This window comes from Melanerpes formicivorus, unplaced genomic scaffold (genome assembly GCF_026170545.1).
Source record: "Melanerpes formicivorus ecotype bairdi unplaced genomic scaffold, bMelFor1.0.p_v2 SCAF_5, whole genome shotgun sequence".
Classification (NCBI taxonomy): Eukaryota; Metazoa; Chordata; class Aves; order Piciformes; family Picidae; genus Melanerpes; species Melanerpes formicivorus.
Window position 1 is genome coordinate 23870944 of NW_027142357.1, and position 144179 is coordinate 24015122.

At 38.5% G+C, this 144179-nt stretch overlaps 3 protein-coding genes across 5 annotated transcripts; all 3 read right to left on the minus strand.

Annotated features, from left to right (window-relative positions):
* Positions 1-11618: 11618 nt before the first annotated feature.
* TBR1 (T-box brain transcription factor 1) lies at positions 11619-19820 on the minus strand. 2 transcript variants are annotated; one of them, XM_068138767.1, is made up of 7 exons: positions 18485-19820; positions 17926-18080; positions 17464-17585; positions 16928-17086; positions 16033-16094; positions 13915-14032; positions 11619-13809 (listed from the first exon to the last, which is right to left on the minus strand). In XM_068138767.1, exons 1-7 carry the CDS (start codon positions 19174-19176, stop codon positions 13189-13191), a joined length of 1929 nt encoding a protein of 642 aa, XP_067994868.1. In that variant the 5' UTR covers positions 19177-19820; the 3' UTR covers positions 11619-13188. The 2 variants fall into 2 exon arrangements, with proteins under 2 accessions (XP_067994868.1, XP_067994867.1); XM_068138766.1 differs by having other exon boundaries at positions 11619-14032.
* A 3556-nt stretch (positions 19821-23376) lies between these two features.
* Positions 23377-71414, minus strand: PSMD14 (proteasome 26S subunit, non-ATPase 14). The gene is made up of 12 exons (XM_068138768.1): positions 71306-71414; positions 66220-66307; positions 63296-63347; positions 48236-48307; positions 47793-47912; positions 46851-46921; positions 45753-45903; positions 33035-33142; positions 29603-29677; positions 27212-27337; positions 25934-25996; positions 23377-23795 (listed from the first exon to the last, which is right to left on the minus strand). Exons 3-12 carry the CDS (start codon positions 63341-63343, stop codon positions 23697-23699), a joined length of 933 nt encoding a protein of 310 aa, XP_067994869.1. The 5' UTR covers positions 63344-63347; positions 66220-66307; positions 71306-71414; the 3' UTR covers positions 23377-23696.
* Positions 71415-103997: 32583 nt separating this feature from the next.
* TANK (TRAF family member associated NFKB activator) lies at positions 103998-133856 on the minus strand. 2 transcript variants are annotated; one of them, XM_068138769.1, is made up of 10 exons: positions 133759-133856; positions 132960-133093; positions 128314-128460; positions 125035-125143; positions 124100-124212; positions 115550-115729; positions 114270-114346; positions 111958-112076; positions 109789-110369; positions 103998-105489 (listed from the first exon to the last, which is right to left on the minus strand). In XM_068138769.1, the coding sequence occupies exons 3-10, from the start codon at positions 128410-128412 to the stop codon at positions 105322-105324; spliced, it is 1446 nt and encodes a 481-aa protein (XP_067994870.1). In that variant the 5' UTR covers positions 128413-128460; positions 132960-133093; positions 133759-133856; the 3' UTR covers positions 103998-105321. The 2 variants fall into 2 exon arrangements, with proteins under 2 accessions (XP_067994870.1, XP_067994871.1); XM_068138770.1 differs by lacking the exon at positions 132960-133093 and having other exon boundaries at positions 133759-133837.
* Between the last annotated feature and the right edge of the window lie 10323 nt (positions 133857-144179).

Consider the following 144179-nt stretch of genomic DNA (forward strand, 5'->3'; position numbering starts at 1 on the left):
TAATTTTTTAATAGGTTTAAAGTCACTATTTAACAAAAACCTGGCTTTATTATTACTACTGAGCTAAAACTCTGGTATTTAAAAGCACCCATAAAAGCAGAGCAGTTCACAGGTTTCTTTGATTACTTGAAATCAGTACTGGATTTGACTCTGTACTAAGCAAGGTTTTGTCTCCACATGCTGAAATAGCACATAAATAAAAATACATTTATATTGTAATTCACTAACTTTGATGCAGGAGTTAACTAGAATTTGTACAAATAATTTTATACTTTTTTTCGCCAGTGTGTATTATAATGTGTTTTAAGGTCATTGCCCATTATAATGTATATACTGAAACTAAACTGGCTATCACAAACTCTAAAGGAGCATTGCAGACCAGGTACCAGGTTGAAGGCATTTAGACCCTGGAAAGAACAAATAAATGCCTGATTGGATTTTCAAAAGTTAAGGTACCTACCTGCTCTCTAGTTGCCTAAATGCTTTCAAATCTATTAATAAATAGTAATGGACTAATACAAGGCACAGATTAGCTGGAGCCTACATTTGAAATCTGTTCTCAAATCTCATTTGCAGATTGGCCAGATGGTAATTAGTGTGGAGGTGTTCTCCAGGCAGACTTGCTTTTAGGGCAGGGTTTTTTACATTTTACTGAAGGGAGGAGGAAAGGAATTTATTTATTTTTTTCCTTTTAACATTAGTAACAGCTAGGAAGGGGTGAATAAAAGCTGATCTTACAACAGAATATTCTCTAGCTTGTTACCTTTAAGAAAGTGCTTGCAATTTAATCCAGAGAGACCAATAAACAGAAGACTAAAATAAAAAGGCAGAAGGCTGCAGTGTCAAAGTGCTGTTAAAGTACATGAGAAAAGCAATCCACTTGGGGTTCATTGTAACACTTCTAATAATGAGCTTCCCATATTTAGACACAAGAGATAGCAAATTCAAACCCCCTGGAAAGGATACAATACAGTTATACAACAACATAGCAAACTGTATTTGTTTTGTTATTACTACCTATGCACCCTATGGTTTCTTTAGGGAAGATGATATGATATCTTTATACTGTGATGTGTAAAGTAGTCAGAAATCTCTCTTTGACTCCACCAACATATTAAAATCCTTCCCAAACAGTGAAAGACCTACAACTTGATGCTAAGCTTGATCTTAAGCATCACTAAAAAAAAATAGTATGTTTTGTTACTGCATTTCTCTCTGAGAGGTTTTCAAAATCCTTCCAGTCAGTACATGAGATAGGATACATATTGTCGGGGATAAGTTGTTAAAGTGAATTTGAAATGTGCTTCTCAAAATATCGTTTACACATTTACCAGATGGTAAAATAAACATGTAAATTGTTATCGAGTATACACCAACTTTATACTACAATTTTACCCACTGTAGAAATGGTGTAAAAATGTTGAATATAGTGTTACTTGTTCATTTAATAGTTTATTAACATTTTAAATACATTTGGGAAATAGGTTTACTTTCAAAGAAAAAGAATTGCTTACAAAAACATTGTTTTAAGCCATTGCTCAGGCCAAATGAACCTATTTGACTCTACATTTATCACTCACCTTGTCAATAATAGTATTAGCATAATTATAGCTCGTTTCTAAGTACTTGCCTGTGCATAGACATGCTTGTTTAATGGCATGGATTTTCAAAGATCAATTTAAGGGGACCAAAGGGCAAAAAATGTAATTTTAAGAAGTACAGTTACCAATATCTTAGTTATAGTAACTGCTATTAAGACCAACATGTCACTTTGTCACTGGAATTTAGTCTTTCATGAGCCACAGTACATGCCCAGAAATCTGAAGACATGAATACTGTATGTATGGCAAAATAGGTGTGTGCTAACAAACCCCTGTATCCAAAGAAGAGGCTAATACATGCACTATTTAGCAAGAGGCAGAAGTTAGAATCTTCCAGCTCAAAGAGCAACCCTTGTCTTGCTCTAAAAGAAAAGGTCCTGTTTCATGTAATCACTTGTTAATGATCTTGGTAGAAGACAATATATCAAGGATTTTGATGGAAGACAGTTGGTTGCACTTCTTTTTGCAGTTCTGTTTCTACCTAATCAGCACACCAATTACACTGTGTTACAGTATTGTCTTTCCCCCCTTTCAGGCTATGCCAACTCATTTTTTTTGCTGTCTTAGATGAGGAACTTCCCTCCTCTATGAGGACATATATTCACTCAGCATATTTTATTTTTAGTCTTATGCACCCAGCAGACTTTGAACTAATTACTCCTTAGAAATGAGCATATTGACTAGTCTTTAAAATATATAAGGACTTCTTGGTTGACTCACAATTGGGTCTTTCTTGGATTCTCACCTGCCTTTTGTCTGAATTACATTTTTCAGAGGCTTTTCACAGCATCTAAATTCAATCTCATGCTAACCATTAAGTTTCTCTTAACTATTGCAGTGCTGCTTTACTATCATATGCCCTCAGAAACAAGGTGTTGTCACATAGATACATACAATACATGATTCTCAAAGTAGTAGCACAGAGGAAACTTAGAGATAAGCATTAGTAGGTGCCACTACATAAAGAACTCCTAACCAAAATTATTTTTAAAGAATGCCTCCCCCACCCCCCCACAGAGAGCTAGTATAAAAGTAATAGATAATAGACTTTAACAAACCTGTCTGATTTCTTGAACTCTGAAAGCTTGTGATATAAGATTCAGCAGTCCTGCTGAAAAACAAAGTGACAAAAGCTGCTCCACACTGGGTGCTTGATCAGAGGTCCAGCAGGATCTTGTAGGAAAAGATGAAAAACAAACCAATTTGCATGCAAGCACTTTTAAAGCACCATTTGAAATTTGCTGCTTCACCAACCTGCCTTTTGGATTACACTCTGCAGCTATTTTACAAAAAGAGACATAAATATTTCATGATATTGAAGAGATTGCAACAATAAGTTTTTATGCAGGAATAAATAATAACATAATGTAATTGTATACCCTCGACATTTCTGGAAAGCACTGGTTTAGAAATTGTTAGGCAGAAACACAAGTTACAAGTTAAAAGAAATAGCCTAAGTGGGGTAGGAAGCAGATTGACTGATGCATGTAGACAGAAGGTGTCCAATAGCACACCTACAATTACCAGTATACCTCTATATATGAATCTAGAAAAATATGGGAAAGCTTTACAGTCTTACCACCAAAATCCCTACTTCATTCAAGTCACATATTGATTTTTGGTGTACAAGCACGTACTATAGACTAAAACACTAAACATGAGAGAGAACTGATAAAAAAAGCATTGTCTTCAGAGCCTGAGCCACAGAGCACCAAACTCCTCTGCCAACTAACTTCGAAGCAGAGCCTGAGCCAACACTTCTATAAAGGCAGGGTGAGCACTGGAAACTTGTAGCATATGCTGCTATTTACATAACTAATTGTAGCATGCACAGTCAAAAAACAGCCTCTAGCTTTAACATATACGTGCAAAATAATTGATTTTATTATGTACAGAAAATTAGAAACTGTCAGAAACAAAGCCACTAGTACCAGCCATAAGGAGGAATTTAGATTCATCTCCTAGATTGCAAAGGCTAGTTTTCACACAGTCGTGTGGTTTACAGCTAGAATATAAATCTAGACAAGATTCAATGACAGCTGATACCCTATCCAAGCTTTCGGTAAAACTGACATACACACCATAGTCTGATGGTGGAGACGCTCAAGAAAAATTCTCCCAGTCTCAGATGAGCTGTGGTTTGTCATTGCAGATACTGTAACACAAGATTAAACTTTGCGAACGGTATTGAAAATACAGAAATAATCCAATCTTACACAAAAAGATGGAACAAAAATGTGATGGTGTAGAATAAAAGCACTATCTGAGTTGCTCCTAAATCTCTGATGAAAAACAGAAGGACACCAAGCTGTGGAAAAACACGTAAGATGGACTAAAGCTGCATTATACTGGCTACTTTTGTCTGAAAAAGAAAATCTCAAAAAATAAAATGCATGCAACTCAGGATTTCTCAGGCATGTGTTTGTGTAACCCAGAGAAAAACCCATACTGGTTCTAGAATGTTCTCCTATTATTTAGCAATACCATTATTTGAGATAACATTTAATCCTTTACATTACATCTATATTGGCTAGACATGATATACTTGTTCTTGCAATTACAGAATGGACCAGAATTTGTTACAGATTTAAACACTTTTGTAAAAGAATACGTTTAAAGCACGTTATTTTAAGGTATCATCTGGCCAGGAGTTTTTTAGAAAATGGTGTTAAAAAATATAAAATTTTTAAAAATAAAAAGTTATAAAGAATCAGCCTTAGATCAGCAGAGAGCCCAAAAATTATAATGCAACACCATTAAAGCTAGGAGTTCAGCTGCTACATGCTACTTAAGAAAAAAAATCAGAAACAGACACCCTGGTTATGCAACTACAAATACTAAAAATATTTACTTTGTAGATTCCTACAAAATGGGTCATGTTAAATGTTTTGTAAGAGTTAAACCCTCCACAATCACATAAAACTCCATGTAAATGTAAATTTAAAACTACTGGTATAAAAGAGAGCAGCCTTCTATGTATCTCATCTTCTTCAGTAATCCTGAGCATGGCTTTCCTTGTTTAAGCATCTTCCACAGAAGTTGTTAGAGACAGCACATATCTACGTGCTCAAGCTGTAAACAGAATAAGCCATGGATGAGCCAGTGAAGCTCCCCCACCCTGGAGTAAAGGACAGAGGAGAGCAAAGCAGCGGATGAAGCTCACAGGAGGCTTGGACATCTACCAGGGTTAGAGACCAGAGGCTGGAGACTACAGCCGTATTTGCATCAGCTTCGAGCTCGGCTGCTTCATCACCCAGGAATACAGTGATGCATGCCGCATCTTAAAAAAACTCTCTGGGGGCAGGTTTCATGTTATAGATAAGCCTATCTCATGCCCACTTGCTGTGAAAGGGATCGCCACCTTCCTGTTGTCCTGCCCTTGCATCCACCAACCTGGCAGCCTTTACCATGCGGTATCACCATCATCATCCAAATTACTTCAGAGAGCTGAACTGACAGCAAACCAACCCTCACAAGAAGGGTTGTGTACACAGAACTACACTTAACATCTTCTAGATCCTTATCCTGAGGCAGTTGTAGAGATCAAAATAAAGTTAACATGAAACATAATTACTGTTTAGTACAACGTGTCTTCAGCATTGGTGCTACCGTTGTCCCTCTATACCTGGGAAATGTGACCACAGCAACAGAACCACATTTTAATTACGAAGGGGAAAAAACCACCCCAAGCCCCACAACACGCAACACTGCTAAAGCAGAACAGACTTGGGCTATGATTCTGCAAAGACTTCTGTGCACGTACACGCTAAACTTTACACTGTCACAACACAATTATTTGTGTTGTTTCTCCATTTATAACATACTTGGAAAACAAGCACGTGACTGCTAATCAACTACTGTGGGATTTGGCCTTCTACATTACCTATCTCTAAATGGCATTCAGTGCAATACATTGCTGAAGCACTCTTACATCCACATGTTATTACAGTAGATTTTTATGATAATTTTTAAAGGCTCATTTTTAATTTCTGTGATTATGTTACATTAGTTTACATCTACTTATATAATCAGTCTGTGATTTAAAAAAAAAATCATTTATATCAGTGAGAAGTTAAAGTAGACAATATACAGAAACACTAAAATGTTTAAAAAAACAATACTGAACATTAGCATCAGAGGGATTTATAGTATTTAGCACAAAGTGTGTGGGGGGGGAAGAGCTACACTAGAAAACTCTGCAAAAAATGTGAAGATTTGAGCATTACAAAATCCCAGACACATATAAGAAGAACTGAAAATACCTGATTAATTTCCTTCCATTCAACTTCTGATCATTTATATTGAAAGAATACTGTTGTTTTGAATACTGCCCCTAAAAAGGGACAAATTCTTGTACAACATACACCAAGCAAACCGGGTGTGAATCAGTTATGAAGACAATTAAACCCTCAAAATCAACCTTGACAATAAACAGAACTGAACAGAGACAAAACAAAAGCACAGTAAGGTAACAGTTGATTTTTTATATAATTATTTTAACACAGGAGAAACAAGGATGTGTGTAAAATTAATAGCCCTATCCATTCCATCAAAGGGCATCTGCTTCACATAGTATCTGAACCACAAGATGAAACAATCAGGTGATACAAACTGGTACTGAATCACTGAAGCCAATGCATTGACATCATTTGTACACAAGTTAAGGATTTAATTCATGCTATTCTGACCCAAATTCTGCAACAAATACCAATCCTCAATTAATATCTGAATTAACTGCTCAATAATGCACCTGAGAATAAAACTGCAAAAAGTGTGGAAATTATTTAAAACTGCAAGCACTGGAGATTTTTCAGTGAGATTTCAATTTCTGAACATGGGCTACTGAACTACTCAAGAGGCTTCTGAAAAACACCCCTTGCCACCATCACTTACGTACTGTAGTTTCCACAGGAAATTTGAGAACTGCCAATAGAAAGCAGAACCTTCAATATCTTATTCAATATCTTGCACCTAATTCAAGTGAAATGTTCCCTTCTAGTGCAAGAATAAACTGAGCTGCCAGAAAGGAGCTCACTCCAAGCTTACAGGAAGACCTATGTACAAACCCATTATGCTTTAGAAGTACAGTGGTAAAGCAGTGGCAACATGGAAAGGTAAGAGTTGCCGAAAGTGGCCATAGTGTGGAGAATCAGTACTTCTCTGTGCTATTGCACCACAGATCTAATTTGGGGAAATGTAGGCAGTGATCACAGAGCAACAGGTGAGACAAGAAGGTGCTGCGGCCAGGCCCTCAGGTGGGATTCCTCAATGATACAGGATGAGTGTCAACTTTCCCCAGGGCCAAAGAATCACTGTATTTCCTCAGTGTGTCCAGCAGGAGGTCTGTGGAGGATGGAGATGTGTAAGTCCAGTTGTAGTTTACTACCGATAAGTAACATCTCCCCTTCAGCAAACATTTCCACAAAGGTAAACAAGCTCCATACAGGGTGTTGATCCATCATCAAAAGCATTTGCTAGCTTACATTTACGATTTCAGTTTAATTCTCTGAGAGTGGGTGTCTCCATCTAAACTAGGATACCTTTCAGCAATAAAAAATTTCTCTCAGCTGAAAATACTGGTGCTGCTCTCTCACCCTTTACTCCCAGATCAGCACTGTCCACTTCTTGGATAAACAAAAGCAGTCAATCTACAACTAAATATAATTCAAGAAAGAAGCCCACCTACAAAAATTAATTCCACAGCATTAAGATGTGACTTTTGAAAAGTTTAAGTTATGCATCAGTGCTGTCACTTAAAAAAAAAAAAAATAATAATTACCCAAACAAACAAAACAAGAATATTACAAATTATTGAAGTGGGAGCTTGTGTGATGCTCTTCGGTAATTCATCAATGCAGTACTTCTGCTATATTAAAAATTCAAATTATTAAGTGTACTCTAAATCAGTCAGTCACTTCAAGGTACACAGCTATCACAATTATTGAGAAAGGCCTTGATCCTGAAAACATTTATGCCTGTGAATTTTTAGACAAGCGAATAGTCTTTGTAGGACTGACCTTTTACTTTACGTTGTTCACACATATGAACTTGCATGCACGATCAGAGACTGAGGTAGGAATGCACATTTACAAGCTATCAACATTTTACCTAAAATGTCTCTTAAAACAGATTCAAAGTCATTACCAGCTGTTTCTTATTTAAAGCTTAAGAAATAAATGCTTGTTAATATCAATGTAATAGTATAAATAGTTTTATAAAGAAGTGATGTACCTGCAGTTTTCATCCATTCTGTCTCCAGGGTCTGTTTGCGGGGTTTTTTGGTTTTGTTTTTTTTTTTTTTGTTGGCGGTTGTTTTTAAATACACAAAAAAATTGACCTAAAAAAGTCAACTTAAGACCCACAAGATCATCGATCTCATATCAGCCCCTTAATGTTACAAACACTGCAAGTACGAGAAATTGTAGTGACAACATGAATAAAGCATCACAAAATTTATTGTGTAATATATTTTATAATGCCAGAAGTTATATCTAATCAGTAACGGCAGCCTTGTATCCTTAAAAATTAATGATTATTCTGCATTTGTAAGAAGAAAAATGTTATCTATGCTCCATGAGTTTTTTATATACTTCAACCAGTGGGTTTTTTTCAGATATATAGATATAGATATTTGAACAAATGCAGAGCTTTCAAGTGTCATGCTCTCAAAGAAGTGGTGCATTTGTTTGTGCATTCCCAGTTAATATGCATTCTGACAAATGCATGAAATGTTATTACTAAGCTGTGAGGTTCTCCAGACCTACCACAAATATATCTATGTAGCTGGAAGGAACAGGATGCTGAAGACAAACATTTTCCTTCCTTCCCTCTACGTATCACTGTTGTTTCATTTTTTTTCTCTTTGACTTTGCCCCTGTATCTGAGCAAGTGACACATTCCCCACTGGAAACCACATTCATGACAAGTTTTAATATTTAAAATGAAAACTTGTGTTCATTCTGCACAGAACAGTACCTGAAAAGCATACTTTCATGCAAAATTCTTTTTTTCCAGCTTCTCCCAATATACACACATTTGTTCTTTTACATATCACAGTGATTTTAAAATGGTCTTATGTAATTTAAAGAAGATTTCCAAAAACAGTAACCTTTTACAAGGATAAATCAGCGCATTTCCAAATGACAAAGTGATCTGCAAGGGACATACAAAGCACCTGAAAAAAACAGACTGAAGAAAATAATTTTAACTATAGCAACAGCACTCACTGCATAATGTTATAAAGAAAATTATGCAATTAGCTCTCTTATCAGACTTATGAAAATTCAGATTTATGCCAGTTGGGAGGGAGAAAAAAAAATAATCATTGTTCACATCTCCCTTGAGCACTACCTAGGGGAGGGGAGTGATGACCAGACAGCGAAAATTAAGAAGAACGTGTCCCACCTTACGCCTATTCTGCCAATCTGTCATGGTTGTTCTTCTAGCTCCATAGGTTTACATGATTTTTTTCCTAATTTTTTTTTTTTTTTGCTGACAAGTAATACAAGACAGATTTTTGCCTTCTTAGGATCTTGCAATCTAGTTTAGACATAGCACGTCAAGTGGTGATGAAAGAAGGTTAGGGTGGGTTTGAAAAGATGAGGATTCCAACAGTAAACGATGCAGAGACATCAGTTTTGTAATGTACACATGTTTTGCATGATTCATTGGACCAAAATGGCCAAAGGAACTTAAAAAGCTGTCAAAGGCATCTTTACCTCTGACCTACCTAGTCATCCATCTGCTTCCTCATACTGTCAATCAAAACCCTCCCATGCTTATCACTATTCTATTACACGCATTTTCCACAATCATTTCTCCTCCAGCTCTTAAAAACTATCTTAGCGAACATTTCAATCAGTCATTAAAAATCTTGTTAAAATATGCAATGTGTCATCAAATATGCATAGCGTACTCGTGCAAAATCTGCAGCACGTAAATCACTGTATTACATTTGATATAGCATTAATGTAAAACGTTGCAGAAAGTATTACCATCAAGACCTTTGAATTAGTTTCTACGGATCGGAGCTTGACGTTGTGTTATATCACATGAAGCAAAGAAAGGGCAACTGAATAGACTATTTTGCACAATAAATAAAAAAAATTAAAAGCCCAGTCAGCACACCTAGAATTATACTTCATGTAAAATTCATGCAATTAGTTGCTGGACAAACAAATTCATTTACTGGTTTTGCTTCGACTAAAACAAGCAGAAGTACACCTCTGATAACAATAACCTAAAAAATTATAATAAAATGACCTACCGACAGGAATTAGCCTTTTTTACTTCTGCAGCCCTTAACTCTTCAAATCTCTCGCAGAAATAATTATGGATTATCCTGCCGAAATAGTTATGGAATGACATTAACCACTCACGCACAGGGAAGGATTTTCTTCAGACCTGTCACACGTTACGTATTTATTCCAGACCCGCTGGATAATCACCACTAAATACAACCTAGCACAGTAACTTTTAACAAGCGGTCTGCCTTCAGTGAGTGCCCGGATGCCCGGCCGGCAGTAACCCCCCACGTCCCGCCGCTGCGGCCGGCTCCCCTCGGGGCTCCCCGTCCGGGAACGCCGCTGTCTCGGTCAGCAACCTTAGATGTCTGGTGGGGACAACGCGCGGGACAGAGGGAAGGGCGGCTTTTGCGGGCCGAGAGCAGGGAGGAAGGGCCAAAACCATTAACTTTTGCAGAGGCTTGCACCACCTGGTACGGGAAACACCTAGGAGGGCGTCAGGACAAGCCCCTCACCGTGCCGCTGAGGCCTCCGGGCACCGCAGGAGGCAGTTTGACGCTGGAGAGGTGGGGGGTCGAGGGGGGGGGGTCGCGAGCGGCACTGCGGCCTCCCCTGTCCAGTACGAGGCGGCCGAGGAAGGGCGCGCACCTCCCGCCGCACCGACTGCCTGCTCTTCTCCGAGGGACCTTCTCCCTCCTAACTGTCCAGGCTCCGAGGGGTATGGCCCCCCACGGCCCCTCTGTGGGCGGGCGCCCGGCGGCCGCGCAGTCCCCATCTCCGTTCTGGATACAACCCGGTGAGTCGACTCGACGGCAGCCGGGGGGCGAGCGACGCATCCCGCTGCCCTGCGAGTTCGCCGCCGTAGGCCTGCGGACCCTGCTCTCTCCCGCGTCCCCTTCCCCCCACGGCGCGCACCCGGCGGAGGCGTTAGGGATGCAGAGGCCCCGCCTGAGGTAAAACCGCCCCGCACTTCGCGGGGATGCGAGGGGAAGAACTGCAATTAGGCTGCTCAAGTCCTCCCGCGTCAATACCGTGACAGGACAGAATCCCCGTAGCAACTTCGCACCCGCGCTTCCATTCCCCCCCACCTCCCTCCTCCCCGCCGAGAAATCAGAATTAAACTGACCTTTTTCCCCAAACACCCTGCGCACCCCAACCCACGCAGGTGCCGGGGATGCCGCCTTTCCTAACGCCTATGGATAGCTGTTTTTTCAAAGGGGGCTGCACCCCTTGAAGGTCGGCAGAGTGGTGGTGCTGCGGGAATGGGGAGCTCCGCCGTCGCTCCATTGCCGCGGCAGCCCGCGCAGCGGGGAAGGCTGGTCCTCCGAAAGGACACCCGCCCCGGGAGCCCCGGCAGGGCACCTCGCTGAACGCCGTTGGGGCTCTGCCAGGGCAGTTCGTGCCCCAGCCAGACGAGAGGAAGCTGCGGGAGGGCAACGCTGCGCCCCTCGTCTCTGCTCCGCGAGCAAAGACCCCCCGCCACGGACCTGTCCTGCCTGCAAAATGCCGTTAGGGAGTTTAAGAGTGAAAGGCAGGGATAATTATAAAACTCTCAAACCCGACGGGGTTTCATCTCGCTCTTTCTCTTTCTGCAAACCTCCAGTCTTAGCGCGGTGTACTCCCTCACCCCCCACAAAACGCCGAGGGCAGACTACCGCGCCTCGAGCCGAGACCAGGCGTGGGGCGAGCTCACGCTCGCCTCTTCCCCTTGGCCTCCCCTAATTTCATACTTGCAAAACAGCGAAGTGCTTCTCAACAAGACGTTAACGTTTTGCCAGGTTTATTTTACTTGGTATACACAGACGATACAAACGGGCAAAAACCGAAACATTCTCAATGGAGCATGTACTGGTATAAATTATTCAGTTCCACAGACGTAACAGAACAAATATAAAAATCACAACATTCGATTTACATAAGAGTCAAAAATATACACACGTTTATGACCCTGAATTTCTATTAGGAAATTTCCCCATCGAGTGTAATCTAGACTGAATATTTAGCCTGATGCATATTTCAGTTTATAATTGGTTTCTTCCATATAAAAATGCGTTAATTGTATAGATTTGCTACTCAAAATTCGAAGACTTACTATTCTGCTTCGCCGGGGGGGGGAAGGAAGGGAAAAGGGGGGGGGACACCGGACCTGGAGGGATATTACTTCTCCTTCATTAATATAAGAGGTTTACAGGAAAGATCGCTCTTACTTTCGATGTGCATTTGATTCCCCAGGAAGTCAGATCTTGGTTAGCTACTTTATGAAAAAGTCAATTCCAAAACTAAATGCAGTAAAATATACAACTCACAATTCATCTTCACTGGACTACACTATGGTTACCAACAATTCAGTCGTCTATATCTTTTTTTCTTTTTTTTTCCTTTTTTTTTAGATTATTCATTACAAAGATTTACAGCAATATAAAGAATGAGGGGGAAACTGCAAAGAAATTTGAAAAGAGTTTGTCAGCATATTTGGCACCTGCAGGGACCAGTAATGGATTTGGCACTTGGGGGCGGGGGGGGGGGGGAGTGTTGGGGGGAATACCATAAAAATAATACTGCTGATGTCGAACTAGTTCGTTTAAAGAAAAATACAGAGGCAGTCAATTTTGCTTTTGGAAGGCGTCATGCTACTTTAATCGACTTTCCTATGAGATGTATTTCTGTTCTTTTGAAGGGAAAGCTGAGCTTTTCCTTAGCTGTGTTAGCCCAGGGCATGGCATAATTATTTCATGCCAGGAATTGCAGAGAAAGTGAGAAACCCATTACTCGCTGCTAGAGCTATGGGCCACTCTGCATCTCCAGAGGCATTTATTAAGAGTGTTTACCTGGGGAGGAGCAGGGAAAATATGGAGCGAGGGAAATGTAGGGAAGGGCATAAAGAAATTTAAACAGGATCTAAGTTTTGTGACTTAACAATGAAACAAAACAAAAAAAAATCCAAACAAATAATAAAGAAACAGAACCAAAGAAAAGTAACCGGTTACAATAAATTAAATACTATGTACAGGCATTTCACAGGCTCTTTTTCCCCCACTGCTATCCCCTAGTAACCATCCGTAGTAAAAGGAAGGAAGCGCTGTACGGTTTAATAGTCTAAGCATCCTACTTATCAGTGGGTTTCGGAGCGGCCGTGCCCCCCGCGACCTCGGCGCGCCCTCGGGGAGCGGAGCGGGGGGCCGTGGCGGCAGCCGCGGCTCTAACTCCCTCCCTGCTTGCCCGCCGGTCCCCACGGGGCCGGAGCCGGGGCCGGGACTACGGATGGGACAGCTAGGGGCGGGGGTCAGTGCGCTAACGCGGAGGAGTTATTGTGCAAAAGGACGGCGGTGCCGGGCGGGCCGCGCCTAGCTGTGCGAATAGAAGCCGTAGTAGCCGATGTCCTTGGCGCAGGTCTTTTCGCAGTCCCGCTGGGTGAGCACCTCGCTCTTGAGGGGCGAGGAGCTCTCGGACACCGGGGTGTCCGAGGGAGAGATCCGCCTCCTTTTAGCCTGCTCGTAAATCCCAGAGTCGGTGGAGTCGATGGACTTAATGGACGACGGCGTCTCGATCCAGCTGGAGTCGGACAAATCTTTGGGCTTGGAGTCCTCGGCTCCCGGCAAGGGGGACCGCTCGGGGGCCAGGCTCTCCGCTTCCTCCCCCAGGTAGGGGTTGCCAGCGGCCATGCGCGCCGCCGCCGCGCTGTTGGGCCAGCAAGAGAGCACGGAGCCCGATTTGCTGCAGTACTGCGGAGGGCTGCGGGCCCCCCAGCCCGAGGGGTCAGCGTAGTAGCCCAGCGGCCGCCCGGCGCAGCCTGCCGCCTGCAGTGGCAACGCCTTGACGCCGGCGGCCGCGTAGGAAAGCAGCGTGGCAGCATTGCCGGCGAAGTCGGTAGCCGTGTCGTAGGCGGAAGCGGCGAAATCGAGGCGGTTGTTGGCGGGGGCGACGAACCAGCGTTGCGGCGAGGGGGCCCCCGGGTCCTCGGCTTGCTGTGGGGAGAGCAGCCCGTTGGTGTGGGGCACGCTGCGGTCGGCGCCGGGCCCCGGGCCGGCTCCTGCCCCGGGGTGGAAGCGGGACTTGGCGTAGTTACTCACAAACTGGTCTTGAAGGAAGGAGCCGGCCATGGCGTAGCGGGCCCCGGGCACGATCTGCGAGCGGGGCGAGTCGTTGGGGGAAGGTGTCAGCCGATCCATGTCGCAACCCGTGTAGATCCTGCCCAAGAGAAGGGGAGAGAACTGGGTGTCCGCCACTGCCCGGCGCCCTTCTTGGCGCGGGACGCCGCTGGCCGCAGCCCTTAGAGGGACGGCACCGTGGCCTCCCTAGCGCTTTCCCGCCCTATCTGTGGCCGGCACTCCCCTCTGGGATCGGAGTCCTCCGGCGCCAGGAGCGCCGAGGGCCTCAACCGGGAAGGCGGAGGATGGGGGGAAGCATGGACAACAAATATTCAGCAACCGATTGGCCCTTCATTGACGGGGCAGGGATCTCTTGCTCCGGTTCTAGCCCAGCATCCCAATGGCGTCAAATCTCGCGCCGTTACACATTGACCAGTCCCGCCGTATGAGCAACAGGCAACCCGGTCATTTGCCGCGAACAGCATGAATGGCAGACTAAGGAATTATATCGGCTGTTTAACACTTATTATTGGGAGTCATAGACGAACCATCAACATTTTACCGAGTTTAAATTAAGCTAATCTTTAAACACCTACTGCAGAAAATGTAAAGACAGACACATCCAGTGTTCCCTGCGTGGCCTATATATAATTCTCCCATGCTGGGCTGCAATTTGCGATTATAAAAACTTTAATGGATGAATAACTACTATCTGTATTTAATTCAGGCTAAAACTGTGCTTTAATTAACCCTCCACGCCTCCTGGAATTTCTTATCCAAAATAAACTTGGCCCTTAAACAAATTCAACGTGCTAGACAACATTGAAGCTTCCCCCTCCCCCCGTCTCCTTTCAAGTGACGCCTTATAAAGTTTTTTCCCTATTAAAAAGAGAAAAGCACTTGTGGCTGGAGGCGAAGGCCATGCAGCCTTTCCAAAAGCTGCTCATCTTCCTCGCAGGACGCCCAGAAACGCGGGCAGGCACGGCTGCCCCCCTGTCTGGCACCAAGTACCGAAGTTCCCCTTCCCGCCGGCGGCTTGGCTTCCCCGCCACAGCCACCGCGACCCCAGCCTTTGAGGAAGAGCCTGTGATCGGTCCCGAACCCCTCTCACATTAGTTCAGGCCTAGGTGTCGTTTCCACACTTGGAAACTGCTGCTGGGGGATGCGGGACTGCTGTCAGAGCTGAGGGAAGCTTAAGCAGACGCTGAAGATATGCGCGGGCTTAGGCACTCCACAAGAGAGGCCGCTCCCCGCCGCTGTTTAGAGAGGAAAAAGGAGGTTTTACCTCTTAAAGTCGGAGTCACGTACCGCAGACCCGTGGCTTGCAGCGGGGCAAGTGAACTCCAAAGCCGCCCACCCTTCAGACGTCTGGGCCGCCCTGTGCCCGCCACCCGCGGCCCGGGCTGGGCAGCGGGGTCATCGTCTACTGGGACGGGATGTCCCTATTCCGCTCCCGAGCGCCGAGAAAAGCAGCGGCACCAGCGGCAGCTCCCGCGGAGGCACGGCCTGATAGATCAAACGGCCGTGCCTGGGAATGAGTGGGCCGAAGTGGACGGGCAGAGGGGACAAACCGCGGTTAGAACTTGGGAGGCTTTTAGCTCCACCCAGAAGATAGGGGGTAAAAAGAAATAATAATTTTAAAAATGCATGTCCATAGAAGAACAAAACGAGGCAAAGAAATTGCTCTCTGAACACCGGCTCTGTGGACCTCAGGACTGTACAAACCCGGCGGGCTGTGTGGGTGAGTCTGTCGGAGCCCTTGCGCGGAAACTTGGAACGGGGCGACACGTGCGTGCCCGGAAAAACCAAAAACAAACCCGCTGGGAGTGCTGGAGCGAGGTGCGGGCTCGGTCGTGGGCAGCGCGACCTCGGGCGCGGACGTGGCCGTGGGCTGCGCAGGGCTGCGCTGATTCCAGCCGCAGGGTCGGCCGCTCCGACGCCTCGGCGAGAGAGCTTACGGGTACCTCCCTCCCGGAGGGCTCTGGAAAAGCCTGACATTACACATTTCAATGTGAAATGAAACCAGCTCGCATCCTGAAGTGTCCCTCTTTGACATGTTCGTGCAGCCGGCAGAAGGGTAGTAAAAACCGCTTTACTTACGTGTCATAATTGTCGCGGAAGCCTTTTGCGAAAGGGTTGTGATCTATTTTCAGCTGTGTGATCTAGAGAAAAAGAGGAGCAGAACGCACGTTGGGAAAGCCTGGAAAATGTACCCTGCTGAGCCAACACATTTAAAAAAGGATGAAGCTTTACTCTACTCGATCAAATTGCTTTTAAAAAGTGAAAAATAAAGCTTTGGCGTGTGTATAGGTAACACAGTTTAATTTTAAGATTTAGTTTATTATAAAGAGTATGATAGAATTTAGTGTTTGGCCCCGTGTTTTAAGACCCATATTGCTACTACCTTGGTATTAATATATTTAAATCCAGAAATTCGACAAAACGTACCGCAGAATGGTAGCTGAGAGTTTGCATTTGCATCGAGCAAAATAATGAAAGCAAAGATGTGGACTGAACATATGTCATTTGAAAAGGGGGCACCGGGCTATAGTAAAGCCAGACCACCCCGAAACGTAGCCAAGCATTAACGAGCTTTTAATTTGAGAAAGTTGCTCCGTCACCCCCGGCGCAATCAATGAGGTTGTTAACTGATCTTTACAGATTTGCAGCTCAAGCTGACAGCTTAACAGCTAACTGAGCTGCTTCCGACTGAAAGACAAACGCCTTTGCTGAACGCCCAGCTCCAGGCGTAGCGGCACGATCGCTGCGCGACCGGATCCGTCGCTCCGGGGCAAACGCAGGGTGGCGCGGGTGGCTCCAGCCGCGACCGGGGTTCGTCAGGCTCGGCCAGAACAGAAGGGCATGGAGCGGGAGATAGGAAGCCTCATCACCCCTCAGGTGGGGAAGCGCAGCATCCGGGCCGCGCCGGCCTCTGCGGGGGGTACTGCGGAGAACGCGGGGGACCATAAGCGCAATAGACCAGAGAGCACTTTACATCAGTGTTTTGGTAGGCGGTGACTGCTATGAACTGGGTCTCTGGAAAGGTGAAGGTCTGCACTCTGCCCGGCTGGTTGGTATCCTCCGTGCCGTCTTCGTTCACCTCCACCACATGCAAGCGGGGCTGGTACTTGTGGAGGGACTGCAAAACCACCATCTGTCAGGCAGAGGAAAAAGGGGAAGGGGGCCGCGGAAAGAGGAGGAAATTAGAGCAAGAAGAACCGGGAGAGCGATGCCTGCGGGCGGCAGGACCCCGGCCGCCTCTCCGGGACTGTCTCGGGCTTCCCCGGCCACGCTGCGCAGAGATGTCAGCCTAGGCAACGTCCTTTGGGTCAAAGAGGCCCGTGACAAAATAAACGGGAGTGCTTTCCTCCACCACCACTACCCTTTTATTTTCACCTAACGCGACGATTTAAAAAAAAAAAAATTAAAAAAAAAAAAAAATAAAATTGCACGTCCTTTCGGAAGCGGCAGGATTTTGCCTGAAGCAATTAAAATTAACTCCGCCAGAGTGTCTGTGTCTCCCCCACTGACCTGCCCGTTGTTGTTCGATGCTCCTTTATTATTTGTAAGTTTTAGTTTCCCAAAGGAGATTTCCTGGCGCATCCAGTGGGCTCCCGTGTTGGGAGAGTCGGGGTGCATGTACACCCGGTTTCCTAAGCAAAACGACAAAAGCCACAATCGCATCACAGTTCCCACATACACCCCGGTTCTGCATCTGTGCAGCAGTACACCAGATCGAAGGACCCCGTTCAACTTAGCAGTATTTTACTGCCGACATTGCTTCATTTTAGCAGAGAATTAAAATAATGTTTTCCAAAAACCTCTTACTTTCTCCTCCACCCTCTTTTTTTTTTTTTTTTTGTTTTTGTTTTAAAAAAAGCATCATTGGCCCATTCTCGTTTTAAGAAGTTGCCAGAGCCAGTCCACAAAGGCTTTAATTAATCATTCTCACCTACATATGTGTCGGGAAAAGTGTTAATTGCAGGAACTTGCCTTGTACATTGGTGTCCGCCTTGCCGCAAGGAACCCATTTGCCTCCCTGAAATCTCCAGTGGTTGGGATCCGCCAAAATTACATCCACAAAAATATTGTAGTGAGCCGTGGGGTCGAGACCAGAAATATTAAAACTTAGGAAAGGGAACATGCGCCTATAAAATAGGAAAGGGAATAAAAAAAAAAAAAAAAAAAAAAAAAAGGAAAAAGAAAGGAAAGAAGGAAGGAAGGCAAGCCATCGGCAGTGACAGGCAGACGCTGAGAAACCATCCCGCTGTGCTTTATCCTTACGGCTCCCGGTAGCGACCGGGAAATAAAAATCAAAAGAAACTCCCTCCCCGAAACGTCGAGCTTTCCGTGGGGACGGGGTGAGGACAGCAGGCGCAGGGACCTGCGGGGAGGCAGGGAGGGCTGCCCCGGTAGGGTCCGGCACCGACGCTCCCGGCGCCCAGCGCAGGGGCCCCGGCAGCGGACGGCTCCCCCGGGGCGGCGGAGGCTCCAGGCGGCTCCCCCGGCGGAGCAGCCCCGACACCCGGCGAGGGTCCGCGCGGTGGCTTACCTCCCCTGCTTCGTGATGATCATCTCCGTCTGGTGCCGGTGAAATTTCAGCCAGAGTGGCCTGTTGCACAGGTAGACCTGAGCCTTGCCGGGAACTAGCCCCGGCTGGGTGGAGGAGAACTGGTAGAAAGGTGCCCCTTGGTAGGAATGGCCATACTGCTGGGGGTAAGGATAGCCCGCCGCGGGGTAGCCTTGTGGAGAAGAGTTGGACAGGAGGCTGTTATAAGCTCCGTTGGTGATCACAGGATGGTGAGCCATGTAGCGGCTGGGGCTGGCGATGGAGAAAGCTGGGTGAGCAGGTCCATGCTGGCTGGGGTAAGGGAACATGGTACTAGGAGCAGAGGCAGCAGACTGGGGCTGGCTGGACTGAGAGAGCAGATAGCGATCTGCAGCAGATCCATCGAAACTGTGACGAAGCTCAGAGACCCCGTCCAAGACGGGAGAGAGTTTATTTCTCTGGACGTCCCCTGGTGTGTCCTTGGAGTCAGGAAAATTGTCTGTATCTGACTGATTCGTCATCCCCCTGGTAATTTTTTTCAAAGGTGAACTTCTCTCCAGGTTGTCAGTGGTCGAGATAATAGGATGATCATGCAAGGCAAGCTCAGATCCGCCTGCATGTGGGTAACTGCTGCTCACATTGAGAAATTTCTTGGAGAGCATGATAGAGGGAGAAAGACAATGCTCCAGCTGCATAGCTCTAGCACCACAGTAATAACCCTTCAGTCCCTGGATCTGAAAGGGCTCCTTAGTATCAGAAGCTAGACATCCTGGGACCCTCACTAGACAGAAAGCACTTCATCCGCCAAATGCTTCCCAAACGTTTGATTTACTTTTTTTTTTTTTTTTCCTCCTTTTTTTTTTTTTTTTTTTTCTCCCTGGGAGAAGAGATTGGCCAATTGACACTATGCAGCAATCAGGAAAGACTCACTTTTGATCTTGCTGCTTGTGGAGAGGATGAAACGGCTGCTGCCATTGGTTAACCGCTGACAGTAATTTAATTAGATAGACATTAATTAGGATAATCACCTGGCTTCTGGTCGCGACGATCATGGCAAATTGAAGGAGATGATTTTATTGTGAGATAGAAGGAAGGGGAAGGGGGAAGGGAAGAATGTGTTTGCTATAAGAACTCATTATTATGTGACCTTTCCAGCATTTTTTTTTCTTTTACTGTGGCTGGGAAAAATAAATCAAAACCCCCTGCGCTTCCCCAAATATTGCGCGCGTGTACCCCGCCTTTGTGTGTCAGGGAGGAGACCGGCTGCTGGGGGCTTCGGGAGCCGGCTGGGAGGGGAGCGCTGGGCTGGGCGGCTGCTGCCCTCGGCTCACCTCCACGATTTGCCTTCTTTCGGGGCGCGCAGCCCCTCTCTCCCCAACAGCTCCTGTGAACGACCCCCCACCCTCCCCCCCCGCTACCCTCGGCACAACGCCCCCACCCCTTCCCACCCGTGCCTGCTTCGCGGGGGAGAATACACCCTCCGTCTCCCCTGACAGCGGCCGCGTATCATCTCTTTTAAGTTCTGAAATAATCATAAGCCCCGCAAGCCGAAGTGCCCTAATGTATTTGCTGCGATGTTTACGGGTTCTTCAGTAAATACGTATTTTACCCGGCAGCCGTAATATCGGAGATTATCAGCAAAGCAGGGTGGAAGGTATCCATCCACCCCTCCGGCTCCGGATTTCTTTCCCCTCAATGCCTGCCATCCTTCCGTGCCTCAGTCCCACCGGCAGCGCTAGGAAGGGAGGGAGGTTTTTCACAAGGTTGGTCAGGAGCAGCTGCCTCTCTTGGCCGCAGCGCGGCCCGAACGATAGGCTCAGGACGGGAGCAGAGAGCAGCGGACCTGCAGCTGTAGGCGCCGGCACCCTCTGCCCGAGGGCGGCTCCGCAAGATCCGCCGGCCCGGAGGAGCTCTAGTCCCGATCCCGGGCGGAGAGCGGTGGCCCAGGGTGCGCACCCCGCGGGGGCTGAGCGCGGCCAGGCCAGGGCGAGGCCCGCGCACCTTTGGGAAAGGGGCTGCCGCCGCCCGCCGGGACACCCCATTAACAGGAGGCAGAGCCCTTAACAGGCCGGCAGATCCCCCACTATGGTCCTTTGAGCCTCGGGCTAACTGAAACCGGGATGCTCCAAGACGAGAAGATGCACCTGAATAGTTCAGGGCACTCTGCTACCACCCAGCCTCTACTACGCATCAATCTCCCTTCTTAGGCAAGCTTCTAAGATCCTAAAAGCACCGTTTTGTTGTTGTGGATTTTGTGTGTTTGCTTGCTTATTTGTTTTCTGCCCACGGAGGACCTCACTCTTCCATTAGCAGTTTGGACTTTCAGGTATTTTACAGACTGTGTCTTTTTCCAGGTGACATCAGCAGCTGGCTTAAAATTGGCATAATAAACCCTAGACCATCAAATCATCATCTGAAGCCAGGTTGAAACTTGGCAAACTCATAGCCAGAGAAGACTAGAACCAGGATGTTTTGTCAGAACATGTATTTCAGCGCTCTCAAATCCCAGGGCCATTGATTTCTCCATTGCTTAACTGTGAGCTAGTTCAGTTATTTGGAATTTCATAGAAGCCAACATACATTCTCTGCAAGGAAATAATTCTAATAAAATAACTTCTAAGCAAAAAACCAAACCAGTTTTACTCACATTTGGGTAGTACACCACATGCAACTTTCCATACTCCACCTTCTCTTTTCCATGCTAAGAAAATAGTTTTACGAGTATCAGTCCTAACTTTCTGACAGTTTTCATCAGTATACTCAGCCCCTTCCCTTTCACTGCTTGAAACCAACAGAAAGGTAATGGACTTTATAGAGGCAGGAGATGGGTCGAAATGCAGATAAGCCCTGGGAAATGTTGCCCTGAATTGCAGAGCTACATCCATATAGATGCAGAGCTGCAATGAATTCAGTGGTATACTGCCAATCACATGGAAGTGCTAATGTATGCCAAAAACCTTCAGTGCACCACTCCTAAACTGGTATAATAGGGGAATATGAAATGGCAGGTGGTGTTACAGAATCGTCATAGAAAGAAAGAGGTTTGCTAATACAGTATGTCTATCCTTCATGCTGACAAGTGACGAGGGGTCAAGCTGCTAATGAAGGTCTGCTCCATTGCGGCTGAAGGCTCAGAAGGTGGCAACTTCAAAACCTCTTTCTTCCTCCAAGACGGTATATGGGCTGCTGCTTTTCAGGTTACTGCATGCACACATTCTTCCAACTCCTCTGCGTAGCTCCTAAAGCACTAGACAAAAATGAGGAAAGATGCCCCAAAACCCAGCCATTTGTTTATTCACAAAACATCTTAGTAAATGGAAAATTGTGCCTCCAAGTCAAACTAAGTGGATAGAACACAGGGCACCACAGCACAAGCTCATGCTACAGGAGATCTGCATCTCTAGCAGACTCCCTTCAGCTACCCTCTGCAAGATGTACATTTGTCAAAATTAATTTAGAATATGCAAGACTTGCTGGTTTATCTCCCTGCTTACACCGGCCTTTCACACATGTATACACTGCAGCACTGTGATAGCTCCTCTCCTGTTCTGCAGTGCCATGTTACCCACGACCTGCCAAACTCTGTCTCCCTCGTGGCATTACACGTGCGTGTGGGAGTAGGTAGCAGCAGGGATGTAGAGCCCGGTTGGAAGATGAGCCCCAGGGCAGGTGCCCCAATCAGCTCCTGCCCCATGTCACCCTGGGGCAAGGCCCAAAATACAGCCTTTCTCGATGACATGCAGGTTTTTAGTGCGAATCAACAGAAAGCACTTCCACCTAACTATATGCAGGCAAATGTGGTTTGGTACATCTCCATTTTCCCTGTCTGATATTCTACTGCCTAGTGTGGGGGCAGAGGGAAGGCCATACGGAGGGCAGCTGCAAAAATCTGCATGTTTCCCTCTGAAGTAAGTGCATGCTAAATATATTTTGAGAGAGAGTTATTCTAAAATAGTAAATTAAAAGGCCTAAATAAATTCCAAACAAAAGAAAAACCTTCCAATGGCAATGAATAAGTAAATAAAAAATTACTGGGCACAAAGTGGAAAATCAGGCAATTTTATGGGCTCTTTCTTTACTATGTGAGTAAGATGTCCCATCTTTTAAAAATAATCTTCAACACAAAAGAATATATCTAGTTTTACGTGTGTGGCACAATTTTGTTCTTTAAAAAACATCCAGTAAACAAATTATTGTGAGTGACAGAGAAAGAAAGCATTTCTGTCCAGATAAAAGAATCAAATCAGCCTAAGTGTCATCCAATACTTAAAATCCTCCATCAGCTCCCTGCCCCAAAACCACCATCAATCACCAAACCCAGTTATTTGGCTTTGCTTAAGACCAAGCAGACAAACCACCTGTGTTCCTGTGAATTTTCCTCCCTAGCCATTGGAAATGGTTTGTGTCATATTCCAGTTGAGACTCCTTCCATATATTTTTATATATATGGATGTCTCAAGTATGTTCTCCTTCACAGGAGGGAAGGTTCATATAACCTAGAACAGCCTCTATCACTTTAATGTTTATTCTCAGAATACTGCTATTTATGATACCACTTGTGAGAGTTGTATGATTCAGTTATCAGCATAACTGAATTAATTTTCTTAAGGTCAGCTGTTTCTGTGGATATTGGGACTTCAATAAATACTGAAAGGGAGGTAGCAGGGGAATTTTCAGCATTTTAATTTATATACATCCTCAGAATTCAGCACTACTACATTATTTTTTTTGATCTTATAGAAACTATCTGGTAATCAACAAGAGCCAAATTTTTGTTGTCCTAGCAATCAATATCTCAGTAGTTTTGCAGTGAGTAGAAGTAAACCTTTACCAACACTTACCTACACTGTTGATTCCCACCATCCTTTTTCAAAAAAGGCCTTCCAGAAGACAGGTTTGTAAATGTATTTATTATGTTGCAACAATCAAAATATATATGTACTACTGATTTTCCCCCCAATATTAAATGAAAATGTAATACATTTTTTCCCACATTGTGTTCTTGAATGCTTTGGAATCTGTAAAGACTCTGACATAAAGAAACTGAAGCAACTGCACAATAAGAGACTGAAAGGTGTTTTAGTGCTGCACTTACATCATGAATTAAGTCAGATGTCTCAGTTTAATCAAATACAGCCTTAACAGTCCCTGTTTTGTGAGTATTAGAAAAAACCCCAACAAATATACACAGAAAGCATCACAAACAGTAAATGGGTTATTTAAATACAACTGTATCCAACATAGCAGCTAAACACTGGACAATGTTTGAGGTCATCAGCACATCCACATGCTCTTCTAAATGACGTTTGGGGTCCTGAAATACAAAGGATGCCATGAGATAAATGACTGAAACATCTCTGAAGGATTTAATTTTGTTCAGGCCTATGTAAGATGATTGCGAGTTAAGGAACACAGGTCAGTAATGTTCCTAAACTTTCCATTCTACCATGACCTAGCAAATGACTGAGTTTCCATGAATACAATTTTATTAGCCCATACCATCACTCAGGTAATTTGAGGATAGGTTTAGGAAGTAAATTTCCTCCCAGCATCCAAAAAGGAACCATGACAGTTGTGAGTTTTGAAAGACATCACACAATGTGTGTGGAATTCATTATACATCTCACTAAAGCAAATATTTTAATCTTAGTTCTGGTACACTGCAGTTTGTATTCAGACCTTTGTACAAATGTGTGTTCTAATCCTGTAGAGACTCAAGCGTGATCTAACACAGTCTTTGAGTAGTGTATTGACTGCAAGAAAATTAGTGTATTTATACCCATTGGAAAAAACAGAAAAATGCACAATGTTCAAATGTTCTGAAAAATGGAATGTTAGGCTAAACCTAAGTAGTACTTTGAAAACACACATCCACACACACTCTTACTCAATTGATGTGGGCATTTCTGTGGGCATCTGAATAGAGCAATAAGATTATGTCTGGTTGAAAGCCATACTTACATACTTCTTCTAAGTAATTCATCTCAAAATAGTACCAAATTGTCAGGCACATTTAAAAAACCTCTAAACTTCACTGTAGTATTATTGTAGTGGAAAGGAATTAAAATATGGGAAGACAATAGTGTGGGAATTTTAGCTTTTTTTAAAAAATAAAAAGAATTACTGTCAAAATCTAATGAACCAGTGTACCAGCCAATCTGTGTGAGATGTCCTTCTTAACTCATTTTCAGAGATCATACAGTTCTCCAAAATCCTCTCTGTTCCTAGCAAATTATGAAAGCTAATAAGATAATATCCCTGTTGTGGGCAGCCCGTCATTTATGAAGCTTTTCATAAAGACTGCATTAAAAAACCCAACACATGGAAATTACTTAACTGAACCATTTTGTAATTTAAAGAAAACAGTAGTTTTACTGGGAAAAAATATTTTCTTTTTAAGGAACTGTATAATTTTTTTTTTCATGTATGCATAATGATTTAAACAACTAGTGAAGCTCAGGTTTTCTTTGAGATGACGTCATAACTCTTAAAATACAGCCCTTCTTATATGCTTTATTTTGTATATATATTTATCTGTGTGTAGGTGTGCACAAACACCATTGTTCTAAATGCCTCAGAAATACACGAGTGACTGAAGAATAGTGCAGATGTGTTATGACACAGCTGCTAGAAGCTGACATGTAAGAACGATCCAGAATCCTTTAAATTCTTCTATCACTACCAGTAATACAACAAATACTGTTCTTTCAGGACAAACTGGATATTTGAAAAGCTATTTCTTGTTTCCATTGCCCTTCTTGAATTTGGACAGAACTTCTTACAAACTTGTTTTGCTCTCCTCTCCCTCACCAAGACACATTTCCTCAACCTTTATGTTGAAATAAATTGTAGAAAGTTTTCTGTTGTCTTCTGTAACATTCTACCTTGACATTGCCAAGTGATGTAATGAATTGATGGGTATTTTCAGTTTCAGTTATGGTCTTTCACAAGCAATAGAATGCAAAGCAGCTTACCTGCATACATACATAATTAAGCTCAGCACTGACAGTGAGCTCATGAACTGAGGGCAGGGGTGAGCTGGCTCATTAGCCATGATGATATATAAACAACACTCCCACTATTTTTCAATTATTACCATCTTTAAAAATTCTCCACAATTTTGGCCCCTCTGACACAGACTTGGGTATCTTTATACCTCTTCTTAGAAAGGAGTTTACAGAAAAAAACCCCAACAACTACCAAATCTCAGCACCGCTCCTCTGCATGGAACAGAAATGCATATAGAACACAACTTGCAGATATTCTGCTGATTACTATAGTCACAGCCTGTGATCCTTACACAACAATCTCCAACAAAACTAAATTCATTACTTGGGAGTGTGGAGAATATCTTGCATGTAGAACTAAAGTCACCTACGCATATGTAAAAAATTAATATTTAGAATGAACGAAGCATATCATTCCACCTCACTGTAATTCATCACACCTCACCTGCTTGCCAACATTTTTTATTGCCAGCTGTTCAGGTGTCATCTTATCTTCTTCTTCAACAGCCTGTGAAAGAAACACAGAAAAGGTCACTGTTTCAAATTTCATTTACTTTTTCCCCCAAGCCACAAGATCCTCAAAATATAATTTGCTTCCTCAAAATTAAAAAAAAATAAAAATTAAAGTTAAAAAAAGGCGGGGGGGTTAAAAAAAGCAAACAGCCATGGCTTTAATTACTAACTGCTAGTGCAAAAGATCAAGGCAAATACTCCTGAGTGGTATCAACAGATAAAGATAGCTGGAGATAGTTAAACTACTAAAGCAGAAGAAAAATAATGTTACTTACATAACTTACTTTCAACTGCTGAAGGTTTGACCTCAATAAATTTTTTTACACTTTTTATAGTCACATATTTTCATACATTTGTATAATATTCTGTTGCCTCCAAACTGTAGCTTTATAAAGTAAATCCACTAACTTAACTAGTGAATGTAATAGTGAATTTTGGTTTTAAGGACTTCTAAGCAGTTAAAAGAATAGCACTCCTCAGGAATGACTGACATGCTTACTACTCAGAGCGCTGCTTGTTGAGATCTGGTATTTATAAAACATATTTCTAAGTGTAAGTGGCAGTATTAAAACAGCACAAATAACTGTGATTCCTCTTTCTTACACCACTAATAGTATTTTTAAAAAAATCTAAAATGAACATTGAATTGGGCTTTAGACCATGTTCTAAATACTTACCATCCATCTACTGGACTGATACAAATAAGTCATTTTTATTCTGCACTACTGGTCAAGTAGTCCTTGACTGAAGGGATGAAGAATACAATCACCTGCTTATTTTAGTGTACAGCAATCTTATGTTGTCTTCACTAATCAAGAATACAAAATTGATGTCATTACTCACATTTCAAAGCAAAATGTGAAATACTTTGCTAGTTTAGGGCAAAAAGTCAGGCAGCAAAGCCTGAAGAGCTAATAGGCGATTAGAAACAACACATAGTTGGTTAGTAAGAAACATTATCCACAAGGCCATTAAATCCACATTTGTGCCTAAATTATCAAATCCTACAAGACTCTTTGCCAAAAATTAGATTATAGAAATCAAGTAATGAAAAGAGTTCCTGCAACAATTGCTTTGTTCTTACAGCCTAGTCCTTCCCAAGTCATTCTGAATAAAACCTGTGATATTCATCTTCTTCTGAAATTAAGCAATTAATTTCTTCACTTCATAAACACAGCCACAGGGATACTATCATATGAGACATGAATACCTTGTTATAATTCTTAGCTAATTCTAACATCTCCTTCACTACTGTTTCATTGAGTTTACAATGTTCGCTGTAGTCCTGCAGTGTCAAACCTTCCATCCAACTCTTCTTATGCAAATTCAGCAACATCTGCAAAACAAAACCTCTTTAGAGAATTCATTGTAAAATAAATCGACCATACTATGAAGATCTCTTTGACAGAGAATCAACTCAAAACAGTAAGAACATAATAAAGATTTGGTGATCTTACAACGTTTAAATCCAGGAAATATAATAATCAACTATTCTGCTGCATCACATAATAGATTTTTGCATACGCTTTTGAATATCAAACATCTTGAACCCTAAATATGAAAAGCAGGCATGAGAACCAGGGTCACATTTACTTGGACAGGAATACTTAGGTTTTTCTTTTGTAACTTTTAATTTGTTGCTGTAGATTGAGAGCACACAACTGCACTGTAGAAGAGCTAGCAGAAAGGTGAATATTTTAGCTGCCAAAAAAGGAATGGTTCAAGCTTCCAGCCTCAGAAGTTGAAAAATATTTTAATGCTTGGATTAAATATATGAAGTAGTTATTTGGGCTTCACTGATTATCCTGAACTGTACGCAAGCCGTTCCACAGTTGCGAAGACGTGAACTTCTAAAACAACCAAAGCATGACTTGTGTGTGTTTGTCCTCCTACAAAGAGCCCTAAAAACAACTTGATAAAGTCATGCAGAGTTTTGATGAGAGTAAGTGTAGGAACTATTAGAAATACCTGCTATGTTTAACTTGACACTCTGATGTCATTCTTGAAAGAGTGAAGGAATAGCTACAAAGACAAATTTTTGATTTTGATGACTAATGAAAGCGTATCTTGTGGATCTTCTGCAAAGTTAAGGTCTGCAAACAGTTTTCAGCTTGCCTTCAACTTGCAAACACTGCATCTTTGAGAACCCACAAATCCTGTAATTGCTACAACTTGAATAAAAAGTGCCCGTTTCATCCTGTGTACAGTTTTGAAGGAGGTCTAGCTTTGGAACATACAAACTGAGTTGAAGCCTTGTGTCTTAATTTGTATGACCAAGGTCTTCATTACTGACAGAAGGAGCTGTAGGTGCTCTGCATATGGATAGTTTAACAAGGCTATCTGGAATTTAAAAGTATGGTTTGGTGTGATGGGCTCCTCATCTAATATATGAAGCATGTATTCTTGCATGTACTCTTCTTATTACAGATGGACATAACACCATGAGGGGAACCTGATATATATATGAACCTGTGTTATGATCAATGTGTGAAGATAGCTGCTGCTTGATAGGAGTTACTTTAACTTGCTCAAGATTAGTCTCCTACTAGAAAGGTACCTATGAATGTAAAGCCTTTAAAAGAAAATTCACAATTTGAACTTCAGAAAAGACTGGATTGGCCACTGTTGTATTTTAGTGGAAACAATAACCTCTCAAAGTTTCATAAACATTACCTGAGAGAGCTGGTTTTGTTGAATCAGTTACTTTTCAGTAACAATGAGGTCCTGAAAGTGATACCAGCCTAAAAAGGGGTTATGCATTTCACAAATTCTTTTAAGAATGCACATTCTTCCATTACTAAAAATCGGTGGATTTTTTAATTACTTCAAGCCCTCGAAAAGTCAAAATAAAGTGAGAAAACTATTCTGACCATTCAATTGTAAACTCCCAACTCTTGAGATCAACTTATAACCCCAACAAGGCAATGAATGTACACAGGTATAACTCAGGAAAGAACCTGGATTTTCAAGAATTAGCTTCTAGATGATAAATAAGTTTTGTTTTTTTTCTTTCTGATGGTTTTCCTGGTTGAGACTGTAAACCTAGATCTTATTGGTAACTGAGTAAGTTTGATACAGAACTCACTCAGAACATTTGTAAGTGAACAGTATTTTTTTCTGTAAATGCAGGACATCGCTACTTCCTCGTGTTCAGTGAAACTTCAGGATCTTCATACCAACTGGAAGCACTTCCTATTAAAGTGATTATAGTAAAAACCTAAGATAACTTGGTTATATAATTCTATTTTGGAAAATATGGTCTTCTATCTTCAGGAATTCTAGCCTGTGAAAACCTAAGGCAGCTAGCATGTCTTTCAGTTTCATCAATGAAAATTTATGTTTTGTGTGAAGTTTCAAGTTAGAAAACAGCATGAGGACATTCCATAAAACAATTGGACAAACTATTCATATGACTACTAGAATGTGGTTTTGGAAGATTTCATCATCATGACTACACACCTAAGTGCTTTCTGAAAGGGAAGCCATCTAGCCCAGGAGTTAAAACAAATACTGAATGTATCAGTAGTCGAAATCAGAATATTGCCACAAAGTTTAAATAGTTTGTGTTCTTTGTCCTCTGAATAAAAACTAAACCAATTACCTTCTGTTCTAGTTCATTCTTCCTGTAGTTGATGGTGATGGAATAGTAATGTCTGTTTAGTCCATGAATTAGTGCCTGTAAAATTCAGGGGAAAGTTGGCATAAAAATTGCCCAGCATTGAAATGAAGAAATATTAGAAGGAAAGGATCCATTTAAATACAGCTATCTTCAAGCATCACAAACAAAAGAAAAAGCATCAAGAAACATACACAGAGACTTTAAGTAGTTATCAGTATACCTGTTCCTAGTTCTCTTTCAGTGATTTTTTTCTCTGACAGTTATACTTTCTATTTCTAAACTATATTTTTTCACACAGTAACAACTACTATAGGAAAAAGTGGTAACTGCCTGCAAGCATTTGACTGATACATATGTACAAACACAGGTCTCTCAAATTTTTGCTCTCAATAAATTTGGTAATCACTTCTATTAATGTATGTCTGTTTCTGTTACAAATAAGAGAATGTTGGCTATCTAATAATTTATAAACACTGCCAACATTCACCAAATGTGTTCTCTAAGGTACAATACAAAGAAGCAGTAGCTGAAGCAATGATTAAACATGTCAGATACGGGCACCAAATTAACCTTCAATATTAAAGCTAATTTTCTTTTTTAAACTTTAAATGAAAAGTAACCTTGTTTGCTATAATCATGCACTTGGCAAATTTATCCTTAAACTTGTATGTCACAATCTGATTGACAGAGATTAAGTAAAGTAAAACGTAAATACATGCATCTTCTGTTGTGCTCATGTGCATATAACCTTTTCATTCTTTTTTCTTCGCCCCCCCCCCCCTTTTTATCCCTTTATGATTTAATTGTGAGTTGGGTTAATATTTTGAGGGGAGGTAAAAAATCCTACGACAAATCCTCATCACAACTAAATTAGTAAATTTTCCAAATAAAATTGTACATGTATATTTAAATTTAATTTTTAGACCTACAAGGAATGTATTTGCATCTTATGCAACTTAGCATTCCAAAATTATCGGTATGAAAGCTGAAAATGTTCTCCTCCACACATTTTAAACAAATTCCTTCTGCAAACACATACACAAAGACACAAAACTACTGGAATGGCTACATTTACAAGAACCAGCAGTTACAAATAACCATTGCTTGTGCTACTTACTTACATCAATGAAGTAATTTATGCTTGAAACTATTAGCAATAAAGCATTTCACAGAATCACAAAATGCCAGGTTGGAAGGTTCCCCAAGGTGATAGCATAGTTTAAATGAGATGGCCCAGCACCTTGTCAAGCTGAGTCTTAAAACTGACCAATGCAGGGGAATCCACTAGTTCTCTTGGGAGATTACTCCAATGTCTAACTGTTCTCATTGTGAACAGTCATGATTTCCACTGCTCTTTTCTTATCTCACTCAAAATGATTGCATATGAGGTTTTGGGGTTTGTGTTGAAACTCACTTGCAGATATTTAGGATGTTTTCTAAAGCTCCTAAAACTTGACAAACATCTTTGCTTTCCCCCATTATTCTCTCTTTCCTTTCCTCTTCCAAAAATCACTCTTTGAAAGAGCAGACAAATGTAAAAGATAAACAACTGTTCCACTTCAAACTTGAACAGTACTTTCATTTAGCCACTGCAAAAAGTTAAAATTAAAACCCCTAACACTTCAAAACAAAGCTTATCTTCCTGTGTTGTGTCACAAATGGAAGTCAACATTTCAACAAGGATTACAAATTAGATGCACAAAGAGCAAGTGAAAGCTGTAAGAGAACATGGGGAAAAAACCCCAAAAAGGAATGAAATCAGGCCATACACTATCATTACTGCTACGATTTTAAGGATGCCTTAAAATCCCCACTTCGAGCCCAGCAGAAATCGATACTGCTTGCTGCTGACCTCAAATAGGTCAGAATTTTATTCACAACTGTAGAATAAAAGCACAACAACACTGCAAGAGCTCCTGCAGTTTTAAGAACAGGGTATAATCCTAAACTATGATTTTTATCTTAACAGTGATATTTTCAACAGCTCACTGCCAACTTGCAAAAAAAAAAAACCCCAAAAAACCCCCAAACCAAACCAAACCAAACCCCCCCACACTAACAGAAACCTAAAACACCCATGGCCAAAATAAGCCATGCTATAGTGACAGTGATTTTAAATAATGAACTTGAATAATACTGCTAGGGTTTACAAGGGAGGTCATTACACATGGTCCAGGAAAGCCCAGCAACATGCAAGCATAGGCTTGCCTGTATCTAATCAAGAGTATTAGCTGCTGATTTCGTACTCATTATGGTTCACAGATTTTACCAATTCAAAAATCAAAAGTAAATCACAACAAGCTCCTGAAGCAGATGCTCTTTAATGGTCTGTGGGGTTTGTTGGCTGGCATTTTTCATAAACAGTAAATGGTTTCAATGCATTAGTGATAAAACCCCTGATCTTTTGAAAGATAGGGGTGTGGTGACCGAGCAACCCCCAAAGGACAGCTCTTGTACAGCAGTTTAGCCCTTATTTCCATTCTTCCATGAATAGTGCATGGTCTTTTTCTTGGATTTTTATCTAGAAAGTACTATTTTTATTATTGAAGTAACAGATTAAAAGAGCAGGAATTAGGCTTCACGGTTGCAAGCACCCATGCCCTTCAGAATGCATACTAAAGGGAAAAAAAAAAGTTTTCTGGAAGGCAAAAAAGGAAAAAAAAATTAAGGCATAAGGATGACACACATAAAAGCATTAAGCACTCCAGGGGATATTTGTTTCAGTACACAAGCTATTTCTCCAAATAAAGGTTTGCTTCGTTGAAGACCAACACTTTGGTCCTATTAGCAAAAGTCAACTTCAGAAATAAAACTCTGAATAGTTAAGTTTCACAAATGTTTGCAAAGAAATACAGAACAACCTACTCAAAAGAAACACTACAGCTGAAGCCGATCAAGCATCTTGCATTACTGCATTATATAAAAATCAAAGATCAATTATTTAAGACACAAAGTCAAAGCTAGATCTCATATTAAGTAACACCCCATGTAAGCATACAGTAGAAAGAGGAGATTATTAATGAAGAAGGAACTTTTTCCATTATTTACTTCAGAATAATTTATCTTTAGGAAAACTGGGATGTTAATGAGCAGCAGTATTGAACTCATAGTACCAAAAAGAGTTACTACCAAGCATCACATGGTATGACAGCAAGTTGCATTTCCATAAATCTGTACTTTAACTTTTGCAGTAGATAGTTACACATGCATTCCTGCTCAGGTAGCTAATTTAGGGCCCAATTTTAAACCCTTCATGTATATAACTCCACTGACAAATCAAATCAACTATAAACACACGCCAAAAATGCTATAGAGAGAACAATAAACAATTTATAGTTTACTGCTTTTAGGTACTTTGCGCCAAAACTGCTGAATAAATCTTCCAATTTACATGACTATCAGCACTGTATTTACCTGGATAGATGGCTTGTTTAAGTGACCCAGATTTGAAGTTGTTTGTCTTGGTTCATGTCCTAAGACCATCATATTAGCATTGATCAATCTGAAGGCATCAATAACAACCTGTAAAAACAAGATGTCAAGTCAATTCTTTTTAGAAAATGCAACTAATAGTGCCAAGCAACAGTGGACAAGGCACAATCAACTCTCATCTGTTTTTGGCCTTTATCCAGAAAATCATTTAATTATAATATTAATAAAAAAGAGCCTCCTGCTGACTATGCTATCAGCACACTACACTAACTTGTATTGTAAGGTGACACCAATTACTACCTTTTCAATGGAGCTCTAAGTTTTATATCCATGATATCACCATATAACATTGAATTTTTATGTACACTTACTCTAAGCTTCAAAGGTATGCATATGTTTGTCACCTAAATCTTATCCAATCAAAGTGAATGACAGAGAGAGACTAAAACTGAAAGTGAGCACAAGCTAAGGGACCAAGTCTAAAGCCCAGTCCTGTCACATCAATTATACTACCACAATACTTGAAATGACAACAAAATTATAGCCAGCAAGGAACTTGCCCCATGTATTCCCTTCTAGTCAGATGCTTTTTGCTTCTTGTGACTATGAAAGGGTCTATAAACTGTCTGATGGATTAAAAAGTCCTTGTCAGTGTCATGCTCAGGAGTAAAAAAATAGAGTAAAAGAAAACCAAGGTCATTTATGATTTAAAGGTACACGGTAGGTAATATTCAGTGCCGTTTCCCTGCAAATAAAGTAAAACCTTCACTGATTTTTATTCAGTCCTGAGCTGAATTTTTCTATGAAAATCTTGAGATAGGATTTCCTAACCCCATACAATAAAATCCACATCCCTATCCTACACCTAGGTGAGGTGAAACAGAACAGAGAACATACCAACGATCCATTCAAACCCACCCTTACTGGGTACTCGCCATCACAGACTTTTAATTGCAGGATCAGAGTTCTTGCTTAGACCCCAGTCTTTTAACTGGGCCAGTCCAGGTACAGCCTTGTACATCCACAGAAACACCCAGGCAAAACTTGCAGGTATCTTGCCTGCATGTGCTTGAAGGTTTATTCTGGTTCACCAAACTAGACAGTTCAAATTTTCTTTTAACAGCTTTTGTATCACTTTTTTTATTCTCTTGCTCTCCATACTACAACAAATCAACCCATTTTATATGGCTGCTTTGGTATTTTTTAGAAATTAGACCTCAACCACATCTTTTATGAAGTCAACTACTGCTACTGGAAGTTTACAGAGAAAGCAATACTGAGCCTCCTACCTTGTTCTAGAATTTTCCTCTCCATTTACACAAATATTAATAAATAAATAAGTTGAAATTTATTAGGAGTACAATGTAAACAGCGAGGTTATTCATGTGGAAATAAAATTAACTGGCAAGTAATTACAACAAAAAACTAAAACCAAAAATGGAAATTGAAAAGTCTAATTACTTATTACCTGTTGTATTTACTTCTGAGAGCCAACTATACCAGTCATGTTGAGTGACTCAGTGCCACTAATAGTTATTGCCTGGACTCCCAGATGACTGGCCAGATTCATCTGCATGTCATGACTTAAAATTGCATGCAGAAAACATACCGAAAAAATCTTCTTCATTAAAATTGCTAGGGTGTGACAATTTTTTTTCTGAACAATAAACAACCCATAACACAATTCAGATTGAATATACAGCAGAAGCACGCCATCTGACACTAGTGCTACCAAAAAAAAACCCCCCAACAAAAACCCAAAACCCACAAGCAAAACTAAAACTCAACCAACCAAAAAACACCCCCCCACCCCCCCAAAAAAAAACCCTGTCAAAAATAATCTGGAACAGTTTCCATGTATCTTTACATTCTCGTGGTAACATACAAAGTAATTCTGGTTTGCTTTGATTATCACCACCAGACTTTTCTCTATCTCAAGCTTTTGTATATGTGCTCCATTTTAACAAGATGCTCTAATTACAAACATCTGGAAACCCCCAACCATAACAAACAGGCAGTAAAATAGTCAAGCAAAACAGAACAAAAAATATTCACTCCACAGGTCCTCCAGAGACTAGCTAGATAAGGGGAGAAAAAACAAGTGAGGGAAAATTTGCTCTACGAAGCAAACGAGTATCTTGGCAATATACTACAATCACAGGGAGCTGCTTTATAATGGCCATGATCCTAGATTTGAGTTTAACTGAGATGTTCACTAGACAATGTTGAGTTTATCCAAGAACAAATAGTACTGTTCAGCATGGAGTCATGTAAAATTAAAAGAAAATGCAAACCAAAAAATTATTAAACTTGGTTTCAATGATAAATTCAACATTTCAGTTCATGTTCTCAAGGTTATGAGTGGATAAATGTCATATTAAAATATGAGAACTGGCTGCTAAAATATTTCTGAGTGATACTGAATTATTCTAGTATCTTAATACTGACCAGAAGTAATTTTTCTAATGTTTGAAGTACTACCTGTGTGGGAAGGATCGCTCTCTTTACCTGTCCTCCTGAAGCAATGAAATAGAAGTATCTCCTAAGTAGGACAAATGTCAATCGAACAGAAAGTGGTATGAAATCATAAAATCACAATATTAAGCTTTGAAAAGGGATAAAAATACAATTTCTACAATCCCAGAGGGGTACAAAAAGTACACGTGTGAATATTTCTCATATCAGTTACACTGTGACGACCAATGGTAACTAAATACTTTAACTACACTAAGATTAAAGGAATTTGCTGCTATCACTATAGCAACCATCTTAAAGAAACTAACATGCTCAACAACCTGGAGGCTAAATTTAGACCTAATATGCAATAAAAACATAAATACAACAATAAATCCTAAATATTCCTTTCTATGAAATGCAATTGTTGTCTTTTCACAGTGAGCAGAAAACAGTCCCTCCTTTAAAGGATTATATAAAAATAAATAGGCTCATTAATGTCCAATGTACTAATGAGCAGAGGGTGAAGTAGGTGTTAATTATGCCACAGTAAGATTCAAGAAAAAAGCCATGGTACGCGCTTGGAGGTGTGTACAAGCTGAAGCCTCCTCTCTATGTTTGTGTATGTTGAAGTACAGTATGATGCAATCAGATGACAACAAAATGGTCACTCTGTAGTCTACAATGGAAACTAGACACAGTACTTTGAACAAAGAACTTCTAAGGATTAATTAAAAGCTGCATAAAACCCCATTCAGTTACTTAGCAATTTTTTGTTGTAAGAAGCCTGTATTTCTCATACAAAAATTGTGAGCTTCCCCCATACTCGAATTACTTAATGCAGCCGGCAGGGTTTTTAGTAAAATCTACTGCTTCTGAGCTTGATGCTAAATTCCCTTTCTGTCAAAGTTAAACAGAAGTCTATGCCATTGGGTTATTTTCCAGAAATACAAAGGTAGATTTAAAATTTTTTTCTAATGCACTTTCACAGTTTGACTCTTTCACCACTCTGACCATTTAATTTCTCCTAGTGTAAGTGTCTTCAGATTTTTCAGAGGTCATTTCAACAGCAGACAGCTTATAACAAAACCATTAGCAGTTTGGCTAGCTTAAGGAAACCTCTTACTTTCCTTTTTTGTTTATTATCACTGCATGAATCTGCAGCATATGAGAGTTTATAATTTCTCAGGCTTGTTAAATTCATGTTAAAGGTCTGTTTTCTTGTTGAATAAATTTTGTTCATATAATGCTGCCTATTTCATATACTGAGTCTTTAATAGCACCTTTGGTCTATGCGCAACTCACAGATCAAAACAGAGGACTAAAATAGGGGTTGATGATGCTATTTACATGTGTGATTCCTGCTGTCTTCTTGTTAGTAGCTTTAATATAATAGAAGACCTTGTCTGTTTTGTAATTAACACATCTTTACTGGAGAGATATTTGGAAGTGATTGCTGTGAATATACTGGTTAGTAAAATAAACACAATCACACACCACTTTCTGTTATCAGACAAATTTGTGAATTGTACACATTATACTCCAGATCAACAAACTGTGATATAACAGCCAAGTAGAAGACACATTTATATAACCCTTTATTTTTCTGAAAATATGTATTCAATCTGACCTTGCAAATATAATTAGCTTGTGGGATGTGTGGATTTCAGTACCATGGATGCTTTACTAATTGCAGCTCTTGGAAATAGATACTAAATATTTGGAAGCTGCCAATACAAAATAAAAACTGCATCTTTTTGTACATCTGTCTTAGCTTAAAAAAGCATAATAATCTAAAAAAACAATAACTATACAGCAGTTTTTAAACATTTCCTGGGGGTCAACAGCTCACAGTAGAGCCCACATAAAGTATTCTTAGCAATAAAATTCACAATTATCTTCAGCGTACTCAATAAATTTGAGGATAGCTATAAATAATATGACTCACAGTGATTCACAATTTAAGAGACGTGCTGGACTCCTCAATTGCTAAGTAGATAAAAATCTGGCCTTTTATATTCTGTACATATTGAAAATAATAGCAAGATGAAAATTTAGGATGCTTACTAGCCAGTCTTATTTTAGCTTCTTCTGACAGTGTGAATGTCATGTATGTCTTACCCCTTTTTCTAAAACAGTCTTCTCCTACTTTGTGAGGTATTAAAAAAAAATATAAATTCAAAGAGTATTTCACACACTTAAATCCCTCCAACAACAAATCTATCAAACATGCTGAAAGAAACAGTTCCGTTTCGCAACACCCACTTTAATTTAATGGTACAATTCAGTTAGAAGTAATTACTCCTCTTTTGTTTAAATTAAAATAATATCTGAGACCAATATTTTTCCCAGGGAGAATCTACAACATATGGTGACTACCTAAAAATGTATTGTGCCCTTGGAATTGAAAAATGTTTAAGAACAAACACACCAGTGCTTAAAGACAACTCTGCAAAGGATGTAATGTGGTTATGCCAGGTGTGGAAAAAGAAGTAATGTCCCGTCTAAAATCTCTTTTATCACCTGCAACTGACCTGTTATCAACTGCTTAGTTTATTTCTAGATTCTTTAAAAATGAAATGAAACATGTGACCTGAGAAGTGCAGCTTGGGTTTATGACCATTTCGTTATTTATGCTGCCATGCACTGTTAGACAACTACAAGTGAAGAACATCTTCTGTCCCCTGTAAGCCCACAACATAAAAAATTCAAAGAAATGTTACTTTTTATGCCATTTCCAATGAAAAGCACTAAGAACTGAAACTGACTCATGCCAAATGCATATCACTGAATTGCTGTGATTGTGAGTTTGAAGTTTGCAACACGGAAATTATTTATAAAAATGTCAATTTTAGCTCCGGAAAATATATTCCTAGGAGTACGTGCATTTTCCTTCTCTATCCTTAGAGAATTGTTTACTTGTGGTCAAATCTACAGTACAACTTGAATATCCATACTGGGTGGGAAGAGAACTACAGTATAACACATTTATCTTGACAAGTGAGGGCACGCATCCATAACTCCCAAGTAGCAAAGCCGCAAGTTTTAAAGCTATATGCTTTAATGAAGATAAATGGACTATTCTACATTCACCATGTCAAAAGGAAATTAAACATTTAATACTCTTCCACAAAAAGTCTTCTTGGAACTTCTTTTTAAGTCCTAAGGAAGTGCATGAACTGAAGTAACCTATGCAAATGGTTTAGAAGGTAAACACATGCTGCTTACCAGTGGTGTACTGGTAGCAATAAACCAGTTCCATACTTTGTGGTTTATGCTTATGTTTAGCAAACACATCCTGAACAGAGAACATTGAGTGGCCTGCACTGTAGCACAGATGTAATTCACCTCTTACAAATGTGATCCTTCAGGGAAAAAGAGCATCAATCTTTATTGAATTGATAGCAATCAGACCCAGCACGAATTTATCTACTTCTTTATTCCCTAGATCAGGCTCCTACTGAAACTCCATTCTTGCCTACATTAGACTAGGATACTTTCCTCTCTGATATGCAGGTTACTGCACCAAATACTCTTGTTTAGACAAAAACCACACTACTGTACAAGTATCCAAATGTTCTAGAGATTGTACAAAATACACAGAAATGTACATTTGAAATTTCAAAAGTTACACATTGTAAAGTTATCTTCTCCATTTTAGAGTTTTTCCCCTTTACAATAGAAAAGTTCAGTTCTAATAATGAAACTTTTTCCAGGTATAAAAGATTCTGACATAAAATGACAGGTGTCACATGGTTTAAAAATATATTTTCTTGGAAAATATTATCTGCCTAACAATTCACAATAAAAAGACACATCTGTGAAGCAGTAATGACAGTATAGTTAATTTATGGGTTTGCTTAGTTGTTTTTAATGAATACTTTCAAGATGTTCCCTAATGACTGTTGAATTCACATGTGTCTAGGAAAGGACTTAAGGTAAAGGTTATTAAGACAAATGCATGAAGTGGGGAGGGGAAGTTTGGTATATAAAGAAAATCTTGTTAAATGGCTCCAATCAAAGTTCTCAGAAATTTTTTAATGTACTATTTTACATTTCAAACTCCAGGCATTCCACTAGTGTCTCCTCCACACATCTCCTTTCAAGAATTGCATTCTCTCTGCCTTGTTCTGCAATCCCCTCCAGTCCTGTGCTTAATTCAAACAAACAAGAGAAAAGGACTGGTTCAAAGGAATAACAGCATTCTGATAAAAGCATGGAGGTCTGAAGACATGCAAGCTTTCAGAAAACTATTGTAAGACATATTCAGATGAAGAACATTTTTTGAGGCTAGGTGGCAGTTCCACACAGGTTCACACCTAGATTTGGTAGTACCAGTGGGCAAAAAAATAGGAATAGGAACGTTTTATGGAAGAAGTTGCCAGAACAGGTCATCCCACAAATAAAAAACAAAGCTCTGTTGAACCACATGATCTATGGCTTCTGTGGTGGTGCTTTATGCCATGCCTACAGAAATTCTGTCCATTTTGAAAAATGGATACAATCTGATTGGCAGAGTAAGAACTGAAAACATACTGGAATACTACAAAATTTCAAAGCATAGTATTTGAGTCATCAACTTTTCTGACAGATTCAGAATTCTTTATCATTCTTAACAGAAATCTGAATATTTAAAGACACTATTTTTCTTTGTTAACAGCTGAAAAAGGACTTTGAGACCTTCACCTTCCTCATGATGAACTTGTCTATCCACCTCCATCAGCAACTCAGCTAAGCTCTGTTTCAGTTCATTTGTAGAAGGAGGGTAAAACCAGCATCTTGCTCTCTCTCTCCATATAATAGCTATTCTAGGACTAATAATACTTAAAAACAAAACTCCAAACACCACAAAATAAACAAATCCATACAGTATAACTGTCCCTCTTTGGGACTTCTAGAAGCATAGTAAGAATATTTTTTTTTCCACACTTTAAAAACTAATAAAAGAACAAATGGTGAAGTTCATCAAATTTGTTGCTCCTTTTAGAGTGAATTAAAAAAACCCCAACCAAACAAACCAGTTTATGACTTCCACTGAATAGAAGTTGTTTGAATGAAATGGATTTGGACTACAGGCCACATACTGGCTACACCTCCAGAAGAGGTTACCTGGATCACAGAACAAGGTTCTTCAATGATGTATGTGACAGAAAACAGTAGTAATAAGCAGAAATCACTCACTGTACATGGGGGTGGGGGGAAGCCACAACAAAACCAAACAAACAACTACAACAACAATAAAGGATTTGAACAGGTATTCCCACGAAGCTATCACATTTTAAGACTCAAGTGAATAAAAGCTTAAGTGAGCTGGTCTGAAGTAAATGTTGAAACTGCCCTGCACAAAGTTGGACCAGATATCTCCTGAGATAATTTGCAACTGTAATTATTTCGATTTACCTGCCTACCCAAATCACAGAATCACAGAATGTTAGGGGTTGGAACAGATTTTGAAATCACCTAGTCCAACGCCCTGACAGCACAGGATCACCTAGAGTAGGTCACACAGGAACACTTCCAAGCAGCTTTTGAATGTCTCCAGAGAAGGAGACTCCACAACCTCTCTGGGCAGCTTGTTCCAGTGTTCTGTCACCTTTTCTTCCTGTACCCTCTAAATGAGATTAAGATAACCATAAAATACCATAGCAAAAACCTCTTTTATGAAGGCCTCAAGGTGTGGTTTAAGCACACAATTAAGATGCATACCATATTTCTTTTTATCTGTGAGGAAGCGATGAACACGCAAAGTAGAACTTATAAAAAGTTGTTGCAAAGACAAGTCTTATCCTCAGCTAACAATTAAAAATAAAAAAGGAAAGATTTTTGCCATAAGCCAACAGATCTTAGAATCATAGAATGGCTTAAGTTGGAAGGGACCTGTGGTGTGTTGAAGTTTCCTCCCCCAACATTAACTTTGCTAGACCAACTCAGTTAGAAGCAAATGAAGAAGCCATATGTACAAGCAAAAACTACACTCTACAATGGAATTCAATGAATATGTACAAAATATACAGTATTTACAATATTATACAGATATTTACAATTAGCAAACAACACAAAAACTCCCCAGGTCAAGAGACCAGGGAAGCTGTTCCACTGCCCACCCCCATCCCTCTGTCCCGAGGGAGAAAGGAGCAGAGAGAGAAGCAGTGGGTTAGACTTAGCCAAAGCCAGGCGATAAGCAGTTTATCTCTCCTGAGCAAAGCAAAACAGCCAAGATCAGAAGAGAAAAGGGAAGAACTGTTATGGTACAGCTCCTCTCATTCCAGATATATACCCAATGAATTTGTTTAGAATAATCTTTTGTTTTCCTTTTTACACTCAGTAGTGATTTATTTATATTTTTCTACTTTTCTGCTCGAAATCAGTAACTAAATTTCAAAGGCATAGCCTAAAACCACCACAGGACCTTAGAGATTACCTACTCCAACCTCCCTGCCATGGGCAGGGATTCTTCTCAACTAGACTCAGGCACGTCTCCACTAGACTCAAATACAGCGCATCGCTAGGAAAAACTGTGGTACAACAGACATGAAATTTTGCTGTATGAATAGATTTTTGCTCCACATCCCGTGACACACCACAAGCACCAACAAACTTCTCAGATGTACAAAATGGAAGTCTGACAATTTTGGATATTTTACCCATCATGAGCAATTATTCATCAAGGGAAACCAATTAGCTGCCTCAGGAAACCAAACCATTTTAAAGGGGGATTTTGTTTTATAATAAAGATTTGAAATTTAGAACAGCTTAGAAAAGAAAAACACCTTTTTTTTTTTTTAATTTAACATTTATGAGCCCAATACAGTAAGTTAATATTTGTAGTGTTACAGATACTATATTATAGTGGGTTTAGTGCAGTTACATAGTTATATTTTCTTTAAGAGGTGAGGAACAGCTGCTAACTTAAGGCCAAAAAAAACAATTTATAAAAAAGAAAAAAATAAATCCCATTTGGCAAAGGTATGTAGTTTTCTGTACAGACTTTTCAAAATATGTGTTGGAATTAAATATGAAATATCAATATTTAGCTTCATTGCAGATCTTTAATAAAATTACTGCTTCTGTGGAATATTATAAATACATATTACAACTTCCATTGCACAGACTGGAAAACTGGAGGGGGTAAATAGAAAAAATAAAAGGTTTATTATTAAGCACAAGAGGGAGGAATAGCTAGCCAGGCTGCCCCACTGGCCATCTTTCAGCATGTTTACTTTGACTCCATTCATAGAAATCAATTAAAAAAAAAAAAAACAAAACACAAAAAAGCTTTTTCTTTCTGGGTTCTGGTAATATTGACCTTCAGTTACAATTCACTGATCTGTTATAAGTTTATTTTACAGACATTATTAGACCATTATTAGCCTAAAAACTGATCAATATATGGTACACACAGTCATGAAAAGTCATACTGTGTATGCAAGTATATGTATGTAAAGTACTGAGATCAGGATTTAGAATTAGTTTTCCTTCATGCTTCCTACTAGAGTTATATAATAACAGTTCTAAAATCGTCATTAAAGCAGTTGGCATTTAATCCACAGATCTCTATGAGGGTTTTCTTTCTATGTAAGGATTTTATATGACTTTTTAATTTTGCTCATTAGCTTTAGGGACTACTAATTTTTAAACCCATGAGAATTATATACATGTTCTTACACTTAAGTTGCAATCACGCACCTCCTCCTGCCAGGTTTTTGAAACACATGTATCCAGATGAGGACAGCTAAGAAGTTAAAAAGTTTCAACTTTCTACCAGTGACAGGGCAAAGTGTTTTTTTTATTGCTTTAGCTAGTCAGGGTGAACCCGAGGCTCCCCATCTGAATTCATTTCAACGTCCTGACACCTGAAAATAACCCTTGCCCTAGTTATTCCTCACTACTAGAACCACGACTACTTCACTGACTACAGGCCATAGCAACTTATGTGGGCATGGACCTGCCCTGAGGTGGGTTTAGAATTAGCTAAATTGTTATTCTGGACTTTGTTTTTAAATACATCTAATCACAGCCCAAACACACCACATTAAAATCTTCAATGCCACATGTTCACTATATTTTTTTGCCAGACAGTTACGCTAGTAAAAGGTACAAAGAGCAATGATCCATGGACTACATGAGCAAAAAATAGCCCACCAGTATAGTGGCTCTGCAAGCAGTTGTTCTTTTGCTGGCACTGAGAAAAAGCAGGTACTTCCCTGAAATATGTTTAACTCAAGCTTGCTAACACATGAAGAGGCATTGGACACCATACTAAGGCAGCTATGCACATGAAGCAGTCAAACCTGACCTAAGAAATTGAGCTCTAATGTACATTCTTATCTCAGTTCATCTAAAAATCAAAATACATTTCAATATAAGTGATCTTGCCAGCCAGGTTCATAAAAGTCACAGATATTCCATAGTCCAATCTCACACCCAAAATCAATAGATTAATTAAAAGGGGGATTCTTTCTGTTTCGAAGCTTTTAAGGATGCACTTGCCAGACGCATGACAGATGTAAACTTTTTTAATGTGAAACCTGAAAATGTAATTTTGTCTGATTGTAGCAGCTAGACATGTACAAAAAAATAAACATTACAAGACTACTAGTGATCTCAAGTACTGGCAGCAATGCTGCAAGAAGAGCTGTAATCAAGAAATGTTTAGATGGACAAAGCTTTATTGGCATTCAAAATAAATATGCTAAAGATTATTTTCCTGAAGAGAACAAAGACCCTCAAAGATGACATCTGTGTCAAACAACAGTGGCAAAAAAATATTTAAAAAACCACAACACCCTGGCACTTAGTGAGCAAGTGTGGTGTAACAGTAGTGTGACTTACTGGCAGGCTTCTCTCCTTAATGAATTTAATAGCTAGTAAGTCTAAATTAACTATTAGCATAGTCCCCAAAATTGTATTTTCATAAAATAAAGAGAATCCACTTTCAACAGTTCCATTGGAATGAGAAAATTAAGAAAGCAGAAGGAAAAAGTTTTAGAAAAAACAGGCCAGGAGTAATTCAATATTCTATGCTATCTTCTCCTCTCCCTCCAATAAAACCTACCCAAATTTTCTTCTACTCTTAAAATAATTTAAAAGGCAGAAAAATTGATTCAGATGTCCTAGAGGTTCCAAACAAACATCAGAAGCTATTAATTTTTCAATTGCCTATTACACAAACAAATTTGCTATGGAAATCAGAGTTGAAAAGAACCCAAACAAAATGTAGCTTCAGAATGTTGAAATTAAGGGAACCCTTACTGGAATTGTTTGGTAGCTTTAATATGCTCTGCTTCACAGGAAATACGACACTACAGCGCTACAGAAAATGAACACCTACTTTGTAAAATATTTATAAATTTACAATAATATCATCCATATATACCACAAGGCATTTCAATAATTATTCTACAATACAATGGGAGTGCATGCTCAAACAAAACACCTCAGCAGTATTTTAAAGCAGTAAACCACCTAGCCAATTTCTGTACGTTCTGTAGTTTTTCTAATCCACTCTCCCTGTGGTTGAGCAAAATCGAATTGCCTCTCACATTTGCAGACAGCTCTGTGAAGGTGATAATAGAGCTGCTCCCTGCTGTCATGAGGCAGGAAATAGGAAAATGGCATATGGGGCTAGAAAGAAATAAAAAGAGAACTAAACAAGAACAAAAGAGATTTCAACAAAGGACAACTATAACCCAATATGCTTCACAAGTTAATCTCTTTTCATAATCGTTTAACATACTTAATCTACACAAATCTCAAAAACTCAAAGGCTTTAATAGCAAGTCCTCTGTAAAGTTTTATTGCTCAAAACATTTGCAATAGAAATGATACTAAAAGCCATCACATGCAATGCCTATAAATCAATGCTGCCTTAGTACCCAAGTTAAGGAGCTGTACATATTACAATCTGTTAGTAATTGATCTTAGATTTTGTGGCTAAAACGTAGTATCTGAAACAATGTATACTTGGACCTTTAGTTGCAATGCAAACATGTTGAGTAATATCTGAATAGCAAAACATTAAGAGATGATTATGATTGGCTATGTGTACTGACAGTATCAAAACACTTCCAGTCTGTTTAAGGACTACTTATGTAAGATGCAGAAAAAATTATCTTAACAGTGACAATTTACTTTTATTTTTAAGCACAGAATGGGCCTCAAAAAACACACCTTTACAGTGCTTCTGTAAAAAAATATTACTGAAGTTCCTTAAAAAAAAAAAAAAAAAAAAGGAAGCCTACTATACCTTTCCTTTTACACTCTGAATGGGATCCACCACCACAGCAACAGCTCTTTCTGATAAGGCTTCAAAGCTCTGCTGAGTATTGATATCTACACCAGACAACCAGCAGCCAAAGCCAGGGTGACTATGATACCAACCAACTACCATCTCAGGTCTGAAACAAAAATAAAAACATGTAGTACAAGAAGAAATAGTAATGCAGCAGGGCATAAATTAGGAAGAGCTGTGGAAAAAAAACAGTAACAACAAAATAAACAAAAAACATCCTGCATTAAAAATATTTAAATTACTCAGTATACTATGGTGAAAACAGACATGAATAAATGCAACAAAAGAGAGCTATCATTAAGGGATGAACATTAGCAGTGGTAGATTGTGCTTTCAGTTTTCACCCTGCTACCACACCTACCCTGAACCAGTTTTTACCCTTTCAGCACTCAAGTAAATATCTGCTCTTTAACTCCTTGGTGTCAAGGGTTGAATTTGCACAGCAAAAAGTCCGTTTCAGACACAGACAACCGGAACCAACAGTGGGAAAGGATTAAATATCAATTAAACCAGCAGCAGAAGTAGGAACTCAGTCAAAAAGCAATTTGCACTGTTCTGTTCAGCTGCTGAGCCTTTTGCTAACATTAATTTTGAAGTTTTTCCCACAGTAAAAGAATTTGAGCAAGGAGACGACAACTGTTGAGAGGAAGGAGTGAAAAAAATTCGTTTAAATATTAGGATCTTTTACAAAATTATTTCACCTTTCTTTTCATTAAAACTGCTCATAAATAAGCTGCAATTTTCTAATTTTTTAAATCTTAATTAAAATAATTTTTTTAAAAATCAATCTTTTAAGCAGGTGCTGTATAGTAACTACCTATACTGGACTGAACAGCTTTCTAATCTTCACGTGCAATAATCAAAGCTGTAGGTTTAACAGGACAACTGACAGTCACCTAATAACTGAAATGCATGAGCTGAACTAACTTACATGTTATGCTACTCACCTGATTTCTGGGTCAATTATTTATTTTTAAACATTATTAATAGCTCCTAGATCACTAGTTTTGCAGAGAGTACTTCTTACTGCCAGCCCTCTTTAGGGTGACTTACCTTCCTGTTTGTTTCAGCATATCTAACATTTTTGCTTGAAATACAGGATCAACAGCCTCCACACTGACACCCTGGTGTAGAAGATACACAGAAATCATAGCAGTTGTACACAAAGCAATATTATCTTTTAACTTGTTACTTTCAACAAATAATAATTTATAGCCCATTCATAAGCATCCAATTAAAAGGACAGCCTCACTACTTTAGAACTACTTGACAGAACATCTTCAAACATAAACCATAACTTTTATAAATGTATTTCAATGTGTATTTCAGCTTTGGCCTGTGGTCTCTTACAAGTTCAGCTCTAGAGGTTTTATCCAAGATAAATATCACATACTGACTTTTTGCAGATCCTGCTTACACCATGCACATCCATTGAGTAAACTCAGGACAAGACAACTGGAAAATTTCATTTATGGGCAGCTCTGAGTTACAAAGGGACCCATGCTGCTTTTAAGAACACATTTTTCATTCAATTTACATCAAGAAAAAAAAATCAACATAAATTTTGTTATACCCACTGGCTCATCATCTCTTTAAACTACCTTTTAATAATGTGAGTATTTTTACTCAAAATGAAAATACACTTTTTTTTCACAACACATAAATATCACTTAAAAGATATGCCACTGTAAGGTCTGTCAAATAGAGCAAGTTTGAGGTATATTTGTAGCACCATCACAACTAAGGGCATGATACACTTCTAGCCAAACCTTTTATATTTTGAATCCTTCCGGTTTAAAATAATTTTTGAACTAAACCCCTTAAATCCATTAAACATATTCAATTATATCCCATAGGTTATACCTAAAGATTGCATAAATGAGGCAAAACAAGAAAAGCTATTAAAAAAAAGAAACAAAAAAAAAATTACCACAAGGAAAAAAAAAATCCAAACAAGTACACAAAATTAGGAAGGTCTAACTGCAAAGAACTCACCGTTCCCGACTGTGGCATTGCAAAAACATCAATCACTCTCACAGTGTAATCATCAACAAATTCTCCGAGCATCAGACCCATAACTTCCATAGGGACACCAGCACGACCATGCTTCAGCATCTGGAATTAAGACCAAGTGACACTGTATGTTTAACAGTGGGTTCAAGTTTGACTTGGGATAGTTCTTTCAGCCTTTACAGATCCATAGGTAACTTGTAGCACTTTTGGAACTGTAAGGATCTATAAAATAGTAACACCAAAGCCAACAATAAGAGAAGTCATTACAATAAGTTTCTAACTCTGAGTGTTCCAAACAATATTAATTTATTTTTAAAATTAGTCTGATCGGCACATAAGGAGCACAAATCCGCAAACATTGGAGAGGTGCCAGGTGCTCTATCTCCATCACTATACATAGTTCAGTACACAGACAGAACACTTACTTTCAGCAATGCAAGGGAAGAGATATAAACCTGTTCCGCTGTATCGACCGCAGGAGCATCTGTTGGTGGCCCCTATAAAAAGAATAAACACTTATTTTCTCAACCATTGTTGTTCTGCTGTTTCTAAACATTTTCTTTTATTCTCTGTATTATGAACCTTACAGAAAAACGCATACATAATTGTGACTTTGTATTAGGTGCAATTCCTAAAATTAACGAGAGAAAAAAAAAAGGCACACCCAACCCCCTCCCCCCCATCTTTACAGCACTAACATATTTCATATTACGAGTCACCTAGCTAATATCCTCATCCCACAATAATACCAGTCTCAGTCTAAAGAGCAATCTTATCAGAAGCAGTCAAATAAAAACCTGGCAAGCACTGCACTGGGTACAAACCTGTTACAAGACACACAGCCTAAGAGTCAGCTAAGTTTCCATTAGTCAGCCCTGCTGCAATGCTAACCTTCGTCAACTGTAAAATATGGCCAGTTCTCCAATTAACTATGTGTTTCTTACAGTGGTGTGAATGTAAATGCTGCTGGGCTTGCATGATTAACTGGCACCAACACAAACAGCAATTTCCCTTTGCTTCATCAGCTTTCAGCTAAAGCGGACTTGCAGCTAAAGGCTAAGGGAGTACTTTGCAGATACAGTGGTACAGTGAGAGAAAAAACGGACCTCCGATCCCTAAGTGGAAAAGCTGTGAACAAAATACTTTGCTCTTTGCCTTATGAGTAGTTATTCAAAAATTAGCACAACTGTCCCAGGTGTGAATGATTGGTTGAAACAGGTTCTGTGTACTGTTGAAAATGAAAAACACAGGAGGCAGCAGTTTAAATGTCCCTTCCTCCAGGAACAAGAGACATATTGCTCTTCTATACAGAACTCCGTATGACTGTATCTCATTACAGCCAATTAACAGTACATTCATTACTTTATTACCCAATTGTGTACAACAAATTTCCACTAAAAAGACAAAAGGTTACCCCCGCACTAAGTGATGTAAACTTAGAAGGGCAACACAGCAACTATGGAGTATGGTAACAAAACCAAACACTCCACAGTAAGTTAAAGAAAAAAAAGATTATGCCTGTACACAAATATATTGTAGATTTAGAATCTTCATTTCACAGTTATAATCAAAGTTGGGGAAAAAGAAATCATTGAGCAAATTCTTGATTTTTCACTTAAAGTGGAAAAACTCAGTACAACATGCCTCTCTATAGGACATCAAACAGAAGACACAGTTGTCAACAAAAGCCATTACCTCCTGCAGATCATACCAGGAAGTTAAATAATTAGCATATTAAATTTGTGTAGTAATTGCCCTATCTGTGTACTTCTACACACACAGAAAAACATGATCTAGTCTAGTCTTCAGAACACTTTAAAGAAAGAATAAGTTTTCAAATTTTTTTCCTTAATGTCAATTAATTCCTTCTCTATTGCACATCTAATAATTATATTTCAAATCTAATCTGTATTTTGGAACTTGCATACACGCATGGATGTGTGTCACTGACACCTGCTTTCTAACACCCTCAAACCTTTATTTCCAACTTTGATACTGCTGACTATCACCTCTTGGTATGGGATCTCCCTCACTTCTTACTACTCGTTGCTCACTCTGTCACTTTGGCCTTCCCATCAGCAATCTTCCAGCAGGTTTAATTGTTCACTTTCTACAGTATTCTCACCAAAAGCTCATTTTTAACCAAATTTCATCTCTTCATCAGGTATTTCCCTGTCTAAGCCGTAGTACAACAGTGAGATGCCCCAGTGAAGAAGTGTACCTTTAACACTTATGATGAAAAACTCTATGAACAGCTCTTCAGAATGTTTCACAGAACCAAAGGCACAGGGCACCTGAATCATGTAATCTACTACAACTAATTTTTTGAACTGATGAAGCTTCAAATATCCAATCATTTTCTGATACTGTTACTATGTTCTTCATAAACATGTAAGTTTACTTTCTTAACTTTAGCTCTCCTTATTAAGTTTATTCTAAATGACCTTTTTACTTAGATGTCTTAATACTTTGGAAAGCACAGAGACAGATATTTCCACTTAATCGTTGCCAAGAATAAAGCACAAATGGGTTGGGTTTTAATTAACAACCCCCAAAATTAGTTTGATAACCAAGTCCTTACCAGTTCTAGATCAGAGAGGGTCTGAAAACAGGGCAAAAGTACAAACACAGTTATCATCTGCTTTAGGACAATAACACCCATATTGTGATCACCATACATATTGAACATTTGTCCCAGATTTTGATTAACATTCCACTGTAAGCAAGTGTCCCATAAAACCATTCAGTATTTAAAAAAAAAAAAAAGAATAACATTTATAAAAAGAGAGGAAAAAAAAGAACAAACAGTCTTCCTCAAACTCACATATGTAGTTCTGAGATTTTTGGAAGGCTAATGTTGACGTTTGATAGAGCCTACCCTCTCAAAAATCAGGAGCTGGAACTGACTGTGAAGTTCTTGAAGAGGCTTTTCTATACAGAATCTCTTATATCTGTTAAGATGGCAGATCGCACTGACACCCTTCCTGCAGCTGAGGCATTAATCACGTCTGTCCCCTATGTAGACACCTGAGTTCACAACTCACAAGTTTAATTATTCTTCATAATTTTTCCCATTTTAAAACAGTGAGTGGATTCAACACATACAAGGAGGAGATAAAGACAAATATTTTTACATTTTGTTTATGTGAAAAGGCAACTAAATTACCTTTAGTTTAAGCAAAGGTAGGAACTGAGGCAGGGCAATGCTTTCATCTTTCCTTCTATTTTTTTATTTTTATTAACTTCGTGGGAGTTTTCAAATGCTTCTTTAGTATCATAGTCAATGTTGGAAGGGTCCACAAGGATCATCTAGTTCCTATCCCCCTGCCATGGGCAGGGACACCCCACACTAGATCAGGCTGGCCAGAGCCTCATCCAGCCTGGTCTTAAACCTTGGTGATGGTCTAAAGGAATGTATAGTTCATCTTATACATTACCAATCCTATAGGCACTCTATGAGATGAAGAAGTTGCCATTTTCAAAACTAGTGTTAAAGTTCTCATGCCAGTAGCCAGCACCCAAAGCCTGCAATTCATTTTTGGAACAAGAAGCACTGCTAATTCATGAAAGAACATTTCATTAACACAAACCAACTTGCTTATAACTTTTTTTAAAGCCATAGTATTCACTGTGAGGGATTTTACACACTGAGTTTATATATTTACACAAATGGCTACACTGTCAGACTATATTAACTGCAAATTCCACTGTTTAAGCCAAGATAGCTCCTACTTTTATCACTCAGCTCAACCAATTTACCTGAACTCTTAAAAAATACCTAATGGTAGTATACAATGCAAATAAAATGTAGGTTAATTCATTATCAGCCTTATAAAATACAGCACATACTTACTATTTTCTAATAGCAGACATTTCTTTTGTGAAGACCTTACTATTTTCTTTCAGCCTGCTGCATGTCCCTTAAAATTACTAGCTAAATTATGAGAAAAGGAAGGAACCCATTGCACTACACACGATTATGTATTACCACGTTAATATCTCTTCCTTTCTTTTGAATATAGATTAGAATGAACTGCTCAAGAGTTCTGTAGTGATTCCAATATACCAATTCAAGAACTTTGAGAAGGAAAAAATCCGTAAGTCCAAACTGGTCCAGAATCTAGCTTCACAACAGAATTAGTTTCATAGAAATTTTCTATCGAATTGGTAGCTAGAACAATATAGGCACACTTACCTTTCTGCAGAAACTTATAAATACAAAGCTCAAATGCTTAATCTAAAACTTTGAAGTATTAACTGGAAACTAACAGAATACCTTTTGGGTCTTCCCCAAGAAGTAGTTTACTTAGCTTTAGACACTGCCATTTGAAAGAACAGACGTTTGCAAACTGGAAACCATTTACTTCCATCTCTCAGTACCTCCTTCTCCAAAAATGGCTCATAATCTAACAGTCTTGGGGTGACTTCTATTGCAGCTTCTGAACACTAGTTACAGAATCTGTGGAAGCTAGGCACAGGTGCTACATATTGACATTTCTTTGGCCTACTTGTGGTAGTCTTCCACAAGAATTTACACATTTCTTTCACAAAGCAAAGAGAAAGAAAAACTTTATTAGTTAATCTTTTTCACAGAGGCAAAGACCCTCCACAGCATGTGCTAATATCACTGTTCATAAACTTCACTGTCTGCCAACTTTCACAAAGGAGCATCATCCTTAGGAAGCAGAGTACCAAATTAATTAACTGGTATCAAAATGCAAAGAATGCATTTGATTCTGCAATGCAAAACATCTTTGGGTATTTTTATTGCACACTGGTACTCAAAGGTCATTCAGTTCACCCACTATAGAGAGTTTTTAAGACTATCTCCCTTCAAAGCAGTGAATACTGCTTTCATTCTGCATCCCCAGAGTTTTTGGATAATTTCTTGGGGAGCTGAAGAAAAATGGGACTTGGGAGATGCATGGAATGTCGAACATTCTGTTTTCCAAGCATCCCTGCATAAGCTAGACACAGTAATTAAAACAGAACTATCAAAAAAAACCCCACAACTGTTATTGTGCTACTTACTGGAAACTGATGTTTCTTCTGAATGAACTATAAATGCTGTCAGTAAATTGAGCTGCCTGACAGCCAGCTATCTCATAAAACCCAACCAAACTCTGGTTTTGTTTTTGTTTACAATGGCAGAATCCCTATTCCAATAATTGGAACAAATGAACTTACCACTATTAAAATAAGTTGGTTGGGATTTTTTGCTTAATTTTCTTCAGTAAGACTTGTAATGGAAAAAGAAATCACATCCAAGTTATGAACAGAAGATTATACTGTAATATTAAATTATGCATGGTACTATTTTTGCTTCAAATAGTTAAGAGATGATCCAATATCAAAACCAGCCCTTTATTTGGGCAGTCCTTGTTGACGAAGTGTTAAAGGCATTTGCCATTCTAACAGGATAAAAAACTAACGCCTTGAAGTGATACCTACTCAGGCCTTTTAGCAAATTTGTTAACACTTTTAGGTATATTACTCCACCTTTCTCTTAGTGTGAACTGATATCAATTATTTAGCCAATTTTATTATGTTATTAAAATACCTGCTGATTAAATGTGAACTTATGTGTCATTTAGGAGCACTGCTCTTTATTTGTACTATTTTACGTTTATTCAAATAGGTATAGAAAGTGGACTTGACTAATTACACTGTCAGCAGAGAAATATTCCACAACTGGAGACACTTTCTATTGTTTCAATGGATCTTAAACACTGCTCCAGTGTCATGGTAATAGCACAAAAGATGACTGTAAAATACATCATAGCTGTTTCAAAGAAACTCACTTTTGCAGGGGCAACTGTAATTAAAATTAAAATTAAAAAAAAAAAAAAACAAAAACTAAACCAACAAATCAGTGAACTAAGTGCTGTAGAGAAAAATTTAGCTTTATTGCACCAAACAACATACTGTATAAAACATGAGAGCTGTTATAATCAATCCTACTTTTTCTATTTTTGCAAGTGGAACAATTTAAATGTGAACACAGGACCACAAGCAAACATTGACCGCTATAGTGTTTATTTCTTTTCCCAGTAAGGTAAGACAGAACCTTTTAATAGTTTAATTTTGTGAGTATTAAACAACTAGTGTGAAAAACAAGCTGCATGTAAACTATTTCTACTGCCTCTGCTTCAATGACTAGCACAGGCAACCTGTTATAGGAGGTGTTAATTGGCAATAGGAGTACAAGTCAGAAGCATGTTCCCCATCGTCCTAACCCAGCAAGGCTAGGTCATTAAAGTGGAAATGAATTCTTTCATGCTGGCTTAACCCTTTCAGTACATATTTTCAGCTGTTACATCTAAATACAGCTGAAGAAGATAACAAAAAAAAAACCACTAGAAAACAAAACCACCAAGACAGAAAAACTTACACTACACTTTTGAATTAAAAAAAAAAAATTAATATTCACCCACCCCATGTTTTCTTCACTTCTCTTCTCTACCTCCTCCAAAACACGTGTTTCAGATAACCATGACATTTATTACGTAGATAGAGGGGGAGAAGGGCACTAGGGTATAAATGCAATGACAATCATTGTAAAATAATTCATCATATCAAAGGATGCACAAAAAGATCAGGCACTTAAAGTGAACTTAAAACTACCATTTTGTTGAGGTAAATCCAATGGTCAGCATATAGCCTGTTTAGAGGGGAAAAAAAAATACTACAGAATATTACCTGCAGAGGGGACACAAACATGAGCAAGCTTGCAGGGCAGGCAGAGGTATTGGTGATAATGAAAAGACCTTAAGAGTTCACCAGAGTACCACTGCTCTTCTCTACCTACCCTTTGCCAGTAAGTGGTATAACCTGATGATATAGTGACATAAAGAATATAAGATTTTAGATCAGCATAGTGCTTTTTACACATTGCTAAGCCTGAAACTCTCAAAAAAACTGTGATTGTGGAGCAATTTTTCCTTTACTGAGACAATACACTTACTGAAAATGCCAGCTCATATTCCTTTAGTAGAAGTGGAAGTGGTGAAGTGAGCAAGCCGTATTTCCAGATTTCAATGGTTCTAGTAACACTGTCATGACAAACACCAGAAGCCATGTATTGCGTTTTCTGCAGCTAACCTTATCAGTCATGACTGAGAAAATGACCCAGTTCATGAAAAAAAGTTAAAATCACAGTCCACAAAAAGGGAAAAATAGATTGCTTTGCACTGTGAATTGCCACACTAATTAGCAGCATTTTGAAATTTCATTGCAACTTTCAAGCTAGTGCACACAAGATTTTTCAGCGAGTTCCACATCAACAGGATTATATTTTGAAGCTAGCATTATGTCTAAACACTTTTTATGTTTACGCCCATTTTTATACCAATTATAATCAAGCATACATAACAGATCACAAAATACCATAAGTCTTAAACAGCCTAGATTTCTGAAAGGACCACATTGTCTTGTTACACCATATGTCAGCATAAAAATTCTAGTAATATGCTTAGTCTCACAGAGTCTCCTAGACTCCAAAGTAGAGTAGGGGTACTATGGAAATATTATGACATTAATTACTACTTTAAAAATACCTGCAAAAAGCCCTTACCAGGCTACATCAAAAAAACTTACCTCCTGAAGTTTATCCAGGTTCACATTTACAACTGAACTCCATAAAGAGCAATACAGATAGACTTGAAATATGTAACATTTCTTCTCTCCTCTTTAAAAATCAAAATTACACAACACAGAATTTTGTAGGCTTTGAACAGTTGGCTAGATGGGTTGGGATAGCCAGTTTGCAAGCATGTCTTCATCACAGAACCCAAACATTACTACTTACCTTCTCTGTTTGTTAGAGTGCTTTGTTTCTGTTTGGTTTATTTTTTTTTTAATTTTAAAAATGAAAGGAAGGCACTAAAGTTTAGCTTATCCTATCCATCTATCAGTAATCTCTCTTCCCCTACCAGCAGTTTCATGGAAGAGGTACAGTAATCCACAACCACATGCAGGATTTCCCGTATATCCCTCTAGAATACAACGTGTTTTGCTCGCGTAGATGTCCCAAATTGTCAGAAATTTAAAGGGTCTTTTACACTCCTCTTTTTCAATACTACCATTGAAAACACTCTCAAAGATTGAGGATTAAAGCTTACTAAAAAAAAAAAAATAAAATTAAAAAAAATGTAATTTACCAGGTTTTGTCATAAACTTATGCTAGTTGATTTTATTTTGACAGGTAATCTTAATTTTACTGTGGTGTAATTTACAGTCATTCTATTTAATTTTTATTAGAAATAAGTACTTATCACCCAATCTTAACATGTGTCCATGATAAAAAGTCATTTACATACATTGCTTCCATGCGATTTTCAAGAGACTTTCTGCAATGCTCCCAACACAACTACTGCACAAAATGGGTGCTTATGTGTAACCTTCCCTTGTTCTAGCATTTTCATTCTCTTTACCCTATACAATCAACAAGTTCAATGATACATAAAAAATGCTAAGGAAGGTTTGCTGCATTACTGCAGTTAATGTTCCTTATTATCAAGCATAAGCAAAATTTTGTCTAGATGATCTTTAAAATGTCTCTTCCAACCCAAACCATTCTGTAAATTCTATGACAACATGTTTAGCAAAAACATGCCAGATGAAAGACTCAAACCAAATCATAAGTAGGATTGCACATGTGTTTGAAAACAGCTACCATTTTTCACAATCTCAGGCTACTAGGAAAATAGAAATTCCAGAAAATAAAGAAGTCAGTTTCACTCCACAATAAAACCAGGACGGACCTGTTACCTATTCTAGTGCCATTACAGAAGGTATTGGGATTTAGAAATGAGAGTCTGAAGGCAGATAATGGGTCAGCATTTGTAGATTGTCTGCCTCCAGAAGTTTTGCTTTTATACAGACTTTTAATTAGCTTATTCTAGACATAGTTCTGCCAAGAAGGCAAGGTAGCCTTCAGCAGATGCTCTCTGAGAACACCCTAAAGAACACTTTGTGCAGCAGAGCAGTTAAGAAGGATTTACTCAATATGTAAAAGAATATTGTATGCCTACAAGCTCGCTGTTATGAAGAGCATTGCCTCTAGATACAAGGTGAACTGGAAGACTCAATGACAGTATATGAGGGTTATTTGTTTTGTTTTGAAAAACAACTTTTGTTTATAAGCAGCCTCACACCACTACTAATATGAGAACACCACTTCAAACTTCCAGGAAAAAACCTGAAGATGAGTCTTCTACATCACAAGAAGAAAACAGAAGTCCTTGTTCAAAAGTGCTGAATAGCAGCATCACAACTTCAGTCAAGAGCACAGTATTTCAGAAAGAAGAAAATTAAAACAATCACTGTAAGGGGGTTGCTTCTTGCCTGCAGCAAGGAACATTACAAGTGAACAGGTGTAATGCAAAAGGCACAAAGATGGCTGCTCTTTAGTCTTTTAGTTTAGTTTTTTCCCCCCTCCCTGTTCTTTCTCATTATGGCAACACTAATTTCCTTGTCCAAGATCCTTTGTCTCATCTCAGGAAAGTCGACTGGACTACACCGGCAATTAAATTGAAGAGAGAAGCTAATTGCCTAATTATTAGAAATAAGGAAGTTTAAGATCTGAGGCCAAGAGAAGACAGCTAAAAACGGTTTCCAGAGTTTATAGGAAAATAGTACATCAGAGGAAACTAAAAACGTACTGGCTTTGTTAGTTTTAGTTTTATGTTCGTTTGTGATTAATATCTAAGGTATGACTGCAGTGTAGACCATACTTTAAGGCAGCTTTTATAATAAAGTTCACACGGTGTTGAAAGTACAATCATATGACTGTTCCTAAACCAATTCTAGCATGTTTCTCCCTCTCCTATTAGCACTTTGAGATATAAATCACTTTACAAATACTCAACTGTGTTTTGAATGTAGGAAAACTATACCCAGTCTTTTGCAGTCCCCAACAACCTTCAAATAGGAATATACTACCAATGGAGCTATCATCATCTCCAGTGTAAGCAAACAGTCTACACCAGTACCTTGAATCTGATACTTTTGAAGTTTTCCGTTGAACAGTACTAACTGATACAGCAAAATACTTGTCCCATTCAATTAAAAAGCACAGTTCAATACCTAAGGTATCACAGTACATTAGAGGTTGGAAGGGACCTCAAGAGATCATTGGGTCCACCCCCCTTGTTAAAGCAGGATCACTTAGGGTAGTCTGCACAGGAACGCATCCAGGTAGGTTTTAAAAGTCTCCAGAGAAGGAGACTTCTGCTGCCCCCTTCCCCTTCCCCCCCCCCTCCCCTTTCCTTAAAACAAACAAAACACATATTTTGGATATAAAAAAACCTGATGCTGGAACTTTCTACAGCTAAAACAATCACTTAAGAGTTGATGTCAGATGTTTAATGGATGAAAAAGGTAACTGAGAAAGTCTTTCTACTCTTTAAACAGGTTGATGGCTTCTGGGGAAGAAAAATGCAGAACTGGAATAACCCACCCAAACTGTATGGTATCTCATCTACTGGGAGATATTGGAATTCTAGAAATACTAAATTTCTTAGTACTTGAGAACTTTGCTGAAAAATATCTCATAAAAATGGCACAGAAATGATGTGTGATTTTAAGAGCTTTAATTCAGATTTATTCCCCTGGCAGAGTATTCTCAAAAGAAGCACCTGAAGCTTCAAATACATGTGAGAAGCAGACAATAGCCACAACTCAACCACACAAAGTATATCCAGGAGACTCAGGAAAGAAAAGTCATGTAGGTGCAACAGATACTGAGATACCAAACCACCCTACTGCTTTCCAAAGGAAAAAGCACTTCATTACCTTAAAGAGAACACATTTGCACCCTTCAAACTAAGAAGCAACCTGTTTCAATAATCAATTAACAAAAGCAATTTTCAATAAGATGTTGAAGTGTTGAGTTTCCTGGTTGAGTTTTGAAGACTTGAGATTTTTGTTTTTAGGAGTAAATTAGAGGGGTACTTGTTTGGGTTTGTTTTGGTTTTGAGTTTTTTCAATGTTGTTAAGTTTTGGTTGTGCCTTTTTGTTTTGCTGTGGATTTTTCAAATAGGGAGTCATATGATGCAGATAGTCAGCTAGAACATAGCATTTATTTTAAGAGACACATCATCTTCATGAAGTACATCAAGGAAATTTGCATTTAATTGTTAATTGGAAATGACCTACACTGAGCCTGACCCTCCACTCTGCCAGCCAGATCACCAACTCTTATTCTGAAGCCCTGCAGAATACTGAGCCAGTAGTGCTCTTTTCTAATAATCATCCTGGCTAGATCAGCAGATGAAACAGAACTTTAGATCAGTGGCAGGTCTCCCAAGTTCCCACGGTGCCATAGATTTACTAAATGGGATCAGCATGTTCTAAAAAAACATGGTAATACGAGGCAAAAAGGTTCCACAGCATCAAGCAGTGCAATGCTTTAAACCTCATAATCAAAGTGACAGTTTTCAAGTGCCATTTACAATGCCCTAATCTGGAAACATCCCAGCTAACCCATCTGATCAACTATTTCACAGATGGAAGCACTTGATGGCTAATTGGCAAGTCCATTATTCAAATAAAATAGCTCTCTACACTTTTATTTTCTATATTCCAAGTCAAGGTGTAAACATTCCTTACAAGACACAGGTCACTTGTTTCTCCTTCTCTTCCCATTTGGATTTTTTCCCTTCCACTCTGCCATCAAGTATGTTAATTTAGAAACAGAGAAACAGTTTTATTTTCCACTTATTGCACTAGAACAGTTGTCTTCATCAACAGAGCCATGTAAATTAGTACTTTCAAAAATCCATCAAGTAATAAACAAAATTATTTTAACACGATTTCTAGCAATGCCATTATTTCACTGCTTTCTATCACTTCTGGATTCAGAAAAATAGACTGGACACATCAGCATGAACAAGAACTTCTATAGCTTGGATTACTGTTCTAGAAGTGTTGGGGAGAGAGAGTTCTGCTAAAAATGCACTTAATTTTCTCACACTCTCAAACGGTATCCAGCAGGATTGCCTAATAGAGGCATATGTGGAACTGATTTCCCTAGGAAACAATAGTTCAGCATACAAAATGAAGAGGAGTGTTGATCTAAATTCCTGCCTGCTGCATAAGTAAAATGCTTACCCCACAAAGGCTGTTAATTTGTCTACAGCAAATGTACAATGCAAAATGAAGTATTAAATCACTAGTGAAATTTTGGGGTAGGCAGTATTCCAGGGGAATGAAAACAGAAGATGGGAAAGAATGAACCAGGGAGATCAATAAAAAACCCACAAGGGACAAGAGGGAAAAAAGAGAAAACCTTACAAGAGAAGGAAAGTGGATGTTGCCAAAATCTGAACTCCCATGAACTACAAAAGGATATTTAAGAACTAAGCATTTTGTCTGGGACATCACATTTTCAAACTCTAACAGTTTCCCTACTTTTTTTTTTTTTTAATAAGCTTGGATCACTCACTCTTAGGCAAGCATCATGAGAGCAGAATTTCAAATGCCTACAGTATGAGGCACGCAAGACAATTTCTGCATGAAGTACTGTTGCAAAAGTGGCCTTATCCATGGCAGCAAGTTTGAAACAAATCACAGGTATCTTCTCGCAAAAAGAACACAAAGTTAATGATCCAAATTCACTCTCAGGAAATAGTGTACAATTCCAAGAACTTTCAGATCCTCATACTTCCTCTTGTCCACTTGCTGCCCCATGAAGATAGTCCCTTATACATCTAAGACTACAAGAAGGGAAATGGCTCAAATTTTTTAAGGCACAAGTAGCAGAAAGGAAAATTTACTGCTGAAATATCACTTTCAGATCGCTTCCTTAAAGACCTGTTTTATTAGCCATACAAAGACAATAAGGTAAATGGAATTTAGCCCCAACCACCTCTGAACAATTCAACACTGCAGGCCAATCACACACTCAATAGCACACAGAAGGGAAAAGTATTAAGAAAAGAGAAGAACAAGAATTCACTGAAAGCAGTTTTCAAGTGTCATACAAGACAGCAAGAGAAAAGAAAGTTGGGGAAAAAATACAGTAAGTACCTAGAACAACATATATGAGTTTGAAAATTAAGGGGGAAAAGCAAAACCAAAAAAAATCTACTAAGATATAATCAAAAGGTGGATTTACCAAGGTGAAAGAGCTAACTAAATGCTGTTGAAGAAGCAAAGTCAAATCAATGAGAAATAATTCCTTGGCAGAGATCAAATAGGAACTGTGCTGACCAAGCATTTGCTGTTACTCGAACACTAATGTAAATCAAACATGCTGTTAGCAGAATTCCTATGATGCAATCCCCTAAGAAAACCCCTAACTCAAAAAAACCCCAAAACAACACACAACCGAAAACCCAACAAAACTCCCTAAACTTCAAATTGTTATAACTGCTTCAAAAATGCTTTGCTTTTTTGCAAACTATACACACAGGTTATGTTAGCAAGAATGACTAATTCAGATGTTTTTGTTACATTCAACCTTAAAAGTAAAACCTCTAAAAAAGAGAAATGTCACACAAGAGTAAGAAAACCTAAAAGTTTTGTACAGTTGTTTGAAACACTGTAAACTAATTTATTACCATTCATTTGCACTATTTCCTAGCAGAAGAAAGTATGTCCATGAAATACCTGACCTCACTTCCACCTAAAAGCCATCTGATTCACTCTGGATTATCTCTTAATCTCAATTCTCAATCAATCAATCAATATTCAGAACAGAAGTGACCTTTGAAGGTCCACTGAAAGACTGTATTTTAAGGACATAAAGTTGTTTCTGAAGAGCCTTCCTGATGATTCAGTACACAAGAAGACTACAAAAGTACTCAAGCAGTGAGAGCAGAAACTTGCATAAAGAGCAATTCACTTTCTGCCTTTTCTTTTTTTAATCCAATACATACTCATCAATTAATTTGAGAGACAATTAAGAGACAATTCCATATTTAAACAAACACAGGGCAGCTTTGCAGGCTAAAGCTGCCAGAGGAGTTCAGTGGGCATCTTCTGAATGTTCTGTTCTATTGTCTGCCACAATTTTCCAGCAAGCTTTAAGTTAAAGCTGAGAAATGCAGAAAGCAGTGGAGTTAACTGTTAGTTTGAAAAACAGCTTTGATATGCGTCAAGTTCAGAGAGGACTAAGAAGTGAAAGCTTGAGTGATTAGACTGCGCAGATGTTAAAAAAAATGAAGAGTCATGAAGCAGGCTGGCAGCTCAGAGGAATAAGAGAAATAACTGTTTAAGAAAGTGAAACTAAAAATAACTGAGGGCTGTTTGAAGATTAACTAAGAGAGCATGAATAGAATTTTAGCTATAAAAAGGAAAAAATATGCACCAAAAGTCACAGCTTATTTGGCAAAACACCTAGAAGCTGCAAATCAGCTTAGAATATTTCATCAAATGCTCCAGTATTAAACCTCTCCTTTCCTAGTTACACTGGATACAAAGACACTGAACACAGCCTAAAGAAGCTGTGGGCTTAGCAACTGCAGTCCTCCCAGAAGCAAACTCATACACACATGCATCATGACATCTAACACAAACAGAACTGATTTCTTCAGAATAAGATTCTGGATTCTCATTTCAGAACAGAGCCCCAGAGGCAGAGGAGGAAAGCTGAGAAAGACCACATACTGTGGCCAGCCAAGACTACAAAGGAAACTACATGGGACTGCTTTACTGAAGGAAGTAATTCTTCCTACGCGATTCAGATTAAGAAGTTCCCAACTACATATCTCACCCTGTGACAGCAGTAGTCACCAAGATGAACCTGGTTTTAGTTTTGAAGACTGCTGGCCACACCATTTGGCTGAGGAAAAAAGCACAAGGACTTGCCCTATTGGTAGGAGAAGCCATACAATGTGTGTATGTCTCCCAGGGGAACAGAACAGCTATCAGGGAGGTTCTTTCGCTGCAACTAGAGTAACTAGAAGTTACAGAGTTGTAGAAGTGAGGACAAAAGTGAACAAAACAAGACATAAGTGGCTACAACTACCTGCAAGTGCTAAATTCAACTGAAATGACATCTCAAAATTTATGTATACTTTGGTATCTTATAACGGCCATCACAATGCGATCCATGGACTAGGACAGATAACTGATGAAGCAGCAAGTGCTTATCTTCACGTTCTGAAAAATCCAGGTTACTTGCAATTCCACTTTTTTATATAAATCTCTTAATTCTGTTTCCAATGCTTTTCAGTCCAAACTTTAAAACATTCAAACACAAACCTAAAAGTTTGTGAACACTCTGCAAACTCCACGCCAACACAGAGTTCATGCTGGCAAAAAAAAAAAAACCCAACACACAAAACCACACCAAAATCAACCAACCAACAAAAAAAAATCCAGTCAGGCTGCAACAATGATTTGCATACACTTACAAAGCATCTCTAGAGTAAGGAGATTATTTCTATGAATTCTGTTGATATTGGTTTTAAATAAAATAAAAGGAATATTCCAGAATTGATTAATATTAAAGAGATGTTATTGACAAGCTACATACTAACCTGTCCCAGCCCAGGCACACCTCCTCCAAGTCGCAGAAGTCTATCCATATTTCTAGAAAAACAGAAACAAAGGAAAAATGTTCCCAAGCTCTGAAGTGTTTACTAAATTGCTATCTATGTAATTCACCTTTAGTCACTCAGTATGTCAAAAATATTGGTGGTAATTACAACACAACATCAGACTTCCTGTTAATTAACACCACATATTAATTCAAGAAGCTGTCTTCCATGCTAATTAACAGACCTTGTTTTATTGCTTTGGTTTTGGGTTATCCCCACTTCTGAAGATGAGGACTCTTGTCAAACTTTTCCAAACTTTTCCATCATTCAATTAATTGGAGGAATTTTGTTGCTCAAGAACATCACCTACATCCAGGAAGTGCCTACAACTTATTATACAATCAAGTTTACTCCAATTTGTTCAGAAAGCATCAATAAAAAATGTGGAAGTACGGATTTTAGCATCCTCATTAGTAAGTTCTGCGCTAATTAACTTACAGCTTGTCAGTTATCATCAAAACTACACGTGAAAGACACTGAGCAGATTACAGATCTCTGAATTAGCATCAAAAGCTTTTTTTAATGAACTCATTATACTAAAAGAAATACTGTAAAGTAAACATTTAATGTGTATATAGTTAGAAGACTAGTGACAATACAGTCATTTAATACATTTCCCATGTTGCATGCACCATTGCTTTAGCACAATGTCAATCAATGCAACTAACTTTTTTTTCATGCAACTAATTTATTCCAATCAATGCAGCTAACTCATTACTCCAGAAATAAGAAGCTGCAAGGTGCCTAACTGAAAAAAAAAAAAAATACACTGGTATTTCTCTGGGTTTATTCATTTTCTACTGTTGAAAAGTAATCTACTATTAAACTCTGGATATGTAAGTAAGGGTTCTGTCCAGCTGCACGTATTTACATTGCTTACTTAGCTTTTTTAACTTCTTAGCTTTAGAGAAAAAAATATTGTGATAAAATAAGCAAAAGCTACTGAATGTGACTTTTTAGAGAGCTGCTTTCAGCATATTTAGCCATTTCCAAGGTTTATAGAAATTAGTACACTTTACTGGATTATTTTACTTGGGAAACAGTAGATACAAAGAAAAGCACCAGAAACTACAATCTTAACTGCACAAGCTTTAATACAACACAATAAAGGCTGTTGACATAAAGTACTTGAGAAGAGCACCTTCCAAAACACATTCATCCTTCAAATGGATGTAGCATTTCATGTAAGCAAATTATACAAACAAATTCAGAGTGCATTAACAGCACTAATTCAAGAAACTTCTTTTTAAATTAATTATGAAAAACATCTTTTAACTTATTATGGAAAATTAATGTCATTTATATATTAAAGTATGTTGACAGTGAATTTCATCTCATTTTTAATGAAATTTGGTATTTTTACTAGACACATAATAACATGTTTAACTTCAGTTTAAATCATATTTTAAGCTTCTTGTTAGCATAAAAAGAGGCAGCATTTGAACATACAAAGTTATCTAAGTCCTACTTAATCGTGTATGGAATTTCACCCATTTCAAACAACAATATCTAAGACACATGAACCAATAAAACTTGCCCTATTTGCTAATTTAACTTTCTTAGTTTAATGCACTAGCAAGCTATTAGTTTAATTTCATTCACTCCCTCAATGTTGTAGAACATGCAAACCTAATAAGCACAGCCTCAATTAACAATACATACTTTCTTAATGCTACTCTGGCACCGTATGAATGAAAAAGGAGTTTATTAAAGGGTCAATGGTTATGCTTTTCTTTTTAGACAGTCACTGAAACCAAGCTTCTTTATCACAAGCAAAACCTGCACATTAAGCATACACACTTTTCAATCATGAACTACAATAAATTCCAAATCAAGTTGTAGGCTTTCCATGGAAAGGTCAAGTTGCTGTTTAAAGCTATTATGCAAGCACATGGTAAATGGCTTCAACACAACAGTCAGGAGTACAAATTAACACCAATAACATTTCATTTTACCCCTCTATGGTAGATACTCCTCCATTTAAACCCACAGTGATTCATCTTTCATGACACTAATGAGGGCTGAAAAGTAGCTGAGAAGTAGGTTTAAACTACTAAGATTATTTTAAGCAATCATGGTTGCACATTTAAGGAACTCTTAGTCTCTACAGCTGGTAACACTAAAACTAGCCTTTCCTACAACTAATGCATCTTCCATAAGCCTATGAAGTACATTACCGATGTACTTTAAGAAATAACACTGAGTTAAAAAAAATAAATCTTAAACCTGTTCACATTGTATGTGAAAAGCAATAGTTGTTTCTAGCTCGTGAATATTTTCTTCACATAATTTATACAGTATATAATTCACAGAAACATATTTTGTTGTATATTAAAGCTGGATTAGACTATAGTTACGCAAACTCACTTATCAGCACAAATTTCCAGGTTTTGACATAACAAGATCTCATTTTCTTACAGAACTCAAGGGATGTAACATTTTACACCTAATAATCACAGACTAACCACTAAACTGAAGACGTTCAGAATCTCAGGATATGAGCACAGAGAAAATCTCCACAAAGCAGTTCTAGATGTACTGCAAATTATTTCACTAGCTCTGCATCTTGACCAATGCTTTACTTTCTACTTTGTAAATGAAGCTGTTTTTAGTAGGTCATAATATATTTAGACCAAATCATATTTTTGTTACTCTGTATAAACATCCCAATAATTCAATTTAGTCATATAAATTAAAACCCACTTTAGATTTTTTTAATTTATGGTGCTCAAAAATTATTTCAGCTATAAATTCCATTTATGAAATAATGCTTTTGTAAACTTTAAATTAGCTTCAGAAAAAAAATTCAATCTTAATTAAGCTAGCTCTAGAATTCACAAACAAAGAAAATACACATTTCTAACCTGGTGCTCTGGAAGAGATGATCACAGCACAAACTCAGCAGCAGCTCCTACTTTTTGACTATGAAGATGATGCTCGTAGGTCTGTTTCCTATAGAATGAAATATAAAGGAAGGAAAGAGTAAAAAAACTAGTAAAATCTAGAAACAGTAGCACATATTAAAAGAAATGTTACCTTGAAGAATAACCAGAAGAATGCTTTTATTTTTTGGCTTGTACCATATAACACTTTGAAGCAGTGCATGCTGTGCTTTGCCCCAGTACTCATAGTACTGAATGAGACTTCTCAAAATTACATGGAAAAGTATTTAATAACCCAAGTAAACAATTTAAAGCTAATCAATAATTTAAAAGGCTGGTAGAAATTGAAGCTATGGTCCTTTATTACTATTTTAGATTTTTCTGTAGCAAAGACCACCTAAGTATGAAGGGGAAGAGCAGCCTGCAGGTATGGTCAGTTTTCCTTTTTATTTCTGCAAGAGCAATTAGTCTGACTAGAAAAGCCAGAGAGGCCTTTAGGTTTGCCTGAATTTAGGTTTAAAGGCTGCTCCACATTCAGTTTAGGAGTTGAGAGTCGTGTTATTCTCCTCCCTGAGAACACCACCCAATAACTGAATCCAGTCAATCATTTGTACTGCAGTGTTTCAAAACATATCTGTGAAATGATCTGTGGCGATGATTTGATAGACATTTTTTTCAATGTCAATGTTAACATAAGGAGCAGTGGAGAAGCTGCTGTTGCTTACCAACTTGATGCTGCTCTCTCAGTACTGCCAGGATAGCCATTTGTGCAGCCTTGCAGTAAACTGATAGCCTAACAAAAGCTTTAATTTTAACCCTGTTCACTTCTATGAGACGATTCACACTGCATCCCAGAAACAGTTGTCTTGGCACAAGAGAAAAAGAGGTCTTGGAAGAACTGATTGCTTCTACCACTAATCCAGACTCTAGAAGACAATTACGTCAAATCACTCTTTAAGCTAACACTGCCCAATTTTTTTTTTGTAATGAGGTAATTTAACAGAGACCGTTACCAACTTTATCTCAAAGAAAATACAAGCAAAGGAAGACACATTAATCTTCCTGGAAAGTTAAAGAGGAAAGAACAAGTTGGAGTTTCTTGGCTGACAGGCAAGGGTGGAATTCCACTAACAACTCAGAAGAAAAGCTGCTATTGCTGCCGGCTTTGCAGAAGGAAAAGATCCAGGAAAGGTGAGCTAAGACCACAATACCTGGCAGTTATATTAGCACAGGTTGCAACAGAACCGCAATCAGTTCATAAGCAGCCTTCAGAGTTGCAACCTAATTCACTTTTAGCCAGCTGTCCACACAGGGTTCCTGCATTCTCTTTCCCACTTCCTACAAGACTATTAAAGAAACAGATCTCTTGGAGCTTGGTTAGTTCACTGGGGGAAGCACACAACATGGTAACCTGTAGTTCAGTGTTTTTCCTCTTTCCACTGCCAAGTGCAAAAAGCCAGCTTTAATAACACACTCATCTGTTGTTTTTCCCTACACACATATATAAAAAACACAAGAAAAGAAAAACAGTTCATAGTAAATCTTGCCTTCACTCCTTCCAAAGTCAGCAAAAGGTATTTTGGTAATATTTCCTCCTGTTAGCAAGGAAGAGTTAACAATCTCTGTTTAAAGTGAAATTCTGAAGAAGTGACTAGGCCTATCAAATAGTTCCATACCTGAAAATTGCAGAAGGACAGTTATATTCGCAATAAACCTGCATTATGGTGTACTGCAGGATGTGTACAACATGTACTCATTGAGATCAGTGTGGTCACTGATGGCATTAAAAAACCCCAACAAAAGACCAAACACGTTTAAACAGCTCTGCTGCTCCTGTATGTGTGATGGAAACACCTCAGCTAAAAAATGCTTCATCTTATTATATAAAAGCCCACAACCTCCATTATTATAGTTTTCTTTTAACTGTTCTGGCTTCACAAAGGAAAAGTGTGGTTATTAATAATGCAGTAGAAGTATACACAGAGCATGTCAACACCGATAGGAAACTTTTTTAAAACTCATGTTTAATATTTGTTCATAATACTGATGCAAGATAGCCATAATAATTAGCAAGTGTTACCCATTAGGATAGCTCTGTTTCACTATTCAGCTATTGGTTACTACTTTCAAGTCTCTTAAATGTTGACTTAAATGCTTTTAATAATGAAAACATGTCTACTTGGTTAACACAAGAATGACATTATGTACATGCATTATGCACAAATACATAGGTATTAATCAAAAGCCATTGTCTTTATACTTGGCACATTTCGGTGTGTATTTTGGAACCAACTTGAAACACAATGTTAAATTACTGTGTCTCTTTGCACGAGACAAGTTTCACACTACAGTGCGCTATTTTTATCTAGCATTAGCACTCCACGACGCAATCCCTCAACAGAGGGTTCTCCTGGATTGACAACTTGTGTGAGTTAAAAAAAACAAAACACCACACCAAAACCAACCAAAACACACCCACCACAAATAAAGAAAACCCCATCAAAATTATCTTCAACATTCATGGAAAAGACAACACTGGCTATGAAACTGCCCTGTTAGAGACTATCAGACTATACTTTGGTGACAGCAATATACTCCACTCTACTCCTAAAGACTTCATGCAAATAATTTCATCTTTTGTAATTCAGTCTCTTCACCTGAGACTACAAACTAAGCTTTGTGTAAGCACTTCCAGATCTCCTGTTGAGAACATCCACACAGCAGATGGATCAGTAGTTTTATTATCAGCAACTAAAAAAGTAGTTTAAGCTGTAACTATGACAATTTCAACTTCACTAGGGATAATAAACAGCTCCAAAAGTAAATTAGTTGAGGAAGTGGATCTTGCTGAGAAATAGAATTTCAACAGGAAAAGAACAAAGACTCATTGCATATAAAGTCACCAAACACTGAATGAAAGAAAACTGAATCAGAACAGAGATTTCACAAGTGACAAGACAGGAAGTAATGGTGGGGTGTGCATGTAAGTCTGCCAGTCTATCTTCCTATATATTTGGTATGAAACAAGGGAAAAAAAACCCCACCATCAGGTCTCAATAACCTGGTCATTAAAGCTAAGGATTAACCATGCCACTAGTGAATGTGATCTCAATAGTGCAATACCAGAGCTACACAACAATTTTGTTTCCATAATGTGTTCAGGTCTGTAAACCTGAAGCACACAGACCTCAATCTCAATAGATCTGGGCTGGACTAGGTGTGCACATTAGTTTCTCAGACTGTGCTTTCTGATTTCCAGAAACAGAGAAAACTTAATTTTACTACATCAAGTGCTGAGCTGGAGCTACTGAGGTAAACCAGGCCCAAGCAGGCTACTCTAAAGCTACTTAAGTATATCCAAACCAAACATACAAATAGGGGAAGGTTCATTAAGAAATATATCAGTACAGAAACCCACAAGACACATTTTAATTTTATGCTGTATATAAAGTACTGAGCTGTTCTGGAGTCTGCAGAAGGGGAGGTATACACACAACTGTTGCGGAACTGTCCCCCACCACCAACTCTATCACACCAGTCTTCTATTATTCAAGGTATCCTAGCTACCTCTCCTTTCCCATCACACTAGATGTTAGGAGATAATTGTAGCTACTATCAGTACACACTCCATAAGACCAGTCAAGATTGAGTAATTTCCAAAAAGGTTTATAAAATAATTAAAACTTTGGTATTATTTAATGTTAATTTTGAATTTTGCTTAATGACAAATATCAAGTCAATATCCTTGATGTGGCCTGATATAACATGCTGATGAAATGCAAATTTCTTATTAAGCTACAGGCAAAACTTAGTCCCTCAAAGTCACACTAAAGTGATTCAGAAGCAATTAACCTGCAAGCCAATTTCTGGATTTATTCACAGATCTTTTCCTTGTTTCTGTAATACAAGCTCACAACACTTTTTCAGCAGACTTCTCTTCCAAGTATACTCCCTATATCTGAGGTATACAGTTAGTGCAACTTGGAGTCACAAGGGGTGAAAGCTTTAAGATTAATATGAATCTCTCAGACTTGTCAGCTTTCCTAGCGCCCTTTCAGGTATATAAAGCTTTCAAATTCATTTGCTTATTTATTGTAGAGTCCATCTCAGTCATTGGTTTTCTGTTTCCAGTGTACTGGAAACAAGAACAACTTTTAAGAGATTACATCAGCACACATTCAGATTTGCCAACTGTTTCCAAGTGTCCATTTCTATCCCATAAATTTGTTCTGAAAACGACACTTAAGTCTGCCGTATACATAGAAACAGCGCTGTTAATTTTAATTATTATTCCTTTAATTCTGTTTCATTTTGCCTGCCACGGATTAAAGATTTCTTCTTCACATACCCCTATCAGTGCTTTGTCTTGTCTTCCCCCCTCCCTCCATAACTCGAACTGAACTCTCGGTAGTGTTTCCCTCCAGAAGCAGTAGCGTTTCAATTCAAGTCCCTCTGACGGGAATCGGTCTGCTGCTGCTCGCAGAGGAAACTGGCAAAACAGACTGCGACATTTGGCGTCCCGAGACGCCGTGCAGATGCCCTGACGCTGCCGAAGCGAAACGCAAGGGCTGCTCTCGGCCGGCAAGAGGCTTGCCCGATCCCGGGCCCGTGAAAGGCCCGAAGCTCAGACGGCCTCTCCGCGACTCTCCCTGGCGTCGCTGCCCTGGGCTCAGTCTCCTCGCTCCGCCTGTTTACAGCCACGATGCTGGTGCAACCAGCACAAATGCAAGCAAGCACCGCCGACTCTACAGGGCCCTCATTCTCCCTGTCCTGGACTATGCCCCACAAGGAGAAAAACTTATTTCCAGGCCTACGAGACCTGCTACGTCTTCCCTCCCGGTGAAGGGACGGGGCCGCTCCCGTCCCACCAAACCGCCTCCCTACCCGGGGATCGGGCACGATCCCTATGGGACCCCTCCCGCCGCCACCACGCAGAGGCCGCCCCACGCCGCAGCGAGGCCCCATGAGCCGCAGTGAGGCCCACATCGGCCGCTCCAAGCCCCCCATCGGCCGCTCCAAGCCCCCAAGGATCCCTGTGACACGACTGCTTGTCACGCTGAGCTCTCACCTAAGCGCAGACCCCCTCTCTGGTCACGCCGCCTAGGCCCGGGCCGCCGTGAATCAGCCGGATTTCATTCAAACCGAGTCCGCCCAGGCCTTCCCAAACACTTCCTGGTTCACAGGGCACGCTGGGAGGCTTCCGGTCTCGTAGCCCGGGAGGGAGGGGGCTGGGAGCCATGGCAACACGGCCATCTGCCAACGCCCGGGCCATTTAAACGGGCGTCTGTTCCGGCGGCGGGCGGCTGTTGCAGTTGTCGGCCTTCCTCTTCTCGGGCGTCGTGGAGCGCCTAGGCCACAGCTAGCGAGGCCGCGTAAAGTCTAAAGGGCGAGTTGTGGCTGGTCTGGGCCTGAGGCTACTGAGAGCCTGGCGGCAGTAGTAAAAAGGAGCTTGAGAAGTCTGTGAGACAGTGGTTTGAGATGGTTGCACCCACGTTTTCCCTTGTGCCGGGTGGACTTGTGCAGTAACAAATTCATAACTGTCTCAGTTACTTGGAGCTTTTGGGAGCAGAGGCCTGCAGAGGAAGTCAGTTTCTTAAGTAACTGAGTGGAAAGTGGCACATCCTGAACTGAAGCACTTAAACTGCTTTGCTGCAAAGAGCTGTGGGTTAACTTTGTCTATCGTGCCAAATCAAATTGCAGGTGACTAGCACCTGTGCTCAAATAATTAGACAATGGGATGGTGGAAGAACCAAGGAATGTGACATGAAATCAATAAAAGAATGGTTACTGTAATACGAAGAGTAACACATGCACTCTTACCAAAATCAGTATTACAGAAAATAGGAGGATTTAGAGAAGAGATACAAGAATGGCCATATGTATAAAAATCCTAAACAGAAATGGAAGAGTGAGAATTTCTGCCATACGAACAAGACAACTTAAGAGAGAATACCATAAAAGCATGCATGCTGGTGAATGATGCAGAGAAGCAAATTGGAATTTCTGTTACCTTAATCCAGGACCAAATAATTTTTTTTTTTAAGTTAAATCTGGAAAATACAACTTGCCAGGTTAGAGCTGGGCCAACCAATAAATGAGAGATGCTCTATATTAACCCCTTTCCAGAAGTGAAGAGCAAGGAAATAAGGGAAAGAGACTTAGTGGCTGGAAAACTAAAACTGCTTTAATGAAAATAATAACAACAAAGGGAGATACATGCAAACATATACAAAGCCAATATCAAACCAAACAGCCCTGATGACAATTATATCACTATCACCACTGATGTTGCGGGCAGGCACTGGGGAAGTCACAGACCAGAGTCAGCAGCAGACAGGAACCCTCAGGAGCTGGATTTTGGAACTGGATTCAGGAACAGATAAAGTCCTTGAATGCCAGCCATTGAAGAAGAGAGCTTGACCCTTGTGATTCCTCAGCCTTATACTGAATCGACACGCATGCAGTTTAGTGTCACCTGAACTCCTTGTCACAGGTATGGCCTTTTACTCTATGCCCTCCAGCATAGCACGCAAGATTTAGCAGTGACCTTGGTCTGCATACCAATCTTTGGTACTAACTAGAATCACTGAATGCAATCTAGAAGCAGACATTGTCTGCAAAACCATGCCATTACTCTCAGAAAGTGCATTTACTTACAGGAGACTTAGCTAAAAAATAAAATCGCTGAACAGAATTAGCTCTGCTCTAATTCAAACCAGGACAACAAGACTGGTAAATACTTTTCCAGAAAATACTTGAACATAGAATCATAGAATGGTTTGGGTTGGAGAGAATCTTAAAGACCATCTAGTTCAAATCCTCCCTGCCATGGGTAGGGACACCTCCTGCTAGACCATGTTGCTCAAAGTCTCATCCAACCTAGCTTTGAACACTTTCAGGGTTGGAACCTCCACAACTTCTCTGGACAAGCTGTTCAGTACCTCACCACCCTCATGGTGAAGAATTTTTCTAATATCAAATCTAGCTTCTTGCAGTTTGAAGCCATTACCCCTCATGCTATAACTGCACACCTTTGTAAAAAGTCCTCCAACTATCCTGTAGGCTCCTTTCAAGTGCTGTAAGGCTGCTATAAGGTTTCCCCAGAGCCTTCTCCAGGCTGAACAACCCTAAGACTTTGAGCCTGTCTTCATAGGAGAGGTGCTCCATCTCTTTGATAATTTTTGTGACCCACCTCTGAACCCACTCAAACAGTTCCATGTCCTTCTTGTGCTGGGGGCTCCATGGAACAAAATTACTCAGGAACAAATGCCAAAATAATGGCCAAATTTTTTTTTTTTTTGAGTTTTGTTTATACCTAATTACTGAAATATTACAAAAGTTTTTAAAAGTATTGGACAAATTTAAGAACCTATAATAGCAATTTATTTGTATTGCATGAAAAGTTTCCATCATGAGTGGCCAAGAAGTGGTTTGGTTTTAAAAACTTCTTTAAGCATCGAGAATGTAATGTTAGAAGATGGTCAGCATTTTCTACTCACAGGCAACTACATGGAGGCAAGTGAGAAGGTACTATGTTATAGTGCCTTTATTGTATTCTTTATATATTTATTTATTATATTATTATATTGTTATATTGAAATAACCTCAGCAGATGTAGTCACCCATTCCATGACTCTTTAGCAGACTCAAAAATCTGCACATTTTGTACCACGATGTGTAAAATTAATCAAAAGTTAATTGCCATCATGCCTGCTTGCTCTGCTTCTCAAGAGGCAATCTTATTGAAAAACACTATTTCTATAATTGTCTCTTCCATCCTTTTTCAAATTTATTTGGCTATCACAAGAGTTCAAATTTTCAGAATATTATTAAAAAGCTAAAACTTAAAATATAGTTAATATTGTGGTCCGGTCATTTCTTTTTCATATTACTAATGCAAAACCTATTAGTGCAGTTTTTGCTGCACCCACAGCCAAATTATTCAGGAAAGGGCATAAAGATGTGTGTCACTGTGTGTATATTTGTCTTATACAAAAGAAAACTTGCACCCTGCTTCAAACAGGCAATGTTCTTTCCTGGTTTAACCTGTCAAAGCTTAGCTCCTACAGTCTTGAGACTCTATTTTGAGGCTTTTGTATGTTTGATGTTCTCAAAAGCCATTCAAATAATTAAGTGGAAGAAGGCTTGTTCTTTTTTCCCCTTTATTCAGTGAATTGAAATGCATTACACATTTTCCTGATTTGTAGCATATTTTCCAAAGCAATCCTTTTATTCCTCCATGTTCACCAGAATTCTGACACCTTAATGAGAAATATTCATTATATTTTGATTCTCACTCATTATATTTTGATTCTCACTCAGCAGTTATATGTCTATAATAAAAAATGAGCATTTCTTTGGGTTAATATGTATAATAAGGAAAAGCAACATAGATCTTTGTGATTTACCTGTACCTGCTAACTTCAATGAGCTTTGTCATTTCAAACTGTGAAGACTTGGCCCTTCTCCTTTGAAATAAAAAGTGAAACAGATTTTCATTGTTATTCCTACTTACATCTCAAGTCATAGTATTGACTTTTTAAAATACATACATTTATTGAAATGTTATAAATAAATATAGTTACAGAAGAAAAAAAAGGAGAAAATAGGAGAAATATTTACATTAGAAAGTATAGTGAATTAATTGGATATATAAAGCAGTATCATAGCTAGTACTTATGACAGATGGTATTTTATATTTTGATATAAAAAAGATATATTCTTAATCATATATGTCAAAGAAAAGAGACCATATGTTGTTAAACACTTCCAAATTGTCATTTAATCTGAGGGGCACTCTCTTACATGCTACTGGATTCCTCATTGTTGTGGTCTAGCCAGTGCTAATCCATTGATTTTTATTTATTGTTTTGCTGTAATACAGTGCTGAATGAAAACATTCAAGATTTGTTCCCTTTTTTATTAGTTGGGTAGCTGTCATAAGTGATAAAAGCTTCTTTTGATTGGACTTACATTCTTTCATTTTTTCCCATACTAACCTGCCCTTGCTTGTAGAAAATTATCAATGGGGATCAGATTTGCTAGGAGATCACACCTTTTTTTCCTAACTCAAGATGGCTTATCTGGTATATGATTTTCCACCGAGTCTGTGTTTGGATTAAAGCAGCAATCTTCCTGAAGCTCTGTAATTAATGAGTTTAATTATACAGAGCTGAGTGATGAAATGAAAGAGTTATATGTGGAACACAAGGAATAGACTGAGAGATTGGCCACATTTTTATCAGAAATCATGTATGTAAATGAACACAGTGTTTATATTAGAGTGGGAGAAGATGCCCCTGCCTGTGGTACAATATTAAAAAAAAGAAGAAAAGAAGAAACAAACCCCAAAACCAAACACACACACACACAAAAACCAAACCAAACCAACAAACAAAGCAGACCACAAGAAGAAAACTCAACAGAAGATACAAATTTAGAAAGCCCAGGATTAGAACACACAATGCACTGTGGATTGTACAAAACATCAGACTTGTGAACAATTACATTTTCTGTGTTAAAGCATGTAGGGCATAGGGATTGAATATACATGGGGAGTACAAGAGCTGCTGTCATCCCTGTGAGGGGTTAACGGAGTCTGAGGCAGCACACTTGGGTTTTATATTTTATTTGAACTATGGTAGTCAAACACTGAAAAAAGTAGTAAAAGAACAGTAGTTTCTAAAACTGAAGTCTTTTGCCCTGGGAATGGACTGGAGCTCTCTGTCTTGGCAAACCTGTATATGGGGAAATGGTTTCTTCTGTTATACTTGGCAAGCACTCAAAACAGTTAGAAGTGCTTATGATGACCTCTGCGACATCCCAACAGCTTGTAAAATGCTTGATCAACTCTTTGCTGCATGCAGACTAATAGCAGGTCTTGTCACAGACTGAATAAAAATTTAAAAGATTAGTTAAAGATAGTATGTAAGAGTGAGATTACTTTTTTTAGTTTTCTCAACAATTCTACAATCAGCAGCAGAAAGCTGTTAGAGGTTTTTAAGAGGCTTCATTAATCATGAAGCATATGATTAGTGAAAACCTGCAAACAAAACTATTTTCATCTCTTCCAGAAGATAAACCTGCCCATTAAAGTATGACAAGTATAAACTCAGATTAATTTGGGTGAGAAGAATGATAACAATGTATTTGGATATAATCTTATCCCAGTTTAGAAGGGAGAGAGTATTAAGAAAATAAACATTCCCTCCCTGCACTGAGACACAGTACCCACACACACAATTGGAGCCAAAAGATCTTGTTTATGTTGAAATTTTCAGTACTTGCTAGCCAATGCAAATTTCATATAGAGTCCTAAAGGAAACTGGACTTTTGTCTTTCTGTTTATTTAAAGTGATGGCTGAGCTGTGAGAACTATCTAAAACCATCTGGAGAAGAAAAGGCCAAGAAAAAAAAAATCAGTCTTGCTGGAAATGCTTGTGTTGAGAGTGTCTGTGGAAAAATTTTATGAGGAAACAGAGAAGTGGGTTTGTGTCCCTGGCAATTGCAAAGGTGCTACTCTGTGAGAGACAGATTATTTAAATAACTGTGCAGAAGGCTGTAAATTGAAGACTGTAAGTTAAGAGAATGGTGATATGTAAAGTGGACATACTGTGTTTTTTTTCTGGATTACTGTGGGATGGAATGAAGTTCTACTTCATTGTTGTTTGGTTTGTTGGTTGGGTTGGTTTTGTTTTTTTTTTTGCTTTATTCAGTGGGAGTTTTTCCCCTTGTTTGTGACACAGTAAAAATAAATGTTACACTTCCTTTAGTACTTCAGATATTTATGTTGGACTGAAACATGCCTTTACAAAAGTGCTGTGTAACTGGTATAAGGCTTTTCACCAATGTCAGGTAGTGAGAACCAAGAAACAGAAACAATTTCAATACCTCTGTAGCTATGTCTGTGTTAGGAAGTAGTGCAGACTACTACTACTAGGAATTCATCTGTAGGGCTAAATAGGCAACCACACTGTATTTCTTTCAGCTTTTTTAACTTTGGTTAGCTCTAACTGAGTCTTGTAGAGTCTCTCCCAATTTCACCTAAAGTGTACTAAGCATGTTCCTGGTCTGCAGCTTTCCATATCAAAGAATCCAGTTCCAGGACTCATAGGCATCTTCAGAGGACAAACCAAAACACCAGAGTGCACCAGAACAGCATTTTGCTTTAAAGACACACTTTGGATCCAGACTGAAATATTCATGTAGATACAAGATACGTGTGATTATTATTTTCTTTTAGCTTGTTTTTGGGTTTTGGTTGGTTGGTTGCTTTCTTCTTTTTGTTGTTGGTTTGTTTGGGGTTTTTTTTGGGGGGGGAGGGGTTGAGTGGTAAGAATTAACCCAGAGTATGGAAAGAAAACATGGCAGAAAGATGGAGAAGAGTGAAAGAAGGTGAAGTCTTCCACATTGCTACACATGGCATGCCCAAAGCACTGGGTATATACAATATGTTCTATGGAGAGCCTCAGGGACCTGTGAACTGCTAGATAAAACCCATTCAGTGAATATTTTGATCCTCACAAGAATGTCACTTGGGAAAGGCACGTTTTTTACAAGAAACCAGCTGCCAGATGAGACCATTGACCATTGTTAAGATCTTTAAAATAAAGCCAAGTAATGTGAATTGGAGCAGTTAACAGATGGATGAATTACTTGTGATATAAGTGATAACCAAGTCAAAGCAAGGTGAGAAAAGGACTTGACATTGCAAAGAACAGCGGATATTTGCAGGGCTAGTAAAGACTGCTTCCCAAATAAAAGTGTTAGCTAGTGGTGAAAGAACTGGAGTGTATCTAATTAAACATGCATACCAAAGCATAAAGAGAGAATACAAGAGTAAACAAATGGCAGAGACCAGACTTGTTTTCAATAGATGTAAAATCAATCACAACATGGTGAACGGGTCCCACACGAGAGGTTCAGTGTCCTGTATACAATGAAAGCAGCCATTTTGCAGAAAATACGTTGCTTTCAACTCACCATGAAGATATGCTAAAGAAAAGCTATCCACAACTACACTGCTGGTGGCATCAGTGAAAGTTATTATAATGATTTATTAAAGGGATGGTAGGAATGACATTATTGTATAAAACCAGATATTCTGCTCAGCCAGAATTTTTTTTCCTTTGAAATTCCCTTACAAACAGGGATGCAATTTGTAGATTTTGGAAATTCTCTGATGACACAAAACTAATGAAGAATTGCTACATAGCTGCATTCCACAGTGCTCTGCATAAATGAGTTAAATCTATAGAGATTACATTACTCAAATAATCACAGTGATATAGGAGATAACAAGACACTTGGAGTCTTGGTGCCTCTACAGAGCAAGGTTCTGTTTATCAGTTCTGATTTACACTGTTACTAAGGAGGTGAAAGAGCCTGTGCTATCTATTTAAATAGAAACTGCAGCTAAATACAAAATACTGTATCTAGCGTAGACAGGAAATTTATAACTGAGACATAGTTTTCAGAGTTATGTAAACTATTGATCAGATCATGTTGACTCCAGGATGGTTTCAGTTCTTGCAGTCCACAAATAAACCTCATGGTATTTTTCCCTCTTGCTGACCTGACCGTTTCTTCTGTGTCCTCCTTAGTAGAATTTTCTGCTATGCTTGTAAACATTAAAGCATGATGCATCCTTATTGTATCTGGACATTTTCTGCAATAATACAAATTGTAAACAGATAAACAAATAAATAGATATTTCTCTGTTAATTTAGAAAACAGCTCTTTTATTGATTAAACATATATATCATACTTCAGTCAGTTCAACTTTTTGTAATATGAGGCAATGGTAGAAAGAAATGGAAAGTAAATACAGCATTGTTTCTTGACTATGACTATTCTTGACAATTTGTACACTTGTGATCTTGTCTTCTTCTCTGTGTTGATCACTGTAAAAATACTAGGAGTAAGTAGAAAGGTTTGTTGCATTCTTGAAGCACCTGAATTGTCAGAATTTTTCAGGTCTTTTCCTACTGAATAGGCAAGTTCCTTACAAGCATCAATAGAAATGCAATTGGGGTAAGCAGGGTATTTGCAATTGGCAATAAACTATTCAGGTAAGGCAAGATCCTTATTTTAGTTATATTGGCTGTGTGCCATAAACAAATACAGCAGTAATTTATCTCGTCCCACGAGCTATCTCAATTCAGTTGATTAAAGGCTATAAACTGACTTTAATTATATGTTGTAACAGTTGGTATTTGAAGACCTAAATATTTAGGACCATGTGGTAGCAGTTTGAATCTCCATTGTAGAAATGATCTGAAGAAACTCTTAATAGTGCCCAGATGTCTAGTTTCAGCCAGTTTCAGCCTTTTTTTTTCCTTTTCAAATTCATATGCCCTTTTTTTTTCTTTTCCTTCCTTCATTTAGAGAATCTTGATTCTTTTAGCGTGAACTACTAAACATTTGTTTATCTATCTTATTACAGGTCCAGAGTTCAGTCCCTGTGTCAATTGAACCTAAGCCTTTTCTCTGCAAAGGTAGGATGTGGAAAATGTTTCAATTTGAGATATTTTTTGCAAAGATAATCAAATATTAAGACCTCTTTTTTTCCCCTTGGAAAGTAAGTAGATGTAAATATTACTCTTGTACATACTATTGTTTTATTAAAAGATTTGCATATTTGTATTTTGAGTTCCTGAGAATTAATGTGGCAGCTCTCAGTATCAGGTACTCATTGATCTGTTATGTGAAGAGTTTGTGTTAATTTTAAGTTCATTTTAGTTACATTTAAACTTTTTCTTATTATTTTATTTCAGATTTAGTTGCTCTTCCAGAAAGAGTAAATAGGATTCCATTGTTTATTCTTGTTATTAAAGCTGGTCATCACACCATTGTCTAAGTGATGATATTTTGTTTCACTGATAAAAATTAGTCTAAATCCAGATAAGCAGAATATCACACAGACAAACAGAATGTTTGAGGCAAAAGTAAATACAAAAGCTGGCTGTAATTAAATAAATACATTGAAAACAGGTAATGACATATGATTATTCCTTAAGTTCTTTAAATTCTTGTATTGCTGCATCTAAATTGCTGGATTGTTAAAGTGCATTTACAATGCACAGTTTGTACCTTTTTTAAGAATTTGAGTTAATGCAGCAGGGAAACATCTTAACTTGTCCTGTGGATTTTTCTAGCCACCTGATTAAATCAGTGTAACAGATTTAACCACCCAGAGAACATAATGCATAGATGTTAATAGTCACCTATTGAAGTCCAAGAAAAGACTTCAATATCTGTGACCTAGTTTTGTAAATACTCAAAATATTTAACTTGTGAAGTCATAAGATACGCCAGTGGATTCCTTTAGATTATGTCGTACATGCTGATTATACTGACATATGTAAACTTCATACTCTTGAAGGCTTTGCACAGATTGCTTTAGAAGAGATTGAAGACTAAGGATTATTCCACAAACTCTTTCCAAAATCCACAAATCATGAAGTTAACAGTGCTTTCAAAATACTCTGGAGTTTTGGAGTAGTTTTCATATATAGGTCATGAAGTTGCAATGTTTAAAATACCTGAAATCTAGTATGATGATTCATATGGCACATGCAGTAGGGAATTTTTAGAGTAATAAATGGAATTGTAAAGCTCAAGAATCCTTGTCTTGCAGTAATTATTCTCTCTAGAAATTACCTCATGGCATCAGAGCCTTGTCTTTGTGGATTTTAGAAGCTTGGGGGTTTTAACCAGTGTTAACCAGAATTCTCACCGCATTTGCTTTTCTGTAGTATTCTTCTCAGCAGTTGTTCAACAACCTAATACTATTTTTGCTCCTCTCATCTTAGTTTTATGCTCCCTATTGGGAAGAAGTTTCCCTTCACCACAAAACTTGGATATAGACATTAATTCAATTACTTATTTCCAAGTTACTTTAAAAATTAATTCAAGCAAGAGCAATAATCTTGTCTAGCTAACAGTTACCTTTTGTATTCAACATCCTTTACTTGGTGTTTTCAGCAGCTGTGGATAGCCTCTAAAAAAATCATTGGTGCTTTGTTGCCTATTTCTTTGTGAGCACAGATGCTTAAAACTTTGCATGACTGTAAATAACATCATTTTTAATTAGGAACGTGTTGGTTTAGAACTGCCTGCTCATCTTAGCTCCATCTTTCAGGTAACTAGAGCTGCTAATTACTTTCAAAAACCCAGGTCAAATGGTCACTATCTGAATGCAGCAAAATACATTTCTCACTCTAAAAAAGACAAGAACTTTACAAATATTTTTAAAGGTCAAATTTTGTGCTCTACTTGACTTTGTTCTTGGTAATAGATCTAGGGTTTTGTAATAGTAGTAATATATGAATAGTTAATATTCCATAAATGAGTGGTAGGTAAACTACCTATGTGTTCTTTCGTGATGGAAGACAGCAAAATGTATTCTTGATGGCAGGCATAAATAGTAACCTTAAGGACCTCCATCCTCCGGTTCATTCAGATTTTCTCTATAGATCTTTAATTTTTGTGTTTCTCCAGTAAGTTAAGAAAAAATAATTCAATTGGTGATCATCAGATGTAGAATACCAAACAACCTCTTCAAATTATGACCAAGATCAGTTATAGAACCCAAATATTTTGAGCCATATTTTCTGTCCCTCTGCATGGGACAATTTTTAAATAAATGTGGGGGGGTGTGTGTGCTGTTTGTTTGTTTGTTTTTGTTGTGTTGTTTGGTTTTCTTAAAGAAAATAATTTAAAGCTGTTATAACAGTTTCTCTTGCTGACAGAATGGATGGTATCTGATCTAGATCTTTACTTCTGTGTGACCAGTACCATTATTCACAAAAATACTTAAGTAACAAAGAATTTTATGAATGCAAGCCACTGTTATTGTCACATAGGTCTCTTACAAACACAAGAATAGGCTGCCCACTATATGAAAAGTAATCATTCTAATTATTTAAAAATACCTTTGCTATTACAGTTGGTTTTCGAAGAACCATTAAAGTTGGTTAGCTACTGATGATATTAACATGGTGTAGGCCTTGTAATTTGATGGTATTTCTTTCAGCTCTTCTGAATTTCCTAACATTTGGTAAATTTTCTTCAGTGCTTACCAGTAAAATGCTAGCTAGTTTTGATACTTCCCTTGTAATTTAAAATTGGCTTCAGATACTTTTGACTGATGTGGATTATATTAATATCATGAACAAAGTAGAATGCTTATGTGTTGTAAAATGTGCTGTCATAATGTAGGTAAGCATTGTTCCTTGTTGCTTCTAGCATTATGGTTTACTATACAACTAGAAAAGCCCTTCAGTAATATTGAGTCTTTCTTATGTCAGTGAAAGCAGCTATCCCTTATGTATTTTGAATGAAATGATATTTTTAAGCAGGAAGAATCCACTCTGTCTATATTTGGGCATACAGATCTATTGCAACTTGAGATCTTTGTCATTTTGACAGTTGAATAATCAGGGTGCTTTTTTTGTAGAAGAAGCTAAGAGTGCTAAATATGCTGTTTCATAAATCTTTACTAAAGAATGATGGGTTTATTTTACATTGACTGATGCCAGCAAGAGGAAGGCATGTATTATTATGTAGTATTGCACACAAATTTATTTCACATTAGCATGGAGTGTATATTTACATTTCTTTAGAAAAAAAAAATTGATAAGAGATTTTCAAACACAAGGAAATACTGTGAATAATGCTGTCTTTTCCTTTTGAAAGTTACAAATGTTCTATATGACTCAAGTCATCCTGGCATACACCGTTCTACAATGCCCACGGAATAACACCATTATTTGGTCTTATTCATCAATATTGGTCTTTAAAATTCAGAAATTCCAGAGTGGCATAATCAGCACAGTTGGCAGCCCTCCTGTTTTAGACCAAAACTGCCACTACCTTTAAGAGTAAAGGTCCTGACTACAAATGGGCATCAGAATTCTATGATATTTTGCATGAGCTGAATGCTGAATTCTCCTATAGTTAATACTTCACCTAGTTGATGATATTGCCGTCAATGAGGATGCTATTACTCATATTAACTAAGAGCAAGAAAACATTTTTAAAAATATTTTCATTTCTTCACTGAGTCGTTCAGCATTGGAATGGGCTGCCCAGGGAGATGGTGGAGTCACCGTCCCTGGAGGTGTTCAAGAGGGGATTGGACGTGGCACTTGGTGCCATGGTCTGGTCATGAGGTCTGAGGTGACAGGTTGGACTCGATGATCTTTGAGGTCTCTTCCAACCTTGGTGATACTGTGATACTGTGTTCTTTTCTTACATTAAACTATTGCAGATAGTGGCTATTGAACAAGTGTGCCTCAGTGCAAACAAAAACATTCCTCTAATGCGGTGAGTGAAAAAAATGAAGTGCTTTATCTTTTATTTGGATGAGAAAAAAAAAAGAAGTTAAATTGCAAGATCATTGGTATTTATTACCATTGATATTAAATATCTGTGCTAGCCACATGCATTTGTTCTACAAATGTTGGAGGAAAATAAGGCCATGCATATTCCTACAACAAAGCTGTTCATTGTATAATTTAGTTTTCAGCTGAGTCTGAACTTACTGCAGGTGAAAATAAGATGATCCAGATCTGTCAGCACTGATATACATGTAGGTGGTTCCATTATTATCATTTGTGAAATGCTCACAAGCTGTCTTTGTGAGGGTGCTTATATACAGTAATGTATTAAAAAGAAGCAAAATGTTCTAACTTATGATGGCATTGCAGTTGTGCAGTTTGTGTAAAGTGATCAAATGTTTCTAAAATACACACAGAAAGTTTTTGAAAGGGAAAATTGAATTTTGTTATTGTATTTTTTTGTGTGTGTGAAATAATACTACATACTTGAAGAATTTCCTGCTTTTTATATAACAGGTATGTTTTGATCAAGTGGAACTGATAAGTATTTTTCATCTAGATGTTCTTTTTTTGAGCTGTGAGTTACTGTAACAATGATATTTTTATATGGTACACTGCTATTAGCTGTGTTCTTCTTTCTTGAATAATGAGTTGTTGTATTAATATCAGTTGAATTCCTGGTCTTTTTTCATTCTTCTGAGAAGACCACTCTGCTTTTTTTTTTTTTCAATCTTTCTTAAATTTTCATAAACTTTCCGTTATTTTTTCAGTTTGCAGTGATAAACATGCAATAGATCTACAACTCTGATTAAAATTAATTGTAGAAAAAAACTATCCAAACCAACAAAATAACCCAACACATTACTTCAAATACCTACTTTAGATAAGTTTATTTTAAAACAAACAAAAAAAAAAACCCAACCCCCCCAAAACCCACAACATTTTAAAGTATAATAGATAATGTAGTTGGATATAGTCCAGTACTTTATAGGCTGAATTTCAGTTCTCTCCCTTCCATGTTCAGAGCTTTTATTAAGACGTCTTATTAAGACTGCCTGATATACTTAGTGAAGAAAAGGATAAAGTTTTGGATTTAAGGTCTTTTCGTAGACCATTGCTTCATTTACTTCCAGTGAAGCAAAATGAAAAAAAGTAGTATCTATTTTTGAAGTGATGCTAATTTAAGCTTGCTTTCACTCTTGTGAATGTATGGATATGGCCTGGAGCTCTGCCTGTGATGTTTGGTCCACATATGAACCCATGTCTGAGCTTGAGTAAGGAAAATGACCAGCTCCATGATCCAGTAAATTCTTTAGAAAAGTGAATGTAGTCATCTAAACCAACTTAATCCTGGGATTGCTTAACCATATCCCCTACTTTATTAGCATCTTTGGATGAGCAGAGCATTCCTAATCTGTAAAAAATTGCTCCATGGGCATTTAAACAAGCAGAATATTACTCATGTGAAATTAAGGGCAAACTATATTTTATCTGTCCCTGAAAACAAAATTACTACTCTGAAGTGTAGTCAACTATGTAAAGAAGTGAAGTGTTGAAAAATGCTTCCTGTTGTGTTGCCCTTTATATCTCCCTGAAACGTGAATATCAGAATCTTCAAATTTTCATATAACTAGCTGCTCTGCTTTTCTTCTCTTTAGTTCTGGCCAGTGTGTTGTTTTTGAAACATTCAAACAAAGAAGCCACAAACCGCTAGTCACACCACAATACCAGCTTGTGTTTACATTTTCAGCTCTCCAGATCATGATCCTATTGAGTGCACATAGAGCGAGTGCGTGTACACGCGCCCATCCACCATCAGGAGAAATGAAACTGTAAACACAAGCTGGTATTTTGGTGGGGGCACACTAATATGGCGGTTGGTGAGGTCAGAAGGTGGAGGGTGAATTATGGATCCAGAATTTCCTTGTATTTTTCCCTTTAAGTTAGACTGCTTTCAGAGTAGCTGCTTTTCAAACTATAATGTTCAGTTGTTTTAAAAGAGTAGGGCCTAGTTTAATTAGTTTTAAAATAAGTATTCAGACTTGAAAGAAGATGAATAATAGCACTAACACCTGATGTGAATAAACTAGACAATGAAATATAAACTATATTACACAGAGTTCTGCTTGTGTTGATTGGAGGGTGCACAAAAATGATGTCACACTTTTTACCATTTATAGAATTCTTCACTGAACTATCTAGTGAATCATATTGCTTAATATTATACTAAATGCTACAATAGTCTCCCTTTAAAATCTAACTAGTCTGATAGCTTCTCCTAGGGTGAGAGCAGCATGTGCTAATTTTCAGCCCTGCTATCATATTAGCATGTTGTGTTAACAACATTTCTGAGCTCCTTTAAATGCTGTATATTGTTCTCAGTTTCATAGTAGACGTTTTAAAGCAATGCAAAATCAGTTAAATTACAGATACTAAACCTGCTGTTTTATAAATTAATTCTAAAATAAATAACCTTAAAAGTAATAATATGCAGGCATAATATTTGTATTTTTATTGTTATTATTTTTAACTGTAAATACATTAAATTAGTTGCAAATTTGATTACTTATCACACAATGCCCATATTCATGTGATTTTTTAAAAATGTGTATAAATTAGAGGGAGCACAAGACTCAAAAAAACCCAACCACAGGCTTTGTTGTGAAATGTCTGCACTTCATGGAAATCACATAACATCCTAATTCTTAGTACATATCTGCTTAAATAGAGTGAAGAAGGCTGTTTACCTGCACTTAAATGACCTGAGAAACATGATATTTTGAGCATTTGGAATTGCTAGCTGGAAAAGACTAAATATAATAATTGCTTACCCTTGCAATTACTGTGATCCTTTTGGAACAATAATATTCAGAAAACCATAATTCAGTCACAAGATCTGAAAAGATTCCACAAAGCTTGGAAAAAAAATCGTAATCAAAGTCATAATGTAATTAAGTCTGAAACAAAGATATTTTAATCTGCACCTTTAGTTTGTTCATAAAATGTCAGAGATTAGAGAAAGCATCAAAAAGGGATACATTTTTCCTCTTATTGCTATTATCTTTGTGACATTAAATCACTGATATATTTTTACAGGTGAGCTTTAAGTTATTTGTGTGACAAACCATGTCTTGATTTGATTTAATGGAAGCTGAGATTCCCAGTGCGATCCACCACACAATATTGGGAAATTTTCAGTAAAGTCATGAGAGTTAGCAAACTGCTGAACGCTTAGTTAACTAAAGCTGTAGTAGAATGAATTGGTAGTTGGTGGGAGGTCCCATCTCAAACTCTCATCTAAACAAAAGGTTGATAATAATTTGGTTTAGCAAGTTTCTTGTTTGCCTTTTTTTTTTTTTTAATTTAGATGCCTATCCTTTCACACTGATAGGCAGCAAGATGTGGGGTGACTTCCAATCATCTAGACTTGCTACTATTTCTGTGAACTCTTCATCTCACCCTGATCACCTTATTCCTGGCCAATGAACCCATCCAATAGCAAGAAAGGACTAACCTGTCAAAGACTAACCTGGTCTCAAGATAGAAAGTTTCTTTTCAGGTAGGGCATAGCAACCCATCAGTCCTGCAAAGAGATGTGGTTGTAAGAGATCTGTTCAGTTGTTTTTCCCAGACCTTAAGAAAAAACTATCTAAGAAGGAGTAATAAATGCAAATCCTGCTAATATTTCTCCCACATGCATATTTTGTGCTAATAGCTTTTAAATCACATTTGACTGTAAAATCTTGTTTCTCAGAAACCTTGTCCATCCAAACCATAATCCTCTGATTTATGGCTTCATATTTTTTTCCTGTAGAATTCTTACAGAATTATTATGATGGCATATTAATGAACATCAGACTAACAAGTAAAAAATAATATAGCCACAGTAGTAACAACAGCTGCATAGCAGTACAAAGCCATGCCCCTCGGTTTTAGTATAAATTTATTTATTAATACAGAGCAGAAAAACATAAAATTAGGGAGATTGTATTTCTGAATGGCACAGCTGAGGGAGTTGGCAGAGATCAGTCACTGTTTCATTCCAGTTTAAAATGCACCAAAGATACAAAGACTAATACGAAATTAAGAAGAAAACTGGTATGCAGAGAATGATTAGTGTGTGGAAAGCTGGTATGCAGTTGAATGATTAGTGTGAATGGGAGCCGTGTAGCCAAATCCCACCTGTACGCACTTTTGCCTTCTGCCAACGTGTTACTGTGACAGTTTCACTTTATTTATTAACAGAAACAATTATTAGCCTAATTTTAAACTATCAAACTGGATTGTCTTTTGCACTTACTGTGTGTATACTGCATATGTTTCAATGCAGTATTGTAGAAGAAAACTGTATTGAAGTTGTGTCCCTTTACAAAATTTCAGATTTTGTATACATACTTAGAAGTAGTATTCACAAAGTATATAAATAGTGCATAGTAAATAGTTTCATCGTGTATAAATTGATTTTGACAGCATAGCACCTGATAGAGTATTACTTTCAGAATTATTTAAATGGAAAATTTAATCCTCCAGACTATTATTTTAAAAGGCTTTTATCAAAATTTCAAAGTAATGTGATGAATATTTGCAGATAGTAAAGAGTAAAACACTTTTTAAAATGCATTGCATCACATTTGCAATTAAATGTTTTACAATATTCCTTGAAGGGTCAGTTTAAGTCTTGCACAGGTAAAACTCAGTTCAGCATAAGTATAATCAACTGGTAGAGTCACATGTGCCACGTGGCTGAAAAAACAGTAGATGAAGTAACTTACTCTTACGATTGCTCTCACTGTAGTTGATGTGCTTATTGGGTTTTTTTACTTGGAGGAGGAGTATGGGATGACTTGCCTTATGTTTGTTTTGAGGAAGTTCCTTCAGAATTAGATCTTATTTACAGTAAATCCAAGGCTGTGGTTCCACTGAAGTTGAAGCCAATCTAAATGTTGATTGCTGCAAACCCTACTTTTGGCCATATGTTACCACCGCTTTCCCTTGAGCTGTCTTTACTGTGCTCTTCTCCAGCATTTTCACTGGCACCTTCATTCATCTGACTTTAAACTGAATCGCTTGTAGCTCAATGGCCTGCTCCTAACTGAGAGAAGTACATTTTATAATATTGGTTTTCTCTTTCTTTGGTTTTTCTATGTGGTCATACCAATACCTGTGCTATGGAGGCATGCAATTAAAAAAAAAGAATCAGGAATAAGCTCTGACTTCTGATTGGAGTTTGTTTTTAAACCAGCCTAGTTGTATTGTCAGGCTACATCCTGAATATTATTTTGCCATGAAACAACTCACTACTGTGGGAAGGCAGTGGGGATCAGTATCATCCAAACATATTAGGGAGTGGGCAGAAAAGATGTGGCAGAAACTGTACTAAGCAGCTCTGATAGAGACCAGTTCAAAGCGTCATGAAACTATAGCTTTAGCTAATGAAATTGGATAGCTGGCTATGTGTTGCTTAGGCACTGACAGAGTATATTAGCTTTTCATTTAAAACAATGCTATCTTTATATTTAAACAAAAATAGTCTAGTAAGGGGTTAAATGTGTTGGTTTATGATGTCATGTTAACAGTTTGAAAACAGTAATGGAGCATTGTTTAGTTATTAAATTATTTCACAACAATTGTTGTATAATTATTGTAATCAGAGTTTTGTAAATATCTAAAAATAGGAATCTGAACCTGACTTATTTCATGCCCACGGAAATCCTGTTTCTCAGTGCAGGGTTAAACATAGTCTCAGGTAACCTAAAACTCACAAGTGATAGTGTCTTACTACAAAATTGGTCACTCAGCTGCGTCATACAGTAGTAGACCCCTTTTGTGTCTGATACAAGGCTTGCTTCTTATGCAAGAATGTCCTGTTATTGCATTAATTATTCCAAGACTACCAGTACTTCTAAAGTCAGGCACAGAGCCTTTAAAAAATATAATAAAGACTTATTACTAAAGTAGCTTAAACGGTGTCATAGTACAGTGCAGTATTCCATCATTTTAATTGTCTTGAAGCATTGTATCTAAACAGTATTAATGAAGTTCATACCCAGAAGAAGACAGATTTAGAATCTCATTGCTAAAACTGGTCAAATAATTCATAATGAATTATTCACCTTGTTTTTTTCATGAACTCTTGGTGAACAGATTGTGATTTTCTCAGAAGGATTAATTATTCAAAGTTATTCACCAAAAAACTTAATAATTCTTGGGCTCAGTTTCTTGGTGAGCAATATATTGTGAACATCTGACCAGCTCCTGTATCATACAAAAAACTATTTTTCTTTTTTTCCTGTTGTGACCTTTCCCAATCAGTTCAGTTCTTCCAGACATAAAATGCTTATATTTTTTTCACACACCATCCAAGGAACCCTAGCTTTAAATCTAAGAAAGACGTAAGAGTAGCAATCTTAAAACTAATGCAATATTGTCTCTGCCTTTCAGTTACTACATATTATATGCTATACTATGCTTTTACCTAATTTTCCATTTCTTACTCTTCAATAGATGATTCATTCTCAGTTATGTATGGGTGACATGGGCTTATATATTGAATTATACATTCAAACTGCTGTTAGAATTATTGCAGAAAGTATTCTGTATATATGAGTAATAGTTTAAACTGCTTGTCTAAAACTAGTGGTTAAAATTTAGTATGTACTAATATTATCTATTTTGTGTACTATTCAGAATAAGCCATTATTCCTCTTTTTTTCTTCTTTTTTTTTTTCCTTTTTTTTTTCTACCCCACCCACCCACCCCCCCCCCCCCGTAGTAATATATATCCAAAAGCATGTTGCTTTCTCCAGCACTCAGATATGGAAATTATCAATCTCCACTGAGACCTCTTTACCTTCTGCAAAAACTACAGTGGAATGTCTTCGGTTGGTGGAATAGCTATGAACTAGCCAGAGTTATTAACATTTTGAAAATAGTGCCTAGAAGTGTTGGTTCAACCCCAGTTTATACTACTTTCTTGAATAGCTCTTCCTTTAGTAAGAAAAATCTAGTTCTGAAGTTGGCTCTCACTGAGGAGAAACTCTTCCAAGGAGGCAATATTCTGAAGAATCTTCTTGTGGCACTTCTTTTCTGGAACTCTGCTTTTAACTTTTGTGAGCAACTTGGTCTACAATGTTCAAATCATGTCCTTCAAATGCAACAATATAGCATCACCTTTTAATTTTGGAAGACTACCTATCACTAAAATGCTTAAATACTCTAAGTGAAACAACAGAAAGAAGAAAAAGCCTTTTGTATTGTTCTCATGAACCAAGTGGGAGAAAATAACATAGGTAGCCTACTGCCATTGTGATCATTCTGTTACCATCATATTTAACTGACTTCTTTGCTTCTTCAACCTTTGTTGCTCAGTTTCTCTTTAGTAATGCCAGGAGAATGTAGCTGTAAAAGTACATCCAATTATCTTCTGTCCCAAACTACTGCTGTAAAAGTTGAAGGATTGCTTTCTACAGCACACAAATTTGTGCTAGATTGGTGGACAAAATTCTGAAATTCAGGGTGAGTGATTTTTCATTCCTACCTGTTGCCTCAGGACCATGGACATGAGTTCAATAATGAAAGAGTATTCAAAATGTAAAGTTGTTGAATTAACATTAAAATTGATTTATTTTAGTTCTGTTTCCTACACCCCCTATATCCTTTTCTTGTCTCTACTCCATTTCCTCCAGTATCCTAAGTAATTCTTAGATTATATCTAAAACCCCAAGACATCCTCTGTTCTTTTATTGAGACATATCCATCACATTTCAGGCTTTTCCCGTTAGCCCTAGTTCTGAGTTCTGGCTTGCCAGCTAGGGAAGAGACATCACATGGTGAGATTGGTCCAGGAGCTCATGTAGGTTTTATTGTCAACCAACTGCTGCCAAGTACCAAATAGAATAAACAATGGTTGGCCTCTTTGTGCTTTCCCCTAGTATTAATACATTTACTCTTATTCAGAACAATTAGGAAAAAAATCTTTATATATATTTCTCAGTCAAACTTGGATGAACTTTGCCAAGAGGTTTAAAAATTATGAGGAGATAGGCCACATACCTTGAACCCCCCCATTTTTCCTTATTTTCTCTGGAGACTACAATTTTTAAAATGCCGCCACATTACCTCCTAAAGTGGAATTAATGAACACATTGAAGTGTCTGAGTAGCAGAGTACTATATATTAAAAAAAGAGTTTATACCTTTTGCACAGTTGTATGTGTAAACGTTCCTAGGTAATAATTGTATGGAAACGTTATCTGAAACTGAGAGGCATTAATGTTACACAACTCCAGATGTCACAGAACTCTCCAAGTGATGTGTGCAGTTATCTAGCACAACATCCAGTATGCAGTTTTAATTCGGTGAACTGAGGATGAAGGCCCAAACCCTGTTCTCCTTAATAATGAATATAATCCCAGTATTTTTTTTTAAAGTTTCCTGGATGCAGTAAACATCAGATTTTTTATTATTATTATTAGCTTGTGCCTTACATTGTTAGAAATTATTTGTTCAGTATTATCTAAGACTGTTCTTTAAACTTAACTGATTAAGGAAATTTATATCATTGTTAGAAGAAGCAAAGGAGTTGTGGGAGAGCAAAATATTTTATTCATATATATATGTACATTCATATATTCCCAGGAAGGCTTGAAGGCCATTCTTTGTCCAAATTAGAACTTGAAAAGCAATTTTTTTTCGTAGGAGAATGACGTTGTGTATATAGTTTGGATACTAATGTGGGTGAATTGTGAAACTTTAAAACATGCTATAACTACAGCACTTTTAAAGAATGGGCATGTTTCACGTGTTTATGAGACCCTGGGAAAACGAGTGGATAAAAAAGGTGTTGAAGAAGTGTTTACAATCTGGAAAAAAAAGGCATCACAAATAATAATCCAGATAAATATGGAAATGGGAAACTCATCTGAATATAAATACTGCTTGTTGAATATCCTACAGACAGGTATCCCTCTGTGTGTCCAGTTAAATTACTATTTTAGTCAAACTATTCTTTCCTTTGCTGTGGTCGACTGTAGGTGGGGACTTACATCATTCTGCTTTGGGGACCTTGTATTTCAAGAAAAATTGTTCCTTAAAAAGATCAGACTTCTTCTGTGAAGAGTCTGTCAAGATAAATGTTTATGTTATTCCAGTTCCAGATGAAAACCTGAGCGTGTGGATCTCTTTATATAGTCCCACTTTTCTCTAACGTGTGCGTGGTATTGGTTTGGTGGTGGCACAGAATGCTGAAGAATGATGTTCTAAATATGAATATATTTTCTTTGTCTGACCGAATTGTCGGGTGCTATTTGGAAAGCCAGCGCTGGACTTGGGCAGGGAAAGCCTGTTCTGAAGGCGAAAGGGAAGGGGTAGTCAGATTTCAGACTATTGCGTGAGGGAGGCAACAGTAAGGCGGAGGAGCCCGAGCCGTGCGGCTGCGGGGGCCGGCAGTGCGGGGCCGCCCTGCGGCGGGAGGAGGCTCCGCGCTGAGCTACCAGCGGCGCCGGGGAGCTGCGCTCCTCGGCTGCATCACCCTCTGAAACAGCCTCTGTTAGCAAGCGAAACAGACCCAAAGTGGAAGAACACATAGGTGTTTCAACTGAAGAGGCACTTACTGAGCAATAAAATGGAATAGGGTTAGTATGAGGTTGTAGGTGGCAGCGGAAAGGGACGGCAGAAGAGTCAGCGGAAAGGGACGGCAGAAGTGGCAGCGGTCCGATGCCGGCTCCCGCCTCATGCAAGCTGCAGAACAAGCGGTGTCTCCCAAGTCCTTTCCTGAGGCACCTACCCCTGGAAAGGAGAGAACTTCCTGATCTGCCTCCGTGAAGAATCCGGTTTTTCTTCCAAATCCTAAACACTCTAAAATCTTTACTCGTGAAAATAAGACTATTAAGAATTCACAGATTATCGAAAACATTAGCTAATCACCCCACGCCTGTCCTAAAAGAGACAGACAGACACTGGGGAAAGCACTGGGGACGGGATGGTGTGAAATGCAGCAGCCTTGCAAAGCCTTTCCAGCTCCAACCTGCTATTACAAGAAAAGGATCATGTGAGGATCCTTTGAAAGGCAATGTTCCGACTAAAGCAAGCAACTGCATTAATTGGGCATCTTGTATTCATACATGCTGGGCTAAATAAAGGAAGCTGGTTTGCTGTCGCAGGCTGGCGAAATACATAAAACTAATCCCTTCAATTACTTTGTCGTTGATTAGAGTATCCATAACAAATGCACAGCCCTAGGATTTGTATGTACCACGGAACATCTTTTCGTGCAATAGGATAAGCATCCTGAACTAAAAGAAAAATGACTGAACTTTTGTTTCTTTTTTTTTTTTTTTGTCCCCCTCCCCATTAGAGGGGGTGGAGGGAAGCGCGAATTGCCACGGCTCCCTACTTTCTAGAGCTGAAGCTACAAGGTATGCCCTCCCCCCCCCCCTTTTTTTTTTTTTTTTTTTTTTTTTTTTTTTTCTAATCGCCTGAAGTTAACTTTCATGATGGAGACAAACTCGGCAGGACAACAAAGCTTTGATCTTTGTGTGAAGGAAGAAAGTAATGGAGTGAAAGTCTCTCCAGAGGGTAATTATTCTTTGACCGCTCAGGCAAGAAGTTCCCTGTCACTGTTAAGGTTAATATTAAGGTAGCTCCGCTATACTTTCCCACAATAATAATAATAAAAAATCCTTCCCAGAATGTTATACTATTAATTGCCAATTTGCATATGTGTGCAGCTGCTGTTTTGGCTCCGATCTTCCATCCGATAAGCTTGCTGGAGGTATCACAGAGCACTTGGCAGCTTTCCTATTTGAAAAGAAAGCCTTCCTAACTACAGAACAGCTGATAGTCTATCAGTGATAGACCCTGATGGCGTGAATTACAATTACACTACTTTTCACACTAAATCTGGGTGATAGCTACTTGGAAAGAAGTTTCATCATTTTTTACCACAAACTGGAAAAAGAATTACATGGTCATGCTGTGCTTTTAAAGGCAGTTTGGTTCACTTTTGTCTATTTAACACCTAATTCCGAGGAGTCCATAGGCATCTGGAGATCTGAACGTCGCGTAATGAATTCACTGTTTAGATGGGAGATTTTAAAAATCTACCTCAAATTACATTTATTAACAAGGCGAACAGGAAGTGTTAGAGTTGTTAGACGCTTCATTTATTAAATAATTTGTGGGTATTTTCAGTTGTCATATCCAGAGTCATGGGGGTTTACTTATTTTTTAATTAGCAATTACAAAACAATGCTACTGCAATTTAACAATTCATCACATAATCTGGGGCTGTTCAGTTCAGTCACTAATGCTAGATAATTCAGATTGTTATTTTGATCTGTTTATAACTCATTTTGTTGTGATAAGAGAGCTGCTGCCTTGAAATTAAATGTCACGATTTCCTATGGACCTTGGTGTGACCTAGAAGCTAACTATATCGTCTTTGTCTACCTATTTCTTAACATTCTACCTGGTATAGCAAAGCAATAGGGATTAAAATAATTTACTTATTTTTTCTCACTTCATGATTGGTCCCCATTTATCTTTAATGTGTTTCCATATACCACTGCAGAGGAAGAGGTGGGGGAGAGATGCAAGTGTCAATTTAATTGTAAGAGTAAGTCACCCACATTGCTGCTGAGGTCACCGTGTCTAAACTTTTAACTTTGTATACCAGTAAGTTAATTTAGCAAGGTGCTGTCCTGATAGTTAGATGTTGCTGTTTAAATATCTTATAAAGACATGGTGGAAAGCCTGACGCAGCTAACCTAGCAGAAAATAGACTTTGTTTTCCTTTTTTAGTTGCTTGCTTTATTAGATTTCTCACTCTCGCAGATTATCCAAAAACTACCCATTGATTGATCGCCCGTAGAGCTGCATTTGGTGTAAAGAAAAACTTCACAGCTTTATTGGCTCCCAGGAGACAAAACAAACATAACAAGATATTCGTATTAATACAAACAATGCTACAAATGAGAAAATCATCACATTTTAAATAAGATGGTAAAGTCAGTCCAGTGTACATCTCAGCCTCTGCTATACTAGACATGGCAGCTTAACTAATCACCAGCGCTCTCAGGCACTACTCCCTATGGGACCTGTGTTACTGCTCGCAGCAGATCATCATCATGGACACAACCTAAGCAAATGCCACCAAACAAAGCTTAAAAAAACCCAGTTTAACGGTATTTTTCTGAACCTTTGAATATAAACATTGCTTTGTCTCTTCAAAAATATTTTGAAATGTGTTTGTTTGTTTGTTTGTGTGTGTGTGTGTGTTCATCCTTGAACCTAGAAACTCTTGCTTATCTTTTAGGGCACCACAAATCTAATCATAATAAGGCGTTTATTTGGGGAAGAAAAGATAAAAGATCTGACCTTTTTGACATTTCTTCTGAAGACAATGAAAGGGACATGTAACTTTAGCCTTGGGGAGGAGAGGGGAAAAAAAAATAAGGAAAAAGGTCCAGGGAACTATTTCATTTTTAAAGAAACTTCCCCTTCTGACACAAACACACATGCCACCAACTTTTGTTTTAAAGAAAGCTGATGCCTCTTAATTTCGTCTGAAAGACATCACGAAAGGAAAAGGACTGGGTTTGAGGTTGTTAATAGGCTGTTATTTCCTACAAACTCTCTCTAAAGACACTCAACCAGCCTGTTATACAGTAACATTTTCTTCACCAGCATTTTCTTAGGATAGCCATTTTCTTCATGCTTTAATGGAAAAGTCACTTAGGCCCAGAGGGAAATAGGGACCTTCTGAAATGCAGTGGGAATCTTATCATCCTTATCATCTTGTTACCCTCACTCAAAGGGTGAGGTAATTGCTCTTCCACCATTCTGGTAATCTCTTCTCTTTGATAGATTGACTAAAATCAAAGTGAAGCTGGGTTTGCCCATATGACTTCCTTGAAGTCCATGAAAGATTTGACAGTTCTGAGAACAGCATCATGTTCCAGGTCTTGCATCCATTTTCTACTGCATGGTGGGGTCAGAAAAGGCTGAAGGTACTGTCTGTTCTTTCTGAGTCTGTAGCATCTTTAGGCCAAATGGGCGCTTCTTGGCATTCCTGATATTCTACATGAAGAAAACAAAACCAAAACCAAGACAAACACAAACAAACAAGCAAAACCACAAAAAACAAGGCTAATTTATGAATGCTTGCTGCAGTTACACCCATTACACTTTAATGGGCTTGTAAGCTTGACTACAAGCTCTCTGATAACATCTATATTGGTCTTTTTTTTCCACACTTAACCACTGATCTTTGTACAAATCTGCCATGACAGACCTGTGCCTAAAATGTCGGGCACCCAAGGTATACAGAATTGGGTCTCTGTGCAGGTATGGCTTATATAGCCTCTTTTGTGAGTAGGCCGATGAGACTTATACGAAGGAGCAACACACAGACATTTAAATTAAATAAATAAATAAAAAACCCCAACAACCATAAAACAACAAAAAAACCCAACTAACTTCAGAAGAACTTGTAAAGAGTACAGTCATTGTCAGATTACTAGATTTGTCTTCAAGAAGTTGCAATTGCAACCGTGGGCATATAACGCCAAGTTATCATTACACAAAGTGAATGTTAAAATGATGTTAAATTTTAAAACCTTGGAAGCTATTTCATGACCTACTGATAAAATATTTTGTATTACTTTCCAAATATGTATTCTTCTCAGATTTATCTTGCCTTTGTGTATATATACAAAATCAGATGAAATCAAAGCTTCGGAGGAAGGTAGGGAGACAGTAAAGGAGATTTGATACAAAAGAATGAAAGGGAGTTTTAATGGTAGAAGGAAACCTGCTGTTCCTTCTCCCTGGGCAGGAGGGCTAAACCTGGTGGCTTTATGCTGGAAGACTTTTATCATTCTTTGAATACTTAGGGATACTAAACTCCCTGAATAAAGAAATCACAGGATTCCATTCTAATTAGGGTTATTCCTGTTGCTACTGTCTTGTATCACTTGAGGCAACAGGGAATCTATAAGTAACAAGCTTATTTGATCTGTATCAACTGTAGTTAAATGGACACATGGATGAAAACTATTAAAAAGTCAGTGTATGTGATTTTGGCTGCTGAGTCTCCGTGGGCTTTCACATCTCGGATGGCGTAGAGCCCGAGGTTTCTCTCTCGTGCTCCTATTGAGCTTGGACGTGGCTTTTTTACGCCCCCACCCTTATGTCCAGAGTTATGTACATGTTTCCACATATTAAAAATGTAGTCTACACTGCTCGAATTGACAACACTATCAGAGCCTTTCCAGACGTATCCATCACCAGGTCTATGTGCGCTTTGAACCGTATCACTCATGCCAGCTGGTTGGTCTGGTTCTGTACTGGAAGAGAACTTGCATAAGAATACAATGATATTTTTCCCCTGCTCACTTCACATTCTGTACTTCCTGGTGCAGCTGCTGTAATCCCTTTAACCCAACAGAAACCTCAAGCGCTAGACTGTTGATAAATTGATGGGTCTGATGGCCTTTCACCTGGTTGGAAAAAGTGCTAATGGACATTTGTAGATAAGATTCTCGCCCGACCGAAGGCTCAGTTTCTGCTGTGCAGGCACAGACTCGTCACACAAAGGCTCTACTCCCCACCCCGTCTGTATGTACACTCTTTTGCATGCACACTGACCCCAGGAATAGTTTATGTGAGGTTTCACGGCACCTGTTGTAAGCAGAAGTTCTGACAGTTTCACAGTCCGCCATCTCAACAACTTGTTTCATTCTGTCAATCCCTGTATGTGAGTAACCTGTGTACAGGAGCCTTGTGGTAGCGAGAAGGGCAGTTAATCAATAATAATAATAATACAAAAAATGTTTAAACCCCACGTTATTTGTCACTCCTTTGCTGTCGGTCAATTGTAAAGCGGAAACTTTCAATGGCAGCGTATCAGTAACGTCAGGAGGGGTGGCGGTGCAGCTGTACGGGCTGCCTGAGTTCATCCATCATTACCTAGCAAATGAGCCGACTGGCTTGTGGGCAGGTACAGAAGCCCTGGCAGGCAAGCAAGAGAAGAGATTATTTTTGCGTATCTCCGGGGAATTCAGTGGCGTTCCTGATCTCAAATGCTTGTAATTAAGAGGATGGCATCTTTGGGCTGGAGAATTCCGGAGAAAATCATTTTCACAGCACCTAGAGGGCTTGATGTTGCGCTTGGTGACAGATGGGAAACCTTTATGAAGGCTCCATAACCTTTTGCCCTGAGAGACTATACGCTTTGACACTGCAGGAGTGGAAGGATATAGATGTTTTTACTCGGGTGATAGTGTGGTGATTTTTAAGAACAACGAGTCATTTATTAAAGTATTTTAATGAACTATGCAAGCAGCAGAAACCTGACAAAGCTTGTGTCACTGCTGAGAGTGAAAACATAACTATTAACTGTAGAGTGTTTAGTGTTTGGAGATGTCTATATTGCACAGAAATAAGATATAGGAAAAGACTAGCAGATAAGATTTCATATTTCATCTTTTCAGATCATGACCTCAGGAATGCCATGCTATTTCCATTAATTATTTTCTCGACATAAAGATGCCTGTGAATATGAATAAAGTTGTATTAAAAAACGGTAGCAAGAGAAAGAGAAAACAAGACTCATTCACATTCCGAGTCTGCTTTCTGTCTCACACGTATTACATTTCACAAAACAGATAGAAACAATAGAGCTTATTAAGAAAAACTTGTTTTGAATGGCAAATTAGGCATAATGAAAATACACACGTTTTTACAAGTAGTTATTTTTTCACCAATTGAATATTTTAAACCTTTTTAAAGTAGGTACTTGCCTCTGCAAAATGTTTTCCTTTTAGCTCATTTTCACCATATCACCCTGCTATATCTATCTAAAATTTTTAATTCGGTCATCTCAGAGACCTTGATAAGACAAGGCAGCGCCTTGTCTACGTCCAGGCAGGAACCAATAGGGGTGCCCTGCCTTAGCTACGGGAGCAGCAGTGTCAGTGCTGGTTTCCAGGCTGAACAGGCTGATGCACAGATCCGTTCACACTATAGCTTCTTAGGCAGGAAAAAAAAAAGTGAATATTATACTCAAAAAGATATCTCAGCATTCAGCTTTGACAGAAATACATTTTCAGTGCAGCACAGATCATCAAAATAGATACAATAATTTTCTACTGGTTTGGAAAATTATGTGTAATCAAGAAAGAATCCAATAATCTTTTAATGAAAAGTCAACTTGACCTAATAAAAAGTCATTTCCTCCTTTCATCTTTTTATGTACAGTCAAAAAATTATCACAGAGAACCGCAAAGAAAGGCAAATTTTTGTCTCTGTCACCCATATATCTAAATTCAGAAACACAGAAAAAATAATCTCCTTAAAAAAAGATTGCATAAGTGATCTTGAATTTTGCTTTATATTGTAAGTACATTAAATCAGTATTCCCAATTTGCACAAACTTGTGTATCTAGTGTTATAAAATTTCTTAAAACATAGAACACTCAAATGCTGAGCATTAAAGTAGACTGCATTTTTCTACTTCTTAGGTATTGGAGCGATCTGGGAATTTATTTTTACAGCCTAAGATGTCAGTATGCCACAGAAGCATGAAAATCTCACCATCTGTATGCTCATGGACAATCTCATCAAGTACACTCAACGACAGACTTAGAATAACAAAATTTAAACGCTATTACTACCGCCTAGCCATGCACGCACTCAAATCTATTTTAAACAACATTCAACCTGACTTTCTCATGCTGCTTACCTCAGGCCTAAGACAATTTAATTCCTTTCAGTGTTTGCTTACCTGCATGAATCCTGTTGCAAACCAGGCACATGCTATTTCAAATATTTCATTTGCCAAGTGCTGATCCATGCTCTAGTCAAGGTTCAGGAGTCAAGCAATGGCTTCACCTGCTAGTTTACCTAATGTGCTGGGCAGTGTCCTTCTGTGTATGTGTTACTTGTCAGTGCCAGGAAACAAGGATATGTTTTAGCTGGAACTCTGTTATAGCAGACACTACATAGTTTAGATTAACTCCTTTCAGTAGTACAGCATCAATGTGTTATTCCCTTAACATAAAACATACAGATTATGTAAATCTGTAATAAATACTATTTTGAAGTGTATAGTAATCAGAAATCTTTCAGGGCAGGATGGAATGGAAACTGAGAAATATTGGAGAGTAAACATTCCAACGCTCATTCCTCTGCTTCTCCCTGGCAGAGTGGAGCACTCGCTGTAGCTGGGCTGCTAATGCTCCAGCACTGGGGTTTGCCCCCTGAGTCTGACAGAGCATGGACTTTCTGGGGAAGATGGGGCAAAAGCAATCCAGTGCAAAGTATTTCTCCTTTCTCTGTAGACCCCATCACACTGTTTTCAAATGGGAAGGGTTTTCCTGGTTTGAGGGAAGGCCAGCTCTTTTTGTACCTCCTCACAGGGTACAAACTGGGCACATGCAATCAGTTGAGCTTGAAAGGCCAAGCAATCTGAGAGGCAAAAGGCAGTGGTGGAAGAGAGGTCCTACAACTTGCTTACACCATGTTTAGCATGTACTCTAGTGACTGTGCAAAGCTAAGAGAGCAGGGGAGACTCTGGAGTTCTTCAGTAACTGGCACAGCTCTGCACTTCCCTCACTTTTAGGGCCTGGTCTGGGTCTTTGGTGGTGGCTTGTCTCCTGCTACACGACACTGCTGCTCTGTCAGATATCATCTGTTCTCTTGAAGGGAAGAGGGAGGCAGGATGTCATTTTACAGAACCCACAGGACTTGTACATAGAGCCCCTCTCCTCTGCCCCTCGCAGGGATGCATGCTGACGGGCTCCTGGAAGGCTGAGTGCCAAGGGCGAGGTCTGACATCTACCACCGATACCCGCCAGCCTGACAGAGCCCCCCAGGTGCTGCTTGCCCCTCCGCGCGGTCCCACCGGAACTCTCTCCGGGTTACCACCTATGCTGGGTGTGGGGTGTCTGCTGCGGAGGGGTCTGATTGTGTTGGGCTTGCCATGAGGCCAGCGAGAAGGAGGGATCGCGGTAGGCAGGCGGAGGAAGGGAGGGAGGAAGGGAGGGAGGGAGGGAGGGAAGGAGGGAAGGAGGGAGGAAGGGAAGGAAGGAGGCCGGGCTGATTAGCATGCAGCAGCGCTCGCAAGCCCGGCTCCATTGTTTTAACACCTCCCCTCTCCTCCGCGCCAATCTGTCACCGTTCAGCAGGCGAACGCTGCTGCCTCGAATGCTGCTCTTCTCAAATGAGACGGATAATTAGCTGCCCCGCACGAATGGCGCACTCTTCTCACCCCTGATTGCTATCACCTTCTTGCTCCTGGCAGTTTTGACACCTCGTAATCAGCCTGCTGCTTTTTCTCTTTTCTTTCCCTATTTCTGATTTTTTTTCTCCCCCCCCCCCCTTTTTTTTTTTTTTTTTTTTTTTTTTTAATGCAATCCCAGTTGCCATTTGGATTGAGCCTTCTCTGTTGAGTTAACCTTGTATGATTGCGGGGGAAAGGGGAATATACGGTAGGGAGGAAAAGAAATCGCCTTCTCTGAGTCTCATCTGCTGAGTGAACCGTGGGTGGGGGTAGGAGCATCTCGGCTTGATCCTCCAGTGCTTTTGTTCATAAGGAGGAACAGCCTCTCCTGAGCATATTCTGAATTAACATTATCTCGAATGGGGGAAGGATCATCTGTGGAGCGATTCCTCAGCTCAGTTAAAAAGACAAAAAGCTGCATTTGTATTGAACTGTTAAAATCAGGAATATGAGGAGTGGACTTCAAAAGTAAGTTCACACGGCCAGGAAGCTCTCTCTCTTCCAGGCAGGCAGGGAAGGAAGGTAACTTCTCCTGAGCCTTTTAAAGGAGTGAATTCAGTGTGGTTCATGGGAGTCGGAAGAGAGCTCTGATTGGAGTGGGAGGTGGCAGAGGGAATTTCTTCCCTTCTGATTCCGCAGAAAGAAGAGATCTCAGTTAATGCTCTGGTGATTTCTGAGAGATCTTAAAAAAACCCAGAGGACTCGTGGAATCTGTCATAGAACGTTTTCCCCTCCTTTAACAAGCACTGACAGTCTAATTACTGGAGCTACGAGCAGCTGTCGAGTTAGCCGTAGAGACGGAGCTACATGTGTTCTCCGCGGTCGCCGGCACCAAGCCCTTTCACCAGGCTGTGGCAGTCGTAGCGCCACAGCACGCTCCTCAGAAACCTTCCAAACAGAAAGGGGAGCGCTTTGCTCCCTGGCTTTGAAGCCAGAACGAGAGTTCCCGCGAATCCCGGCTGTGAGTTGGCACGCCGCGCAGTCAGCGCGGGCGGCGGGACAGGCGAACCCCACAGGAGCCTTAAACGCAGCCTCAGCCCCGGGAGAGACTCCGCTGGCCCTGGGAGAGGTGGAATTCAGTGGTACACCTTAGCATGAGTCTGCTGCTCTTTCCCCACAAGTTCCACTTCCTTCCCCTAGGCCTATTATGAATATTTTAAATGAAATCCCACTTCCTATTTGAATTCAATCTCCTCTGACGAGTTGAGCTTGTGTGGAAGTGGGAGCGGAGGAATACCGAGCCTCCTCTGGTGAGAATAATAAGGCAGATGTCCCTGCTGGCAGCAGCAGTCTCCTCTAGGAAAGCTGTATGAGTGGGGCTCACTCAGGGACCACACTCACCTCCCACACCAAGTCGCTCACAGCTGCTTTAGCGTGAGATGTATTTATTTATTTATTTTCCCCCCAGACTGGTGCCCCAAGCAGTGGTCTGATATGGTCAGCCTATCTGGATGCCCTCAAGCAGAGTTTTAAGCACGCAGAATTAAACAGCTTCCAGAGACGCAGCGCTAGGCATGAGCTCTCGTAGCGGGGAGATGGATGGGTTCTGCTGGTCGACGAAGCTGTGGACAACCGTGTTCCCCCTGCTTTTTCCTCTCCTCCAGCACTCCCTGATCTGCAGGCAGAGCGGGGTGGTGGTGGTGCCAGGCTGCCTCCGGCAACAAAGAGCCGTGGCCAGCGCAGGGACAGAGGCTCAGCTCAGAGTTGTCTTCTGTGCCAGCAAAAGAGCTCATGGGCAAAACGCGTCCGTGCATCGGGGTGGGGGGGGGTGGGGTGGGGGTTGGTGTTGGAGGGCGGAGGGAGAGGGTGGGGGACGGGAAACAGACGACTTTATTTTCTTTAAAAGTGATTCGCAGTTTGTTCAGCCCTTAATAATCTGAGCTCCTGAGCTCGGATTTCACGGTTGAGAGGACAAGTCGGTTTTGTGTAGGGCTGGCTGGAGATGTGCGAATCCCCTTCTCTCCTCCCAATCCTGGAACTTCTGCCTCTCCCAGGAACCACCCTCAGCCGTGCTCTCTGGGGAGGTACTTCACACGCCGCACGACGAGTCCAGGGAAAAACGTAACCTCAGCGCGGGGCACTGGCAGAGCTTCAGAACTGTCAATAGTAAAAGACTTTCTCCAGGTCATATAGCAGACGTGCACTGTACACTGCTGTTTATTACAGTACACTCTGTTCACAACCAGTCACAAACGAGAGGTTTAAAATAGAGAAAATAATGTCAGATAAATGTTTTTTTTCTAAATATTATGCAGGTGTTAATTCTTCCAGAAATTGGTCACCACTGAACAAATATTTTAAAAAAGAAACTCTTGTACTTTGCTGCTATGAAAATATTAATGCTAATTATCTAGTATTAGGACTAAAACCTATACTCAGTTAAAATGCACAAAGCTTCAAGTCACCCTTTGTCGTTAATTTAAGTTACTTAGTAACACTCTCCTCCTTTTTAATCTGATCCAAATAAATCCAGAAAATGTGCAAACTATCAGAATGCAATGTTTCAAATTGAAATGGCATTGAGAAAGTTGCTAAGCATATTCAGGTTAAAAATCAGTTTGGGGCACTCTGTTTTCCCTGTTCCTTTCTAAGTTGTAAAAGCTTTGAGCAATCCTTCAGAGCAGAGCAGAAAGGTAAATAATCTTTGGTATTCTCAGTTTCAGGGAATGTTTAACTTTTTCTGTTCTTCATAATAGTACCATCTTTTCCTTGGTATTATTTTTACTAATTATTTATGTACATGAACAAAACCATTTTTTTTTACAAACATGTAACAGATATCCATAAAATTGCTACGGTTACATTTTGGCAACAGGGTCATTTATGTGCTGTGTTTGATTACTCTATTAAACAATTCATCTGAGAAAGTCAATCATTCATCTACATTACTCGTGATCAAATTTATCCTAATTTTGGCATACCCATCATTCAGTTATGGTTTTGTGATGATTCTATAAAAATCTCAATGAAGAGTTTCACTACTCTAAGTTAAACTTGGAAATTTTATAATGGAAATGAAAAATGAGAGTCTACTTCTCTCCCTGTTTACTTCAAGGAGAATACAATCACATCTGTAGATACTGAGAAAAAAATCCTAGCATTACACCAATTTTCCCAGTTAGATTAAGGCATGAATCCTGTAGGTCTACACTCACAATCATGATTTTGGGCCTATTCAGGCAATGATTTATTTAAAAAAGAAATAAAAAAAAAAGAAGGAAAGGTGTTTAACATGACTCTGAAAGGTAATAGTGAAGCGTAACAAGCAGTAACATGAATTACAGTACTGAAAGGCTTACAGTTTCATTTTACCTTGTCAAAGGACAATTTAAAATGTGCTTATCTGACATTTTCAGTCATAAGTTCTTGTTGCAAGAAGTCTTAATTCTTGAGTTCTTGGCATATCCATCGAGTAAAGAAATCAAATGTATGCAAAACTTGGGATCCACTGAATTCTCATACATTAAGACTGTACTTTAAAGTGGGAATTCAGATGCCGAAGAAAATCTTCCTTAGATGTTACGGATGGTGGGAAAACTTCTCGACAGAATTCACATTTTTTGGACTGATTCAGTTCAGAGTCTGTGTAAGCTTGTGCCAGCAAATTATTGTCTTGAGGCTGCCAAATGAGCTAGAAGAAACAGAAAATTGTTATTGATACGATTTACAATATAGTTTACATTATGCTGTTGTTTATGTTTATATATAAAAAAGTACCTGCCTCTTTAAACTATGTGTCCTTTACACCTGCCTAGAACTTGAGAGTGCTCATTTAAGAAAAGCAAGATAGAACTTTGATTATTTAACCTCTGGTAATCATACCATCCTTGCAAACACTTTAAATGCTTTCATGATAAATACTGCCGAGTAGGAGTTTGTAATATTCGTATGATGCATGCTAAAGCTTTTCTTTCACTTTGCATTTCAGTATTTTACTGTGGAAGCCGCAGTACAAACTAGCCATCTAAAAGAAAGGAGAAAGCACATTTTTACCTTAGAATAAAATGCTTCTTGTACAGAGTTAACATGAATCATATTTTATTTCTGTTCCTATTGACACATAACTAGTTTTCAGTTTACTTACAAAATGGCTGGAGCAGTGTCATATGGCTTAAGTTACTTACTTGCTCTGATTGCCTTTTAGTGTAAACATGTTTCAAATAATCTGTTTTGGGATTCCTTCTTTCATGACAGCATCAAATTCAATGGGTATCTATCCATACATTCAGGCAGTTCTGAAAACTATGCTAGGTTTAGTTCAGCAGCTCTTCTGCTCTTGGCCCCTGAGCTAGCAAGCTTAATGCCAAACAGGTCTGTTTACCTGATACTGGAGTTCGTGGGACTTCTACTTCAAGTCAGAGTCTACACTAATTATTTAGCATTGTAATAACTAGGAATCAAAAATTCTTCTATCAGTTTTCAAACTAAAGTTAAAGATGAAGTTTGATTATCTCAGTAATAGTGATGCAAGATGAAATACACAGTTATTTTGTATGTCCAGAACCATTAGGTTTTGAGTCAACTGAAAATTAAATACACACTGCTGTGACTACAAAGTAGACAGAATGGCAGCAAACTGGTATGTGGGGATGGAACCTAGAAGAGGAGAACATCCTATAGTGTTGTTTTTTTTTTTTTCTGGCTCAGTTTTCTTCCCTCTTGCTTCACTTACACATGGAAAGGCAAGCAAGAATACTTTAGAAAGTAGTTTCTTTAGAAAGTTTGACATTTTTTGCTATCAGTACTTACCCAAGAGTTTTATTTTTCGTTTCATATTCAAGTGTCATCATGCCAAGTAGAATCTATTGTTTATTCCTCCCATGGTAACTCACAGTACAACTAACCTGGCTTTCATAGTTAAACTGTCCTTTTAAACTAGTTAAACTTCTTGGGAGTCAATTTCCTGTCCATTCCCTGTTTAAACACTGTTTAGCTTATCACATACCAATAGCAGGTTTACCGTCTTTCATTATGGTCAACAATCCATATAATTAAATCGACTAATTAGTAATTAAGTGCAATCACACCACGTTTTTCAGCTCAAAGAGCCTACTTATTGTATGTGGCTGGTGTAAATTGCATATTAAATCTATCTAGTCACTGACACACTTAAACATCCTTACAGAAATGTGTTTGGAATTACTTATTTCTGCTACCTTAAGATGTAAAGCACCATTTAAAAAATTATGAAATAGTATTGTAAAAACCCCACAAAGGACATAACAAAATTTCTAATCTTAGAAGCAGAACAAAGGGAGGTACTCCTCCAGCAACCCACCCAGGCAGGCACTTAACTTCCATTTCTTTCTTTGAGTGTTAAGCATGCACTTAATAAGCTTTTCGGAATAGAGATGTAATAAAGCACAAGTTCAATTTCAAAAGCATTCATATTCAGATTTAGATCAATAGACTATCAATTTGCTTTTAAAACCATGAAGATTCTTAGAAATACTTTGGGTGGGAGCAACCCCCTCAAACTGTGAATACTGATAAACACATGCATCTATATGCAAGTCTCAGTTAAATGTAGTCTGTAAAATTCTAAGTCCACTAATATCCATGTTTATTTTAATCTGCTGCTCTTTTCAGTCACATGTTTTTTAAAAAAGTTACATGCTAAGAAAACAGTACTGAGTTTTCACATTTAGTATCCACATAGAAGGAAAGAGCTAAATTTATTACAGCAACTGAGAGCAGTTCCAAGAACTTACTGTTGCCAAATCTATTGCATTTATGGGGTTTTCCATTTTATAAGTTAACATATGTAGTAAATACTTGAAAGTTTTATCTACACTAGCAAAAAAAAATATATATAAAAAAAAAGTCAGGTAGATAATTCCTCCCTGCTGGAGTTTAACCAGTGGCAGGGATGATGGAAGCCATAAGCAGTGTAATTACCCCTTAGAAAGGTGTTAAAAATACTAAGAACAACTTATGCATATGTTTTGATACGGTTAATAAGTCTAAAGGGGACGCATGGAAGTAACTTTAATATACATATAGATAATCTGTGAATCAAACCTTTAGCACAATTAACAGCCAGTAAAACCCTTTAAAACTGAGTCAAACTCAGTGACCAAAGTACTGAATAACCCCTTTTTGCAGACAGCTGAATAAAGCTGATAGATGCCTAAACATATTGATATATCAAGTATTTAATAGATTCTAAAATAATACTGACTTGTTTTAAACAAGCTTCTGATAAGAGGTAACATTTGAATTGATGTCCTGTATGTTCTACACTGCTATTGTATATATGCCTTGAAAATATTGAAACAATTAATCATTAGCTTTCTTTTCCACAAGTATTAGCATTATTACTTCTTTTTCCCCCCAAAGTGGAATATTTACATTTTAAATGATGGCTCCAAATTAGTTTCCTTATTTTTCTATTCTGCCACAATTCTTCTCGACTTTTTAAGCTGCACAGTCCCCTATCAATTTATAATCACATACAAGCTTTTCACTTGCTGTAACGCACAATGCAGGGTGCCATCTATTGAAAAATGAGTACACAGACTAACTAGTAAAAGAACAAGCTGGAGAGGGAATACAGAAAAAGAGGATAGTAGCAAGCAATGGAGTGAATGCTTCACAGCTCCACAGGAATTCTACCAGTGATAAAACAAATGGTTTAATTTAACTCAGTCACAACTGTAACTGAGGACCCAATGATAAGTAAAGCACAATAAAAACTATGATTAGTAAGTTGGTATAGAATTGAGATATTCTACATCACAAAGAGATATTTAAAATACATTAAAAAAAAAATAATCAAGTTTGTAGTTTAAAATACACTGAACAGTGAACTTTCCATGCTTTCAGCTTTTAATCCAAAACTGGTTTGCCATGGAAAACTAAACTAGATGGGGTACACTTTAGAAGAAGAAAACATCAAAGCTATCATGTCCTACAAACACTTTCCAAAGGCTACTTCTGCATGTCATGCAGTGGCCAAATTCAGAAGTAAAGCTTCTCTGATTCATATTGTCATTAGCAAATAGCACAAAACTGTATCAATGTAAGTAGTAAAAGCATGACAATTCCATTCTCACAGAATTCCTGAATATCACTATCTGCTTATTCTTGAAAGGCTGTCCTCTTACAACATTTGAGAAAAACCACAGGAACATAAAAATATCAGTCTGTAAGGGTCTGTTAATAACTTTGCCAGCAATTTGAGACAGGATGTTACACAAAAGAATCAAAGTATTCAGAGACTTGATTGTTGGAACCTGCAAAAATGTTTTTCTGCATTACAGCAACTGGGCCTTGCTTTCAAAAGCTCTCATGGACTTCAAGTAGCTATAATTGAAATTCAAACCTGAAGTACCTACGTAAACCTAAAATAAAGCATTTTAGTCAACTTCCTTTCACTTGAAAAAAGTATACTTTCTTTCTTAATGCCTTAAACGAAGACGAAAAAATGTCAAGTTTTCTTAAAGAGAAGGAATAGGGTGCTGTTTATAGCTCAGAGATAAAAAGTAGGTAATCTTTTTCACAGCAAAGTTGTTTATGTTCAGCTTTTTAATTAGTTCATTTGTCATATTCTTTGCTGTACATTAAAAACAATTAAAACAATTATGTGCCCTATTCAACTGAGATCAAGGGTAGAAAGAAAGCAGTCCAGCGGGCAACTTAGGATTTATGACAGCTTTGAAATAGATATAGAAGCAATTAATATCTAAATGAAATTAAATTTGCTCAAGCATATCTAGGTGCTTACATCTGCTTAAATTCCTGCCCTTTCACTAGAATTGCCTTATACATGTACTTCAGTATCAGGAAGCAGAATTGAAGAGATAATGACTTTAAAAAAGATGGATGAGATGCCTTCTACAATATATTAATCCTGTCTCAAACATTGTTGCAAAATAGTTGCATGAATCGATACCATTTTTTGAAATGCACAGTATTTGTGGAAAGATACCTGATGAGGACCTCTGATGGTTGTCCCAGCAGCTTCTAAAGAAGAAAAAATTACTTCAGGTGCACCCTGGTTTGTGTGCTTAGGTACAAATGTGAAACCAGTGTCTGTTGTTTTTAAACATATTTTGTCATGGATATTTTCTATGGGCATCTTTACATGATTTGGGGGCTTTATTTTGTCAACAGTGAAGTTTTGTAAAGCTGAGGTCATGAGATCAACTCCATGAGCTTCAAATGAGTTAGGTTCCAATTTACTGAGGTTAACAGCACGGTCTCTATGCTCCAGGTTAAAATGATGATCTTGAAGCATGTTTTCAGCTACACCAGTACAAGGAACTGTTGGTTTTTCCCGAGTGCTCTGCAAGAAAGCAGAGTCATTGACTGTAGGTGGAAACTTGACATTAAATTTAGAAAGTGATTCTACAGAGTTGTTGTCCTCATCTTGGCCCACTCCTCTTGGTGTGATAGATGTGATGCATGATGCACCTCTATTTATATCCTTTATAACCCGAGGCTTAAAAAGCTCTTCTGCTTGTTCATCAGTTTTATCAGTACACTGTATCGGCATGGAAAACGGTATTTCTGTGAAGAAAGAATACAGAAAACATTAAATAGTTCACTGAAATATAGTTGTTAAAGTTGGGGTGTTGTGGTACTTTTCCCAAGAGGCTTTTGATCTCCCTTCTTGGCTTTTTAACCTTTATTTTTTCTCTTTCAGTTTGAACTTTCAGAAACATGAGCTCTGACACAAAAACTAACAGAACAGAAATAAAAGGAAATAATTCTGTTCTAGTAATTTTGTTTCCCTTTGCTCTATGGCTACAAACATTTTAACTTTATTGAAAATTATGTTGTCCCATACTCTTAACACAAACCTGCATATATTTACTGACATGCTCTGGCTGAAATAGAATCTGGAACCAAAACCATTTCATACGATGCCAAGAACATGCTAGGCACCATAAGCATGATTTCAGAAGGTATCCAGGTATCAAACACCCATTAGTTTCCAAATTAGGTCAATATTTAAAATTAATAACTCTTCAGAAGGGGGATGATATTTTCCTTTTGTGTTGAAAATTCTTCCTACATTTTTGGCACTTTATTATGAAAAATGATAAAAATATACATGGTTAGTCCTGTCCAGGTGAGGGAGTAACTTCAGTGCAGCAGCCTTCTGACATTGTGGTATAGTAGGCCACAGAAATAACAGAAACCAAGCAGATTAAATCCATATAATGCACAGCTTTTCATGCAGTTGAGTTGGGGACTTAAATTTAAGGAAAACAAATCTATTCTGAAATAAGTTGCCAAGAACTCATCCCCCAAAATTCCCACCCCCAAATAATAAAATTTAGTAGTGTCAGAATATAACAATACATTTCAGACATAGCCATTTGAAGGCATAAGCTACATATTAGCACTTCATGTGCCAAAATTTCAGGAATGGTACAATTTAAATTAGAAGCAAGTGCTGAAATCAGTGTCGTTTGCTTCAACCATGTAAGTTTGGCAGGTGTTTCTTGAAATCACTTAGAAGTCCAATGCTACTATTAAGAAAAGCTAGTAGGGAATACGCATAGTAAGCTACATTATATTAAATGCAAACATTAGCAGAACTGGACAGAAAGGATCTCCTCCAGTTCCAATAAGCCTTTCTTTTGTTCTCAGAGTGCCGGATTAAGCTCTTGTCCCATACAACAAAACAGTTTTCAAAAGCCTGTACAAGGAAGTCTAGAAAGTAAGTTCTATGACTCTCCTCAGTCCAGCAGTTTTGCACTAACAGATATGAGGCTAGAGACATTCATAACAGACATCTTTTGAACTGACAGCTAAATTAAAAGCAAGCAAGTGCTGTCATTCACACAGTATGAGGGGATATCACATGTAGTAAGTGCCTGCCTCTCACTCCAAGGGACAAAACAATTACAAGAGCCATTGATGTGATGACTGTCTTTTATAGCATGTGATTTGGAGCATTCTTCACAGAATGGCAAAACTGGCGATGAGTTTTCTTGGTGAAATACTGAGTACCATGTGAACAGACTTGAAAAAGGCAGATGGTAAACAGTGGAAGTACTTCTATGTATGTGTAATTTGCAGTATTTTCAAATATAAAGCAAAGCTTTCAAACAGTTGAATCACAATAAGAGCTTAAATATGATATTACCAGTTTCAGGTTCTGGCTTTATCTTAAATTTACTCAGTTGGTCTGTTTGGTCTCTGGCTAGCATACATATTCGATGACACTCTTCTTCCATGTCATGGAAAATAGTCTCCAGATTCTCTCTGGAAGATCAAAATTGTAAATTAAAAAGCCATCCAATTCAGCTTGTGACCTTTAATCTAGTCACACCCGCAAACCGGAGAAAAACAATAGTGTAAGCTACTTTTCTTGGATACCTTGTTCCTCAACATATGTATGCATATTTTTGTTCTTCTCAGTAAAACAAGCAGAAAAGAGAAAAGAAAATGTTGTAAAATAGCTGTTTAGTCGTATATCACATACACATACATTCAAGCTCAGGGCCTGACCCTGCAAGGATCCACCCCACCAAAATCCAGCCTTTACATTTCTTTCATTTCCCTCATTTTTCCTTGTGGAACAGCTTAGCTTTCACAGGCATACTGTTTCCATCTTGTTCTAGGGGAAATAAGATACTGCTATGAACATTAATTACTGTCCATTGTTTTCTGTGTGCTTCAGACTTGGCAGGAGAAGGAACACACAAGCATTTGTTACTGCTCATTCCTTATTTGTCTATGCGACATTTTGGAGAGGGGCTTGTGAACCCATTCCTTCTCTGTTTTATACAGTATCACATGATTTTTCCTTTTATTTTCAGGGATATTTTTTATTATGTGTTTTTAGACTACCATATGAGCACCCAGTGTTTACTTATCTGCACTAAGAATGATAAAAGCAGTGTTTCATGCTGATGTGAGCTTTACTTGTCTAAAGGCCCTATGTTATTCAGTTATTAATGCATGCCTAAAATTCCATTGTGAAGTTTTTATAAACTTGGTGAGTAATTTACATTTCTAAGCACAACAGCATGAATTTTATAAAATGAAATTTGTGGATGAAAACTGAAGTTGGTGACAAACCAGGTTGAGGTTCTCTTTCGCATCTTTGTATTGAAAGAGCTCAAAAGGCCTCTTTTCGTAATTCAGTGAATTGTTTTCTTTTTTATTACTTATTTATATAGCAATTAGGACTGTCACAAGCTGTGTTCCTACTTCTGCTGAGCTTTTCTCTTTGAAGACAGAAATGCCTATTTGTATCTCATTTGGAAAAAAGGATAACTACAGAAGGAGTTAAAGTTGCTACTGGTAACACTTGAATTCTGATCACTTTTCAGGTGTTTTGATACATGTGAAATTAAAAAAGGCTCTTAAGACAGGTTTCTAACTAGCACATTAAAATATACATAGTAGATGAATCAATCTTAATTTGCTAGACATTGTGATACTGTAATCTTATGAATGTAAGATTACCAGTAATCTTACCAGTCACATACCTCTTTCCAAGAAAACAGTAAAGTAAGGGAGCTATTTGAGAGCAAGAAGACAGAAGACGGGTAAAAGTGTTTAATTTTTTAGATGTAAGTCAGTAAAGACAAAAAAGTCTTTATCACATTGCAGTCTTACTTCCTTTTTTTCTCAACATAAAGTCAGACTAAAGATTCACATAGTTCACCAAACCTATGTCTAATTGGCCAAAAGCAGATGCCTAGGCAATAGCACAAGACAGCAAGGTCTAATGATACTTTTCCCTAATACTCTCCCCTTGCCTCATCTTAGAGAATCCTCTACCTGACCTCAGCAAAATTGTTAAAAATGGTGTTACTGTCTATCCTGTAAAAAATTCAAACCTAAGACTTTGGTCAATCTTTTTCCAAAAACACTGTCTAAGGAGGAAATACTTGCTAAGAAAATCTACTGCTTTCGGTCTCTTGGTCATAAGCAAGGGCTGTCTGGTTTCAGTTTACAGATAAACTGGGTTTCAAACTCTCCCATTTAGGATGGATCAGGCCAAGAACTGTTTCCATATGCTGACTATCAGACCTCCTCCTGGCAGTATAGCAGGCTCCTCTGCTGTGCTGCCATCAGTTAATCCATTATGGTTGTACATTCCTGTTCCGAAGAGAGTTAATGCAAGGGGGTTAATGCTTATCCAAAACTCAGTGTTAATAGCCACTGCTGCTGCCCACAGAGTTTAACCTCCTGCTGAACCAAGTGGCTATTTTTCCTCCTCTCAATTTATCCCTACATAGGTACAAAGCTCCAGCTATGATTCCATGTAGTTATTTGCTTTATTACCTTCTCACACCAGCTCTCTAGCCTCTGCAGCTCTACTCTACCCCTTGCCCTCATCCAGTTTTTAAGGTACTGGGTAGAAAAGAAGGAACTATCTTGTTTTATGTAATGGCAGAAAACACAATGAAAAGCAAATTTTAAAAATGCTGCAAAAGTATTTACCTTTCAGGTAGGGGTGGAATGCCAGCCATTCCTAGAGATAATTCAGGCTTAGCTGGAATGACTTTCTTACTTTTCACCTTGAAGTAAAATACGAAAATATTGATCACAGGTTAGCACATTAATTTTGCGCTTCACCCTGATATGAATAAAAATGTCACAGGATCTTCACCTAGTCCTTCTGGAAGATCTCAAAACATTCACAAAATGACAAAAGCAATTTTTTACTGTTTGTATGAAATTCCTATTTTTAGTTTACCTTAGCAACTCACTGTGGCATTTCTCTGCCCATATTATGGTTCTAGGAACATTGCTTGACTGTAATTCTGTTTCAGTCATAGATAAGGTAAGATCACTCATTGTGCATAAGCTTGTTAGTGAGGTATCTAGGTATTTTAGCTCCTAAAAATCGATTTATTCTCTGAAATTTTCAATGAACACATCACAAGCTAATATGTCAAATAGTTCTAGCAGGTTTTAAAATGAGTTATTAACTTTGACTGCCACCTTGTGTTCACTCTAGTATAACACAAGGGAAAACTACAATAACCAGTCATTAACTTGTTCACTGCATTCACATTACCAGATAGCCTGGGTAGTTCCTCTGCTCCAAATCAGACACAGAACTTGCTCATATGCCTGCCAAATCAGCTGTTTTCACTGATACATTGTTTATAATGATAGAACCCTAGCCTACAGGTTGGTCTTACTTTGTACAAAAGTGCAGCTGCAGCTCCTGTAGACACATTCAAGCAACATTATACTTAGCAATATGGGTTACAAATGCTTGCTACAGTAAGTTAAGGAACACTTGTGAAGTTCAGTATCAACAAGTTATGTGTTTCTGTGCTTTACCCAAATTAACTTTAAATTAAATACATTTACATGGTTAGATTCTCATTCATGACTGCAGTCTAGCTACGCTGAAAGGACAGATTAGTATTCTGGACGATATTCTGTAACAAAAATAAGTTAACATAAAAGTGAAAAAAATCCACTTCACCTTGGTGAAAATTTCCAACTGAAAATTCTAAACCAGATGTTTCCATGAATACAAAAATGTTAATGACATAATTAGCATACAAACCGACTACTATGGATTTAATAGTTCAGCATTCCCTGGGTGCTTTATATACTTCAATGAGAAATTAAAGTATAAATTATATAATGCTGAAATTTAAAATCAGTTTTTTAGACTAATTAGAATAAATAACATTTGAAAGAAGCCATGATTTACTATTTAAAAAAAAAAATAATTATCTTTACTTGGTTTCTTATCTTACCTCCCTTTTATATGTTGGCATCTGTACACCCCTTTGTGCTTCATTTAGTTCTTTCAGTTTGCTTTTTAGAGTTTTTATTTTATCTTCTTGGTTGGAAATAATAGATATAAGCTTCCTTTCCTTTTGATTGTTTTTGTCCTCAAGTTGCTTCAGTTTCATGCTCTCGCTTTCTAATTGTTCCTAAAAAAGAATTTTAGAAACACTAGTACAATTAATAGAGTTGAAGCCTGTGTGATACTCAGCAGTCTGGAATAAGGAAAATTAAGCTTTTGCAACATAAATAAGGGTCAATCTAATGTATTACATTATTAATTTGAAACTGATCTTAAAGACCTTCTACCACTACACATAGAACTCATCATAGATGATTACTCTTTTGGTATCGAAACTAGGCATCATGGTAGATAAAAATCCAGGAAAACAGATGAAAAAACCACAACCAAACATCAAAAGACGGAGAAAAAAAAAGAAAAAAGAAGAGAAAGCTTTTTTAAATATTGTTCTGGAAAAAAACAAAACAAACCAAAACAAACCCCAAACATGAAGACTAAAGATTTTAGGCTAAAGAACCTGTATATCATCTTCTGTAACTAATGCTACAGCAGCTAGATTTAATTTTCTCCCGAGTCCAGTAAGAACACTATGAAGAATTACAGTACTATGAGGCACAGAAAGCTCAAAGGTGGTATCTGATGAATGACAAATGACAATCATCTCCAGTGAAGTGGGGATAGGATTACAATTTCTATTAAGAGGAAATAGAAATACATAAAAGTAATCTTAACAAATAAGTTTGCAGATGACACCAATCTGGGTAGGTGTGTCAATCTGCTAGAGGCCAGGGAGGCTTTACAGCAGCAGCTGGACAGGTTAGACCGATTATGCCAAGGCCAGTTGAATGAAGTTCAACAAGGCCAAGTGTCAGGTCCTGCACTTGGATCACAACGACCCCATGGTAAGTTAGAGGCTTGGCAACGTGTGGTTGGAAAGCTGTGACCTGAATATGAGTCAGCAGTGCACCCAGGTGGCCAAGAAAGCCAATGATGTCCTGACTTGTGTTATAAACATGGAGGCCAGCAGGAACAGGGAGGTGATCATCCCCCCATACTTAGCACTGGTGAAGCCACGCCTTGAGTATTGTGCTCAGTTCTGGGCCCCTCGCTATAGGAAGGATATTAAGGTTCTGCAGCATGTTCAGAGAAGGGCAATGAGGCTTGTGAAAGGCCTGGAACACATGACCTATGAGGAGTGTCTGAGGGAGCTGGGGTTGTTCAGCCTGGAGAAGAGGAGGCTGAGGGGAGACCTCATCACTCTCTACAACTACCTGAAGAGAGGTTGGAACAAGGATAGGGCCAGCCTTTTCTCCTTGGTATCAAAACCAAGACTAGAGGAAATGGTTATAAACTGTACCAGGGGAGGTTTAGGCTGGTTATTAGGAAATATTTGTTCACTGAAAGGTTTATCAAACATTGAAATGGTCTGCCGAGGGCACTGTCAAAGTCACCATCCTTGGAGGAGTTCAAGTGGCATGTGAACCTGGCACTTAGGGACATGGTCTAGTGTTGACACTTCAGTACTGGGTTGATGGTTGGACTGGATGACCTTTGAGGTCTTTTCCAACTAGATACAGTCTGTGAAAATTAGCAGGGTTGATGCTGAATATAATTTTCTAATTATGCATATTTTCCACGATCTTAAAAGATGACAAAGTCAGAGTAGCTATAGTATGGGTAACTGCTTTTTGCTTCTCAAGGAATGGGAAGGCAGTGACAGTGTGGGTTCATAGACTTGAAGCTACCACTGGGCTATTATATGGTCACAGAATTTACAAGCATTAGAATTATAGAATGGAATAATGGAATGGATCTTCAATGATCACCTAGTTCACCTGCCCCTTCAGTGAGCAGGGACATCTTTAATTAGTTCAGGTTGTTCAGAACCTCATCCCACTGACACTGAGTATCTCCACGGATGGGGCATCTACCACCTCTCTAGGCAACCTGTTCTGTTTCACCACCCTCACTCTAAACAACTTTCTTATGTCTCACCATTATATAGTCAAATTACATTTCCCATTTAAAAAGCCAATGGGAGGCAGCTTTTCCTGTATTTTCCTTTGAAAATGATTTGCTGGAAATCCAGGCACCTAGGAAAAAGCTTATGTCAAAGATAACACTTGCCCTTGAATAAAAAACTCATTCTTAAGGACAGCAAAATAACTTTTTCATTGATCCTGTGATACAGCCCTGGTCTGCACACATGTAATGTATCTTTGGGATGATCATAGATCCAAATAACATGGACTTTCAGACAACTGGGAGCAATTCAGTAATGGTCAGTAATTCTCTTCCATTTCTCCTATAGTCTCCTCTGGGAAGTGGGGACAATATTTAAGCAAACAGTAAGAAAAGCCACATGGGAACCAATATGAGAAGATCAATGCAACATGTTGCAATGAAGATACATCAATACATACTGATGTAAAACATTCTTGTGCATACTCAGGATATCGCATCAGGAAAAATACTGGAGAAACAATGACACCTTTTTGAGTCTTTCAATAATACAGACCATCAAAGCATGATGATCTTACAGCTTCTAATACTGATGGAGTTTAGGTGTTTGCAACAATGTGGTTACATTTATAAATTGCCTAAAGTTTATAAAGCTGATGATGTCCTGACAAGTAAGTATGTGGCACAAGTCATACCTGCTCAGTTAAGTAGTTGGCCACACAATGGATCTCCAAAAGAAAATATACTGATCTCTTCATAGTACAGATGTAGCCTCTTTGCTGGCTGCTAATACCAGCATACTTGCCTGTAATCATCATGAAAAGTCTTTCCTCATGTCCAGTCTGAAACTTTCAAGTTCTAACTGCCTATTGTCTCTCCTCCTCTTGCCATGCACCGTTATTAAGAGGCTGGCTCTATCTGTCTCATAACCTTAACACAGATATTTGAAAGCTATTATCTTTCACTGAAACCATCTCTTTTCTAGGCTGGACAAGCCCAGCTTCTGCATCTTCTTCTCATGAATATGTACTGAAGCTCTCCATATCTCAGTAAAGTCTCTGCTGAACTCAATCCAGTTTATCAAAGTCTTTCCTGTACTGGAGATCCCCAAAGTGAATGCAGGTGCAGTGAAATGAATGCTGAACAGAGGGAGATACTTCCTTCCCTGGGTGTGTGAACTGTGATCCTATTAATACAGCTCAGAGAGAGACTTGCTGTCTCACAAGACCCCAGCTGCCTTCTAGTAGAGCTGTTCCACAGCTCTCCAGACTGCACTGCTGCAAAGGCAGGTCCTTTTATTTTCCCCTGAAGTGTTTGATAACACCCTGTTTCAGTGGCTTCCTATAATAAACAGTCAGATTGTTTCAAGGAAAAATACTGTTTAAGTGATGAGCTACTCTAGGTGGTCCCAGGAAATATTAACTGTAACTTTTAATAATTCAACCACAAACTGCTCTTTATTATTAGATCTCAATAGCTTAAACAGATAAAGCAATGAGAATAAAAGGCATCAATATCAGATTTCTTTTATCAGGTAGCAGGGTTTAACTAACTGTGCTGCACACAGCAGAGCAACAGCTAAATGTGCAAGACTGTCAGCACAAAATAGCGAAGTACAACTTTCTTTGCAACAAAGACAGGAAACAAAGTGACACCAGAGAAGCTGGTATTGACTGGAAGGTGCAACTCAGCAAGACTGTTGCAGTAGCTGCTCTTTGTTAACTCATTTTAGCACCATAACTTTGAGTGCAAAATGACTACCATACATCTGCCATTCCTCTACTTACATTGTGCACAAAAAGAAACCCCCAACCAAACAACCAAAACCCCTAAACATTTATTACATGATTAACAGTTCTGTGTACTGTATGCATCATACATTCCTGACAGAGTTTTCCTTCTCTTTTTCACAGCACATTAAGTTCTGACAAAACTCACACAGTATTTTAATACTGAGGTTCTTGACCCAGGAAAATAAGAATATGACCATATTTTCTTGTCACAGGTACTGGCTTTAGCCTCATGTTTTATGGAGTTTACAAGACTTCCAATGTCCTGCTCTGTACTAAAATAGCATGCAGAAACAGCTTTACTTGTTATTGTCTAATCTCACATACTAAGGTTTTCCAGTTTTGTTGGGCAGTTTGTGCTCTGAAACAGTACCAGGGTCCACATTTGTCCTAGTTTAATATAAAAGTTTAGCTAGGTTGTACTCAAAGACAGGCAGAATTTTAGGTCCCTTTGCTCTCCTCAGGAAACTAAAAAGAAAAATCTGATAATCTTGTGTACACTTCAATACTGAGCACCAAGCCAACCTGCTCTACTCACCTCTTTCAGTGAAGATGAATGTGAACTAAACCCCAAACCTTTTTATGACACAGTGGCAACAGAATTTGACAAAAGCAGGTAAAATACACAACTATAGCCGGAAAGCACAAAAAGATAAACCCTCCTTCATTTTAAACCTCTGAAATTTAAGATCTAACTAGGCACCTAGCACAATCAATCCAAGAAAACTGTTAACTTTACTGAAAGACAGAATATAGTCCACAGAGAAATCCCATTTGACTCAGCAAGAGACAGCTTCAGTATGTACGGATAAACCTGGGCACCTCCAGTCATGGGAAAGAAAGTTTCAAGAAAGGACAGGAAGAAACAGCAACATTTTAACTTAAAGACTGTAATCATAATGTATTATCTGGAACTGTTAATTTCGCAAGCCTGACATTTTTGGAGAAGTAGAATAAAGCAGTTATTACAGTACACAACAATTTATTTGATTTGGAGCAGAATATGGCTATCATTAGAAAAATACAGGCTTCTGAAAAGAATATTTGTGCTTCCAAATTTCAATAACTGAAAAATCCAATACTATATTAACTTCGATACAAGACAACTAGAGTGGGTCAGTGACAGGACAATGGGGATTTTGGTCTAATAGAGGTCAAAAACGTGATGTTCTAGGGAAGAGTACAAAAAACCAGGATGTATTTATGATTTATCCTTTAGAAATTAAGAAGATCTGAGTATTTATTATACATTTATTAACTCTCAGCAGATTTCTCTTCCATGAAGTTGCCCGATTTCCCCCTGAAGCTGTAAGTTCCACTATCTTTCTTGTGAAGAATCAGCTCCTTTTAGATTTTACTCTTTTGTTTTGTTTTTTTGCTTTAAACATGGCACATCAATTTTATTTTAACTTTTACTTCATTCATGCAGAAAGACAGAGAAGTGGGAACTCTTAGATTTCTCAGGGTAACCCAATGTGGTCCTAGGGATTTGCTACTGTTAATTTTCCCCAACTCGTCCCATACATTCTTTCCATGCAGTAAACATTTATCTATCATACATCAAGAGTTCTACATTTAAAAAGTACAAAAATTGTCAGCTGCCATAAAAGCCTATAAAGCATTTATTACAACACAAGTAATTTTCCATCATCTTCAACAGTAAATTTGGTTCTATGTGTCTCCTCCCCTGAGTTTATTCAATAAATGTAGACTTGTGTACAGAGTCTGCTGTGTAAGAATTCCACCATTCCTTGATTACTAAATTAAGTTTGAGTTATTTGTTTGTATTTCATTATTGTAAGACCTGTGAAAGGGAAGTCTGGGCAGAAATACTTTTGAGTCATTATTCTAACCTAACATTTTAGGTTTTGATTTGTGGAGCCTTAAATTCTTGAGTAGATATATGGTCCCTCTTAGAAAGTTGTTATTCACAGATGTCTGGGCAGTTTTTCTTAGTGACTTTTCATGAACAAATCAGCAACCTGGATGAGGGCACAGAGTGCACTCTCAGCACATTTGCTGAGGATGCAAACCTGGGCAGAGTGGCTGACACACCAGGGGGTTGTGCTGCCACTCAGTAAGACTTAGGCTGGAGAGTTGCTCAGGGAGAAACAATGAAATTCAACAAGGGCAAAGGTAGAATCTTGCACCTGGGAAAGAACAACCCCATGGATCAGTATAGGTTGGGGACTGACCTGTTGGAGAGCAGTGAACGGGAAAAGAACCTGTGGGTCCTAGTGGATGGAAGGATGACCATGAGCCAGCAATGTGCTCTTGTGGCCAAGAAGGCCAGTGCCATTCTGGGCTGTATTAGAAGAGCTGAGGTTAGTAGATCGAGAGAGGTTCTCCTCCCCCTCTACTCTGCCCTGGTGAGGCTGCATCTGGAATATTGTGTCCAGTTCAGGAAGGACGTCAGAGAACTGCTTGAAAGAGTCCAGTGCAGAGCCACAAAAATGATCAAGGGAGCGGAACATCTTCCTTATGAGTAGAGACTGAGGGAGCTGGGGATCTTTAGCTTGGAGGAAAAGATCCTGAGGGGTGAACTCATTCATGTTTATGAAGATGTAAAGGGTGAGTGCCAAGAGGATGGAGCCAGGCTCTGCTTGGTGATGCCCAATGACAGGACAAGGGGCAATGGGTGGAAGTTGAGGCATAGGAAGTTCCATGGAAACATGAGGAAAAAATTTTCACTGTGAGCCCTGGAACAGGCTCCCAGAGAGGTTGTGGTGTCTCCCTCTTTGGAGATATTCAAAACCCACATGGATGCCTTCCTGTGTAATCTGCTCTAGGTGATCCTGCTCTGGCAGGGGGGTTGGACTGGATGATCTTTCGAGGTCCCTTCAAGCACCTAACATTCTGTGGTTCCTCCACTTGCTTCCAGCCCATGAATGGCATGGCCAAGACAGCTGGAGTTAACAGAAGTGTGTGTACACCTCTGCTGTGTTGTATGGATATCTTTGTATTACTCTTGCCAGGTTGATGAAAGCTTACTGGGCACAACACCAGAGTCCTCCTCATATCAGAAGGGCAGTGCAAAGATATCCATGTACCTCTGCAGAAGCCAGCCTTGGTCCAGTCATACAAGTTTTCCTTAGGCTCCATGCTGTCAACTCTTAGAGAGCTACAACATTCTCAGTGACAGGAACATAGTAGGCTGGGCTAAGATGATTTGGCATGGGTTTAGATCTCTGCTGATTCACTGCTACCTTCTTTGTACAGCACTGTGTCTGGGTTTAAATGCAGATAGATTGTACAGTTGATTCTCCATGAAGTTATATCAGAAATATTTCTGTTCATGGTACAGATGTAGCAAAATTCAGATGAATCACCTATTGGTAAGAGGTAACTGCAATAACTGACTGCACAAAAAAATGCCGATAAAGGCAAATAACAAAACCAAACCCTTAAAGTGACAATTCCAGCTTCTCACGCATTGCCTGTTATCTTCTGTGTAGATCACATAATTTCTCATTGTTTCCCCACAAGAAGAGCAGATAAACACAGCTTCCTTTCTCTCACTCTTTATATGTCTAAGTTACTTAAAACTATTGTCCTTGAGTAAGCATTCAGAAACAAGGTGAAACAATGTGACTTGGTCAAGCCTTCAGGTGCAATTGCAAGACACAGTTTGTATCCAACTCAAGACACAGAAATGAAAAAATATGCAAAGACTTTCCATGAAAGAATTAACCCTTCAGCTGTGATGTATCCTAAATAAATTCCAATATTAGGAAAGAGCTGACATCTTGTGATTACAGATTCTAGTGTAGAAAAATTATATAAAGACTCTTTTTTTATTAATGAAAAAGGAGCCTTTAGTAACAGCACATATAAAATGTTTGCAAAGGCTTAGTCTCAAATGAGATTTCATCAAGATAATTAAGTAAGTAACAGTATTCCAAAGAAATTATTTTAAAATTAACATTTCTGATTTAAAAAAATGCATTTATGTGAACTTAACATAATTAATTTGCTTATAGCTAAGGTATAGGAAGCAAATTCTGAAATTAATTATTTTTAAATCTAATGCCTGATTTACTATAAGGGTATTTTTACAACCCTTACAGGTTCCCTGGTATGAAATTTCACATTCAAGAACACATTTTTGTTACAAGACAGTTCTCAGAAAACAAAATAGGGTGACTTGGGATAAGAACAATGTCACTTTGTGCACCTCTGTCACTGTCTTTTCACAATACACAAAATCCATTCAAAGTATTCCCAATCTATTCTGCATTATTGCTTTACTCTTATTCCAGTTAACTCTCAACAGGCTATAGTGAAAAATCTCAGGGTTACTTCAGTGAAGAGGGGCATAAGTGACATCTTATTAAAACAGGCTTTATGAAAAACCTAACCAAATCATCAGCATCTCCAAAGCAATGAACTTTCCACTCCATCACTTTGAGTGCAGATTCTCTCTTTCTTGCAAAAATACTCAGAATGGCTGCAATTTGAAAAGCTCTTGTGCCAGAACTAGAAAGCCCTTTCTTGACCACTGGTTTTGGCAGGTTAAGAAACAAGCAAGAGAGCTCTAGAAATCTAGATGATCCTTGGAAGGACCAAAGACAGATGCTTAGTTCATCTAAGCAGACTGCAGTGGCACAACACACACACACACTCCAGGTATTCTTGTACTAGAAGTACAGTTCAAAGGCACTTCTCTTTCTCTTTAAGTTCTCATAGTGCAATCATCACAGCACAAATGTGATCTTACGTTAAAAAAAACCTGCAGGTGACCATACCTGTAAGAGCTTTTCTCTTTGCTTTGCCACATTCAGTTTTTCAGAGAGCTGGCTGATAGGTAAATTGGAGGTTTCAGTGTCTTCATGCATCAGAACATAGGGATGTGCATTACCTTAAAAATAAAAATGAAAGCACATGACTGTAACTGCACTTTTCCCCAGTCAGTTTCTAAGTACAAATAAAAATAAAGGAAGCTAGGTTTATATTAACTTTACTTGGAGCAAACCTTTATATTAAACAAGAAAAGCCCAGTTTGTGCTTAGAGACAATGCAAGACTAAACCATCAATAAAGGATGCACATGTACCCTTAAAAATAAAAGCCAACCACTTAGCTAGTATTTATGAAAACCAAGAGTGTTAGGCTAGTGTGAATAAATATTTAATGAGCATGGCAGATTAACACATGGTTACTTTGACTCTTCTCTCATTTGTGTAATACAGTCAAACAGCACAAAATTATCCATCAATGACTATTTGATTTGTAAGAGATTTATCTCCCTACAAAGCTTTAGTTATGCAATAAGATTAGCATCACAAGACTAATCTAATCTAAAATACCTAATACAGCACTCGCATCTAGTGCAACATGAACTAAACTTATTAGCAGAGAATTGCAAAATTAATATGTAAGAAACCTGTTTTTAATTCTAATGAGGAATTTGAACCCGTATTTTTGTAACTTCCACTGGCATCAGTGCAAGCAAGTTGTACCTCTAAAGAAAAATCTCACCGTTTCTTGAAAAGGATAGAGACCTCAGAAGTGTAGCATTTTATAAATAGATTTCGAAACTGCACATTTGTGTTAACTCTCACACTCACAGAAAAGTATGATGCTGCTTTGAGAGCTGTAGATTGCAAAAACTGAAGCAAAGTCAGAGCTATTCATCAATACAACACAGCATAAAAAGAAATAATGTGCAAACAAGTACATACCTCCATTAGCATTCAGAGCAGCTAACTGTGATTTCAGTTTTGCAATAATGCTGTTTTGAAGCTCTATCTTTTCCTGCTGTTCACGTATTTGCTGCATGTAGTTTTCTGTCTGCAAATACAATTTAATTAGCATTAATCTAATTCTGTTTTGACTAGGGGGTCGTCTATTTGACATAGAAAAAGCAGCTCTGATTTTTAAAGATAATTGTAGTTGTGGACCTCTGTGTGAAAACCCAACTACAGACACCTTTGGCAAGTCCATATTTTTGAAGCTGCACTGATTAGAAAAAGTATTATAGGAAATAAATCCTGATTTTCACTAACTGTTTCAACTGTGGCAGTTGAATAAGACAACTTTAAAGTGAGGTTTCTTCACTAATAGCCATAAAGCGTATCAGGTTTAAAATTCAGAATGCTGGTCAGTTAATCCACAGAATGATGTAATTTTCCTCCCTCCATTTTCTAGGAAATAAATTATATTTGTTTGTTAGAAATAGGCTTTCAAAACCAGATTTTAAATGGAAAACAATGTTGCTTTTTCCATACAGCAGATATTTTGTAAGTAACTTTAACTGCCCATGAGAAGAGTTTTGCCTGTCCCTTTGGAATGCAGTAAGCTTATTTTTTTACCCTAGAAACCAGAGGGTAAAAGCAATCAAGCAGCCCCATTCTCCATCTACCTCTACTCCATCTCATGCTATAAATAGGTCATACAGAGCCTAGTAAGACTGTTCATGTTTCACTAAAGTGTATAAATATAATATTAGACAGCCAGTTACTTGAACAAATGGTCAGGTGGCAGGAAGGTGCTAATATTAAAAACCTATTATTTCATTACCACATGCCTAATATTGCAGTAACGGTAGTGCTAAAAACAAATGAGAAAACTTGTGGAGTCCCAGCAAGGCAACTTACAGGAATGCACTCAATTTTTCTGAAATTAGGAATTTATCTATTGCTGGACTGGTTATGACCTGGGACAAGACTAAGCATTGCTTTCATGCCTGTTCAGACACAGCTACCTAAATTCTCAAACCTCAGAATCTCAGTCACACTTCAACTCCACACCCCCTTCTTACTGCCCCATGTGTTTGTCTGTAAAGCAAGTTGGAAAAAAAAATAATCTACAATCAAATATTTTAAAAGGCCAGGAAGTAGTTGTACTATCAGAGTTTATTTAAAAAAAAAAAGTGATCAAAGAGCAGTGCACTCCAGCAGCTATAAGAGACCTCATGAAGCAGAAAAATCACTGAGAACCAAATTGAAAATGTACAACAGCAATGTCTTGTCAACACTTCTGTACAGAGCACAGACATGACAGCTAAAACAGACAGAAGAGAAGATGCTTTTGACAGCCAGTGTGCACAAATTATTCCTTGAGTCAGATGGCAGCAACAAGTTACCAACTAGAAGATCTGCATGACAACCAACCATCCATCTGTATCAAACACCATCTGGCCAAGATGACTCTGGCTTCTGTGTGCTTGACATGGCTCCCAGCTCTAGAGACTGGCAAAACAAGTGGCCTATCGGTAACTTAAGTAGTAAACTGTTAACAACAGAATGGTGGACAATCCAACACTGTGTGAAGGCCACACAATGAACAGAGGAAATTACTAGAGTAAAGCACTATACAAAGGTCATTCAAAACTCACCAGTTAGGGTAAAAAAAGCCCTGAAAAACACCACCAACAAAAAAATTCCCATAAATAACAGTATAAAGTCTTCTTGAAAAAATACTTTTGTTCTCTTTTGAGTCATGAAATCCAGCTACAGAAAGTTTGATTAGGACAAAGACTTCAGCTGGTATTAATCTCTTATGAAAGGCCTTAGTTTTTAGATACCGAACCAGAGAAAATGCAGAGAGAAATACTGCAAGTGTTCAGCTCATGCTGATCTCACACACTTCTCTGGTTTTCTTCTGCAGACTTCTGAAGGGCTATCTGATCTTTTACTTGATGCCTTGTTTCTTGTGCAGAAGTTTCTTTCATGTCCAGTTAGATAACCCAGTAGTATTAACTTGAGTGTTTTCCTTCAAATAATTATATTGTTCAGCATAAGGGAGTTTAAAGGATTTCCAAATATTCTAAAATCTGTTGCCTTTTGTTAAGTTAGCAGCAATTTTAACGTAAGGCATCTTGCCATGCTACTTCTGCTTGTGAAATAAAGAAAAAAGCTACAGATTTGCACCAGCACTGCTGCAACATGAATGGAGACAGACTGAACAGTGGATGACTGCACACATGACTGACTTGATACCTGTTCTACACTGCCTTGACTAGTTTATTTCCTCTGCAAAGGGATGGCAAGATTATGCCCAGGTATCAGAATATTCTCTAGCAGACCTTTTGACACTTCCAATTTTACTGCTCCTTCCATAATAATACCAAGTATGTCCTCTGCCCCTGAAAAATGTCCCAGCCTACCAGGTCTAGGGAAGCTTCAGGAAATCCTGTGCCACCACAACCATTCAAGCCTTCCTACAACAGAGGTTCCACTGCTGTGCAGAATATGCACAATAAAGTTAGTATGACAAAGCCCAAACCTGATAGCTTAACAACATACTGGGATACATGATGAGAAGTTCTAGAAGAGTTTTGGCTGAAGTAACGTAATCTACACAGACTGAAAACTCAAAGGTGCTCCTTAGTGGTCAGAATAACTCTGGAATCTTTCTGCTACTACATAATAAAAGAATAATTGTACAGATGAGTATTTTAAAAGCATCAGTATGCAGGCTAATAATTTTTAGGTAAGACTGCAGTAAATGTTTCAACACAAACTTTGTTGTCCTCATAGTTTGCACATTGCTCAGCATATTAGTGTCTTTAGCCTTTTTACATCAATTAAACCAGTAATTCATATGGCATGTTTTACTATCAACAAAAAAAAGATTTATTTTTTCCCTACTAACACAAAAATGTTTAATGTAAACTATTTGCATTAATAAGTTTTAAAGTAATTTTTAACAAAGCAAATGAAAATTTAAAAAGGACTTCACTAAAGCTAGGTAAATTCTATCTTTCCTGTTTATGTTGAAATACTTCATTAATCATCCAAAGCAGACGGCACTTTTCTCACTTTTAAAATCACAAAAAAATTAAAAGTCAAAACCCCCAAACTCACCCACTACATGCATAGCCTAATAAGTTACTCCGACCTGGTTTCATATTGGCAAAGTTCAACTTTAACAGGTGCACTAAAGCGTGCACAGCTAAAGCGAAACTGAAATCTACAAATACCACAAGATAAAGATACAGTTCAGAACCCAATACATACTTTTTGATGTAGCTCTTTAACAGCATGGTCCCTATCCATGCATGCTTGTCGATAGGCTTCATAAGCTTTGTTAAGTTGCTCTCCAATGTTTTTGTCCATAATTTCCAATGTTGTTTCATCACTGAAAAGATGGTCAATTTAATAGACCTGAAATGAGAAGGAAAAGGAGACAATGCTAAAAAACAAAAGTATGCAACTAAAAATATACATAACTTGCATCAATATAAAATTCAAGTAATAGTCACAGTATGTTTGAACATTAACTCAAATAATACTTTGAACTATAGCTCTGCTCCCCCGGCATTAAATTTCAGGTACAGGGATAGATTCAAACAAACAGCCAAATAAAAGCAGGTTAACTCTGAATCGAAATCTTGACTACGTAAATGTATGTGTAGTGACAGATCATTAGCTGCCTGATTTTATGTTTCCATCAGTTCAATGTTTACACAATTGTGAAATAACACATAGCATTAAACACCAACCCAAAACTCAGCTTCTGCCACTAAGCAATGAAAAGCTCAGTAGCATTAAGTCATGACCTTATCCTATTCTATTCTATATTAGAAAACAGCAACACAAGCCATACTGTAAGGTGAATGAAAATATCTTTTACCTAAAAATCAGTAATGGGGGTTGTTTAGCCTGGAGAAGAGGAGGCTCAGGGGAGACCTCATTGCTGTCTACAACTACCTGAAGGGAGGTTGTAGCCAGGTCGGGGTTGGTCTGGGGACAAGGGGACACAGTCTCAAATTGTGCCAGGGCAGGTTCAGGCTGGATATTAGGAAGAAGTTCTTTACAGAGAAGTGATTTGCCATTGGAATGGGCTGCCCAGGGAGGTGGTGGAGTCGCCGTCCCTGGGGATCTTCAAGAAAAGACTGGATGAAGCACTTAGTGCCATGGATATGGCTGGGTGATAGTTTGGACTGGATGATCTTGGAGGTAATTTCCAACCTGCTTGATTCTATGACTAAAGAATTGGCAAGAACTCACACCTTTACACACAACACTATCAACTTTTTACACTTTGTGAACAATTCCTTGTGGTAGTTTTAGGCAGTGCCTAGAAAATTTTCCGCAGATCTTGAATAGAAAGTAATAGAATGTAAATAAATCACCATTTGATGTAAAAAGGAAAATAATGGTAAATTCCAAGTAATCCCATTGGACAGATAACAATCATGACAGTTAGATCTGTAAACTAACTTTTTGCTTCCTTCGCTCTAGCAGATACTAGCTCTGGCTTCTGCAGGCTTTGTTGACCTTGGTTGCATTGCTTTGTTGTGGCTGAGTATTAACAAACAACTCTCTGCTCTTTCTCTCATCCTGTGTCTACAGTGGGGAGGGAAGGGAGTAGGGAAGCTATTAGTAGCCCCCTGGTTTGTCCAGGGGGATTCTTGTGCTGTTTATAAATTGTAAATACCTGTAAATATTGTATATTTTGTACGTATTCATTGCATTTCATATTTAGATTGTAGTTTTGCTTGTAAATACAGCTTCATTTGCTTTCTAACTGACCTGGTCTGGCAATTTTATGTTGGGGGGAATTTTCAACCCACCACTTTCCTGAAACTACAGCTCACCATTTTGACACATAAAACTACAATGCTATTAAATATCACAGACTTTAATAACAGACTGGACTTTGCAAACACAGGTCCTTTGCTTCTATAGTATAATGTCATGGATATTAATATAATTTATCATAATGTGAGGACAGGTTAGCAAAGTTCCCCCTCCATAACCCACCAGCATTAAAGAAAGAAGGAAGAAATAAAAATAGAATAAAAAAAATCTGTAACTCACATCTCTCCTGCTATTTAAAGCATGGTTAACTCACAGCACACAGTATGGAGAGCCATCATCATCTCATACCAACTTCTCGGACTACGCACAAACCACAGACTACTAAGAAAAGTGGTGCAGCCAGAAAAGGATAACCCAAGCAAGAAGCTTGTGAGGATAACTTGTCTCAGATCCTGGTCAAATTTCTGAAGATTGCAGCTTGAAGCTTTTGTTTGCATTTTGTTCATGCTTACTCTTGAATATCTTTTATATCAAAGAGCCTGAAGAGCAGAAGTGTGGTTTTACTTTCCTAGAAGGTGCAACAGCCTACTATTGCACCCTTTTGTCCTGCAAACTTTAATTTGAATATGTGAGTATTGGAGAAGCAACTGCATTTCAACTCTGGCATGGCTGTACCTTAATAAAGGCGAAGTGAATGCTTTGACAGCTGGGAATGATTCCAGGATGCTGTGTCAGAATTATTACTGAAATCCAAGTTTTGTGTAGAATGCCTACATTGTTGCATATGAAAGGCAGCTTTTATTTTTTCCACACACCAGTTCAGTAGTTTATAATCTCATTTCCATGGATACTGTCCCAAATCGATGTTAGTAACATATACTCTCTTCCTCCCCCCAAAAAGTACCCCTCTGCTAGCTGGAATATTCATTCTAATACTTGGGGCATACCTTTAAACAAATAGTGGCTGTTTTTTCAATTTCAAATGAAGGACTGACAAATTACAGATGACTGCAGGGGTGGGTACTAAACTGCAAAGGGCTATTGTTATGGCCAGAAATGATTGAAAGTGCTCTCAAATCCTTTAAAAACCTGTAGAGTTTGCACCTGTGTTGATTTTGTACTTTTCTGGAATTTCTCCAGAGACACTTATAACAATTTATCTAGTTAATGGCAATGTCCTGTAAATGTAAAAGGTAATTAAAAAACATGAGTGAACTGGAATTTAAGACTATGCTCAGTTTCTAATAAAAGGAATTGGGCTCAGGTCCGTATGACTCTCAGTTCATAGAAAATAAGGGCATTTTCATTGATGGAAATTAAAATCTCAGTTAGGAAAATGGTATTTAAAGTTTATACTCAACTTCCAGCCTTTTACTGAGACTGGGAGTATTAACAAAGAATTTTGCACTTATCTGGACTGCTGATACCAAAAGTAATTGACCCAACAGGCTGAACAATAGCACTGCACTTGATTTTCTACTGGCTAGGAAAAAATGAAAATAGTAGCTAATTTACTGGTGACTCCCTAAAATCCAGATTCCATGGAGTAAGAAAGGGGCAATAAAAGTCATTACCAGTGACACTTTAACTTGAACTACAACAAGAAAAATTAGTCCTATATTCCCTCATACCCTAGACACTCATTTCTGCTTTCACTTCACCCTCCCCTTTCTTCCAGCACAAAGAGCATTATTGTAAACTGTATCAACAAACAAATCCAGCTTAAAACTAACTGCTAAATGTATTTTTGCTGTGTTAGTTTTAATGCAGATCAGCTCCATAGACCACTTTAAGTGGTGTGATAACACAAGGAAGCCAGCACGTGCTTTGAAATTGTGACATGAAGTCACAGTTATGTCAGAAGATGTTAGTCTGCACTGCCACAGAAAAGGATACTCTTGGCTTTCCTGATCCCTGGCCATGTATTTTTGCAACTTACTTGTACTGGTATTAGTATTTCTATGCCACACAGTTCAGTATGCCAAAGTAGCTTCCAACTTTCTCAAAAAAGCAACAATGACACCCCCCAAAAAAAACCCCACCAAAATTAAAACTAGAGCCAGCTCACTGTGAGGCTGCTGGAGCGCTACTACCAACACAAGGAGGCAGTGGGAACATAAGATTGGCCGTGGGCAGGACTGCAGCAGTCTAGATTTAGATTGGATTAAGCTACTCTTAGTCACACCCTGAAGTGCCTGCTGCTGGAATAAATAACTGCTGCTTATGTTAGATATCTCATATCCAGAACTCCTTGCAGTCAGAAAAACTGGCTCCTTTTCCTACTTCTCCTCCACAGGCATCAATATTTATCAAGGAATTTGCCAGCTGTTCCTTGCCATTTACTCTTCTCCCTACACCTAGTTATGAAGAAAAACAACTAAACAACCCTAAAATTAAAAAAACCAAACCAAACCATAACCACCCAACTCCCAAACCAAATATTCTTACTGTTCTCATCAGGCTTAGTTATGCTGTATCTCTGCTGCAACTGGAACATGTGCGGCCCAAAGTTGGCAACCCTGATGTTTAGCCACTAACATTCTAGATATGCATTAGACTCTAAAGACTCACAATTATTAACAGGATTATGCAGACAGAACAGATGGACCAATACAAAATGCTGCCTTTATTCTAACAGGGACACAACTAGAGAAAGAGATTAGCTCCAGAGTTTCCCTGATTTGGGGGGTCCTACAAGTGTGACTACCTGTGAGTGGTATGTAGCTGGAGCTATGGCAATGAAAACTAGAATTTCATCTCTTGACTAAAGATTTGAACATTGGAAAGCAACAGGGTATAGCAAATGCTGCAAGACAAACTTTTAAGTACATAAACACAATGCAACTTGCTCTTAAGTTTAAATTTAAGTTAAGAAGCATTTTCCTGATACAGGTTGGGAAAAATCCCCACAACAGTAATACGAATTTTCTATGACTCAAATGCCAAAAAAGCCCTAGCACAAATATTAGCAACATACTGCAGCGTACGTTGTGAAATCCCAGTTCCACGTATGACTAAAGAGACGTTCTGAGCTTTTGTGTGCCTCAGAAAATATCTTAAGCTCTGAAAAATAAGGTTTTAGCTAATCTTGAGTATCAACACAAACTACACACGCCTACCTCTCATACGTTCATATGGGCAACTAGATGCCATCCAGAAGCAAGTACTTCACTACATTTTTCTGCTTTCAAAACAGTTTCTTCAGTGGAAGTAATTTGTAAATTACACTAGCATCATCTTGGGAACAGGAAACCTGTTGAGGTAATAATTTGAGAGAGAGACTGAAAGCTCACTGCACTTTCGTGGTTTTCCTCCTCCCCCCCGCCCCCTTTCTCTTCCTTATCTTTCTTTTCTTCCTTGTTTTTCTAAAGGACAAAATTCCTGGTCTGCCCGACAGCGGGAAGTCAGAAACCTTGCGGGCTCCCTCAAAATCCCCGGATTAGAAGCTGGGGCGCAGACAGCCCCTCCGCTCAAGGAAAAGACGCCGATTGCTGCAGAGCGGGGATTTAACACAGCCCTCGCAGCGCTACTGTCCGTGCAGACAGGTCAACTCCTTCTGCTTCTCCGCTCGCTGCCGCCCAGCAGGCGCCACCGAGCTCACTACCCCCGCTCCTGTGGCCGCTGATCGGCGGCAGGGGGAGCTGGTGGCGGTGGTGGCATCGGTCTCAGCCCTTCCGCAGGCGTGGAGACCGCCTCCGCGCGCAGCTAATGCGCCCCGCTCCGAAATGGGGCAAAGCGGCACCGCAGCGGGAACCGGCGTCCCTAGGAGCGGATAGCGGAAGTGCGGAGGAGCGGAGGGAAGGGGCGGTCGAGGAGCCCGCCGCCAGGCGCCGCGGCCCGCACCCAAGCCCCCGGGGCCGAGCACCCGCCGCTCCCCGCGGAAGGGAGAAGAGCGGTTTGAAAGCGACTCAGACTTACGGAGCGCCTCACGGAGCCCACGACCGCTCCCGGCACAAGGCGCTCGCTCCTGCCCGAGCACCTTAACCCAGGAACCAGAATTGACTTCCTGTGGTGCCTCTCCCCGCCCCGTGACGGGGTGCCGCGGCTCTGCCCGCTTGGCCGAGCAGGTCGGATTGGGGAAGCGACTGTTTCAGCCACCAGGAGCCGCAAATCAGGCGGGGGCAGCGGCGGGCTGTCCATCGAAGCACGGCGCTTGCCCCACCGGCCCTCTCTGACATGGCAGCATAAAGCGTGCCTCTACAGCTCCACACAAGGATGAGCATCTTTCAGCTCCGCTCATTTGCCTTTGCAATGCCTTTTCTGCCTGGCTGCAGCCAGGCCCCGCCCTCAAAAAGGGTCTGTGCTGCTGCTGACTTCCGCAGGTCCCTCTTTCTGTCTATGTTTCAGCGCGAGTTGTAAATAACTGTATCTATGGGTGTAACATAATTGTACACTCCAAGCCCAGAATACTTCCTGTCTTTTGTGGGCTACTGAAGTGGCATTTTTTTCTCCTGCATTTAATTCACGTAGGCTATGAATTTGATATAGACGAACATAATGGGATCACAGAATTTTGATTCTACTACAGCTATAAGCCCATCTCTCTTCAGGTCACGTATATGAGTGCAACTTTTTCCCTGAAGGTGTGTCGGAGGGTGAGAGTTAATGGGATAAAACGAGGCATTTCGTACGCACTTGCAGAGGGCACTGTTACGGAGCTGGCAGCAGAAGAGGTTTACAGTGTATGAGCTCGCCTTGGCTATCTGAACCCCAGAGAACATAAGCACCCGGGCTGGTATTTTGCCTGCTGGAGCAGAACTTGCCCCTTTGCCCGCTCACACCTGCATTTCAACCACGGGAACTTTACCTACCCCAGGTGTGTGCAATTGGAAGCTTGAGGACTGGGCTCAAATGTAGCCACAAGAAGAGTAGCCAGGCGTTTTCTGTATTTTCTGGAAAGTTATTTCAGTTACGATTTACCTTCCCCACTAAGTCTTTGTTAAAAGTTGCTAGCATCTTTTTTTTTCGGTCTGTTTTGGCCTGTGCTAAGACTAAAGAAACTTTCAGGCACATAATTTGATGACCCAACACATAATACTATTAAGGATTTGCTGTGTTTGCATGTTTTGAAGAAAGGGAGATTCAGTTTCCACTTTTAGAGACAGAGTAAGACAGCCAAGTTAAGGTTTCATTCAACCAAGATAAAAAACAAACAAACAAACAAACCCACCAACCAAGAACCAAAAAACCCCCCACAACCCACAGCAGCTATTGTTTCCTTTAAAAAAATGTCTACATTTTTAATTGTCATTCAATCTTAACATGTAATTCTGCACTTAAAATGGTAGTGGATATCTTAGTAACTGAAATTCTTATCCATAAATGGAAATATAGTTTAACTGATGCTATGTTTAAAAAGGGATAATATGCAGGAAAGTACCAGGAGGTGTTATCTGTCATTACACAGTAGTTGTTATGGGAAACAAAAGTTTGTTTTTTAAGATCTAGAAGTGTACTTAGTGTAAATTTGCTCTGAAGGTCTCAAACCCCAAAAGTAAACCTGATAACTGTCTACAAACATTATTTTTCCAATCACATACATTATTCTGTTAGAACTTTTATCAGTAATATTGTTTCACAATAAAGCACAAGAGAAACTGGTTTTTAGTTCTGTCTGCATTATTTAGTGGTTGATTTTTTTTTCCCATTACTAACTCTCTTTTCCAAATACAATAAGATGTCTGTTACAAGCTTCACAGTAACTCACCTTGACATTCTTAAGGACTTCCACCACCCTTTGGAATAAATTCTTAAATAGAAGGGAAAAACACCCATGAAAATAAGTGTAAAACTTATATTGTACAGTTCACTTGATCTCTAACTTTCATAGTGATTTCTTCTTTGCAACCTATTTTTCTTTAATATTTTCTTCCCCATATTCCCCCCCCCCCCCCCTTTTTTTTTTTTCTTTCTTCTATTTTTCTTCTTCCTTTCAGTCTCTGTGTTTTCTTCCCTACAGCTGTTCCAGGAATGACTTTCTGTGTTTCTGTTCCACATGAATATTTCACATTTTTTGTCATTGTTAAGGCAGAATTTCTTTCCTTTATGTAGACTCGACAAGCTAACTGGAAAGAACAAAATGTGTATAGGTAAAGCTAAAAATGATTCAAGATTTTAGGAATCTACTAAACTTAAAACCAGATGCAAAACACTTACCTAGAATTTGAAAGCAATGGTGAGGAGGTTTATATCTGTATTATTTTATTTCTCTTTGGCTGCAGACTCAGATAGAGTCTTATTTAGAATAATTATAAGCATTTTGGGGGGGGAGAGTGAATTAACAAGTTGATGCTTTTTCAGAGTGAAAATTTGGAAATTTTCCCTGAATGGGTTTAAATACCTCACAACATTTGTATACAGCTGGCTGTTTGACGTTACTTCTAAGATGGTATTTTAACAGGAATTTTACTTAGGGTTTCTGGATGTGTTGCTCATTTGTTAAACTGTGTTGAGGTCTCGAGAGGAATCTGCTGTTATGGCAGGGTCGTGGTGCAGTAATTGCCAGAAGGCCGTGTGAAGGTTTAAATATGATGTCTTTATACAATTTTAAGCTTATAAATGCTAATTGGCTTTCACCAGCTGATAGAAAGAGGTTAAAATGTTTTTTGCAACTTCTTAATGTAGTCATTCATACAGACACTAGGTGGCTCACGTCAGATGTTTAAACCTTTCCCAGAACTTCTGAACTGTGGTCCCAAAAGAATGTGTGGTGCGGTTTCTGGGTCCTGGAAGACTTCGTAATACTCCGTGGTGTTTCCCTGTTCTTTCGATGGCTTCTTCTTGTTGTTTTAAGAAAATAAACCCCACATTTTGCTTTTTAAATGCCTTTCGTGGTCAGAAAAGGAGAGTCATGGATCAATTCAGTCTGAATGTCATTCCATAGTAAGTGGTGAGGCTGAATCCTTCTACTTTTTAAATTTAATTTTTCCCCAACAGTTAGAGTAGTTCATTAAGCAGCCTGTAGAAACTGTACTATATGCAATGCCAGTAACGTATTATTCTGCCTATAGGTTGTAACAGACAAAACCAGGGTTCCAGAAGCTAAATAAAGAATATTTAGTCAAAATGCAGACATACAGACGACACTATAAGTAACATAAAAGTAGTGTTAGTACAGTTGTTAAGTTTGTGGCTCATCTTGAACTTTTTCTATATATCTGAATGCTGAAGTTGGCTGAGTGTAAGTTACCCATTTACCCATTGTCTTTACACAGTGTAGAAACCAAAGGTTAGAATTTTGTTTTCCCATCTCTTCAGTAACACTACAACTCTTTTTTTCTGTTTTGTTTTGTTGTTTTTTTGTTTTTTTTTTTTTTTTCCTGTGGGGAGTGTCAATGTGATTATGAAATGTGGTTCTGTACTTCAGTACTGCTTATGACTAATATTAGTTGGGAACTTCCACTGAGAAATACCCAATGGATAAACTTCCTTAAGTGCAATTGCAAGCAGACAGTTATTCTCTGAAGCAGAGACTCGAGCAGAAACAGCCTGCAAACTGGCTTTGGACCCAGTGCAACATTCCTTGCTTCCATAAGTGACATCAATGATTTCTGGAGGCTGACTACCCTGGGAAAAGGTTACCCTGCATAAAAAGGGATCAGTGCACAAACAAGCAACATTCTTGGGAGTAGCTAACATATGCAGAAACTCTATTGTACCAAATATTCAGTATTCAGTATTACTAAGGTTGGAAGAGACCTCAAAGATCATCGAGTCCAACCTGTCACAAACCAGTGATGATAATGACACCAATAGGAAGTAGCAACAGCTTAATGTAACTTGTGTTGCACATAGAGAGAGTGCAACAAGCTATAGGGTGAGACACTTAGTCTATTCATTGATTCTTAGTTAAGCTCTAAAGGAACTTAATTATGTGGAACCTTGAGCTCTGTTTATCTTCATTATGTCTTCCTCCCTTCTTCCCCAACCAACTGTATAGTGAAACTGAATTTCTGTGGAACAGTGTAGTAAAAACGCCATGGAAAATTTATTTAGTCTAGCATCAGTGGGTTTTTTTTTGCCATAGAGACAGGGTTTCAGGAGATTTTACAGATAAGCATTAATTCCTCAGACTTGTCAATGTGAAAAAGTTAGATATATTGCTATCAGCTACCTTACACAGACCTTATCTTTCTGTTCCTTGTGAAAATCCAATGAATCTTAGTAGTTGATTCAGTTGGAGTTAGATTATATTCAGTATCCAGTTTAAGAAAACATGATTAATATAAGGAGCCTTTGTGCTGTTTGTTGAATGTTGTTTGATTCCAAGCCTTTATTCAAGCTGTTGGTGTGAAGTAAGAGTGAAGGGTGTCAAAAAGAGATGTATTTGAAATAACACATTTAATTTCTGTGATCTTATGACCCTTTTTCCTCTTGTGCAAATAAACCAAACTGAAACAGAACAAAACAAACCACAACAACATCAACAAAACCCCCTCAAAACCCAACAACAAAAAGCTAATCTAGTTCATGAAGATCATAGGTTCCATGGTATTATTTTTATTTCTGTAGTCTCATAAAACTCCAGAGTTTGGGGAAAAGGAAGAGACACGTGTTGATGAAAAATCATTAAGGTAATGGACCTATGTTAGTATACCTATAGAAGCTTCTTATCAAAAGTTTTCATGATGTGAAAATTTTGGATGTGTTCAAGGGGATACTGGACAAGTAAACGCTGGAGAGATTCACTGAGGAAAACTGAAGAGACAGGCAGTATCAATCTCAGGAAGTTTTCTGACATGAAAATAGCTGGCAGCTGGGAGAAGACTCTGAAGAAGTACTGTATATGCTTGTCTTGTTCTTATTCTTCCCAAGGCATTGATTTCTAGCCACTACTGAGGAGAAGATGGGTCTGAACCAATGTGGCATATGTCCTTATATTAATAACTTCATGCTGATACTAATATATAGGAATTTCTATATGTTAAACAATCTCCTATAAAAGACAGAATGCTGTAGAAGGAGGGGGAACGTGACTATTGCAGGAGCTCCAAAAGATCTTGGAACACCCATTCAGAATTATTTAATATTATTTTAGAATATCTGTTTGGAAGATGAAACCCTTGAGCGGATTTGTTAAAGATAATCAGTGAATATTATCTGTTTTCTCAAAAGATGCCATGTACAGTTTGCCCGTGTTTGCAATTCAGTTGTTATGATCAGCTGCATAATAACATGGCCTTCATTTGTTAGCAATTGTTCTAACTGCACACAAAACTTAGCAGAAGATATATCTATGTAAATACACAGCAAGGCAACCTTCTTGATTGGTGGATTGAAATCTTGAGAAAAAGGCCTTACAAAGAGTAGTGGTTAGAGATTTTTCTCCATTCCTCAGCTGATGACAGCACCTAACCTCTTAATGCAGTTTATTTAGTGCAGGAGTTATGAACTATGTCTCCATATACACCAATAAATGTTGCCCTAGTTAAAAAATGTACAATGGAATAAACTTCCCAGGCTTCCTTCTAAAGTAAAATATATAGAGAAAGCTACTAAAATGCTCTGGCTCTTTTTAACTTTTTAAGGAAAATACAAATCTCCTTTAATTATTTTTACAAGATGATAAAGCAATTTAAAATATATCTATAACTTCTCTGACAAATTGATATACTTCCTTTCAAAAATATTTGATTGTATGTTACAGTGGAATTTGGAAATAAATAGTTCTGTTTCTATGCACAGTAAAAAAATATTTTGGAGTGATTCATCTCTGCAGTCTTTTTCTTGTTGATATAGCTGTTCCAGCTCCTTGTGTTGATTTTTTAAATTGTTTTATAAATGAAATGATGCCTTTATGACTTCAACAGAGTGCTTTTCTTGATTCTTACTCATAGTCATCCTACAAGAGTTTGGTGGGCCTAAGCTTGACTAATTAGTGTAAGACAAAATAAGATGCTCAGATGAATGTTTCTATAAATCTTACAATACCATTACAGTGAAATTCTATAACCAAGTAAACCAAAAAGATTTCAGCAGTCATTGAGCAGTCAGGCTGCTCAAGTTCTAGCTAAAATTTCCTGATATCTAAGAAAATGAACCGTTGTGCTACTGAATTTTGTGTTAAATCTTTCCTAACTTTAAGCAAAGAAAGCTTGAAGCTATGTGCTGTGTGGTGGCTTACCATGTGTTGACACTGTGCTTGGTCTCATTGTCTGTGAAGCTAAGAGGACTAAATGTAAACAAAAATGCAGACCATCTTCTTGCAAATGATATTTGTTCTTACTGTGCTGTTACCAGGAATACCTGTGTGAAGAGATAAAGAAAGGAAAAAAAGGATAATTTATTGCATGCTCTCAGTTTCAATACAGAAAATACATCACTGGTAATAACTCTAACTTTCTGAAAGAGTTATCACATTTTAAAGATTTATTCCTGGTGAAGCAGGGAGAGAAACATGTGATCAATAGGTTTGAGCCTTTTTGCATAATTAGTGGCAAAACGTGCACACGCGTGCGCACACACACACACACACACTCACTTACTTCGTCTGGCACAGCTTCAGTCTTCGTATTCACCAGCTGCTAAGTCATTTTCATCTCCGTAGCTGCTTCCTCCTCTGAGTGAAAACACACCTGCTCTTCTAGCATTGTGTCCATTTATTGTTGGCTTCCTGAAAGCAAAAGATGTAAGAGAATTTTGGCTTATATCAGAGACCTGAATAAGCCTGGGACAGCTCAAACTCACCATACTCTTATAACACTGTTATATATTAATTTCTCTCTATTAATTACCACTTCCCTTCAGTAGATATGCATTGAGGGCCTAGAATTAAATGGGCATTTTGCTCACATTATTTTCTATTAGTACCATTTGGAAAAACACTTATTTAGCTAATAGCTACTGCATACCTGCCTGTGCTCTTAAATTGCACTACGATCAAGTTTATCGTGTATTAAATCAAATGGGAGAATTCTATGCAGAAATGAAAAATCAATCTCTGCAACGGTGAACAACAATTGCATTTTAGATCACAAAAGGTCAGGCAAAGAGAACATTAAAGATAGGCAACTTGTAATTTTGGGAAATAAAATCAGAAAAGATAAGGTGCTCAATGTCAGGTTAGTTATGAATAAGAAAATGAAGTTCCAGAGGCCCTCCTTCACTTGTGCTTGGCTTTACCTCTCCATCCAAATTGATGGAACAGCCTAATTGATAGCTGCTGCTCAAGCTCCCTTTTCGAGTATTTGCCTGCACCCCACAGAACTGATCTTACATTTCTTCTCCAAGTTCTTTGGAGGCAATGGACTGATAAAGTATTGTTTTGTCAGTCCAGACTCTGATACATTTATGTCTTCCAACCTATCTACTCCTACTTTGTTGACAGACAGTAGAGCAGCTAAAGGCAAGAATCTCAACAGGAATTTAGGGTTATGGTACTAGCAGCTTCCTGGAAGCTGCTACAGCTTTCAGTACATAACTTACTTCCTACACAGAGTATGTGGCTTGCTGAAAAGCAATGCTTCAAGTAGAGTTGCTGTCTCTGCGTAATATTCTGTAGTCATGAATCCTTTCTAGTCATCTCTTTTGGAGATGAAAATTAGGACATATCATAGAGATTATAATTTTCCAGTCTCATGGCTACAATGATCTTTGGGTTCCAGCCTCGAGTCTAGGAATGACTGTATGTTTTATAGCACAGTAGGTAGTGGGTCATTCCCGTCATTCCCACTTTGCTGTTTTTGACAATCGTCTTTACTCACTGATTTTCTATTTTACTGGTGCCTAGAACCAGCCCTCTGAAGATACCATCCTTGCCAAAGACAGCATCAGCTTTACCTAAACCTTTTCTAACATATGTTTGCCTGTTTTGAAGATCTATATTGGTGATAAAGATTTCACAGCCTCCCAAGGGACCTTCTGTTCTTTCTTACAGATATTTTTTTTCAAAATCTCTAATTATTCTTCAGTTGAGCCACACTTTCCACAGGGTACAATGAAGAAACCGGACAATATGCTCTAGCTGACACTTTCCACCATAGTTTTCAACAAATACATGCTGGCTGTTTCATATCCCTAAACCAGGACAAAAGCATAAGCTTGTGCAATTATTTGCATCACTATTTTTCTCAGAATGAAAGTAAAGCAGAACAGTATGTAGTTCCATGTTTTTTTCTGTTCTCTCCTCTTAAAGATCAACATAACATCTATCTCTGTTCGTTCTTTTAGAAGCTCATCTGTTCTCTACACATTCTCAAAGATAATTGCTAATGGCTCCAAAATGTCTTTATTCTGTTGCCTAAGTGTTTTGAGAAGAATTTCTCCAAGCCTACCCAGTTTGAAGATATTTTGTCTAAGTTATTGTTCTAGTCTGTAAAAGTAATAAAAGGTATCAGCCTTTTCAATGCCATCTTTAATTGTCTTTCTCTTCACTGAATGGCAGATCTTCTCTCTTTCCCTTGTCTTGTTGCTCGTGTGTTACTGTAACACATCTCTTTTCTGACAGTATTTAGACCATTTTGTATCTTGACTTTTCTAATTTTGCCATCTTTTTTATATTGTGGTATTATTCTTCTACACTTTCCAGTAATTTATCTTAGAGCATGGAAAGCAGAAACTTCATTACACTTCAGAGAGTTTAGAAAAAAAGATCTTACTGTTGTTTAGCATGTTGGGATTTTTTTAAAGCACAGTTTTTTGGTATTTTTTGGTTTTTTTTTTTTTTCCCTCTAGCATTGGGGTGGTTTGTATTAGCTCCTCTTTTTCTAAATGTGATGGAAAATGCCTTAAACTCCTTGATTTATTTTTTCAAGGATCATACAGATGCCTGTGTACTGGATTTAGGCACCTGAAGTATCTGTATCCATCTAGTCCCAGCCAATTTTCCAGAAGTCACATTGTACATTTATGTTAGAGATGAGATTGAAGCACACAAATGTCATGCTGTCATCAATGCCTTCTGATTCTTGCCTGATTTTTGATCTGATTAAAGGAGGATTATTTGATTACTATCAGATTTGTGTATGTTTATTTTATGCTAACAAATGCTAACAAATTGCCTTACCAGTTCTTCTTTGAGTGCCCTCCAGTGTCCTTCTTTATTTCTACATTGTCTTGTGGAAAAAAAAATGAATGGAAGAAAAAAAGTTTCAGTACGTATTTTTCCCATCTGGTTAGTCCAGCACTCTTCCTAATTAGTAATATGCCATCCTGTCAGATTCTCTCCTGCCAGGAAGTCATTCAGCTACCAAAACACTTCTTCACCTCCATCATATATTTTAACAATTGAAACTAGCAAAACTGCAAGTTATATTTTTCCTTACAACAGAAGAAGAAAAATCTACTGCAGCAATGCCAATTAAGTGTAGTTTAGGATTAATCTGAATTTAAACCAGGCCTCGTGGGATTTTAGACCAGAGTGTCATAAACTATGTAGCAGCAATTCTCAATTAACATTAATTTATTTGGGAACAAGAAAAAGCAGCACAACTAGGCACAACCTGTTCCTTACTCTTTCCCCAGTAGTTTATACTCTACCTAGGCAGCTTTCCCTACTTAAAATTCCAAAGTTCGGTCCTTCTTATATCTGGGCAATACCAGACCGGATCAAGTATCACTGGAATGTGAAACCACATTTTTCTATTATAAAGCCACTTAACGACAATATATTACCCATTAAATCATAAACCTTATATTTGAATACATTGTTTGTGCTGAAAACCCATAATTGTTGGTCTCTTCTCCCAGGCAGCCAGTACCAGAACAAGAGGACACAGTCTCAGGCTACACCAGGGGAGGTTTAGGTTGGATGTTAGGAAGAAGTTCTATAGAGAAAGAGTGATTGCCCATTGGAATGGGCTGCCTGGGGAGGTGGTGGAGTTGCCATCATTGGAGGTTTTCAGGAGGAGACTTGATGGGGTGCTTGGTGCCATGGGTTAGTTGTTTAGGTGGGTTGGATTGGTTGATGGGTTGGACACGATGATCTTGAAGGTCTCTTCCAACCTGGTTTATTCTATGTAATTCTACTGAGTTTCTTTCCATTGGCCAAATGGAATGCCAGCCATTTTAGGATTACTGCATGGTTTCATTAATTTATTTTAAAATTGTCTCTACAACTACCTGAAAGGTGGTTGTAGCCAGGAAGGGGTTGGCCTCTTCTCCCAGGCAACCAGCACCAGAACAAGGGGACACAGTCTCAAGCTGCGCCAGGGGAGGTTTAGACTCGAGGTGAGGAGGAAGTTCTTCACCAAGCAAGTCATTCATCATTGGAACGGGTTGCCCAGGGAGGTGGTGGAGTCATCGACCCTGGAGGCATTCAAGGGGAGATTGGACGTGGCACTTGGTGCCATGGTCTAGTCATGGGGTCTGTGTTGATAGGTTGGACTCGATGATCCTCGAGG

Bases quoted from the DNA above. Each gene is read 5' to 3' on its own strand.
- PSMD14 (XM_068138768.1), bottom strand. From the start codon at position 63,343: ATGGATAGACTTCTGCGACTTGGAGGAGGTGTGCCTGGGCTGGGACAG. The intron at 33,143-45,752 runs GTATAGTAGGCT...TTGTTTTTACAG, and splicing joins TTCAGAGTGTAAAAGGAAAG to GTTGTTATTGATGCCTTCAG. The intron at 27,338-29,602 runs GTAATTGGTTTA...TTTGTTTTGCAG, and splicing joins AGAATGAACTAGAACAGAAG to ATGTTGCTGAATTTGCATAA.
- TANK (XM_068138769.1), bottom strand. From the start codon at position 128,412: ATGGACAAAAACATTGGAGAGCAACTTAACAAAGCTTATGAAGCCTAT. The intron at 110,370-111,957 runs GTAATATCATAT...CTTTCTTCACAG, and splicing joins AAAGCCAGAACCTGAAACTG to AAATACCGTTTTCCATGCCG. The intron at 105,490-109,788 runs GTATCTTTCCAC...TGTTTCTTCTAG, and splicing joins CCATCAGAGGTCCTCATCAG to CTCATTTGGCAGCCTCAAGA.
- TBR1 (XM_068138766.1), bottom strand. From the start codon at position 19,176: ATGCAGCTGGAGCATTGTCTTTCTCCCTCTATCATGCTCTCCAAGAAA. The intron at 17,586-17,925 runs GCAAGTTCCTGC...CGTTTTGCTTAG, and splicing joins GGCGGACACCAATGTACAAG to GAAACCGGGTGTACATGCAC. The intron at 17,087-17,463 runs GTCAGTGGGGGA...TCTGCCTGACAG, and splicing joins CATCGAACAACAACGGGCAG to ATGGTGGTTTTGCAGTCCCT.